Below are 144,179 nucleotides of genomic sequence, written 5' to 3'. Positions count from 1 at the left end.
GCGCGTAGCCCCTTTCCTCGGATTACACGCATACATGCAGTTTTTCACGCGCGTGCTGAACCACTATGCCCACGTCACAAGGGAAACGCCCGTGTGCGCTACGTCACAGACGCGCTTACGCGCTAAGGGCCTTTCCTCGAATTACACGCTGACGTTCAATTTATTCACGTGCCAAATCACTCCGTATCAAGCTGGCCACGTGAAAACACACGGAAGACCACGCTCCTGCCCAAAAGGCCATTTTCCTGCCCCCAAGAGACCCGAGCACACTCCCACCAGGCATCTGCTGCTGCCTGCCTGCCTGCTGCCCACGTGCCCTGCTATTTGGTGCCTGCACGTCAGCCATCTGCAGGAGTCCAGTTGCTGTGTCCACCCCTGCTGGAACAGAAGACTCTCGACTGGGATACCATCGCTCCACAGCCCAGCCCCAGGAAACAGTTGCCATGTCGGGGCAAACAGCATCTGAGACCACTGGCAACCCCCAGTCAGAGAGGCAGAGGGCCACCAGCTTCAGTGAGAAGGAAGTTGGTGTCCTGCTGGAGCATGTCCTGGGGCATTATGATGCCCTCTTCGGAACATCACGCGCCAACAATCCTCAGCTGTGTGGCCCCCACCCTATGGTTTCTGTGCTCCGGTGCACTCTTCCAGCTCCTGTCTAGAACGTGCCCCCTACAGAAATACGTATGAGAGGTGGCTTCATGTTTGCAGCCTTCTGCACGTAGGCCTTTTGGAGACATGGCCCACGGAGCTCAAATGGTATGTACCTGTAAAAACTGACATTTTGAAAGCTTATCCTTGTAGAGGAACAGGCCATAAAGCTCTTACAAAGGAGCTCCTAAAATCAATACGATTTTGATGGCAATGTGAAAAAGTGGTGGCAACGGAATAATTGCCACTTTTTCTGCACCTCAAAATTACAAGAATACAAAAATTGTGGTAATTTCTATGGTGTAATTTCATTGGTAGAATTTGCACCAGAGGAATTAGTGCCAACTAACAGTGGTCATTGCTCCAGTTCTAATTCTGCCAGAGGAATTAGTGCCAAAGAAGAAAACAGTAATATCACCATATTATAACATGAAACCCCACATAAATAACACCAAAACAGGTGGTATTCCTCCAAAAAGCAATGCAGTTACATCCACTTAAGAGGGGGAGGCAAATGAATGCAGGTGACAAAAATGAAGCCACAGATGCATCCAATTGCATCTAAAAGGCCAACACATCCCACTAAACTTACTTTCAAGCAACATGCAGCCCAACCAGACATGGACTCTGCCATAAACGATTTGCTGCTGTACATTGTTCTGCGAGATATGAACTACGACAGTTGCCAAGAATACCAGCTCAGCAAAGGCAGAGGTGACGTTTCATGAGGAGGACACCCATACCACTTGTAAGGCTCTACCCTTGGGCAATGGCCAGTGAGCAAATAATCACACGTTATCAACTGAATAGGAACACTCTAAAAGAACGGCTCGCCTTCATACAGATAGACCTCAATCCACCCTGGTTTAAGATGGTGGCAGCCCTACACTTCATAGCAATGAGCAAATGTATGCATGGTACATAGTTTGTCCCAGCCAAACTTCACAAAAGTGCAGGTACAGGTGATTGATGCACTAATAAAACATGTGTCAAATTACTTTACAGTGCTCAGCACCCCAAACCAGTTTCTATGCAACAGCCCAGTTCTTCAATTTGATCGCTGCACTGGACTATAACCATGTGGCTTTGGTCCCACCCAACAAAATGTAATCTACTGTCACACTTGTCCATGTAATCTTATTTATGTGGGTTACAAACAAGAAAGATTTCTATTAGATTAAATGAACATTGATGAAGGCTAAGATTACTGAACATCTAAAGTAAAAGTGACATTTCTGGGGAAAAGAACATTCAGAAAAATAATTCTCAATGGACAATAATAGAGAAATTGAACACGTCGAAAAGAAAGATATGACACAGATAATGAAAAACAGGGAATGGTATTAGATAGCTATTGCGTTTCATTAAAGAAGGTCTGAATAAAAGAGATGAATTACATTCTAATAAAAGTCATTCCATCTACTGTCCTTTTCTCTTTACATTGAATAACAATCGGTAGTATGGCCTTTAAATGAGATCTCAATTTTGAGCAAAGAAATTGCTCTTGACATAAGCGAATAGCCAATAGGGTGCACACATTTTTGATGAGGAGGAGAACAAGGTATGCATGCTTAAAACGTAAAGCATTATAGGTTTGTAGTGAAACAAGTGGATTGACATTAAAGTTAAGAACCTGATGCATGCAGCATTACGAATAAAGAGCCTTACATTCGCAACATTGTGTATGTGATGCTGACTCGACCATCATAAGAAGGAAATTAAGGTGGAGTCGTTGGATGTAAAAACGAATGACTTTGAGGGCAGTGCATTGGTATTTTGAGTTACGGAGGTTAAACCTTTTTGACATATTTTGTGTCTAGCCACCACAACAGTTTGAGAGGAGGGGCTCGTGTCAAAGAAGAATTGCCCGTTCTCTGGATTGGAGTATCTGGAGACCTTTCAATGAATTTACCCATGGAAACACGAATTATGGAAAGATGCAACATTAGCACAATTTCCATCAAAGTAAGACTGAATAACTGTATGTATTCAATTTTGGGTTGGATGTTTAGCATATATGTAGAGATTGTTGAAACTTTGAGGTTCTGCAATAAGTATAGAGAAACTAGAATGGTGAGCAAGATGGAGGCGACATAATTGTAATAAAGGCTAGGTGAGTTAGGCAGGTTTTTTTAGAACTAATTTGATGTCAAATTGTAGAATCATTCATTGGATTGATAGAGTTTCCTACAAATGTTTTTAAATATTTCCATAAGTGATTTATGCAATATCATTTTTGAAATGTTGTTGTTTTTAGGTTCACTATAGGTGACTGTTTTAGTCTTGGGGACTGATACTAAAGCACAGATGAAATTGACACTAGACATCTAAACAGACCTAAAGAAACTGAGGGAGGGGGTTTAGACTATTTGTTGGGGTTTACCTTATGAGAAGAGTGGTTTTGAACGTTTTAATTTCTCGCACATTAAAATATGTATAGGCATTTAATAGACGTTTCGGTAATTGAAGTATGTCATTGTACTAAGATATCACTCCAGATTATAAGAAAAGTTCATATAAACATTTTACTCCATGGTGTCAAGAGGTTTTGTAATGGATGTTTTCGAATTGTAAACCTGTGAATTCTTATTGAGTTGATGGATTTGTAACTACATTAATTCCAAATGAATTGATAAAATAATACTTTATGTATTAAATTCCCATGAATTGATGGTTAAGGAAACTTTCAATGTAAGGTCAAAACTCTGGATTGTAATTACGAACAAAATGCGTAATAAAGAGCATTGAAGTGTGATAACTCTGATTGTTAGTATTTGACTACATTTTCACCAGCAATAGGGTCAGCCCTTTCTTTCCCACCCCAGGCACAGGTGCAAATGTATCGCAACAGGAAGCAGTACCAGTACATGAATATACAAATGACATGTGATGCCGATCTGATGGTGAGCCACTGCTATGCCCATTTCAGGGTTCCACTCATGATGCGATGGTCCTGTGGAACAACACCCTGCCAGGATACATGGACTGTACAGGGAACATCATACATGGATATTGGGTAATTAGCAAGACTGTCAATGCAATGTAAAGAATGTAAAGGGGATGCGCTGGGGGTGCAGGAGTACTGCCACACACACGCCATGCATAGCAAAACCCTTGTCTTTACACAATGCATGTGATTAACATAATACAAGCCTACACGGGGCAGCACGCTCTAAACTCCAGAATGATTTGTGCAAATATCCGTTGTCAATATCACCACCCCCCAGGCACAGTGTGACATGAGTGGGCATTATAGTAGGATACACAGGCATGCACTGAAGTATGTACCACAGTCCCTGACATAACTACCACACTTTGAAAACCAGAAAGGTATACAAAGGACAATACCACAACACTGCACAGCACAAGTACCATAGAATATCTACAACATGTCTGGAATTTGGAATTGATTAAGGGTGATGTATATAGGGCAGATGGGATAGTGAAGTGAAAATGGTGGTCATTTCATTCACTAAGCAGGAAGATTCCCAGAACTCCTTTGTCATTACCTATTTAAAGAAGAAGACACCTCTAATGTCATGGAGTAAGAGCCTCCATCTATACCTGATGATGTACCTGATGAGAAAGACAGTCTGGCAGAACTGTAGAATGATGTCTACATACACTCCTATCATGAACTACATCTCTTACCTATTACAGGTGGCCCTGGCTATCAGCTGCTGCCTTGGCTGATGACACCCAACAGAAAGCATGCAATGCCACCAGAGGTGGCCTACAAAGAGACACACATATGGACTAGGGTGTGCATAGAGCACACATTCAGACTGCTCAAAGGTAAGTTCTGGTTCCTCCACAGGATTTATAGAGCACTCATATACAGCCCTGAGAAGGTGGGGAAAATGTTCATGATCGGTTCTGCACAACATGTGCCTTAGGAGGAAGGTCCTCATGCCTCCAGAGGATGGCAAAGCTCAACCCGACTCAGATGTTGTTGACAATGCACGTTATCATGGGCCACCTCGAGGTGGGCGTGATGATGCAAGTGATGGAGGCAGCATCCATCATGAGCTCATCACAAACTATTTTTGAACATGTAAGTCCACATTTCACTGTATTCTAACGTCACTAAAGCACATCTATGACAGACACTAAATGACAACTGAATTCATTTGATGGAATGCTAACATTTGTATTCAACAATGACACACTCCTTGCCACCCACCTCCCTCATCCCCAACTCCCATACCCACTCAACTCCTGCATCCCCAGCTCCTATGCCCATCAACGTCTCTTTTCCCCTCACCATTGTCTGTAGCATGGTATGCTGTACTTGCATTAGATCTTGCCATGTCCACCGGAACAGGTGGTGAGGGGGTTATCTTTAGTGAGTAATAGATCCCTCTGTGGGTGTGACTGAGATGGAACTGGCTGTGTCACCACCTGAATATGAATTCGAGTGAGTGTAATTGTCCACAGGCTGGTCTCATTGCTTGATCAAGACTCTACCAACTCCTACACCTTTCGGGTACTATCGTGACAGCAGCAGCAACCTCTGCTGCTCTCCTGCTCTGCCTCTCCACAGTGGATGGACCCCTTCTCGATGCCCCAGAATAACATCACGCATGGACTGAGGGTGTCCCAGTTGCTCCTGTGCCATGAGCTCCATAAGCTCCTATATCTGCTCCATCTGGCCAGGTCACTACCATATTATATCAAGTGTGTTTTAGGGGTGGGGTGGTGGATAATGCGCCGCCCCCAGATTCCCAAGGCCTGGCGCTGCAGTGGCATCATCAGCAGCAGTGGATCTTGTGGTATATTCTCATGGCTTTGTGGAATGCATTACTATTTGCAGTTTCTTGCTGGGTCAGCTGTATTTACTATTGGTCAAATTCCACTGACTGCTATGCACTCACTAATTGAAACTCTGATGAAAAGCATCAAGAAATGCTGTCTGCAACTACCCCAACTTTAAAAAAATGACCACAGACAAAACACACTCCCCTTTATGCTGTTATGTTGCATACAAAAGTAATAACAGCAATCTCATAGGAGTGTATTGATGTTGCATTGTACTAACAATCTGTAGACAGTATCAAAGGGTAAGTATCCATCAGAACCCATTATACTACACATATACAGGTTCACCATTCCCCTTCCTGAAGACACAGATATGATTACTGCCGGAGATTAATAAAACAACTGGTGCATGATAACACTTTCACTCAGTGCTCCAGATAGGATTTGGAAGTGGGAGTATTTTACTCCCTTAAAAGGTGGGAGTAAAATGTTTTTAGGGAGTAAAAATGTACATCCAGTTCCCAAAGGGAGTATTTTACAAGCGAGTAAAAATATTTTTTAACTGAAAAATTGAAATGTTTTTGTAATAAATACTTATTTGCAGCTAGTTATTATTCATGCAGATTAAAAGATAAATGTGTATGTCTTCGTATCAGCAGTTATAATACACACACCCTGAATTGTTTAAAGTGGTAGTGTTACTTTCTTTATGTACCGCAGCGTCCAATAATCTTGAACTGTAAATTGTGAAACTAACTAGGTTGGTAGAATTTACACAGCAGCACAAGTGAGCAAAGCTAGACTTTAGCTCCTCAGGCTTCGTCATTCTTCCCCCAGCTGACTGTGAGCATAGAGCTGCGGGAGGCACCAGTGCATTGCGAGCCTCACTTACCAGGACTACAGGACCCAGAAGTACCGTCTTGACTTAAAAAGAAACAGGCGCTTCAACAGCCAAGCCGATCTTTGCCGGTCCTCGCTGACATCGATGCAAGAGGCCACAGGGTGCTACTTTAGAGCTCAGGTCACAACTTAGTTGGAGGTAAGGATGGGGTGTATGAGCATTATTCCATTGCTGCTGGACATTCAGAAACAACAGCATTTGGTTATGTTGATAAAATCATGGAGAAAGAAAGGGAAGGGACACAGGATGACTCAATCTCGACTAACCACACGGGAAAACAGTACCCAGCCCATGATCTCAGTAAAGACATGAGTGCAAAATGAAAAAAAAGAGTGCTAGAAAGCCTGTCACCACCGTTACTGAAAGCACAAACAAGACAACACACATCAAAAAAGAGCTAAAAATATGTTTATTAAACACTTGCTCAATGAATAAACATGCCCCAAAGCATCCGTGATCTTATTGTCGATGACAAAATTGACATGTTATGCCTATCCGAAACTTGGCTTCATGAGCCAAGTGGACCCACAATCGAAAAAGCAGTGCTGGAAGGCTACGCTACCTTCTTTAAAAACAGGGAACAAGGACAAGGGGCAGTAGTAGCGGTCCTAGTTAGAAATTCTATCCATATGTTTCCATCTACCACAGTATGCAAGGGCTGTGAAGTCCTGCACTTAAAACACACCCCCTCCAGCAACATCTGTATCAACGTAATAGTGATTTATAGGCCACCATCACTGATATCAGATTTGAATGAGGAAATCATCCAACAGCTTAACATATAAAAATATCCCAGCACTGCAACCCTATTAATAGGTGACTTGAATAGGTGGTGAGGTAATCCTGAGGATAAGGGAGCCATCCTCCTGGAAAAAGAGCTGGACAACATCGACTTTAAGGTCATCAACTCAGAACCCATAGCACCACAAGGCAACCAACTTGAATGGGTGGTTACTCACAATCTTGAGACCAAAATGGGTCTCCCCACGCCATGTACATGGACTAACCACTCTAAAAGAAATGTTATAGTAATAATGCCTGAACCACAGCCAAAGAAGATCAATGAGCAAAAAAAACACCTGAGTGGAAATGTCAAGAACATTACCTCAGTGCACCAAGGTCAGTGCATAGAGGAAATCCTTCTGAACACCACGGATGAGGATAAATGTGAAAATATTGTTAAAACGTTCAATTCACAAACCCAGAAACTAATAGATAGTTTGGCACATATTAATCAGAGAGTATTTAGAGCCAACAGTGGCCACCAAAAATGGTTTAACACCAAATTAAGGCAGCTGAAAAAAGAAAAAAGGAAAATGGAAGGTAGTTGGCTGAAAAACCTTTCAAAAGACAACCGAGATAAATGGAAGCACATAGACAGAAATTATTTAAAAAATCATCACAGAGGAAAAAAAGGATTTCTATAACGGCCAAATCTTAGGTGTGGCTAACTCACCAAGAAAGCTATTTGAGATACACAAATCAGTAGATAAACCTAAGGCACTCATACCACCGTTTGAACCCTCAAACGAGGTGCAAGAAGCTTTCTCAAGTAAAATACAAAAGGCCAGGGAGGCTGTACAAACCTCTCAGGCTAATACCCAAAACCAAACAGACCAGAGTAGGCCTACCCTTCTACAAAACATAAAGGCGGGGGATATGGAAGGAATTTTAACATCCATGAGACCAACATCATGCACAGAAAACCTCCTACCCTCCAAAATGAAACTTGATAACAAAGAGATGTTTGCACCCTTGTTCGCCAGATTGGTGAATGAGTCTTTTAGAGATGCGAATGTTCCCAAAATCATTAAGACTGTAACCATTACACCATTGGTAAAGAAACCTGGTCTTGATCAAAAAGATCGCAGTAATCTTCTGCCAATAACGAATTGTAACTTTTTATTAAACGTCCTGGATAAAGTTGCCACAGTACAATTCCAAAGATATGTGGAAGCCAATGGCATCTTACATACACAACAATCCGGTTTTAGGATTGCAGACAGCACCAAGACTGCATTACTGATGTTAGGTATCATGGATAGGAGTAAGACTGGCCTACTGGTTTTGTTGGACCTTAGTGCAGCATTTGACCTCCTGGATCACCAGCAGCTTCAATGGGTATTGGAAAATGTAGGAAACTGGTCTTGTGAGGCAACCAGTTGGGGTCTCATTTTTATCAGAGAGGAAATCAAAACTCCACTGGGGTGAGGCCTTCTCAAATGAAACACCTATATTGTGCAGCGTCCCACAGTCCCACAGGGCGCAAGTCTATCACCACTGTTATTCAATTTATATCTAAGATGTGCATAGTGCTGGATAAGATCGTAGTATACTTTGCAAACTACGCAGACGACACACAGTTTGTGATAGAACTCAGCGGGGGCTATGCTGAAGACTCCCCAAAGTAACATCTCTTCATAACATCATTGAAGCCTGGATGAGGGAAAGGTGAATGTATCTTAACGGAACAAGATAGAGCTGATGATTTTTGGCTCCCTGCAAGCCCGTGCAAAACTCAGTGTAGAGTACAAGACCATCAACATCAAAGGCTCCCCGATCACCGTAGTGGAGAAGGTGAAGACACTGGGGATATACTTGGAAGCCTCAATGGGCTCTGAAGCACAGGTCTCTTACATCTAAAAAAACTCAATATTACCTCCGACTGCTCAAGTCCATTAGACCATTCTTGAATGAGGATAATAGTGCTACCATCGCCAGAGCCACATCTCTATCCGTGCTCGACTTTGGCAATGCACTCATGATGGGCGCAAGTAAAGGCTGTATAGCCAGATGTCAAGTATTGCAAAACAGTGCAGTGATAATTGTAACGAAATGAGCCAGAAGAGACCATTTAACTAAGGATAGAGGAGATCTGCACTGGTTGTCAGTGGAAGACAGAATCCATTTTAAAACCTTGGCGCTGGTACACAGATGTGTTTCAGGAAAGGCACCTGCATACCTGAAGGAAAAGATCTCACTTTACGTACCTGGAAGAAACTTGAGATCTGAGAACCAGGGCTTGATCAGCTGCCCCAAATACAAAAAGCCCAATGGACTGGTTTGTGCTTTTCCGGTAATAGCAGCCCAGAGATGGAACAGCCTATAAGCACAATTGAGGCTTGAAAATAACTATGGTATATTTAGAAGGGCACTGAAACCCAACCTGTTTAGGTGAACAGCTCACTAAGGAAAATTAAGTTGTAGGGAAGAATTTGTATCATCTTATGTGTTAACATCTGCGTCTATATGTGAGCGCCCGATGCCTGCGGGCTTATCGGCGCTATATACATTTATAAATCAAATAATAGCCACTTCTTCCTGTGGTATTATGTTTACTACTAGTCCAACCATATCCATGGAGCTGTGTGGGTGAAAGTAGGGGCACACATGGTTCTATGTGCCTGTTTCCTATTTTTGTTGGGAGTATTTTTACTCCCCATTTCTATTCTTGGGAGTATTTGCCTATTTTTAGGGAGTAAATGTGGCCGATGCATCCTTTATCAGTAGCACTGCTTCCACTACAAGGATCTGAGCTCATTATCTCAGAATGTGTTGAAATGTTTCCAGTCTCAAATGTGACCTATGGACTATTTCAATATTCCCCTTCTTACATTCTGAACGTTACCAATATATCAGAGATTGTCACTCAAATTGTTATTTGTAAAACCAGTCAAAGAGGATGTTGCTGAAAATTGATTCACCATTCTGGTCCATATTTGTGAATAGTACAGGTTTCATTACCCTTGTCAGGAGTCCAGATAACTTCTCATTACTCTCATTTTTCTAAGGGTTCTTCAAACAATTTAGTTTAGCATATACATTCATTTTAATCAGGGAGAAAAGTGATTTGGGGAAACATATTTGGGATGGTGCTAAATCACTTGTTGAGGCATCGAATGTCTTTTGATGTCAATTCAATGGGGAGAAAATGGGACATTTTAAAGGGCAACAGGCCGTATTAATGGGGCACAATTGTCTAATGTCGAATCAAGTCTGGGTGAACTTTGCAATGTCTCTGATCTTAGCATGATGACAAAGGAACTGTTAATAAATCTGACCTGAATATAACATCTACAATTGAATGGATCAAGTGAGACATACCATGTACAGAATTTCAGGACTTCCTGAATAACCAACTGCAAGTAATCAATCTGGGAGGGCAATGAGCTTCAAGCCTGGCCAATGGCTCGCACAAGTGACTCTGGAATTCTGCCAGATCTTTCGGGTGTGGTCCAGACGGTCTCAGTGTCAAGGACTATGGGTCTCAACCTACTGAATATCGGGTCAGGAAGTCTATGGGACTGGGACATTTATCAAGACATCAGCAGAAAAGGACTCCTGAAGGACCACGCAAATATGTCGTCGGTTCCCCAGTGCCTTTTTAGTGATTGTAAATCAGTGGGAATTCTGGTTGATGGAAACCCAACAGCTATAATGTATGAGCAAACTCAGAGGAACTAATTGTAGGAGGGGTCAGCTATGATGGGAAGGTGGAGGCAAACGATTCTCCTTGGGTGGTAAGAATTTGTTTGGTGCAATGGATAGCTAGGTTAGCAATACCAATAAACATGACATCCATTTTTCACTGAAAACCAGGTGTAGGACACTAGCGGGCCTCATTATAAGTTAGCTGGTACACAGTAGAAGTGCCAGTAATAACGTCTACCAGCACCTTTACCAGACTGGCCAACTACAACTTTGCGAAGAACTGCTGGTAATACCGGCACGGTAATACCATTGGTGGTAATACAGGCAACATCCCCTCATGGAGGCCTGAGACTCCATGGAATTGCGGTTTTACCATTTAAACCAGCACTTTTAATCTCCCAGTAATACCGGCAGACAAGTGCCGGTACCGGTATAAGCGTTTGCCGGTAACCCACCGGAATAACCCGCGGGATACCGGCAAACTTGTAATGAGGACTGGGCAGAGGAGTATTTAAGAATAAGACATAACATTCAGTTTAAATGGACTTCTTTAATTCTCCAGGCTTTCCAACATGTACAGGAGCTTTGTCCCAGATCGAGAACGTCTCTTGACTAGACAGATGAATACGTGTGCTGAAGGTGACATATGATACGGAGATTATTGCTTTCCAGGCTGTATATAGTACATCCACATTTTGCACAAAAAGACTGTGGCTCAGCCCCAAAATGTACTATTGGTGCCCCTGCTGGTAATAATAATAATTTTAGCACATATAATATACTATAACATATATAGTATGTAAATATGTTCTACGTAAAGAGCTTAGGCATAAGCGCTATATAAATAACACAGCATTATCATTATAATACTGTTTCCCCTTTAAAAAGTGTAAAACATGTAATTCAATTTATTTCCATGCTCAACGACTAGAATATTGAATTGCAGAGAAACAGTGGAAGGAAGCAGCTCTTCCCTACTTAATGGGATGCAATGACCTAGTTGATGCACACTGCAACTGTATAAAACCACATTTAAAAAAAAATGCATAGGCAGTATCAGTAAAATAAAGGTCAGTCTGCCTTGACCCATTGATGGAGAGTTTAACAATTTCTGTAATGTGCAAATAAAGCATCTGCATCATGTTTGCTGTATGATTGCCTCCAAAGACATCAAAGGAGGGAGATGGAGAAGAAAAAGCGGCATATATGAACCATCATGATGTATCACCATAAGCACGAGTAGGGAACATGAACCGCTGTGTGATAAGGTGCTGGAAAGGTTGCCATGTTTGTTAGCACTCGGAAGAGTGCATGAGCAAGACTTTATTCTTGTAAGCAGTAATGCCAAGAAGGCTTAGGGAATATGCTACTGCGATGAACTGAATTCTGCTCTGCAGGAGTATAACGATGAGTAGAGGATAAACCCAGCCCTTCCACCTCTACAAAACAATAGTGAAGCCAATCATAAAGGTAAAACAGGCACAGTTAAGAGATGGTCCTCCCTTGCCTTTTATCGTAACGTGGACAGAGGGAAGGTGTCAATGTAATCCAGTAGCAACCAAAACAGCAACATATAATAGTACAAAATAATTAAGCACACCATCTGCAATAATAACTAAATACATAAAATACACAAAACCCACCCCTGCGAAACAAACAGAGAATATGGAAGATAAAAAGATGCAGCACTCTGTCTAATGAAGCTGCCGGGAAAAGGCAATACCTAAGCATCTGTTTAAAAAAGGATGAATGGTGACCAAGCCAGTCTCTAGGGATGAAAGACAGACCAAGAGGGCACATACCAGTCAATAGTACCATTTGCAGTTCTCGGCGGTTCGACAACAGTGAACAAGACTTCTACCTGAGGATTGTGCAGTTTGAAGTTGTTTGAATGTGGTGGAGCATTTGACCAGATCGGAATCAGTGTTGGGTGAGGGCCAAGCTGAAGTTAATTGTGGTTCATAGCACTGATATGATATGATATGTAATTTATAACGCACCTGTACACAAGTGTTTTTAGGCGTGACAAGACAAGGGAGGGAAGACAGAGGGATGACAAGACAAACGATCTTACTAGGCCTTGTGTCATTCAAATTGTGCAAGTGCTGCAACGTAAAGTGCAGGGGGAGGGGAGTAGGAGCAGTGCCAGGGAGAGGGAAAGGGGGAAGTGCAATCAGGGCAACATTGCTCTGAGTAAGTGCATCCAGGGCAGCCCGGCTCTGGGTAAGTCCAAGTAGTAATCGGACTGTGGGTAACAGTTACAGCCCCTAAGTGTGCAGCAGCCCGGGGGAAGTGCAGGGGAGACTGATCATGAAGGAACCCAGTACCTAGTGGACTCTGATGGTAGCCAAGCAACCTGTCAGTGCAGGAGACAGGTAGGTCAGCAGGGGAGAGAGAGAGAGCGAGAGAGAGAGGGAGAGAGAGAGCGAGAGAGAGAGAGAGAGAGAGAGAGAGATATCAGAGGAGAAAATGAAGGTCTTGAGCTTATCCCGGAACTTCAGATGGTCCAGCTCATGTTTGAGAGGGGCAGCGAGGCCATTCAAGAGGGAGTCGCCTGCAGAGGAGAGAGATCTACCCTCCACTCTCTGCCTGGAGAAGCATCTGACCCTCAGAGAGTTTGAGGTAGCTGAGTGAAGGGCTTGAGAAGGAAGATATTTTGGAAGAGAAAGTTGGATGCAGTCCTGGCCCTGTCCCCAGAAAGCCATATGGATGATGCAGAGGGTCTTGAACTTGATCCTTGCAGCCACTGGGACCCAGTGGAGAGATACAGTCCCTGGGCTTGAGGCCAAGGACAAATCTTGCTGTCATGTTCTGCATTAGTTGCAGAGGGCAGAGAGTAGAGGAAGTTAGATTGAGAAAGAGGATGTTGCAGTAGTACATCCTAGAGAGAACCAGGGCTCTGGAGACAGTGAGCTTCTTGGCGAAGGTGAGAACATGAAGAATACCTCTGAGGAGGTGCAGCTGGTATTGGGCCTTCTTAGCAAGGTCTGTGATGTGAGGAGATAAGGAGAGAGTGGAGTCAAAGATGACACAAAGCTTTTTGATCTCACAGGAAGGCAAAGGAAGAAGGCTCAAGGAGGGCAGCCAGAGTTAGAGAGGGGAAAGTGGGAGCAGGAGTCCCAATGAGAAGGTTCTCCGTCTTAATGGCATTAAGACAGAGATCATTGGAAGTGCACCAATCCTGATAGGCAGCCAGGAATGAGCGAGAGAGAAGAGGAGGCTGAGTGGAGCCTGAAAAAGAGATGAGTGCTATTCGCATAACACTGAAAGTTAGAGCATAAGGTAGAGATCAGGTGGGCCAAACAGGCCAAGTAGATATTGAAGAGCCAGCTTGAGAGGTTAGAGCCCTGGCGAACACCACATGTAGAGAGAGAGGTGGTGGAGAGAAAAGACCCAAGTCGAACCTGGGAGGGTCGGTCATGGAGGAAGGAGTTCAACCATTCAAGGGCCTGATCTGTGATGCTCAGGTTCTCACATAGTTCTTTGATCAGGATGGCGTGATTGACCATGTCAAAGGTGGAGGAAGGGTCAAGGAGGATCACAGGTGTTCAGGAGACCAGTTTCCATGTCTCTGGCTACTCTGAAGCCAGACTGGTGGTCATAGAGATAACCAACAGATTCTGTGTGGAGTGTAAGCTGGGAGATGGCTAGCTTTTCCAAGAGTTTGCCCAGGAAAGGAGTGATAGAGATTGGGCGATAGGTGGGATCGGCAGAAGGCTTTTTAAGGACAGGGTACACAAGGGAGTGCTTGAGGAGAGAGGGGAAGGATCCAGTGACAAAAGAGTGATTGTAGAAATCGGCCAAGGCTGGAGCGAGGATGTCAATGTGGTCCTTGATGGTTCTGGAGGAGCAGGGAAGCACCTGTTTTGATGACACTTTCATAGCTCGGACTAGTCTAGAAACATTGTGAAGTGTTATTGGAGAAAAAGAGGAGAAAGGAGGAGGGGAGGGAGAGGTGGCAAGAGGGTGGCTGAGAGAGGGAGGAGGAGAGGAAGAGGAGAGAGAGGACAGGAAGTCCTGAGTTTTAGTGGTGAAGTGAGAAGCCAGAGCCATATAGAGCACCTTGGAGGGAACAGGAGAGGTGGAATCTGTAGAAAAATTGGTCAGCTCCTTGCAGATTCTATAGAGTTCAGCCATGTTGATAGAGGTCACAGGGATGCAGGCTTGGATGTGGACTCTCTTCTTGGACAGGACAGAGAGTCTGTATTGCCTTCGGAGCAGGCGGCAGGCCAATTTGTCAGCGGATGCGCCTGAAGCCCTCCACTTCCTCTCAGCCACCCTGCACTTGTGTTTCAGGGCACCGAGTTTGGAATCATACCAAGAGTTGCACTTAGTGGTAGGCTTCAGATGAATTCTCATGATAGGGGCAAGGATGTCCAGAGGGTTGGAGATTGAAAGATGAAGGTTAGAGAGGGCTGTGTCAGAGTGTGAGTCAGCCACGGGCATAGGAGGAGCAGAGAAATAAGTGGCAAAGGCCACCACTGACACGCTTCATGGGCCGAATGACCGAGAAGGTAGGTGGCAGTGCTGGGCTAGGCATAGCCTTAGGGACAGAGAGTTTCAGGTGAGAGGAGAGCAGAAAATGGTCAGTCCAAGAGAGAGGAGTGTTGAGAGGGTTAGTGAGAGGGATGGTCGAAGAGATGAGAACATCCAGAATGTGACCGGCAGAGTGTGTCGGACCTGAAGGTAGAATTGAAAGAGAGAGAGTGTTGCAAAGGATGTGGAAGAGCCCAGAGGAGGGATTAGAAGCATCTAGGTGGATGTTTATGTCCCTGCGGATGAGAAGTTGAAATGTAGAGGCTCGGAGAGAAGCAGAGAAGTCAGCCCACACTGTGAGGAAGAGGGCAACCTGCCCTGTAGAGGGTGGCCACAGTTAGAAAGAGGCCTGGGGAGATAGAAAGCCTGCAGACCAGGCATTCAAATGTAGAGTACGCCTGCGTTGGAGTGACAGGATTAGTGACCCACGCCGGAAAGATCAGGGCTACTCCGGGTCCTTTGGTTCTGGTTCTGGGTTCGGAGAGGATCTTGTAGCCATCAGGGAGAAGGGTATCAAAACTCGTGACAGAGCTTGCGTGAACCCTGTCTCAGTGACAGCGAGGCTATCCAGGTCAAGTTCTTTGAGGAGGTGGCAGAAGTCAGAGGAGTGTTTTACAGCAGAGTGAGAGTTAAGAGGAGCAAAGAGGAGCAGGTTGCCACATTTGAAAAACCTCTGGAGTGGGGCACAGGCAAGAAATTGTAGCAGGAGGTGGCATAGTAGCAAGAGAGGAAAAAGGTGCCAGAGAGGTGGCAGAAGAAGGAGGTGGCAGAGTAGCCTGAGAGGTGCTAAGAGGAGTAGCAGGAGAAGGAAGGAAGTTGACATGATTCGGGAGACACCTATAGAAAAAGAGGAGATCGGGTTGAGGGCCACGGATCAAGATGGTGCCATTCAATAGAAATGAATGATGGTCTTGAAGGAGTGGAAAGAGGCCAGGAAGGCCTCCCACTGAGTGCCACCATTAATGGGAGAGGAAGAGATAGGAGAAAGAGACAAGACCAGATGAGGGGTCCATAGGTCTGGTGAGGGAACAACAAAGAGGATGTCAGTAGAGTCTATCTGGAGGAAGCACTGATGTAGGTATCAGCGATAGATAGGGAGGCCTAGGTTGGAGATCAGGATGTCCCTCTTGAACCTCTTCCCTCCAGACATACAGCGATAGGGAGGCCTGGGTTGGAGACCAGGATGTCCCTCTTGAACCTCTTGCTTCCAGACATAGTGAAAGGGATGGGATCGGAGCAAGAGTAGCAGTTAGAGAAGATAGAAGAAAATGAGAGCACCATAGGGGGTGCGAGGAGAAAAGTAGGAGGACAGCACAGGATACGTAGATGGGGAATAGGGGTTCACACAAGTGAGCACATGGCGCAGCAGATAGGTGACACACAGCAGTAGAAAGAGTACCCCCAATAGGAGAGGACCTAGAGAGTGGGCGAGAGCCTAATGGGACACAGTTAAAAGCACAACCATAACCACAGAATGAAGGGAATCTAGAGAGAGGGCGACAGCCTAATGGGACACAGTTAACAACACAACAGTAGGCACAGAATCCAGGAGACCTAGCGAGTGGGAGGGAGCCTAATGGGACACAGTACACAGAGCAACAGTAACCACAATTGAAGGGGACCTAGAGAGAGGACACAAAAACACAAGGTACAGCTAACTGCTAAGGGGAGAGCCTAGGGTTGCGCAAGACAGAGTACATTATGCCAGGCGGTTAGGTGGAAGTACACGCAAAGGGCGGGAAGTTTAATATAGAGCAGTGGCTGCTCACACTTCCCACACCTTTCTTACTTTTTTCGGTCCCTGATGGTCGACGGGTGCACCGCGTGCTCGCAATGTCTGCCGCTACCCCTTAGTTGCCAAACACCTCTGTCGCACAAATACTGTGACCTTGTTCCGCGAGGGCTTTGACTCTTTTGTTTTTTACAAAAGAGGCATATTTTGAATCTATGTGTATTTTCATACAGCCACATGTTTGAATTCAGATGTATCTTTCACACAGCAGTATGTTTGTGTGAAGGATACACTGCTTGAAGAAGGGTGATTTATGATGGCCACCAGTGTCAGTTTGATGGGCAAAGAGGCTGGTGACTGGATGCAAAGTTTGAGTTGGATGTTTTTTTGCAATGTTTGATGGTCACTTTTTAGTGAAGTCAGCATGGTCGGTTCAACTGGAGATGAAGATTAGCAGCGAAGATGCTGGTGGCTGGATAGCTAGTTCGAACACAACACAGTGGAGACAAGGATGGATTTCAAGTTCAAGCTACAGCAATGATGCACTCAGTTTTTATGATGCAGCGGCTAACTGGTTCAAGTGCATGAGATAGCAGCTCGAAGATCAGTCAAGTGCCAAAGGCAGATCCAGATGGTCCTGGTGGTTCCAATAGGGTTGAACGAGCTTGAAGCACGCCTTGCAGTGGTTCAATGTCAAAATCTCAGGATTCCAGGCTGTCTTCTCTCTCAGGTGCAGTGAATCCCACTCTGGGGTCTCAGGGACAAGTTTAGTCCTTGTTATCAGGCTACCAAGGCAAAGGAGGCTGGTGCACACTTTCAAAATTATTCACCACATTCAAGTCCTAGGCATCAGTGTGACTGGCAGAGATGCAGTTCTTGTTCCAACAGCAGGTCACCCCTGCTGTGTCATCGTGTTGGATATGGAACAGAGCTTATCTCTGCCTTGGACACCCAGTGTTCACCTCATTGGTGTGAGGGCTTTGGAAAGTAAACTCTCCCAACAGAGGTCTAAGGAATTCTTCCTCAGGTGTTTGTTCCAAAGTGAATCAGAGAAGTAGTGTGAGACCCCTTCACTTAAATGTAACAGTCCATAAGTGATTGAACTAAACATGCCTTCTTTTAGGGATCCAATCCCTATTCTTGAGATAAGTAGTATTTGCCTTCTGACATCATACCAAAAGTGCTTTGTATTAAAGGAAGTGGAGGGGACAGGGAGGAAGAGGGAATATAGAGAGACATAAAATAGTAGAATTCTCCTGCAGCTATGCTGAGCTCCCTCATTCTACACTAACTCTGCCACCTTCCATTCACAATAGCCTCAAAAGCCTGTGTGGTATACATCACGCTGGTGTGTGGCTAGCCCTTTTGCTGATGGGGTGCCCTTTGATTCCTTTTTCCCAGGACAGCTCCTAGTGAGAGGCTGTCCTGCTGAGGAGAGGCTTTAGCAGACTGCACAAGGAATCAATAGGAGATTACCAGTCATTCGGTCTCCAGCTCTGATAATTGGGAGGACGAGGCTGTCTGACAAGAATACACACAATCCTTCCACAGCTGGGCTGGGCAGTGTTGATACATGTATGAGATCAATTTGATGTGGCTGGGATAATTATGAAATATACTAACCACTGTACCTTGAACTCAGGTATGTCTTATATATAAAGTTTACAACTGAAGTTTACAACTGCCACCAGGATGGTAACTCTCATAGTTATCTAGTTTTGGGAACAGGGGTACATATATTAATGTCCCTGTGCTGGAATGACTTGGCTGTCACTGCAGCTATCAGAGGTCACCTGTTCCCAGTGAACCTGCTCTGTGCCACTGCAGAGCAGATGTTGAAGATCAGGCTACTGATCCAGCAAGGAAGAGGTGTGCACTATGCTTTTGGCATATGGTTTGTGGGAGTGTCCTCTAGTCAGCAGACCACCCTTTCTCAGAGAGAATTACAACATCATTTGATATTTAATAAATCTCAGAAAAGCCAGAGATGTTACACCCTTGCCAGATGTCAATCCTTCACATGCCCCCAGCCAAAAAGTTTGTGATTCAACCTTTAAGGGTCTCACTCATCCCTCTGGCAAATATACCTACTGAGGCCATCTTCATTGGAGTGCTGAGACCCAGGCTTGTGTTGGATGTCCATATTCGATCCCTCTATAACTTGGGATGCTCTCCCTGCATGGCCGTAAACCACCTAACAGGTCAGTGGTCTTTTTGGACAGTGAAGTGAGACCGAAATATGTTGGGGCTTCAGCGTGGGTACCTCCCAAACCACTGCAAATTCCTCCTTTTCAATTGTGGCCCAGTTGTACTCTCGCTTGGTCAAGTGCCTACTTAGGTATGCACATGGGCGTTGCTCCCCCAAAGAGCAGTTACCACAGCTGTCAGAGCGCACCTGTGCCCACTGAGCCTGCTCATTCCCACTGGGGAGCAGGTGATATGATATGATATGATATGATATGGCATTTATAACGTGCCTATACACAAGTGTTTCAAGGCGCGACAAGGCAAGGGAGGGGAACAAAGGGTGGACAGACAAATATCCTATTAGGACAGGTGTCATTCAGATCGTGCAAGTGCGTGGGAAGGGGGCAGGGACAGTGCAGTACATGGGAATAGATAAAACAATAAGTAAAGTAATGGCCATCATGTGGCAAGTTCATGGTTAAGTGCAGACATCAGGTGTCAAGGGCTGGTAGGGGGACTGTAGGGATACAGAAACAGTCCCCAAGTACGGGGGTTGCCAGGTGGGCAGTGCAGGTGTGTGACACTGGCGGGGGAGGGACCTGGGTCCGAGATCAGAGGGTGTCCAGGTAGCCGGTGCAATTACGATAACAACCAGGAGGTCAGTAGAGGAGAGGAGGAGAAAAAGCAGAAGCAAAGAGAAAGGTTTTAAGGGTGCTTCTGGAACTGGATATGGTTCTCCTCCAGTTTAAGGGAGGCAGGGAGGCTATTCCAGAGGGAGCCTCCAGCCGAAGAAAGAGATTTACCACCAACTCATTGCTTAGAGAAGTGACTGACTCTGAGGGAGTTGGAGGCGGATGAGCGGAGAGATCGAGAAGGAAGATATTTAGGGAGAGAGAGTTGAAGGTATTGAGGCCCCAGTCCCCAGAATGCCTTGTCGACAATGCAGAGGGTTTTGAACTTAATCCTCGCAGCCACTGGGAGACAGTACAGAGATTTCAGTCCTGGAGAGATACGATCCCTGGGTTTGAGGGCAAGGACAAGTCTCGCATTCCTGTTCTGGATAAGTTGCAGAGGGCGGAGAGTAGAAGCAGGCAGATTTAGAAAGAGGCTGTTGCAATAGTCCAGCCTAGAGAGGACCAGAGCTCTGGAGACAATGAGCTTCTGGGGGAAGGAGAGGAAAGGAAGAATACCTCTGAGGAGGTGAGGCTGGTAGTGTGACTTCTTAGCGACATCAGAGATGTGAGGAGAGAAGGAGAGTGTGGAGTCGAAGATGACCCTGAGGTTTCTAGCCTTGCAGGTGGGAGCAGGAAGAGGGCCAAGAGAGGCCAGCCAGAGAGCTACAGGAAAGGAGGGAGCGGGTGTGCCGGTGAAGAGAATCTCAGTCTTACTGACATTAAGGCAGAGGTCATTAGCGGCACTCCACTCCTGGATAGCAGACAGGTGCTGCAGGTCAGGCTACCAATCCAGCAGGGCAGAGGTAAACACAATATTTTTGGCATGGAGTTTGTGGAGAGGGGGCTCTGGTCACTAGACCACCCTTCTGAGAGAGAATGATATGCACCATTTTATATTTATTAAAAATCAAAAAGCCAGTGCTTTTACACCCTTTTGAGATGGCAATACTTCACAGTCACGTGATAAGCACAGAGTTATTCAATATCAGAGTTTAAGAAACACATTGAAATGAATTTCCAAAGTAGACACACACAAATCTGTGGTGTGTAGTGAAGAACCATTGCCAGAGAAAACAAAATGGCCAATAAGTTATTCTGCTGTCCGTGTCTATCAAAAACCGAGGAGCTGTAAATAAAGGGAAACGTTCAGCAGAGGTGTGCTGAACGTTGGGTTGGAAATTGTGGTTCTAACAGTTCACACGGCACAGTGTGTAGTGCTGAAGCACCTCAAGGGAACCAAAGGACACTTTATTCTGGGAGTTGGGGTCCTTTCATTCCCCAATAAAGTGCAATAGGTACAGAGAGAAAAAAAAAGTTGAAAAAAATAACATTTCAAGTATTTATGCTTCTACTTTCCAAGGTAAAGCTGGAGCCAAGAAGCCTCATGAGAACAAAGTGAACTGTGTTTTGGGAAGTGGAGTTCTACAATTTCCCACCATTGCTCCAGATCCACTGAGAAACATAAAGCGAATAAGTGAGTAATGTTTGTTAAACGTATTGGTACTTAACGTTGTGGTACTGAGGGGCCTCAAGAGGACCAAAGCAAACACGCTTTTGGGGGTTGGGAGTCTTGACTCTCCTCAACATTGTGCAAGAGGCAACATATAAAGTGTGAGGTGCACAGACATCTCAAGACAACCTTACACTACCAATGCCCTGAACAGGAAGTCCATATAATCAGACACAAGCTTAAGCACAGCACAGTATGTCACCATAGGTCACCATTCACCCATGGGGATGGCATTCAGGACAGTAGATAACCTAACATGTTGGTTATGACCAAACTCTTGCCCTTGGTTAGTGCATCCTCCTTATATACTGGCACATAGTGGAGAGGTGCAAGCATTTTGGAGACCACTCATCACCCCAACAGGTTTCGTATTTGCAACAAAGGGTGTATTCTGTGCGAGTCAAAATTACAAATATATATTACAAGTTCTGTACAGTTGTGAATTATAAACATGATGTATACATGTATAAAAACAAGTAAAGAACACACTGTCCCGGCATTGTGTTTACACCTGAGTGTAGAACATCAGCATTGTCCTTTGGATGGTATTATCCCATATCTTTTTTTTTGTTTACTTAGTGTCCCTGGCTTAAAAGGGGGTGGGGGGTCCTATAGCAAACGGTTATCATATGAGCTGATGCCTGAAAATCCTCTTATATCTTTACACACCCAATATGTCAAAGAGCGTGATCCGACTTCGCCGTAGCCAGCAAAGTCAGGCTGTGAAGTCACAGCCATGTTGAAAACTCACATCTGCAAAAGCGATACACTTTTCCCATTTGGACCAATGATATGAGGTTTTCAAGTTGTCCATTTTACAGTTAAACAGTTCAAGTTCGTTCTGCACATGGCGTTTTGAATGGGTTATGATGGTAACACCGTTAAACATGCATTGGTGCTGCATCTTTCCTGTCTGAGGAGTGTGTTCTGATTGCTCCAGAATGGATCCTGGCTGTGAGCCTGGGCTGAATTATTCGTCTGAATCTCCTTAATTTTCACTGCTTAAAGGATCTGCTGAACTAAGAGATTCGGGTAAATGAGTTGGGGCAGGCAGCTTCGCCTGGCTATATATAGAAAGGCCTTCCTGAGCGCTACAGCAGACACTGGACCTCTTTCATGGAGAGAAGAGGCTGCTGTGGACTGCTGTATGCTGCTGTTTGCGTTTCTAAGTAGGGAAACATCAGCTTTTAAACAAAACATCATTGTATGTTGGGCACGCAATACACATATACAGACAGAGATAGATAAAAGAAAACATTTAAAAGGAAATGTAACTTTAGTGTGATGGGGCAAATTCGCGTAGGGTGATTTTAGGCAGTGCACAACAGTACATAATTTTACTTTTTTATTTTGAAAACACAATTTAAAATCAATCTGTGTTTCAACTTTGTTTTCAGAAATGTTACTTTCTTTGCCTGGCACTTCAATTTAATTAGCATAGTTGCATTAGGGGAGCTTAAATGAACACACACACACACGCAGGTGAAAATAATGTATTTGCCATACGTCTGTGGGAACAGTACAACATGCTGAGGGTATTTTGAGACATTGTTGGTAGTGGTGACAGGTGGTGGCATTAATGGCAGGTTGATTGACTATGCGATGCAACACACTACCTGAGCTGTAGGACAAAGAATGCGCTCTGGCCCAGCTTAATTGAATGGTTGCACTCACAATCGAGCAGTTGAATTGCTTTTGGGGAAAAGAAACAAATGTGGGGATGTAGGAAAAACTGCTCACGGTTGCAATCAGAGCTAGAGGTAGGTTGATTGACAGCTGAGATGAAACACACCACCTGCATGAACAGTAGAACAGAGGAGAAATGTGTGCTCGGTTGGCTTTGACGTGCCACGAGGAAACAGACAAATAATTTGGGGTGCTTCCAAGCAAAGGGCATTAGTGGCAGGTGTTTTGACTCTGTGATGCAACAAACTACCTGCCTGAGCACTAGGATGGAGGATGAATATGTGTTTGGACAGCTTGATTCAATACACGCAAGCAGTCAATTGCTTTGGGGAAAAAGAACATGTTGGGTGTGTTGGATACATTGTTGGAGGTGGTGATCACAGGCGGTGGACATCAGTGGAAGGTTGATTTTCTGTTTTGACGCAACACACCATCTGCTTGGGAGCAGTAGGATTCAAGAGGAACTTGATTTACCAGATGTTACATTTCAGTTTTTTTAGCAGTAGAACTGAGGTCTACCAGAGGTGCCATCGTCTGTGGTGTTTGAGTCAAAAGCTACATCAATTACTATATTTTCAGAGCCAGCGACCAAACCTGGGAGGCAGAGAGGAAGGTGCCATGGAAATGTATACTTCACTGCAAAAACAGTGGCTGCTTCAGCTGCTGTGGAATGCATGATCCTTAGATAGTAGAATAAGTACATTGTTAGTCAATAACCACAAATTGCTCATCATCAACTACTGCTACTTCAAGTACTGCAATCACTCAAACATCAGTTGTGGGGGTGGCTACTTGTGGTTCTAATGTCATCTCCGACTGAACTGCTCCTGCCACTTTATCTAAGTCAGTGAAAACCCTAACTTGCATAAGATCAGAGTCTGTCACAAGTGGGGATGTGCCCCATGCTCCCTTATTACGACAGACCAGTCCTCTCATCCAGATTCTGCAAGGGTCTGTTGTGGTATCATTTGAAGAGCTTGCTACTGATTATGTGGCATAAGGGGGAGATGTTGATGAGGGGGTTGGATTTTCAAGTCCCAGCAGATCAGGTGTAGCAGAGCCATGCCTAAGAGCCCATGTTAGAGGAGCAGACTATTTCACAGCCTAGCATACCCACTGTGTCACCCACCCCTTTCACTCATCTGGTTTGTGAGTTGATGTCGATAATGTTGTAGATGATGATGATGAAGGTGACCATGATGACCAGGACATTGACCACATACTGTCTTCTCATAAGAGAACACTGGGAGAGGTTATTTTGGTTCGAAGAACTGGTACTGAATCAATCCCAGCAGTAACACAGAGGGAGGGTTGAAGGGAAAAACACAACTTGACAGTGCACCTAACACCACAACCTCTGAAGAGATTCAGAGTGCAGATATACCACCACAAAGCACTCGTCCTGCGGATACTTTCTTTGTGAAACCTCAGAAATCCCAAGGTAGTAGAGGTGTATGATGTCAATAAATGGCAGTACCTACCAGTACATCCCAGCAACCAGTACCACCTTTTACACCTGTCCACCTGGTTGAGAACCATGTTCCCATTTCTTCTGCCTCTTCTCAACAGTCAGTGGGGCTCATTACGAGTCCAGCAGTAACCATGCCGGTATTACCGGCCGGTTGCTGACGGACCCTTAAATATTTACTGGCACCTGACTTGCCGGTAACAACAGGGTATTACAACCCCGGCGGTCCCGAAAGTCAGGCACCCGTAAATTGTAATTCCCCATTCCCATTGAGTCCAATAGGACTCAATGGGAATGGGGAACACAGAAGCACCGGCACCGTTAATAACAGTGCTGGTGCTTCCATGGCGGTCTGCCTACCATGGCAGCTGTGCCCGGCAGGGTCAGACCTGTCAGGCACAGTGGCTCCAGCAGGCAGACTCATAGTTTGCCGGTCCGGAAAAAACGGTGCTGGTAAGCTTACCGGCACCATTGCTTCTGGACCAGCAAACTTGTAATGAGGCCACTGTCACCTACTGCACGTCCTTGCTTATCTATAATGTTCAATTTCTGTGTACCGGTTCAAGAGAAACATCTTGCCACCTGCACTTTTTGCAGGAAACCTGTTTTCCATGGGAAGCCTGGGATCCAATTTGCATTTGTGATTATTGCTGAGTCATATGCACAAGAGTGGGACAAACATATTATACAGAATACTCCTGGAACCGCTCAGCAGCATGCTTGCACTTCCCAGTTTTGTGAACCCAAACCTAGTAGGTGTAACAGTCCGGCAACAAATTACTGTGTCTGCCAGTACCATTGGCTGCACACAAAAGAAAAGTAGTGGTAGGGGAGCAATGCCTACATGTTAGCCCATCCTCAGAGAGTCACTTGCTAGGAGTCTGAAATATTATCATAACCATCCACAAGACAATGGGCCTCATTACACGGTAGGCGGTAGCCATGGCGCTAGTAGCGCCATGGCTACCCCCTTACCGCATTCCGGGTCTGTGTTCCCGGAATAGGGACTTACAGGGTCATTCCGACCTTGGAGGACCCGGTAAATCCCCATTCCGGGAACCATTCCCCATTCCCATTTGAGCCCCGATAGGGCTCAATGGGGATGGAGCTAATACCAGGCACGCTATTAGCGGGCCCGTTATTAGCTCTGAAGTCCCTCAACGGGTCCCTTCCTTAACGCCTGGTAAAACCAGGCATTAGGGAAGGGACCCGCTAAGGGACCTCGTAGTAGGGCGGTAATCCCTTACCGCCTACCGTGTAATGAGGCCCAATATCCTCAATGCTAAATTGATGATAACACTGGCAGTTCATCTTCAGCCATTCATCCTTGTTGAAAACAAAGGTTTATGAGAGCTGACATCAAGTGCTGAAATCCACTAGCAAAATCCAAGTCTGACATACTATTCACACAAGGCAACACCTGTGCTGTATGATGCAATAGTTCTTGCAGTGAGAAAGGCTTTGGACAATTAATAGTATAGGAATGTCAACTTCACTCTGGAAATCTCAACAAGTGGGCTAATCACTGATTACATGGCTGTAACAGTACATCAACTACCCCTTTAGTGGCAAACAACGTTGCGTGTGCAAGGCTTTGATGGCAGGAGTCACACAAGAGGAGACATCTAGGAAAAAAGCATGTGGAAGCAGAATGGCTAACACCCTGGCAACTAGCACTGGACTTTGTGACTGCTGAAATTACACCAATGTCATTGCTGCACTAAGACTGGGGAATACAATGCATGTGCCATGCATTGCAAATGTTCTCCAGCTTGGGGTGACCCATGTTGTCAGTGAATGTTACCGTTCTATAATAGGTTTGCTGTGGCACACAGTGTGTGCTCTTATTTCAGCCAGCCATAAAATGCCACAAATGCTTTCAGTGCATTGCAGGTGTAGCATAAACTCTGACACCACTGGATAAAAAGATCCGTCCTGACCACTGAAATTCACCACTGCATATGCCTGACCGGCTGTGTGAGCAGAGCAGTGCTGCACGTGACTACAACTACAGTCACAGTCGAGAATTGGATGGGGCCTTTTTCACCTCGACACAAAGGCAGCTCATGCGCAGTTTGCTGCTTGCTACGTCCCTCTGAGGAAACCACAGAGCGTGCGAGCAAAAGCTCTGTGTCACTGAGTGCGGTACTGCCATGGATCGTTTTGCTTAAAATGAACCTTTCCAAAACAGCAACATAACTTGGTAACATGGGAGAGCCAGACATTGTGCAGTTTGTGCAAGAAATGCTGCCAATGTACAGAATGAGCCACATAAGAAAACACATGAAAAAAAAACATTGGGCCTCATTACGAGTGTGCCGGTCCGGTAACAACGGCGCCGGTAAGCCTACTGGCACCATTGTTTACAGACCGGCCCACTCCGAGTTCCGGTGGGCGGGTGCTGTACCTGGCAGTTGGGACGGCACCTACACGCTGTCTTTGACGGAAGCACCAGCACTGTTGCGCACAGTGCCTGTGCTTCCGTCCTCCCCATTTCCATTGAAATGGGAATGAGGATTTACGAATGCCGCCTGACTTACCGGACCGCCTGGGCTGTATTGCCCCAGTTATTCCGGCAAGTCAGGTGGCAGTAAATCATCACGAGTCTGATGTCCGCCTACCAGTTTTACCGGCACGGCTACCGCTGGACTCGTAATGAGCCCATTGTGTATCTTTTGGTGCCCCAGTTTGATGTGCTATTAAAAACAATCCCAAGGTATGAAAAATTGTTAACCCACTTTAATCTGCAGCCAGATGCAAAGATAGTGGGTAGGTTGCCAGTAACCTGCCTACACACATTACAGTGGAAGTTTGCGTATTCAGTACCAAAGCACAATCCCAAAGTAGAGCTCAATCCAAAAATAAATAAAAAATGAGATAAAAAATGTTACTGAAAAATTATGCTTCAAGGTTAGCTTTAATAGTATTTCTACACTGGTATGCCTGAAAATATATAGCACGATTGAGGAACTATATGATGTTTGTTGTTCTGCTATTTGCATAGATGTGTCTCAAAAATCCTGACATTACTACATTGTCATAAGTTTCTTCAGTATTCTTAAGACCATAGGAACAATTATCATATATATATTATGACCCTGGAGTTACGGTTAAGTTGGCTTTCCCATAGGAAGAGCTGTTTTTTAGGTAGCGTATCACTTCGGTGCCAATTGATAAAATATAGAGCCGCCATTTCGGATGTCATCGTTGATGTCCTGGGTGTTAGTCTTAGCAGTGCATGGTGGCAGCACAAGTTATGGATGCAAAGCTTACCATATCTGGCACCTTTGTTTTTTCGATTTTGTGCTGCAGTTATAATGTCTCTTTCACAAAGATTTTTCTCTGAATTTCAAAGGTTTTTAATGTAGTAACTTAACCATAAGGTTCCTTTGTAAAGTGTCTTCTCTGAATATTTATGCTTTTAGATATGCATATTGCTCCCACCAAGACTGAAACAATTATACTATCCATGCTGGGAAGCACATGGCCAAATGCTGACCACCAATGATTTGGATTATTGTTGTATGACGTACGAACATTCATTTCTATGATTAAATATGGCTATGTCCCAAAGACTTAAATTTAGATTTGACGATGCACTTGACAGTAATAGTGGTGTTTGAATTGTCAACACAACACTTTAAATTAAATACAGCAAGCTTAATGTTCCACATGAATGTTTCTCAAACATATAGTGTAACATAACATTTCCACGGGAGGTGCACCTGGGAAAAACACATGGCTTCACTGGGCGTCCCATTAGAAAGGATTCGGGAGCAGATGGAGGGGTCTGAAGAGGAAACAAGAACAGATGGCGAAGTTAGATTTGAAGGTGAAATTTGAACGGAGCTATTTCTGGGCTCACATTTCTCAACGCGCAGTCACAATAAACAAGGCCGCATAAAGCGTTAAACCGACAGATTGCACAGTAACCTCTCTGTATAGATGTCTAATGTCACTCACCAGCATGGATTTTTGTGGCAGCATTTTAAAACATGGCTCCTCGTTTCACAACAGCAGATTGTTTTCCAACCTACGTGTACCCGCGACCCTGCGAAGGCGTCAGTGCTATAAACAGAGAGAAAGGTTTCAAAAATACATGTTTTCGGAGTGTGTGATTGCTTTCGCTTCATAATGTTCCTCCTTTTCCGTATTTAGACGCCTGGAATCCACGCCCACGTTGAGATATGTTGTCAGTGGCACAGAGATGGAGCAGTTCCACAACTGCCGACTGGCGGATTGGCTATATATATATATATATATATTTATTTATGTATCTTTCATGTCTGGGTAAATGTTATTTAGGGCTGCAAGTAATTTGTTCAGTTAAAATACTGCCTCGTATGAGCCTAGACGAGGCCAGCCTATTTACTGCCTCTCAAGAGAAATTCACTGATATGGGAAAGGAAGAAATGTAAATAATGACTGTCCTGAAGCGTTAATTGTCCGCCATCCTATTATTATGTCACGTAGTTCCAAAATAAACAGTATAATATGTCTGTCCTAATAACTGATCGCCTAGAGCTGGGCAACCCCGTGCCTCCCCTGAAGCAGAGGGTGGAGGGGGCACGAGGCCAGCAGTTACGGGTAAAAACATTTCAAAGAAAAAAAAAACATGCTCCTGAAGTGCCATCTGCCCCCTAAGAGTAGGCTCGCCTGACTTTCTGCCCTGGCAGCCTGCCTGGCTCCCAAACCAGCCCCAGCCACTCATTTATTGGCTGGCAGGGATAAAAACAGAAAGTGGACAGGGCCGCACAGGAAGTCATGCGAATGCGCTCCTGTTGCACAGCGGCACATTTTAAGGTAAGCTCGTGCCCCTTTTAACACCCCTGCCATCATGCTCCTACCCAGCCAAGCCCTGTTTAGTAAAGGGTTAACCCCGACAACGGGTCCTTTAGCAGTGGCGTCGCCAGGAATCAAATTTAGGAGGGGCACAGAGGGGGACAATGACAAAAGTAGGGGGGCACATACAAAAGTAGGGGGAGAACATGGTCACTGCTTGTCTTAGGTAGGGGGGCACAAGGGCAGGCACAGGGTTTCACGGCGGGGGCCCCGGCCCCCCCAGCCCCCCCCTAGCGACGCCACTGTCCTTTAGGACGAGGAAACAGTATCTGAGATGAATGGGATGCAGATTTTACTCAAACATCAATAATCAGACCGACTCAAAAGGGTAAGCTGTTTTAATAACAAGTCTTTAAAACGGAGTACAACGGATATCAACGGACGCCACACAGACTTATCTCGAAATAATAAAAATAATAAAAACATTGCCCTTACACTAAAGATTCGTCATAAGTGATGTCAGGATACGTGTCAAAATAAGAAAACCTATTAGGTGTTGTAATTGTTCAACGGGGAACATCTACAAATAGTTTTTATGGGCTACAGGGACATGATTGATTGGATCTCAAAGGTCAGGTGGGCAACTAAGTGCATCCCAAGTGCAAGTCATCTTCTGTGTCATGAAAATATACTACATACTATTGGCTTATCAAACTATCGGGCTCCTTAATACGTGGCCCTCTATAATTGGTTGGCACGCTTGTACCCTTCTGGAAGATTCCACACGCTAGCAGCACGCAAGTGGAACTCCGGGTGCTGGGGGTTTGGCCTGGTCATGCCTCCTCACCCAATTAGCTCAACATCCATCATCACTGCTGCAGTCTGCCATTCAATTAAAACCTTTGAACTTGGCCTTGTAGAGGCTCACTGCGCCTGGGAATAAAAGGGAGTGAAGCATGGTCTTATCTTCTGGTCTCGGTGTAGCTCGACCCAAAGGTTATTCTCATCCGATCATGTGACTGGAGACTACATTTTTGAGCTGTTCCATGTATTTTAATACCATTAAATGAAGAAATGTTGGCACCCTTGATGGTTTTCATTACACCTCAAACAGGAGCTGAGTTTGCTTCTCATGTGTTTGTATCTTGTATTTAGTACATGGTAAGGCTCTCGGCAGCCCCGACTCTTGACTCTAGGCCAGGTAAGCCTTTCTCGAATCTTCCTTCCCTGTCAGATATTATTCTGCTGTGCCACATTTTCAATTAACCCATTTGCGGGGTCAGAGTTTGCTAAATTGCATTGTGCAGCATCCAGATTTGATATATTCGTAGGTGTATATTTTGGTGCATCGCCACAATCTATTCCCTACATAGCCAGCCTTATGATTACTTTGTCTACTTGCGTTACTATATCTGTACAATTGTAAAATGGTTTTGCATTTTCTTCAGTGCCTCTCCGCACATGCAATCTTCATTTCAGGCGCAAAATGTTATATACTTCATGACTTCACAATTAGGTTCTATAGGGTCTATAGCCATACTTAGTTTATATCTCTTCTATGTGCGTCACCTCTACTTCGTGTGACGTCACCAGTTCTTTCTTTCATTCATTTCACACTTCTTACTGAACCTCCTTCAGGATCATAATTTCATAGTGGGTACACATAGGGGTTTCTCAATGGATACCTTGTTTCAAGGTATCCATTGTGCTTTGAAACACATTGTGTATAGGTGCTATATAAATAGACTATCATTTCATATCATATCAAGGACCTTTCGCTGCATTGGCATTCTCACTGGTATTGCACATGTCGCAATCTCCGGCTGCCAACTGTCACAATAAAACTAAGGGAGGAGGATATCAATCCCCTCTCCCGAACCACAGAAGCCGAATGGATCGACCCTCCCACCGTGGTTGGCACGGGTGCCTGGATTTTTGAAGTACAGGTAGCCACGTGGCAGCCAATGGGGGGAAGAAGGAGTTAGGGAAAAGGGATGGACTAATAAAGGTAAGGAAGGGAAGACAACTAGACATAAACAGCAAAATCACATACAATTCCTGACTTAATACTGTAATACCCTCGAACCCTAACCTGACTCTCCCTTCATAAACTAGTATGACATAACATAAGTTTCACAAAACACATGGAGCAGTATACATGACCTTTCGAATGTTAGTGACCATGACTTACTAAGCATGACTTAAAGCTACATCAAACATATAGCAAGCTATGACACTGAGACAACAACATGCCCCAGTTATGGGTTGACACAAACCCCTGTACACAGAACAACGCTTTTCCCTTGTGGAGAAAACAATGTGACTGAGAAATGCCGACTTAGCAGACTTTTGGTCGTTTCTGGTTAGCAATCTTATCCATGCCGTAGTTCAGACCGTAGCATCCAAACATATGGTTCATAGTAGCAAGTAGCACAAAATATACTATTAGGTGGGCACACTTCAAGAAAGCACACTTAACTAATGGTCCGGACGTTTCCTCATAACGCCCGGACAACAACGAGTTGAAGCGTTGCTCAATACATGTCACTGCCGCGGCCCAGATGGACACAGAACACACATAAACACTTAATTGAGTGTCCAGGCGCCTCCTGAGGCTGCCCCAGACCTGGCGGAAGAGAGCGGATCACACATTAGCCAGCGTTCAATGCCGCCACACATGGTCAGCGATAGTCCTTCAGCTGCCTCGAATTGCCCGCCTCCGCATCTCGGTTTGCTGCTCCACTGCTGCTGCTGCCGCCTGTGCTCTCCAACATCAATCATCAGCACCTGAGCATGGGCGGGCGGCCGTTAAGAGCACATTCTCCTAATGCAAAGCGCCTGCAGCTGGTTACCGGCGCGCTTCAGAAAACTACACCCATTCCCCATGCCTGCTGGGAATTGTAGTGTTTCCCCCTATCTAGGCAATACACGTCTTCTCCTGCACCACAACCCCTGATTCCTGACACCAACATATAGGCAAAATAGGGGCAGAATTTCCGGTAGAGGTAATTGGCTCCTCCTCTACACTCCCCCCTCTGGGCGATTCATCGACCTCTCTCCCATCAGTTTTCAAATCTAGACATCCTCTTCTGAAGAAATGTTTCTTTGGAGTCCATATCTTTTTTACTTCTTTCAGGCATCCTGCTGACTTCACATGCTCATCAATATTCCAGGTCATAAGACTGCACTGTCCATTGGGACTGCAGAAAATCCATCTTCCCACATACTTCGTGTGGTTTCCTGGATACAGGAATGTTGTTCCCTCAGGTGCATGAATACGAGCCTTTACATACTCTCTGATTTCTTCATCTGTCAGCTCTTTGGGTTTGACCCCCAGACTCAACATCAATCATGATCTTCATTCCTATCGCTTTCTTTGCAGTCTTTTTGCACTGTGCGATTATAATCCTAACCACACAGAATCTAAATATGATTATCACTAACAGGGCTCCAAGGAACTTGAACATGTTTGCCATCCATTGTGGAACCCATGAGAAGATGGACGTAAACCAGCTGTCACCAGCAATATCTTCCACTTCATCTTCCATCTTGACGTGCAAGTTTGTCACATCGTTATGGCCTCTGTCAAGGTGCCATTCTCGTCATCATGAGAAGGTATGAATGTGAAATATGATTCTCCAATTTTGGCACAAACACCTCCATCCATAGCTGTAATCATGTCCAGAACATATCTGTTGTGAAGAGACATAAATCGTATGGCTCTCAGCTCTTCCTTGATAGCATTGAATCCCTTTATTGTAGTATTGATTGTCTGCAAAAGCTCCCATCTGGTTATTTGTAACCCCTTTGTGTTCGCCATCGTCTGGCTTGCCGGCATAAAGATAATAGTAAAAACTGAAGCAGTCTTGCTGAATAGTCTGTGTTCATATGGAATAGTATCAAAAGCTTCTATTTTAGCTGAGAATTAATTTTCCCTCTTCATTCGATGAAGAAGTTCAACAGATCTCTTCTTTCTCAGGTGAGCATCTGCTTTTGGAAACTCACCAATGTTCAGGTCAATCTTTGCAATCACTAACGCTGGAACATGGATAATCACCATGGAACATAGTCCTCCCCAATCTGTGGGCAGCTTCATATATACTCTGGATACGCAGGCCCAGTAGTGGTCCATTATCACTAATGCATCCTTCATTCCTTGAACAGCAAACATTCACCCACATTGTTGATTTTCTCCAACTTTTCTTGTGCCATTATTTCTGAAGCACAGTTCTGCACTGGCCAAAGGCACTATCTGCAACAGGCATCCTCTGTCTTCGAACCACATCAGCAACTTCGAAAGCCTTGGCCAGAGAGGTTTGCATTCTTTTTCCACATGGTCCATAACTGGTTATGATGTTCAGTTACTGCCCCGGCTCTGCATACAAATATGCCTTCTTCCCAGCCATCTGGAGAAAGTACTGTTCCCCAGATCAGCATCTGTCCTCTTTCCTTACATCTTATTTCTTTATCAGTCTTTTCCTTGGCAATTGTCATATATCGCCCTTGGAAAGTATGGAGCAGATGGGCGATATGGAAGAAGGACTAGACTCCGAGTAACTGCAAGGTGCGGTCTAGTCTTTCTGTTGTACTGCCTACAAGTACCGGAAAATGGAGAACACCTGTGCGTTGCAACTTTCTTGCTGCCGACTTGAGTACACCTCGCTTGTGCTCTGCCTCCAGTGGTTACTCTGTGTTTCCTGTGTCTTCCTTACCTGTTAATCTGCCCGTGTCTTTCCGTTACCGCTGTTCGCGGTTTCCTACTCCCGTATGTTCCGCTTTCCTGTCTGTTATCTGCTTCCGCTGCTTTACGCGCTCTGCGCTGCCTTCTAATACTCACACCTGCTTCAGCGTCTTATTTGCCATCGGACGCCTTTTTGCTGGGAACTCTTCGTTGTCCAAGTTCTTTGGAGTACTGTACTGTTTGGGCTGTTCCGCACTGGACCGTAATACCTATTCACAAAGAACACTTACCAGTGCATGCTGGTTATTGAAGTACGGACACACGCCAACAACTTCCTGCCAGCTACAGCTACACAATCTTCCAGGGTTTTTCGGCAAGGCTTTTCCCTGGTTTGGAGTGGGCTCCCCGGAGTTCCCCGCTGCCGGGTTAATTGCTTATAGGCAAGGTGGCCTCCGGGGGATCTCGCTCCTATTTCGTCAAACAGAAGAATAAGATCGTCAAGACAACGACAAAGACAGCCTGGAGGGAAAAGCCGGAAAGCTCATCAGACGAATCCGTAAAGACCCCCACAGAATCATCAGGTGAGGAGTGGGCTAGTGGGAAGGAAAGTGCGAGTGACAAATCTACAGATTATGAGAGATTGCAACGCCTAGAGAAGATGGCTAGTCTTGAACAGTATCAGGAGATGGTTAACGCCATACAAGCTCTGAGGGTTGAAGTACAAACCCTACAAACTGATAATGCCGCATTGAGGCAACAGAGAGAAGATTACAGAGGAGAACTACCTCCTTTATCCCTACCTTGCGGTAAATATGAGGGAAACCCCAGGAAATTGAAGGAGTTTCTGGATGCCTGCACAATACACTATACTTTTCGACCCAAGACATACGAGTTGGATCGAACAAAAGTGGGTTTTCTAATTTCGAACTTAGCTGGTAATGCCCTAGCCTGGGCCACCCCACTAGTGACAAACTCAGACCCAGCGTTAAATAACTATGGTGCCTTTGTAACACGTTTCAAAGAAAGATTCGAGAGGCCTGAAGTCTTATTCTCCACCTTTGAAAACCTATTAGACATACGTCAAGGAAACTCAGACATACAGACATATGTTACCTGTTTTCAGAAGGTGGCAAGTGAAGCAGGTTGGCCAGAAACGGCACAGCAGGCAATTTTCCGTCGGGGTCTGCATGAAGACATAAAGGACGAACTGGCCAGAGTAGCCAGACCTGCTTCATTTCAGGAACTCGTGTCATTGGTATTACAGATAGAATTCCGCATGTCGGAAAGGAAAGCTGAGAAGAGGAAGCCCCGGTCTTTAGTACCTTTCACTAGCCTACCCTCAGTACCTGAAAGGATTCAACACGAAGAACCAATGCAGATAGGAACTGCGAGAGGACCACTTACAGCCAACGAACGGAAGAGACGCAAGGATCTTGGACTTTGCATGTATTGTGGGTCCAACACACATTTGTTGCGAAATTGCCCAGAAGTACCTCCCAGAAAGCAGGGAAACGAAAGACCCCAACCTTGAACAGGGATAAGGAAGGGGAGACATCTATGCATCCCTGTGCTAATGCTCAGCCAGCTTTGATCAGCAATAACACACTGATGGTGGTTAAGATTACATTAGACTGGCACTCTACTAAACCTATTGAATGTTTAGCTATGCTGGACTGTGGAGCTGCTGGTAACTTCGTAGATGATAAGTGGGCTAATGAACACCACATGCCTCGACGTCCTAAGATCAAACCGATTCCAGTAGAAGGAGTGGATGGCACACCTTTGACTTCCGGACCCATTTGTCAGGAAACATAGGAATTACGGGTCAGAGTGTCAAATCATTCTGAGTACCTATCTTTCGATCTCATTCGAGCAGCTCATTTTCCAGTCATATTAGGCATACCATGGCTCAGAAAACACAACCCGGCAATTGACTGGCAACTTAACACAGTAGAGTTCAGATCCACGTATTGTGCTCAACAGTGTTTGACTAATGAACCTGCTTTGTCCTGTGTGCTTCCAACAATACAAAATACCGTCCTCAGTGTCAATGCAATTCCCATCCAGTACCTGGAATATGAGGACGTGTTCTTCGACACCCAACCGAGGAATCTTCCTCCTCATCGAAAAGAAGACTGCAAGATCGAACTAATTCCGGAGGCTGAAGTACCCTTTGGAAGGATGTTCCCTTTATCTTTACCTGAAAAGGAGGCATTGAGGGAATACCTGTCAATCAACCTACAAAATGGCCTCATACGGGAATCCTCATCGTCAGCAGGGGCATCTCTTTTTTTTATCTCGAAAAAAGGAACCACAGAACTAAGACCCTGCATAGATTACCGGGGTTTGAACAGTCTGACTATACGAGACAGGTATCCTATGCCCTTAATGAAAGACATTATTGAGGCAGTCCAAGGAGCACATCTCTTTACCAAATTAGATCTTCGAGGAGCTTATCACCTACTTCGTATTCGTGAAGGGGACGAATGGAAGACAGCTTTCAGGACTCCCCTGGGACACTACGAGTACAGGGTTATGCCCTTTGGTATGGTAAATGCACCGTCCCAGTTTCAACGCTTCATGGACAAGATATTTGCAGACATGTTGTATTCCTCTGTTGTGGTTTAGTTGGACGACATCCTCAAATTCTCTAATACTCTGACTGAACATCGTCAACACGTCAAAGAAGTTCTCCACAGATTAAGACACAATAGTCTATTGGCCAAACCTGAAAAATGTGTTTTTGAAGTTACTACAGTACCCTACTTAGGATTCATCCTCTCCGAAGATCGGGTACAGATGGATCCAGCCAAAACTCATGCTATAACCCAGTGGTCCACACCCAATTCAGTTAAGGATATACAAAGGTTTTTGGGACTTGCAAACTTTTATCGCAAGTTTATACCAAACTTTTCAGACATCATCCTTCCTATTACTAGTCTCCTTGAAAAGGGAGTCAAGTTTCTCTGGGACCAGAAGACGGATCTGGCATTTCAAAGGCTTAAGGAAACATTTGTGACAGCACCTATCCTGAGACAACCGGACCAATCCTTACCATTTATTGTGGAGACCGATGCTTCGGGAGGAGCGATTGGAGCTGCTTTGTTACAAAAGAAAGAAGACGGGTTGGAACACCCTATAGCTTATTATATCAGAACCCTTAGTCCCAGTGAACGAAATTACTCAGTGCTGGAAAGAGAACTTCTGGCCATAAAACGGGCCTGCGAGGAGTGGAGACACTTATTACAAGGAGCAGTGTGTCCTTTCCAAGTTCGTACAGATCACCAGAATTTAAAGGTGTTACAGAAAATGGAATGCCGAAATTCCAGACATGCCAGATGGGCCTATTTTTTTTCTCAATTTGAATTTGTTATCACCTATTTACCAGGAAAGGATAACTCATTAGCAGATGCCCTTTCCCGCAGTCAAGGGAGTGACTGTGGAGGATATCAAGGTCCAGAAATTCTTCTAGCAGGGAAAAAGTTCATCAATATGGTTAACACGTTCCTTCAACAAGTACAGAAAGCCCAAGAGAATAACAGAAAGATAGACGACTATGGAATTACCCGAAAAGGAAATCTGGCGTTTATGAAAAATGCTTTATTTTTACCCACTCAGGATCTACAAGAACAGGCCATGGCTTGGTGTCACGACATCCCATCAGCAGGACACAAGGGTCAACTTGCCACCATGGAATTGGTGTCTAGACAGTTTTGGTGGCCTACCATGAAAAAAGACATCAAAGAATATGTGGCTACATGTCCCATATGTGCTCAGAATAAATATGCTTATTGTAAGCCATTAGGCTTACTTCAACAGGACGTTCTACCAGATGGGCCATGGCAACACATTTCCACAGACTTTATTGTAGACCTTCCAGTTTCCAATGGACATACGGCCATAATGGTCACTGTGGATTCATTCAGTAAACTAGCGCATTTTTCACCATTGAAAGGTCTACCGACAGCAAGTATCACTGCGGAGGTGTTTCTGAAAGACGTGGTTAGGTTACATGGTCTTCCGCAATCCATAGTCTCGGATAGAGGCTCACAATTCACTTCGAAGTTTTGGACTGCCTTGTGCAAGACCCTGGGTATAAGAAGATCACTGTCATCAGGATTCCACCCAGAGAGCAATGGGCAGACAGAACGTCTTAATGCAACATTGGAACAATACATTAGGTGCTTTTGTAATCAGGAGCAAAATGACTGGTTTCACCTACTTCCTATGGCAGAATTCTCTTATAATAATACAAGACATTCCTCGACAGGCATGAGTCCTTTTTTCTGTACCTACGGTGTTCATCCCAGACACATTCCTCTGTTTGGTCCGGTGTCTACTAACATTCCCTCTGTGGACCATCTTTTGGACACCCTTCAGTCTCTTCACAAAAGCACCAAGTCTAATCTTGAAACCTCCCGTATAGAGAACAAGAAGTGGGCTGATCTTAAGCGAAGACCCAATCCACGATGGGACATTGGTACCAAGGTATGGTTATCTACCAAGTTTTTGCCCAGATGGGTACATCAAGGAAAGTTTTCCCCCCGTTTTATCGGACCTTTCAAGATTACTGCCAAGATCAATCCAGTTGCCTTTCGATTGGCTCTTCCTGCAAAACTCCAAAGGATACATCCAGTGTTTCACACCTCTTTACTAAAGGAATATGTGGAAGATCCTCAAAAAAGAAGGAAGAGAGGAACCGGTAACCTACCCATTGAAACATCGAAGGAGTATGAAGTATCCAGATTATTGGATTCAAGATACAAGAAAGGCACCTTACAGTATCTAGTATTATGGAAAGGATACCCAAGATCAGAAAGTTCATGGGAACCGGTCAGTCACATCTCTGCAGCCCAACTCATCCGAAGGTTTCATCGACTACACCCGGGTAAACCGGGAGGAGGACCGCTGAGAAGGGGTCATACTGTCATATATCGCCCTTGGAAAGTATGGAGCAGATGGGCGATATGGAAGAAGGACTAGACTCCGAGTAACTGCAAGGTGCGGTCTAGTCTTTCTGTTGTACTGCCTACAAGTACCGGAAAATGGAGAACACCTGTGCGTTGCAACTTTCTTGCTGCCGACTTGAGTACACCTCGCTTGTGCTCTGCCTCCAGTGGTTACTCTGTGTTTCCTGTGTCTTCCTTACCTGTTAATCTGCCCGTGTCTTTCCGTTACCGCTGTTCGCGGTTTCCTACTCCCGTATGTTCCGCTTTCCTGTCTGTTATCTGCTTCCGCTGCTTTACGCGCTCTGCGCTGCCTTCTAATACTCACACCTGCTTCAGCGTCTTATTTGCCATCGGACGCCTTTTTGCTGGGAATTCTTCGTTGTCCAAGTTCTTTGGAGTACTGTACTGTTTGGGCTGTTCCGCACTGGACCGTAATACCTATTCACAAAGAACACTTACCAGTGCATGCTGGTTATTGAAGTACGGACACACGCCAACAACTTCCTGCCAGCTACAGCTACACAATCTTCCAGGGTTTTTCGGCAAGGCTTTTCCCTGGTTTGGAGTGGGCTCCCCGGAGTTCCCCGCTGCCGGGTTAATTGCTTATAGGCAAGGTGGCCTCCGGGGGATCTCGCTCCTATTTCGTCAAACAGAAGAATAAGATTGTCAAGACAACGACAAAGACAGCCTGGAGGGAAAAGCCGGAAAGCTCATCAGACGAATCCGTAAAGACCCCCACAGAATCATCAGGTGAGGAGTGGGCTAGTGGGAAGGAAAGTGCGAGTGACAAATCTACAGATTCTGAGAGCAATTGAGCTTTTTATTTATCTCCCATCGGATTCCTGCCCCTTTCATGCCTGGTTGTTCATATCTTATCACATTATTTTATTTGTATTTTATTGAATTTATATAGACCTTTAATCCAAAGTGCTTTACATGAGAACACGGAAAAATACAACAAGCATAAAATGGCAATTGAATCACAAGAAAACAGTATAAGGAACAATTTACAATATTGCTGAGGTGATGAGGGAGTGGAGAGGGACAGAGGTGTGAGAGGGAAAGGGAGAAGTTAGTGGAGGTAGAAGCGGAAGTAAGAGGGAAGGTGAGAAGGTGTGGGGAAGAAGAGAGGAAAGAATAAGACTAGATAAGAGCCAGAGGTGGGGCATAAGGGAGAAGAGAGGATGGAGTGGGAAAGGAAGTACAAGAGTAAGAGGTAAGGCATGAGGCAGTTGGAGAGGTAGGGGAGGAAGCGAAAGGTGTTAGTGAGGGGAATGGAAAAGATAATATTTTAGAGAAGAGCAAAGGGAAGGCTAGGAGGGAGAAGAGCGGATGTGGAAGGGGAGGCGGTTCCAGTGGAAGGGAACGAGGAGTTGGAAAGAGCGGAAGCGGGAGGGGGCACAGGGTGGTGGGGTAGGAGAGAGTAGGAAAAGATTTGCACATGATCTCAGTGTGTGCTCTTGCTCTTGTCTTTAAATCTTGAACATAGTTGTCTTCTTCTGGCGCTGTCCATTCAGTTGCCCATACCAAAGATGCTGTTCAACCCTAGAATTGACCTCTTGTATGGCAGAGTGCAGGTGAGTTCAGCAATGGGCTGTTTGGACATCCATCTCTATAGCTATGAATATCTTAGACTTTCCCATATCAAAAGGTAGGAGAGCACAAACATAACAATTCTCTTCAGAGGTTCTCTTTCCTACCGCTTTCGTATGTTGATACAACATGTTGTTCCCCAAATTTGCTGTGCTGTCTAAATAATCAGTTAAATCATAATCGTCTTCCCTAGCACTCCTCTTGGGTCTCTTTCTTGTATAATGAGTATGCACCCAATGATCATGGAGCAAATCAAAAATGGGCCTTCCTTGAGGGGGAATCATGGGAACACTTGTAAGAGAAATGAGTGACCTTTCATGTGTCACTGATGTAGGGACAATCACATATGGCCTTGGCTCCCTTACAACCTTTAACTCTGAATAGGTCACTGGAGTGGGGAGAATCAAAGGGACTTCTATCATTTTAAAACCAACAAAGTATGCAGCATGAATCAGCAAATATAGGTAAACAGAAATAGATGCTGTGCATATATAAATTATGCACCAATACATAAAGCCCCTCCATTGATGTCTCTCCACACGTCATTCATTATGTTCAATAAATCTCATCGTGCCTGTGTATTTATTTCTTAAGGAAGGAAACATCCTTTTTAATCAGGCAGCCTCATTAAATGCTCAGGTAGTTGCCGAATCTGCTCTATTGTCTCCACAAGTAACAGACTGACTGCAGGACGATTTATAGGATCTCTTAGAAATACATAAGTGTTAGTATTACGCCAAACAAGATAAGGATGAACTCGAATAAAGTGATAAAAGACCATAATAAGTAGTCTATGGGCACTGTCATCAGACAGGACCATTTATATGGCCAAAGAAAAACTCAGTGAGAAACGAATCTGCGATCTGCTTCTTTTTCCAATCATCAAAAAGGAATTCCAGACTGGGCATTTTTCATTTATCTCAGCACTTTCTATGGTCCAATTTCGACGAATTCTTGTGGCTCAAGAACTATAACTTTCTCACTTCCTACTATAATATCTATAAGGAGTGTCCAGGGGAGCCACAGTCCAAATGCACACTTGCATTTATTTATTCCACAATCTTTACTTCCATTTTCCTCATCATCAATCGAGTCTGCAAACGCTGAACTGCTTCTTCTTGACTTGCTTCCGAATCGGGTGGGGGTGTTTGGTCTCACCAGCATATGGCTTCACATCATTAAAGTATATCCAGGCACGCCTTCCTTGAACTTTTACTGCAGATGGAGTAACGTTCTCCACTAATAAAGGACCACTAAAACTGGGCTTGTGCCACTTCCTTGTGAAACTGCGGGTCAATATGAGATCTCCACTAAATAGTTTAGGAACAGGTAGTTCTTGGTATCCGGTTGTTGAATGGTCTTCATCTGTGTCCTAAGACTGACACCGCTTATGCCTACATTTCAATTTGGCTATCCTCTCTTTGAGAAGGCAATTGAGTCTCTCGCATAACCCGTTCGCTTGCAGGTGATAAGCAGAAGAAAACGTGAGTTTAATACTAAGCAATAGACTAATTTGCACAAACACCTCATTGTCAAAATGGGGCCCATTGTAGGATCTTAGCACCTCACATACTCCCCATCTAGGAAATACTTCTCAAAATAAAAACTTCACAGCACAAGTGGCATCAGGATGTGTGCATGGGCCATCTTCAATCATCTCGAAAAGTAACACACTCCCACTATCACTATCATATATCCACTACATACCTGCAGCTTGTCAACATAGTCAATATGTAAATGCTGAAAAAAGAACCATTCGGTCGAGGGTTCACTTCTCTAATTGTTTGCAACGTGTGTCCAGCAGTAAACATTTGACATAGGATACAGTTCACTGCATAAAATGCAACGTGTTCTACAGGTTTGGTACAAACCAGTCTTCTGCAATATCTGTAGCGAGACTCTCCTTAGTTACATGAGCAGGGTAGTATAGCTGTTCAATGCCACCCTTAAGAATGCCCCAGGCATCACTGCTTTACCAGTGCTGTCCTGTCGCCACAATGCCTCAGAGGGGGATAAAGAACACCCCCACCGTGTCCACAGCTCTTTTTCTTCTCATGGGTCAGTAACTTGAACTTCCATTAATTGAGTTCCTGACAGATGATTAAATCCTTCATTTACAATCGTAATTGTGACCACTTTTTCTTTCACATTAGGAGTATCAAAAGTAGAAATATCCGGTGAATATGCAACCCTTTTGGCCTCTTCTTCTGTGGCTTGGTTTCCGCGCGAAATGAAGTCAGTTCTCTTAGTACGTGCTGCGCACTTAACTGTTGCAATGGCTACTGGAAGTTGTAGTGCCTTTGTAGGTCTGTCCAATACTGCTGCGTGTTGCACTGGAGTGCCGTCCGCTCGGAAGTAGCACATCCTTTTCCAACGTGCTAACCCTGCGTGTACAGTTGACATCATGTAGGCGCAGTCACTGTACAACTTTACATCTTTTAATCTCTCATTCTATGTCTAAGGATACGCATGGCTTAAAGCCACCGACTGTACAGGGGATCCTTGTGCCTCCACTATTATCAAAGCCTGCCCTCCCTCACTGGTGCATGCCATATGCACATTTGGCATTGTCCCAGATGAGATGAAGCAAGCATGGGTAACACCTCTCTTAAAAAAGCCTAACCTCAATCAGAATGTCCCTACCAACTACAGGCCAATAACTAATACCCCTTTTCTGTTAAAAATACTGGAACGGGTTGCATACTCTCAAATAGCTGAACACCTCAACTTGTACCCTATCCTAAACCCTTTTCAATCGGGTTTCAGACAAGGTTTTGGTACCAAGACCTCATTATTGGAGCTTAAATCTCAACTCTAAAAGAGACTGGACAACCAGACTTCACTTCCTATTTCTTTAGATCAATCTGCGGCATTCGACCTGGTCGATCATTCCATTCTGACTGACAGACACATGTGTCACAAATAAGGTGATTTGGGGCAAGGGACAGCGCTCAATCTTCAAAAGACGGGGCTGAAGGAGTAAAGTCTACACTTCCCAGCATGCTTTGGGAGTGTGTGTAGTTTTTTGGTTCGCACGGTTCCCCAGCTGGTCATTTAAGAACTGCTTAACTTCCCCAACCGCCCGTGACTCTGTGCAGATAATTACAGATTATCAGCACGTGGGGCGACGCTGGGGAATGCAAAGTAAGCAGGAACATTTTCCTGGACGCCGAAGGACTGTCTGTTGGTACTGATGATTATGGTGCAGCTGAAAACAAGCCCCGGGCCGCGGCAGTGATTTACAAGCGGCTTTGCTCATTCAAGGCTTCAGTGTCCAGGGTCCGGGTTTCCGCGTGAGGCACCCGGGCCATCAGTTAAGTGCTATAAAAATGTATTTGTGTTATTACAGGGGCAAAGTTAATATGCTGCTTATTTCCATTGCAAAGTTATGGTTTACACGTGTGAGGGAACACGTGGGGGACTAAGTATTGCCTAACGTTATGCCAGTTAAATCCATTGGTGCAGATTGCAATGCAATGAGTGTGTTTAAGGTGTTAACAAACCACATTTGAGTTTAATGGCATTTCATGAGAATCCTTTTCCAAAAGGGATACATGTTACATGTAATCAAGTTCCATATTTGTTTGTCGCTTCACTGTGCCCACATGGCCATGAGTCTCGTGTTATCATATAAGGGAGAACCCCTTTGTTTGTGCCATCATGTTTGCTACAAGACCAAGTCTCCGCAAGGGAAACACTCGTATGTTTGCTGTTGTACTGTGTCATGTATGAGTATCTAACACCATGTTCTGTGGAATTAATGTGGTGTCTTTCAGTGCAACATTTATAGGTATGCTGAGTTATTGGGGGATTCTTCCCTTTCTGTTTAGAGTTGGGTAGCAATTGGTGCATCTTGGCTTTTTCAGAGGTCAGGTCAGGTTTTTTCAGGAATAATGATTCAGGTATAGAAGTAGTGTTGTTACTTTCCTTTGTCATTCCACCCCCTTTCCCTAACTCCGTCTTCCCCCCATTGGCTGCCAGGTGGCTTCCTGTGTTACTTAGTTCAGGCGCCCATGCCAACCACGGTGGGAGGGTCGATCTATTCGGCTTCTGTGGTTCGAGAGAGGGGGTTGAGTCCCCAATCATCCCTTTTTTGCTATCTTTGACAGAATTATCTGCCCCCCATTTTGGGGTAATTGAACCGCCCAGGCCAAATGGATACAAATCCTCCTTCTTTAGCGGAAGTGCTAAAGACACTTCAAGATTTTCAATTGGAATTAGTTCAAGCTAGACAAGAGTCAAATACTTTGAAAGCCCAGATGCAGGGTTTGGTCGCACAAAGCACCCCATTGGAGGGAGCAAGACCATCTGCAGGAGTTTCAACAGGGAGAGTCCCTGCAACAGTAATTGTGCAGCCCCCTAGTAGTGTTCCTTTAGCGGCACCTGAAAGGTTCACAAGGGATCCAAAAAAATATATGACCTTCTTGACTCAGTGCCGATTATACTTTTTGTGCAAACCCATGGCCTTTGAGACCATACAGGCTAGAACAGCATTTGTTATTTCCTATTTAACGGCAGATGTGGCCGCTTGGGCAATGCCTTTGGTACAGAAGGATGATCCATTATTGTATAATTGGGATGGTTTCTTGGGAGAATTTGGAAGACTGTTTGACCACAGGGAAGTTTCTCTGGCTCAGGATAAAGAATTGTTGGCCTTAAGGCAAGGAACTCGTGATTTGGTTTTGTATGTTACTCAATTTAACAGGTTAGTGATTAAAACAGATTGGCCCGAGAATAAACAGACTGTGTTATGTTACTAAAGGTTGAAGGAGGAATTGAAGGATGCTATTGCCCAGGAAGAACCTCAACCTACTACATGTACAGCCATGATTGATTTAGCGCTAAGACTAGATCATCGTATACTTGAGCACAAGGGAGATAAGAAGAGACCAGAAGTAGTGCCATTTGCCCGTTTGGATCGAGGTAAAGGAAGTAGGAATATGGAAGAAGAACCTATGCAGATTGGTGGAGTGAGGGGGCCATTGTCTACAGCAGAAAAGGGTGCAACGCAAGGCTAATAATTTGTGCTTATACTGTGGACAGCCAGGACATTATATTAGGACTTGCCCTAACACTCCGAAGAAAGGAGCAGGAGGTGACAGAAGCAAGGGGGAGGCCGGAAAAGGATTGGGCTGGCCTTAGGGGGAACTCAGGTGACAGGCACAGAGGAGAATAGGTTCCCCAAGTGGATAGCAATACAGCAGGAAAAAGAAAGTCTCATTTTGGTGACCTTATTTTTTGCATGTACAAAACAGATAGTGTGAGCTGTGGTGGACTCTGGAGCCACAGGTAATTTTATTGACATTGGGTTGGCCAAAAGGTTGGGTTTACCCTCCGAGGAAAAAATTGCAGGTGGATGGGGTGCAATCTGTGGATGGGTCTCCATTGGTTTCTGGGACCATTTGTCAACAAACTCAGCCCATTCAAATGAGATGTGGGTCTGGACATGTGGAGGAAATTGTATTTGATTTAATAATGGCACCCCAGTTTGGACTCATTTTGGGCATGCCTTGGTTAATTCAGCACAATCCTGGGATTGACTGGGTTACGCAGGAGGTGGCTTTTGAAGGATTGGAGTGTGAGGGTCATATGGAGGAGGAGATGCGCCCTGCATTATTTTTGGCAGAACAAGTGGCAGAACCACAAAAGGTGGAAGCAGTGGTTGGGAGTATTCCAGACCAGTACAAATATCTGTCTAAGGTTTTTGACAAAGGGGGAGCGGACAGGTTACCGCTCCATAGATCCTATGACTGCGTGATTGAATTGGAGCCTGGGGCAAAGTTACCCAGTAGCAGAATCTATGCTTTGACTGAAACAGAAAACCAGCATTTACGGAAATATTTGGATGAGATGTTGAGTAAGGGTTTCATTAGACATTCAACTTCACCTGTCTCATCTCCTTTATTCTTTGTCCCTAAAAAAGAGGGCACTCTCAGAACACCTATTGATTATCGGGCATTCAATAAGGTGACGGTGAAGAACAGATATCCGTTGCCTTTGATTTCAGTGTTATTGGATCAAGTTAAGACAGCAGTGGTATTGTATTGTATTGTATTGTTTATTTATTTATAGAGCGCACCTGACCGTTAAGCAACTGGGCGCTTACAGAAAATAAATCTTGGGTTGCAGGTACATAAATAAGTTACATTTCTTAGGTTACAGGATCATATATCAAGCATTTCTTATGTTACACTGTCGGAAGACTTACATGTGAGATATGTTACATATATCAAAACATTTCTTACGTTACAATGTTGGATGACTTACATGAAAGATATGTTACATTTACAAGGGTTTACAAAAAATATACAGAGTATTTGGTACAGTTGGGGCATTTAGCAGTCGTTGGTGTTAAGCCAGAGTTTAACGTTAGCTTTGAACATATGGAAGGAAGGGGTGGCTCTAAGTGCATCTGGGATGGAGATCCAGAGATGAGCTGCTAGAACCGGGAAGCTGGAACCACCAGTTCTTTTCAGTTTAAAGTTGGGGACTTTGATGCTGTTTGAGAGGGCCTTTCTGATGGGACATTCAGAAGTATGCTTTGTGAATGTTTCTGTGAGGTATGCAGGAGCTTTGTTGTTCAGACAATTGTGTGTAATGTTCAGAGTTTTAAATTTGATACGGTCATTGATGGCCAGCCAGTTGACGGCTCTTCTATGGGCAGATATGTGTTGCCCTTTGGGAATTCCTAGGGCTGTTCTAAGGGCATTGTTCTGCAGGGTTTGGAGTTTGTTGATGTTATGTTTACTGGTGCCTAGGTACAGTGCTTTACAGTAGTCTAATTTGGAGAGGATGAGGGCTCGCGCTATGGTGGTGCAGCTATCTGTGGATAGGTATGGTTTGCAGGCGTGGATAAGTTTGCAGGCGTAACTGGTTGCTGAGGCTGTAGCATTTACTTGCTTGTCGAGGGTGAGAGCTGAGTCTAAGAAGAATCCTAAGGTTTTAACTTCCTTGGCTACCTTGATTTTGATTCCATCGATCATGATGGAATTGTACAGCTGGGGTAATTTATTCAGTTTGTTGGTAGACCCGATGATTAAGAGCTTGTCGTTAAGACATAGGCCATGTGTGGCCATCCAAGTTTGGATGATTTGGTAGATTTTATTTATGAGTCTGGTGTCCTTTTCATAGTCACCCTGGATTGGGATAAGAATCTGGTTATCATCTGCGTAGTTGGTATATGAGACCCCTAGTTTGTCCAATATATCAAAGAGAGGCTTTGTAAAAATATTGTATAACATGGGTGAAACACATGACCCTTGAGGGACTCCACAGGTGATGGGGACTGGATCCGCTGCTGATGAAGGTGAGAAGACTCTTATGGTTCTCTGGTCCAGGAATTAATTTATCCATGCCGTGGCTTTTGTAGAGAAGTTGGCTGCCAATTTGAGGTGATTGCAAAGTACCTTGTGATCTACCAGGTCGAAGGCAGCTGATAGGTCTAGGAGTAGGAGAATAGAGATGTCTCCTATGTCTTTGCACTCGTCTAGTTGGTTTTTAAGATCAAGGAGAGCCGTTTCGGTTCAATGTCTTGGCCTACATCCTGATTGTCTTGTCCCTAGTAGATTGTTGATCTCCAGATAAGCTTGGATCTGAAGATATGCAGCTTTATCTAAGATTTTAAGGAGGAACGGGACAGTTGTTATGGGCCTATAGTTCGTTGGGACATTGGGGTCCAGGTTAACTTTTTTTAGGAGAGGTAATATCCAGACATCTTTAAGGTTAGTTGCCACACAGCATGATTTAAATGAGGAGTTAATAAATGATGTGACGAAGGGGGCTAGTTCGTGTGCAGCCTCTTTAGTAATTGGGGCTGGTATACACAAAACTAGATCTAAGAGGGGCCTACCATTTGATTTGAGTAAAAGAAGGGGATGAGTGGAAGACAGCCTTTAGAACTAAATTTGGTTTGTTCGAATACCTTGTTATGCAGTTCGGCCTGTGCAACGCCCCTGCAGCCTTTCAATACTTCATGCAGGCGGTGTTGAGTGAGTTTTCTGGATGTGTTTGTCATAGTATACATTGATGACATTTTGATCTACTCATCCTCTGTAGAGCAACATGTAGGTCATGTTAGAGCAGTGTTGAAAAAATTACAAGACTATCAGTTGTATCTAAAACTGGAAAAATGTGCCTTTCGTACCACACAAGTGGAATTCCTTGGGTTTATTTTGACTCCCTTTGGGATTGTGATGGACAAGAAAAAAGTTCAAGCAGTTACTAAATGGCCAGCGCCTCAATGCATTAACGACATAGGCAATTTATTTCCAATTTTTTCACGAATTGTTACCCCTATCACGAAATTATTACAGAAGGCCAGTAGTTTTTGTTGGAATTCTAAGGCAGAAGAAACTTTTCAAGAATTGAAGAGAGCGTTCACATCAGCTCCAGTACTGAGACACCCAAATCCGGAGAAACCTTTCCAAGTGTAAACAGATGCATCCAATATGGCAGTGGGTGCAGTGTTGTCTCAACGGGGCTAAGAAGGGGTGTGGCATCCAGTGGCCTTCTACTCTCACAAGCTTACTAGTTGTGAACAGAATTATTCCATTACTGACAAATAACTATTGGCCATTCAAGCAGCTTTTTTGGAATGGCGACATTATTTGCTGGGGGCTAAACATCAAGTGATGGTAGTCACGGATCATAAGAACTTGCAGTATTTCAAAACGGCCCATAAACTAAGTCCCAGGCACTTACGGTGGTCAAAGTACTTTAATGAGTTTAATTTTTTAGTAACTTTTAGGCCAGGAAAGAAGAATGGAAAAGCTGATGCTTTGTCTCGGCAGCAAAATCTTGAAAACAGTATGACCGAGATGAAAACTATCATTCCAGTGGAAAAGGTAGTGGGAGCTGTAATGACTCAATTATTGAGACAGGTGAAACAAGAAATGAAAGGACAGAGGAGAGTGGAGAATCCATTAGAAACTTTTGGCAATGGTCTTCCCTATTATGCTGATAAATTGTATTTACCCACGGTGGATTTGCAAAAGAAAGCTATGCATTGGTGTCACAATTCACCTTTGGCAGGACATTCGGGAAGCAAAAAGACACAAGGTATGCTGGAGAGGTATTTTTGATGGCCAGGTTTGAAACAGGATTCCATTAAATACATCCAAGATTGTGAAACGTGTGTACGTAGTAAGGCAGACCATACCAAAAAAGCAGGGTTGCTCTAGCCTCTACCCACTCTTGTAAAGGTTTGGACACATATATCCATGAATTTCATTACTGACTTGCCTCTTGATGATCAGTATGACACTATCTGGGTGATGGTGGATTATCTATCTAAACAAGCCCATTTTGTACCTTTGTAAAGGTATTCCGGGAGCTGGGAAACTGGCAGAGTTGTTCCTGCAGCATGTGGTCAGATTACATGGTTTACCCCAGAGCATTGTGTCAGATAGAGGTCCCCAATTCACTTCCAAATTTTGGTGTGCTTTCTGTCAGATGTTAGGAATTGATTATGCTTTGTCCACCAGTTATCACCCACAGACGGAAAGGCAAACAGAGAGGGTCAATCAGACACTGGAGCAATATTTGCGCTGTTATATAACCGATGGCCGAGAATCGTGGGTGCAATCCTTATGATTGGCCGAATTCACGTATAATAATACCGAACACTCATCATTGGGGATGGCCCCGAATGAATGCCTGTATGGCCAAGCGAAAAATATGTTACCTAAATATTTACCTGATGTGGAGAATATTCCTATGCTTCAGGAAAGGAAACAGTTACTTCTGGCCATCAGACAGAAGGCACGAGCCAATTTAGAACAGGCCAATGAACAGTATAAAAAATATGCAGACAAGAAAAGGAGAGAGGCTCCTCAGTACAAGGTGGAAGATAAGGTATGGTTGTCTACTCACAATTTGCCTTTGCGAGGACCTCGTAAATTTGCTCCTACGTTTATCGGACCCTATGAGATTTGTAAATGTATATCTAAGGTGGCGGTTAAACTACAGTTGCCTCAATCATTGAAGATACATCCAGTGTTCCATGTGTCTTTGCTTAAACCCGCAGTTCCTGGAACGCGAGCACAGAGACCCTCAGCAATTATCAAGGATGGGCAGGTGGAATACGAGGTGAAGAAAATACTGGATTCAAGGAGAAGGCAGAGAAAATTATGGTATCTCATTCAATGGTTGGGGTATGGACCAGAGGATTGTTCTTGGGAACTGGCTAGTGCGGTTCAAAAACCTTGTTTGGTGTGCCAATTTCATTTGCGCCATCCGCAGAAAGCGAAAATTGGAAAGGGCCCTGGGAGAGGAGGTACTGTCAGAAATAAGGTGATCTGGGGCAAGGGATAAGGTATGAGAGCACAAACATAGCAACTCTCCTTGGACGTTCTCTCTCACACTTTTCCATGTGGTGATACCACATGTTATTACCCAAGTGCATTCTACTGTCTAGATAATTGTTTAACTCATACTCATCTTCCATTTTGCTTCTCCTGTGTCTCCCTCTTGCAAAGTGAGTGCTAGAATAATACTCAAGAAGCGTATCAGTAAGAGTCCTTCCTACAGGGGGAATCATAGGAACACTTGTAATAGAAATGGGGACTTATACCTTGCTTGGACCAATAAACTAAACAGTATGGATTAGCAAAATCAGGAAAACAATGATAAATGCTGAGCATGCATATATTATGCACCAATCCATCAATCCCCACCATTTACAATTCTCCACACGTCGTTGGGTTTTCTCACTTTCCAAAATGGTACCATTCTTGACAGTGCTCATTATGCCTGTGTACTCTTTTAAGGAAGAAAAACATCCTTTTAATCAGGCAACCCTTTTAAATGGTTAGGTAACTGTAGGATCTGTTCAACTATTGCTGTAAGCAGCCTCCTGATTGCAGGGTTATTTGTAGGATCATGCAGAAAAGTGCATATATTAGTATGTGCCCAAAGAGAACCGGATAAGCTTGACATATATAAACAAAAACAGCGAAAAGTAGCCTATGGGCATTGGCATCTGTTAAAACCATTGAATTAACCAAACAGAAACTCAGTAAGGAATGAGTCTGGAAACTGCTCACATTTCCAGTCGTCAAATTTGAACTCCAGGTTTGGCATATTTAGTACATCAACACTTTCTAAGGTCCAATTCAAAGATTCCTGTGACTCAAGAATTGGCTTTGCATTCCTGCTATAATATCTATAAAGAGTGCCTGGGGTGAGCCACAGTCAAAATTCACACTTGAATATATTTAATCTGCAACCTTAGCATCCTTCGTCCTCGTCATTGATCAGGTCTGCACATGCTGAACTTCTTCTTCTTGCCTTGCTTCCGAATCTATAGCTGGGGGTGCGTCGGTCTCACCAGCATATGGATTTACACCACTTAAATGGATACAGGCACATCTCTCTTAGACTTTTACTGCTGAGGGAGTAATGTGTTCTATTACATAAGGACCACTAAAGCGTGACTCATGCCACTTCTGTGTGAAGTTATGCACTAGAACTGGATCTCCAATAAAAAGTCTAGGTTCAGGAAGATGTTCTTGAATTCTGTTTGCTGAATGGTCTTCATCTGTGTCCGGAGACCGACCTGCCTTGTGTTTGATTTAATCTGAAATTACAGAAATATTAGCAGTCATACATGTCAAATAAGCACGTAACTCATTTCCTAACATGTCTGCAGTCTTCTGGGCATCAGTTCTGCTCCTCGATGGAGGAGACAAAGGCCTTCTCATTTGCCTCCCTGTCACTAGTTCATGCGGTGTGAGATGGTTGTCCGACCCAGGCTGATTCCTTAATGCATATAATGCAAGGGGCAGGCAGTACAGCCATCCCTTCTTCAGTGTCAATTTTAATTTCACAATTATCTTTTTAAGGAAGCCATTGAGTCTCTCACATATTCCGTTCAGTTACGGCTGATAAGCAGAAGACAACGTGTGTTTTATACATAATAGTAGACTAATCTGTTCATACTTCATTAACAATATGAATACTCCCCATCTGGGAAACAGTTCTCAGACTAAAAACTTTGCTGCACAAGTGGCATCAGGGTATGTATAAGGACCTGCTTCAATCACCTTGAAAGGGGACACACCACCACTATCCTATACCTGTATCCACTGCATACTTGCAGCATATCAACATAATTGATTTGTAAATGCTGAAAAACATGATTAAGTTGAGGAATCACTCCTCTAATCATTCGCTTTGTATGCACAGTGGTAAACTTTCAACATACGATGCAATTTACTACATAAAATGCAACATGTTCTACCAGGTTCGTTACGAACCTGTCCTCTGCAATAGCTGATGTGAGGCTTTCCCTAGTTACATGAGGGGGGTAGTGCAGCTGTTCAAGCGATACCCTTAACAATGCTACCGGCATCACCGGCTTCTAGTGCTTTCCTGTTGCCATAATACCTCAGAGGGGGATAAAGAACAACCTCTTTGTTTACAAGATTCCTGTTCTTGCTGTGGTGCAATGCCTTGAACCTCTATCAACTGTGTTCTAAATAAATGATTAAACCCTTCATTTACTGTCATAATCATGACTACTTTTTCCTTAACATCTCTAGTATCAAAACTTGAAATATCTGGTGAATATACAACCCTTTTGGCCTCTTTGTCTGCAGCTTCGTTCACGTGAGAGATAAAGCCAGTTTGCTTAGTATGTGCTGTGCACTTAACTATTGCAATGGCTACTGGGAGTTGTAGTGTCTTAATAAGCCTGTCCAATAATGCTGCGTGTTGCACTGGAGTGCCATCTGCTCGGCGGTAGCACTTCCTTTTCCAACATGCTAGCTCTGTGTGCACGGTTGACGTCACATAGGCGGAGTCACTGTACACTTTTACTTTCAGCCCTGTGTGTTTCTCAAGCTTGACAATAAGCGCCACTAATTCGGCTGCTTGTGCTGAAAAGTGAGACGGTAGTCTTGCACTTGCCACCACCTCAAATTCACCATTGGTTCTGTGTCTTACCACAGCTGAACCTGACTGCCTTTCTCCACTAATTTGATACATTTTCGAAGAACAATCAATAAAGAGAATCTCCACCTGCTAACACATTTTCCTTTATGCGTGGGATGTCATCGTAGAATTCCTCGTAGTTAACACAATCATGCATCGTTTACCACAGACTCGGCTACAAACGTGACAGGGTTCACTATTTTACACCTGACTATTTTCATTGCTGGATTCAATATAACCACCTCTTATGCAGAAGATCTCTGAGATGTCAATGTACCCTTAGGTTTTTCCAAAATAGCAAACAAAGCATGCTCAACAAACAATGTCATAGAACGCCCCATCACAATACTGGACTTCTCCATTGTGAACGCAGCTGCTTCCAGCTACTGTTTGCAAGGAAAGTGCCCTCTCATAACTGTATCCAGAATCCCACTATAATATGCAAGAGGTTTATACGTTAACAAAGTCCTCTTTGTAAGTACTGCTGTCATGACTGTCCCATTTGTATCTGAAAATAAAAAGAACTCCTCATCATAATTGGGAATTCCTAAAACTGGAGCTGTTCAAATTACTTTCTTCAGTTCTTCAAACTCACCGCCCATTTCCTCAGTCCATTCCATTTTTTCCTTATTCACTTGTGTTTTTTTCAGAGACTGCAAAAGGGGTCTGATATATGCACTAGAATCAAACACCTACGCTCTAACATAGTTACATAATCCAATAGACTGTTGCATGTGTATTACTGTGTGTGGTTCAGCTCTTTCAGGTGTGACACTTTTTCCCTCTTATGAGATAAACTGACCTATATACAACACTTCTTCTTGACAATATTGTAACTTCTCTTATTCTACCTTATATCTCTTATCTTCTAAGATAGTCATTAACCAAATTGAGTCTTGTCCACACTCATCTTTTGTTGTGCTACAAACTAAAATATAATCTATGTATTATATCACAACAGTTTTCAAATCAATATTGCTTAAATCCATCTGGAGGACCCTATCAAAGATCAATGGAGACTCACAGTCTCCTTGGAGCAAATGAGTGGCTTTAAATTCAGTTTGGTGAACTGTAAATGACGTACGGGCTTGGGAATCCTTATGAGAAAAATGCATTTTTCAAGTCAATTACAATAAAATATTGTGCTTCAACTGGGATACTACACAATATTGTCGCTGGATTCTGAACTAAAGGAAACTCTGATTCTACAATCTAGTTAATTGGTCTTATATCTTCAATTTTTTAATCAGATACACTGCGGTATTATATGATGACTCTGACGTCACTAAAATACCTTGTTCCATCAGGGCTGATATAGTTTTAAAAAATACCCTTATCCGCCTCTTGAAACATGGGATACTGTCTTGCTCGAGGTAATATTGCTCCTGGCTTCAGCTTAATCTTAACCTCCCCTACCCCCTTCAATAGGCCTATGTCATAGGGGCCTGTAGTCCATAAAGAGTTGAGTACCTTTTCCAAGTCTTCGTCAAAAACTGATGGATGCTGTCATACTATCACCATTCGCAGTGGGATCTCTCTTTCTCTATTCTGACCCAATATTTAATACACATCTCAAATATCACTTCATCTGATGGATCATCTCTGAACATTTCTTCATCTATGATATCAGTCAATCTATACCCTTCCCCAATGGCAATCACTGCCCTCCATGGCCTGTCCTTGTCATCAGTTCCTTCGAGCATGGCCATCTTCCCTCGCACTATGGCTGCATTTAACTCTAGATGAATAATATGTCCCCCCTCTTAGTCCATAGGTATCTGTGGCCTGAAAAAAAACTCATCAGGTATTCTCATAATCTTTCCCACTAAACCGGATAGCAATGTCAACAAAATGCATACCCCATAAAGAAAAACCTCTGGCTCTAGTGGCATTTCTCGCAGAGCCATTTGCCCTGTAAATGCCAATATAAACTTGCCCACTTTCATGTAATGTAACCCTGGAGTAGAACACACTATGCCTTTATCAGTAAAAGAAATCATCATATTAAACTTTGTCATTAAATCTCATTCTAGAATGTTAACCAGTGTCTGTCTTGAATACAATAATGGAACAGACATGTCACACTCTCCTAAGGAGACTGGTAATTCATCAGTAAAAGGAACTCGACTTGCAGCTCCAGAGAATCCTTGCGCATTCATGGCATTTCCCTACATTGGGTATTTTCCCTCTCGTACATATGAACAAGTAGCCCCAGAGTCTACTAAAAAAGAAAAAGGTTTGCCTCCTATCGTCACATCAACACTTGGTTCCTCTTGGGGGTCTGGCGTCACTGATAGCACTGAACACATCAAGTCGCACTGTGAGCTGTCCTATTGTGCATACATACCTATCCCTGTACCTGTGAAAGGACTTCTTCCCACCACAGTGACAACCCCTACTCTAGGTGTCAGTAACTGTCCCGTGCTTACATTCTGCTGTATCTGCATGGGTGCATGTTGTGACTGCCCTTATGGGGGATTCAATGGTGCGTGCTGTGGCTGCAATGCATGTTGCACTTGCGGCACTTGTGCTTGATACACTGTCTGACCTCGGGCAAACCCATCCCTAGCTTGTGAGCTATATGCTGGAGGATAAGCTGTCCCCGTCTTTTGAATTGCCCATTCTGTGCATTCCCTTGGCTTCCACATGTGCGTGCAATGTGCCCTGTCATCCCACATGTCCAACATACAGGAGGAGCTCTTCTCCCCTTTGATTAAATCCTCCTTGCACATTCTGAATATCATTCTGCACATTCTGAAATCCACCTTGATTATTCTGAAAACCACCCCTTCCACTGTAGCGCATTCCTCTGCCTTGTGGCATAAACCAATTCCTGCCTTGATCCGTTTGGTGTTGATTATTCGCCTGTGATGCACCGACTGCTTTCTGCATTCCCAATCCTTCTCCGCTTGTCAACACTGCCCCTTCTACCTGTCGCCACTTTTAGTTCCTTTAACGGATACAATCCTACATTTTCTGTGCTGCCATCATTCACTTCGGGTGAGGTAAGGGGAGCAGAAGGCTCAACACCTTCCTCCCTACACTGAGTAAGCTTCCAATCCTCAGGTGGCGGATCCTCTCTCTTTTCCTGATACATCTTTCAGAGCTCTAAAATAGCAAACCTTTTCTCTATTTTCTTCCTTGTGCACGCAGCGTGCAAGTATGTGGTCATGTGTTGCAATACCGCTTTCGACAGCGATCCCCCTTGTGGCCATGGCATGAAAAGATTTTGTCTGCTGTGCCCTTTACCGATTCCGCGCGATACTGTTTGAGGTTATGGTGGGTTTTAGGCTCTAGGAGTGGAACCTGCCAGTGCTAAGCTCCAATTATTGTGATTTCAAATTTACGCGAGATCACAGGAGCGGTTTTTGGGGTTTAGCCTAAGCCCCAGTTTGGTAAGTTGAAAATCAGAGGTTTGTTGCTCCCGGCTATCTTGCTTGCAGTTTGTGAAGTAAATAATATGACACTTTGGTTAATACGAATTAATTCGTTTTATTATTCAGCGTTTTTTCTAGTGATTTAATCTAGATACATGTGTTTATGAGAAACACTTTTTGGAACTTGACGAGCAAGTTTTCGGTCAGCCGACACGTGTTTCGACCTTACGGTCGTTCTCAAGGCTGAACAATATTCAATTTGTGATCAAGTAGTGACATATTGCATTATTTTCAGCAGTGGTGTTTTAGGTGATGTGCCCACATAGTGATAGATAGTGACATTACATTAAAACACATTGATGTGTCGGTATGTAACAGTTTTGGAAAAAAGTAAGAAAATCATTGGAAGAAAAGGAGGGAGGAAAAGAAAAGAAAAGTAAGTTGCTGGTAATTGGGCTTGTGGTATATTAGATTGTGGTAATTGTCTCTTACCCAGTCGTGGCTTGCTGTGTGCCCTCAGTAGGGTTCCAAATTGTGAACTGTCCTTTACGGCAGTTCCGGCTCCTGTTGGGCCCTTTGGCAGAAAGAGAGTGGAGGCGATGGTTGGTGGGAGCTTTCACAAAAGGAGAGCCCCCAGGTGCGTTATAGTCACATTCGTCTTATTGAATTTAATCGGCTGTGGTCATTGCACAAGTAACAGGTGGAAAACATCAAGGGCTTTTCTTGAATAGCCCTTGTGTATTTTCACCTGTTGAGCGTGTTAGTAGTGATAGTGATGGTATCATCTAACTAACTGTTTGAGGTTATGCTCGTGTTTTGGCAGCATTTTACACAGGTGCATCAGTGGAGCAATATCTCCCATTGTGACGAGTCTCAATTGGCTGTCAATAATTACCATTGGTTACACAGATACGTTTCAGAAAAACAACAAATATGAGCGCGCTCCAACCGTCGCCGCTCAAAGCCTCTGTTTCTCAATTATCTCAACCTACTTTTCTGTCGGCGCCGACAATGACTAAAAAATAGGTTTAAACTTTTTTGCTCTATTTCAACTTTACAATTTACTCTTGTCGCTCTTCCACACCTTTTTTTATTTACATAATACACTACACACAGACAGACAGGCTAGTTGACTTTTCACATATATACCATGGTACTCCTTTTCTCCTAGCCCCTAAAATACTCTGATTGGAGTTTGAGTCATTCCTTATCCTAAACCTGTTTATGTGCCGCCTAGTTATACCCTGATTGGAGTTTGAAATGACTACTTCTAGACCTGCCTTGAGGTAGGAAACCGGGCTCTATGAATGCTCCTCATTTTACTATAACGCTCCTCGTTCTACTATAACGCTTCTCAATGCAACCCACCATTACTTTTCTATTTTACCACAATACTATTCCCTTATTTTGCCAGTCCCCTCAGTCTACTCACCATTCACTCTTCAGCTCAAGGCATTCAATATCATCTCCCCTCCTCCAATCAACCACCATCACCTTCTATCCGATCAGCACCTGTGGAAACCAGGAGGGATTTCATCAAAGAGGGACCCATCCCACCTATATCGATCTTCTTGGAAGTATTCAATAACGGCTGCTCTCCACAGGAAACCTTGCAATCTTCCGGCTAGATGGTGGATGGTGTCTGATCGTCCGAAACACTGGAGATCTACTGGTCAATGGGTGCTTTCAACAATCCTCCCTCTGTTACCACGTGAACCTGTTGGCCCTTTAAGCGAGTAGTCTATTGGATGGATGGGGATGTAGAATTTACTCTTACACCAATAATAAGACTGACTCAGGAAGTTGGCAAAACCTAGCTGTTTTATTTGCAATTGTCTAAAACAGGGAGTACAACGGCATCAACAAACCTCTCACAGTATTTCTCTCAACATGTTACATGAAAAAACACACATTTATAGTAAAAACACTTCATCATTGACGTCATACTACGTGGCAAAATAAGAAAACCTAAGTTGGATTGTGGTTGGTCTATGGGGAACATCTAGGTATACTTTCTATGGGGAATAGGATTGTGATTGGATCTCTAGAGTCAGGTGGACAACTATGCAAACCCCTAGTGCAAGTCATCTTCAATATCATAAAATACACAACATTTCATTGGCTTTCAAACTATAGGTCTCTTTGCTACATGGCCCTTTACAATTGGTTGGCACGCGTGTACCCTTTTGGAATATTCCACTTGCTAGCAGCATGCATGCTGGTACCCCAGGTGCTTGTGGGTGGACATGACCATGCCTTCCCACCCAATTAGCCCATCATCAATCAACACTCCTGCTGTCTGCTAATCGAATTGTCTTTGAACTCGGCCTTGCAAAGTATCACTGCGCCTAAGAATAAAAGGGAGTGTGAGCACTGTCTTATCTGCAGTCTCAATGTAGCTTGCCCAAAGTCTATTTTCATCTACATCATGTGATAGGAGACTGTGTTTTAGCTCCTTTTTCGTATTTATAAGCTCCTCCTCTACACTGGTAATGTTTCTAATATGAGGGTAAAATTGCATTTGTTGAGTGTTGAAGCTGTTTCCAAAAGCTATGAAATTATATATGTGTTAGCCTTGTGGTCTACATTAGATTACCTAGTCATGTTTTGACACCTTGTGACATGTGGGCACTTCATTGTCTCCAGCTATGCCCTTGCCTGCCTATTGGGGACTCATTACGACAGCCCCAGAGAGATCCAGCAAGTCACATATATCCTGGCCTGCAGCATGCACTTGCATCCTCGTGCCTCAACACCCATATAGGTCCAGTAATTCTTCTCTAGCCTGACTGGCAGTAAACGCTCCAATCCAATTGCCTGAACACTCACAGACAAATGGCTATTCACCTCATTACACAACTTCCACAGTATGCACCCCATCCTATTGCCAAGGATCCAAGAGTGCTCCAGTGATTCATCTCCCCCTTACCTGCAGTCTGCTCATCCCATTACCCACACATCCACAGAGCTCCCCTCTGTCCTGACTTGCAGCAACCAGACCTAACAGACTACAAGACACCTAGAGTGCTCTGGCAATTCACCTCCGCTGAGCGCTCCCACTCCACTAGCAAGACACCCACAGAGCTCCAATGACTGTCCTGACCTGCATAGTGCACTCCTAACTGTGAGTCATCATTGATCCCTAGCCTAAGATCTCCTCCCATGTGGCCAGGGGAAGACATCCGTTACCTGCCCTTGGGGATGATATAAGGAGGGAGGATCACATGGAATGAGATGGCTATTGGGGAGATGTAGTGACTCCAGCAGGAGAGACACAGTATTCCTCCCTTCCAAATGAAGCAGACCCTATAATTCCTTAATTCCTGATGGCTTGTTGTCACTTTAACATTTCCTCTCATTGTAAACCCCCAAAACCCCTTCTTGCAAAACAATCGAAAACAGAATACCATTTATGCTTCCTGTACACATAATACTCACTTAAAATCTCCTGTCTCTGATGTTTTTGATTTAAACAAAGACCCAAAACAATATAACTTTAAAAGATCAAAAGTTCCTATGGACTCCAACTCCCCTAAAGCCTCAAGTACTGAGACAAGGAAGAGGAAGGAGTCAATATGGATTGAAAGAAACCCCAAGCCATGCATGTGGACTAGTTGTTATAATGAAAATCAGCTACACGGGACATTTAAATATCGTGAACACCTGAAATGGAGGAGTGAATGTGAAGGAGAGAGACGCAGAGCGGACGAGGTGGAAAGCAGAACTGGAGGCAGAAGCAGACGTTGGAAATTGAAATGCGCTGAGAAAGGCAAGTACTTCCAAGCACCCTCTTGGAAGCATAATTTACCAGAGAGGCATGAGACCAGGAGAGGCACAGCAGATACCTTGGTGGGACTGCTGGAAGACCGGCAGCAACAGCTGGGATGTTGGATATGTGGGCTTGGTGAGCAGATACAGTTCTACCGGCAGAGGAATGAGCCGGCAAGAGAATTGAATGAGGGTCTACGACAACGAGGAAACTTTCCAAAAGTAAAAACGTTGCTGCATGAACATGCTGCAATTTGTATATGCCATCAAACACCATTGAGTCTGCCCTTAGATGTTGGGGGCCCCGGGCATGGCTAAAGGAATATGAACCATTGAACAAGTATTGTGACTACCAACCAGGCAATTTAGAAAGCCGGCGTTTACAGAAGTCCTCATATAAGAGAAGTCAATATGGGGAAAGTAAACGTTATCAACAGCACATTAACATAAATGGAGAAGTTGAAAGGCAAACTGTGTATAAGTATATGAGATGTCAATTGGGGGACATTTGAACAAGCATTGCCACAAGCAAATAAATATCCATGAAGAAGTTAACAGACAGAACTTGTACAACTCTCCATATATGAGATGTCAATATGGAGAAAGTTGGAACAAGTAGTACCTAAAGTCAAAACAGTATAAGCAGTGAAAGAGTACAACTGTGTTATACTGAAAGATAACATTCTAGAAAGACCTGGTAAAAGGTCAGGCAGTGACCTTATGGGAGAAAAATACCTGGCAGGGGATCTACAACACCCAGAGAGGGATTTGCAGCAGGGGAGTATGCAAGGTAATCCATTTTGAATATGTTGAAAATAACTTTGTAAGAAGTCCTGGTGAAAGAATCACATCAGGCAGTGAGCCTTTGGGAGAAAGATACCTGGCAGAGATGTATACCAGGGAATCTGAAAAACACAAAAGGATTCCTGGCGGGGGAGTATACCAGGAAATCATCACCAAGAAAGTATTGGGTGAAAGAGACATTTCTGGTAATCTTGAGGAGTCACTGTTGATAATACACTTTCACCATTCTTTGAAAGGTTGTTGTGTAAAAGGGATACGTATTGCTATTCTTCAAATGACACTTTTTGCAAGTTCTAAGAAATTGTTGTATCAAAGAGACATTTATTCTTCAAAATGACATATTTGCCATCCTGAAGAAAGGGTTGTGTGAAAGAGACATTTCCACTTCTCTTAAGGAATCCTTGTTTGAAAAGAACACTTGTGCTAGTCCATCTGACACAATCCAGGGGAAGGGAACCACCTCCTGGATTCAAGGATTGTTTGTTGAATTTCCATCTTTGATTTTTACACACTTTTTGCTAAATCCGAACAGAGACACTTACCTTATACCTGTGATTGTTTGTTTTAGTTGAGGGCCAGATACTTTTTGAACACAAGGACAGGTTGCATAATTTTGGCTACAAGGCACAGGCTGATCTTTAGTTTTAGTTTCCTTGGAAGGTAACAACTCTTTAGGATAGGGACAGAAAGGCCTTTATCAAACCCCTTTTTCTTTAATTAAGAGGTCTGTTGTTGAAAATATTGCAACTTTGTCTCTGCCTCTCCTTTCTGACCCCTTACATAACCCACGAAAGAAGACACCCATAGAACTCCACCTATTTTACTCCAGCCTAAACCTGAACTGTATGGTGCCACCCATATAGGAATGCATGTGTATGGGGCCACTCATTTAGGAATTAACCAGTCTCTGCAGAAGTGCGTGATGTCACCCACTTAAAAAGGTGGGTTTGAATGAAAGTACTTCGGACAACCCATGTAGCAATGTAGAGAATTTGTCTTCCTAGAAGTGTTTGGGGCCACCCATGTAGAAAAGAGTGAGTTTGAATGAACGTGTTTTAGGCCAGCCATTTGATTTAGTGACTCTCCATGGACTTGTATGGGGCCACCAATGCAGGGATTAGTCTGTCTGCATGGAAATGATTTATTCCATTTGCAGAGCGGCTGAGCGGCAGGGTGAGAAGAGGGGTTCTTGGGTGGGCAGGTTAGCAGCCACAAGGTATGGAACAGTTCCTTTCTTGAGTTATATGCCACAGCCATTGGTGCCCATAGTCCTTAACATAATGAGCACATCTCCCAAAAGGAAGGCAGCTGTTTGACCATGGCTTTGATAATTCTCTTGGTTGACTCATGCCTTCAATCTTCCTAGCCATAAATTGAGTAACACAAATGTGGGTAATAATTATGGTAATAAGTAACACAAATCGCTCTGAAAGTGGAATATCCGATATAGAGCGCATAACACCAATATTATTATTTTCATTTATTATGGCCACTGGACAGTTCAGTTCATGGAACAAATATATGCTGCCATGGTGATAGGAATTGAGAAATACAATTGTTTAGTGAATTTTCGAGTCATTTAGGAAACATTTGTATAATTATTCAGAAATGAAATGGGTGTTATGAAACTAAATCAATCTTCAGTTTATTTGACTTATTAAAGACAAATATGTGCTTCTGTTCCAGCACCATGAGTATTTCCTGTTTCTATAATATTCTTAAACATGGAAAGCAAGAAAGGGGCTTGTTGGGTACTAAATATTTTAATGAATTATGCAAGTCACCCTTTTGATTTAGTGGCTTTGTTATCCCAGAGAGCTTTTATTATCTCTGCTTTTTCTATTATTGTATGAGCGGCTTCCAGTGTTTCTGAGGTTTGGAGTACAGCTTTTTGAGTGATATTTGCTGTAGATAATGGATAACAATATCTTGGCTTAACACATGTTCTGCACAAAGGGACTCATTATGGGGCTGCCGGTAGAACCTGCCAGTAGGCATTGGGTTACCGGCAACCCTGTAATACCCAGCCGCCTGATATCTCGGTGCCACCAGGACATCACAAGCGGTGGTGGTACCTGTAAACCCCCATTTCCATGGAGTCACACGGGACTCAATGGAAATGGGGTCACTGAAGCACTGGCAACGTTGCTAATGGTGCCAGTGCTTCAGTGACAACCCTGCCGGCAGGGGCCTGAAAACCCAGCAGGTCAGGCCTGCCAGGGGTTCTGTGGCCCCTACCAGCATTATTCTAGTATGGCGGTCCGGAAAGGGGGCCGGTACGTTGCTACCGACACCCTTATTTCCGGACCACCATACTTATGAGGGCTAAAGATGGAAATAATGTTCTTGTAAAGCCTGCTGTGAAGATTTTTAGTATTCTGTAATTATCCTCTTTTTAAAATGGCTTTGCGACGCATTTCTATTTGAGGTTGCTTTAGTCTGCAGTGCTACTAATTTCTCCGATATATATCACTCTTATTGTAAACGTTACTTTTGTAATTGCATCAGAATGGGCAAGGTAACTTTAACTTGGGGTTTTATACTATGCTTGAATATGTTAAAATGTAATTCATTCACTTAGCATTGTTTCAGTGGGTTCTCTCAACTCCACATACATATTACGTCATTTCTCAGGTGATTTAATTACATCTAATGTCAGATTGTGGTTTTCTGATGGCAGGGGGGAATTCCTTATTACAGCTCTGACAGTTGCCTTCAATGGGTCCCACGTTACAGAGAGATTTGCTGAACCGGTGTATACAGCGATATAGGTCTCAATTTCCAATTGAGTTTTTCCTTGAAGAACTGCCCATTCAATAAAGCCCCATCCAATGTCCACCTCCTATTTCATGGACCCCAATTTCTACCGGGATTGAATGTATACTAGGTGAATGATTAGGTATTGGTATAGGATAGATTCTTGAATGACATAGAGGTATTAGAATGAGTGATGACAAGATTATGTTGAGCCTAACACGTTAGCCTAACATATTGTTTTTGTGTGGGGTATTCTATCCATGTGTCATACAGCTCTAGTATCTGCAGCAAGGTAGGTACTCCTCTAATTTCTTTTGAAAGGTTTTGAGGTTCCCATTCTTTTTTTTAAAAAAACCTGTTCCGGAATCGTTTTGTTTTAAAATAGAAGTGTAGGAAGAAGTTGAACGTTGCACTTCAGTGCAAAGCACTGAACAGTCCCTTAAATAGCTGTGTTTGTGGGTTTGGATTGCGCGTGCCAGTGGGCAAGAGGATAGGGTTTTTGGGACGCAGGGGCAAGCCAGCAGGGAACATAGTTGCACTTTTTTCGTACATTTCGGCCACTGATAAAGGGCAAATAACATTTTTCATGTACAAGATACCAAATTACACTACATGCATCACAGAAAGGTATTTCTATTATTAACATATATAACAATGGGGTTATTACGAGTTTGGAGGTAGCCATGGTTCTATTAGCGCCGTGGCTGCCTCCAAATTCGTGTCCGGGTCTGGGTTCTTTGAATGGGGACTTACTGGGTCATTCCAACCTTGGAGGACCCGGTAAATCCCCATTCAAAATACCCATCCCAATCCCATTCGAGCCCCCATAGGGCTAAATGGGAATGGGGAGCGACCTAGTAACGGGCCTGTTAAAAACGGGCCCGTTATTAGCTCCCTGGACCCCTTGCGGGACCCGCAAAGGACGCCTGGTCTAACCAGACGTTCTGAGCGGGTCCCGCGAGGGAACCTTGTAATGTGGCAGTAAGGGGTTAACGGCACCGGCATCCTTACCGGGACTGTTAAACCCTTACCGCCGTACTCGTAATGACCCCCAATGTCTGGAAAAATACCTCCATACAAACCAGAAGAAGCCATCCCCCAGAAGAAAGTTTCTTAACAACTTAATACAATTGCAGATACTGCACAAACATGTATGCCATCAGCTGCTTTGAGATAAATAGTCACATGCTAACTCAATTTGCTATTTTCTCCTTAGGTCACAGCATCTCCAAAATATATACTGATGTCCCACAAGCCAAATTCTGTACTCATGTCAGCAATTGCTAATTCACTGACACACATGGCGACCGCCCCCACACTTAGCAACTGCTAAAGATAATGCTATCGTACTCTGTAATGTCTAGTTTATCATGCAATGTTCAGACTAAAATTGTATTTAGTTGCTTTATAAATGTCTCATAATATATCTCACTATATCTGTAGCATGGCTGACGATGAGACTGGCTATTCCCCTCATTGGGCCTGTCGGTGTGACCCATTTACTTGTTCCTGGTATATTTGGTGCTCTTTGTTCCTTGTATACATGTCTCTTGTAGACATATAATGTGGGTCTGAGTTTTTGAATCTTAGCTCGGACAGCTTTGACTATCCTACTATTGTCCAATTCCATGTTTTCATTCTTTAATTTGCCTTCAAACATTTGTTTGGTGTTTTCCCTGACTTTTGCATTTTCATATTTTCTGTCATACTTAGATGGCAACTTTGCATGTTTACATAATTTATATTGTATAGTATTTCTGTGTAACCCGTGTCTCTGATCTTGTATTTTGTTGGTGCCCTGGGTTCCCCTACCCACCTGCTGAAACGTTTACATTGCCTACTTGCATGCCCCGGACCCACAACGATCTTCCCTTAATAGTGTTGCCATTCTGAATGCAGCTCAAGAAGATACTCCTCCCCTTACACTTGGCCTCATTACATGCGTGGTGTTATCCTGCCGGTATACCCACGGGACAACACCAAATGGAATGATTGTTACTGGCACTCGGTCTGTCAGAATTACCAGCAGATTCTGAGTGCCAGTAATGGTAAATTAATCTCCATTCCATGGAGTTCCGTAGGATTCTATGGGGGGATTCACAGTATTACCAGCACTGGTAATACCGGTGCCGCTAATACCAGCTGTTTCTTGCCAGTAGGGTGCCTGAACTACCTGCGCTTTTGGCTTAAGGTAAATCAAGGCCTCCGTACTGGCAAACTTTTAGTTTACTGTTCCGCAAACGCGCCGGTAAACGGAATTACGGCACAATAATTCTGGACTGGCAAACTTAGAATGAGGCCCATTTTTAACCAATTTTTTTTAGGTATTTGTCGTTAACCAAAACGTGAACTTGAGTCCTCTGGAGCTTGAGGCTTTCCAATGAAACAAAAAAATACTGATTCTGTATTGCAGAAGTAAATCTTCCCATTGGGTAGTACCTTTAATATAGCCATATTTTATGGTATGCTTTAGCTTTCAGTTTCTGGAATTACATTTATTTTACAAAAAACTTCGACAGGTAAATAGTGTGTTGTTATTTATGCCTGAACAGGAGTATAAAGTATTGCCTTCCCAGCCCTTCTCTGCAATCGGATGGTATTGTTGATGGTCATGTAGTGTGACTGTCAGTGGTGGATTGCGGAGAAAATGGATCTTTGCAGCCTCTAATATGGGTATTATTAGGAGTCATGGTGTTTGAGCGGTGGAGGCTCTTGCAGCCTGCCTGGGTTGCAGCAGACTGTCAGTGGTGGATTGCAGAGGTTCTGGATCATTGAATGTAGCCTCTACATCCCTCCCTCTTTGGTTGAGTGGACTGGCAGCATGCAGGACTCCCTTTCCACCTTCCCGATCAGTTGAGAAGTGCAGAATTCCTGTGCTCCTTCCCTAGTTGTGAGGCAGGTTTCCTCTGTTCCCTCACCAGTTATGTAAATGTTGGCAGGTGTGTGTACACCTGTGCAGCAGATGGATTTTAAGGTGCTGGATCTGGAGGTCTGTGCACCACCGGCAGAGACCCTGCTGGAGTGGTGGGTAGGTGTGCAATATCACTCTTAATTAAGGTTAACCTATTCACCTGGATTGGCGGGACAGCGGACTGGCATGATTTATGAAAAACAGCAGAGTGCCATAAATGACGAAGCCGGGATTAGTGGAACGGCAGACCACTGCATGAAGTGTGGACCGGCGGACTGCTGTATATTCTTCTGATCTGTTGGCATCAGCAGGATGGCTGACTGCCGGGTAGATTACGGACTGCGACGGACTGCCATGTATTTTATAGCCGGATCAGCAGAAAGTACGGACTGGCTGACTGCCATAAAATCTTGTGTGGAGCCGGGATCGGCGGGATGGCAGACTGCCGTGCAGTCTCCTCCCATGGACACACAGGAGCAAATCAAATTGCATTTGCACCCGGGATTCAGTACCCCTCGTCGCCAGTTGTTGTAGCCCTTTATTGCTGTGCCTATGTCTACATGTATAACGGCAGAGCCATAAAGGAGGCAGGAGCCACATTTATTTCTGACATTCTTTATTTCCCTATCCAGTGTTCTGCCCGGGCTACAGGAGCCCTTTCTCTTCCTTCCTCCTCCAGCCTGGCCCTTAAGGTCATACTTCGTTAAGGTCATCTTTTAGGTTCCATGCACAACAGTGCACAATGCAAAGGCACTCACATATTGCAATTTATTTAAAATGCGTTCAGAGGAGTGGTCAGCTGAGTGGTGCTGTCTCGCTCTGGTAATCTGCTCTGCTGCATTTGTCCGCCTTTCTAAAGACTCGTGAAGCCGTTATTGGCTGAATCTACGTGTGGACTTTTCTGAACTTTGCTGGCCTGCCCCTTTTTGCAGCCTGCCTGCCTAGCCTCCCAGCTCCAGCAGCCTCCTTATTATCATCATGCGTGCGTGTTCAGTGCGCGCGTTCAGAGGAGTGGTCAGCTGAGTGGTGCTGTCTCGCTGTGGTACTCTACTCTGCTGCGTTTGTCCGCCTTTCTGAAGACTCGTGAAGCTGTTATTAGCTGAATCTACGTGTGGACTTTGCTAGACTCTGCTGGCTCGGACCTTTTTGCAGCCTGCCTGCCCCTCCTCCCATCTCCAGCTGCCTCCTTATTATCATCACGCGTGCGCGTTCAGCACGCGCGTTCAGACGAGTGGTCAGCTGAGCGGTGCTGTCTCGCTGTGGTACCCTACTCTGCTGCGTTTGTCCACCTTTCTGAAGACTCATGAAGCCATTATTGGCTGAATCTACGTGTGGACTTTGCTGGACTTTGCTGGGTAGGCGAGTTGCGCTGTTCCGCTTAAACTGCATGAAAGCCTTTTGGCGTCTCGCCAAATAGTGAATTTGCTGTGTGTTTCTTGTTTCTTGCAGCCCGCCCCTTTTTGCAGCCTGCCTGCCCCTCCTCCCAACTCCAGCTGCCTCCTTATTATCATCACACATGCGCGTTCAGTGTGCGCATTCAGAGGAGTGGTCAGCTGAGTGGTGATGTCTCGCTGTCTAGCTTTCTAGCAAGCAGCGAGGCCCCTCAGTCAGCCCGTAACCTTGCCTCAATTTAAGTTGAAGTGAGTCCTATCAGGTTATAATATGCAATCTAGGCTCCCCTCGTTAAAAACGGGAATGCCGGCCACTTTACTCCCAGGCGGTCTTAAATCATCTTTAAATGCAGTGTCGACTGCCTGCAGAAAAAAACCGACGCTGGCACTTTGTTCTACGCCAGTAATGTACCATGGGTGTAAAGGATTGAGAACTGGTTTTAGAGGCCCGCCGGTGTCTGACATTCGCCATTTCTACAAAGATGTCTCCAAATTCAGTGTGGTAAACTCACCTAAAGTTCTACCTGGGTTTAATGGTTGGTTACATGTGTGTTGTAACCGGTCTACTGTCACTCCCCCCGGTGCATTGACTGAAAGTCTGTTGCCTGTGCATGATGCGAACAGTAATTTAATGGAAAATAAAGCAACAAATCAAATTGTTAAACTGTCGCACTGTGACTCTAGCACTCATGTCTCACTGTCGGATAGTGTAATGTTGCACAACATGCCGGCCTCGGCTCCTGCAAATGTGGAAATTAGCTCTGAGCTGTGTGCACGTACAGATGTAGCAATAATTGATTTAAATGTGAGCAAACCAGGCTTTTCGCAACATTTACTCCCTGATGGCCTGCCGAAAAAGTTTGCTTACTGACTGGTTATGTTCTCTGATATTGATTTAAACTGCTCTGCAATTGAAGTTTCATATCTTGCGCCGACTCCTCGATGTCCACCCTGCTCTCCACTTATTCCTTGTAATAGAGGGGTTGCGGTCTCGGACAAAAACTTGGTTAATACAACTCTAACCTCTATGAACATAGCGTTGCAAACATTATACAAACTGTTTGAATCTCTAAATGGCAAATTTCAGGCACAAACAAAACAACTATATAGAATTATAGCCTGGCAATCAGATGCAAGTGTCTTGTTACAACAAAGAATGCCTGGTTTTCCTTCAACTGCGCCTATGGTAAAGACCCCTGCCTTAACAGTGACACTTGATACTCAAACTATCTCAGAGAAACCGATAGTTCGGCACCTCTCTCCTTTAAAACCTGAGCGAAAATAAGCTGTTCCGTTGATTAAAGGTATTATCACACATGATCTAGCTCCATCGATCGTTACAGCTTTAAAGAAAACAACTCTCAAAACTTCAATAAAACCGGTCCTTCCCTCAAGGACCCTGTTCACAATATTTACTAAAAATTCCCAAAGGGGCGACAACCAACGCTCCGCTGAGAATTTGTGCAAAAAGCATAAAAACCTACAAGCTCCCAGGAAAGTTCATTTATCTAAAACAAAAAACTTTCTGAAAAATCTTAAAACTCCCAAGAAGAGTGTGCTAATTGCTTCTTCCGCTGTGTCCAAAAAATATCATCAAATAGCCAATCTCTGTATTGCCTCAAATATTCAATCTGGCGTGAACTCTATATATTCCCACGCTCCTCTTGATGCGCTGGTTGAAGAAGTTGAGGAAACTAGTACCCCTTGCTCTCTCCCTTCTAAACCAACAAATCCTGCTCGAGCCAATGATAAGTTTGCAAATGATGCATCTGAGCGCCTGATCACTGAATTACACCGTCAAGAAATTAGACGTGCGGTAGATGCCTATAAGAATGGTCATCGCTCAATTGAGCCGAGTTGTAGTCTCACTTTAGAGGCTACTGCTTCCAAGGCCGCTTGTTCTCAAGCTCTACAGAAAACGGTTTTGCTGGTCCCACATTCTACCGAGTCTACTGCTCAAAATCTATCTTCAACATTAGAGAAACAAAGCAATGAAGCCCGCCAGCATCATTTGAAACAAGATTCACCAAGGGAAAAGAAACGCACATTGCTAGCCGAACTTGCCCCGAAATACTCGAGTTTTATTTCTTTATTTATTCTGATTTTTAAAGCACGCAATCAGCCTGAGGGCATCGTGGCACTGTTACAGTAAAAAGACAATCATCTGGTTACAGAGAGGATAGGTTGATTAGGGTACAAGGCACTTTGGTTTACATTTTATGCATACAAGGTATTATTTACAAGGCGATTATGTTTACAGTAGTATTACTTAGTTACATTGTTTTTGTTACGTTTCAGTCAACAGAGCGTTTGCGGTGCAGCTTAGGTAGGGGAGGAGGTGGGGGTGGAGAGCGCCAGTTAGGTAAAGAGCTTGGTTTTGAGGGATTTACGAAAGGATAGCAGGGATGGTTCAGCTCTGAGAGAGATAGGGAGGTCATTCCAGAGCTTGGGGGCTATGTTTGGGAAGCCAATGCCTCCAGCTTTGGCTCTTCTTATGATGGGAACTTGGAGTTGGTTAAAAAGAGAGAGGCGAGAGAGCACAGCTTCTTTACTGGTCTTTTCTTTTTGTTCTAGTAATTCTTAATCCTGTGGATTGTATATTAATTAGTAGGGTGCAACCCACTATCTTGTGCCACTGTGTAGGGCTCAGAAAGAGAATATGGAGAGAAAAGACCTAGGCATGTATGCCTTCGGTGTGGGCCGCACACCCCAAATTCCCACTTGGGATTGGTCAATTTCTTTCTATTTCTTAATAAGTTCAAAGACACACTTAGGTGATTTTTCGAAAAAATAGTCTGTTTTAATATTCAAAATTAGGGCTTCATTAAATTCAGAAAAGTTGTACGCTTCATTGTTTAAACTTCCCTAGTCCCCCTTTGATGATGTTATTGCAATTGCAATATTGGTATTGGGTATCACATTGGAACCACATTATAGAAACATTTATTTTTATCACCCACTCTATTAACATAAACTACAATGCAACAGCACACATATACGTATGTGCATGCTGCAGATGCCCAGTAATGGTAACACCTTTAATCTTACGTTTTTTTACAAGTTGCAGTTATACTTGTTAGCGATCATACTTGCCGACATTCCAATATATACAGGCACGGCAGCCAATTACATCTGATAACAAATCGCAGTACATAAAGCAGCACACTTAGGGGGTAATTCATAGAATTCAGTGCACAAGTGGCGCACGCGGCTGGCGCACAGTGTGCGCGTGCGAATCCCTGCGCCAGCCGCGTGCGCCAAAACCCATTTCCGCGCACAGTGTATTCATGGATTCCAGCCACCGAAACCAGCCGTGGCGCATAGTGGCGCAGCGACCTTGCAGCAGCGCCAGTTACGCCCCCAAGAACGCATTCCGCGCAGGGAAAAGCCATCAAAATCCCCAATCCAGCGGAAAGGGCTGCGCTAACCCTGTACCAGCACGGCAAGCGGGCTACGTGTATTCCAGGGGTTCGCGTGAAGTTCCACACGCGAATAGCCTGGGCGCGTGTATTTCAGGGGTGCGCGGGAAGTTCCACACGCGAATAGCCTGGGCGCGTGTATTTCAGGGGTGCGCGTGAAGTTCCACACGCGAATAGCCTGGGCGCGTGTATTTCAGGGGTGCGCGGGAAGTTCCACACGCGAATAGCCTGGGCGCGTGTATTTCAGGGGTGCGCGTGAAGTTCCACACGCAAATAGCCTGGGCGCGTGTATTTCAGGGGTGCGCAAGAAATTCTACACGCGATTGGCCTGGGCGCGTGTATTTCAGGGGTGCGCGAGAAATTCTAAACGCGATTTCAGCAGGGTACGTGTATTTCAGGGGTGCGTGAGAAATACTACACGCGATTGGCCTGGGCGCGTGTATTTCAGGGGTGCGCGAGAAATTCTACACGCGATTGGCCTGGGCGCGTGTATTTCAGGGGTGCGCGAGAAATTCTACACGCGATTTCAGCAGGGTACGTGTATTTCAGGGGTGCGCGAGAAATTCGACACGCGATTGGCCTGGGCGCGTGTATTTCAGGGGTGCGCGAGAAATTCTACACGCGATTTCAGCAGGGTACGTGTATTTCAGGGGTGCGCGAGAAATTCTACACGCGATTGGGCCTGTGCGAGTGGGGCAGTGTATTACGTGGGTGTGCGGGAAGTTGAAGAGGTGAATTGCCAGTGTGGGTCCTCCCAGGTCTCCCCTCTACCCCCTCCACGACCTCTGCAGGCAGCCCACACCACAGGGGACTACCCTGCACCCCTGGTCATGTCCCGCAGGCAGCCCATCCACCATGGGCATGCCCCCCAGCCAAGCCACATGTCCCCTTGCACCCCCACCCCCCAGCACTGTGGGGCACCTGCCAGCAGGCCCCCAACCATGTCCCACTCATGTCCCCTTGCACCCCCACCCCCCAGCACTGTGGGGCACCTGCCAGCAGGCCCCCAACCATGTCCCCTTGCACCCCCACCCCCCAGCACTGTGGGGCACCTGCCAGAAGGCCCCCAACCATGTCCCCTTGCACCCTCACCCCCCAGCACTGTGGGGCACCTGCCAGCAGGCCCCCAACCATGTCCCACTCATGTCCCCTTGCACCCCCACCCCCAGCACTGTGGGGCACCTGCCAGCAGGCCCCCAACCATGTCCCACTCATGTCCCCTTGCACCCCCACCCCCCAGCACTGTGGGGCACCTGCCAGCAGGCCCCCAACCATGTCCCCTTGCACCCCCACCCCCCAGCACTGTGGGGCACCTGCCAGCAGGCCCCCAACCATGTCCCCTTGCACCCCCACCCCCCAGCACTGTGGGGCACCTGCCAGCAGGCCCCCAACCATGTCCCACTCATGTCCCCTTGCACCCCCACCCCCCAGCACTGTGGGGCACCTGCCAGCAGGCCCCCAACCATGTCCCACTCATGTCCCCTTGCACCCCCACCCCCCAGCACTGTGGGGCACCTGCCAGCAGGCCCCCAACCATGTCCCCTTGCACCCCCACCCCCCAGCACTGTGGGGCACCTGCCAGCAGGCCCCCAACCATGTCCCACTCATGTCCCTTTGCACCCCCACCCCCAGCACTGTGGGGCACCTGCCAGCAGGCCCCCAACCATGTCCCCTTGCACCCCCACCCCCCAGCACTGTGCGGCACCTGCCAGCAGGCCCCCAACCATGTCCCACTCATGTCCCCTTGCACCCCCACCCCCCAGCACTGTGGGGCACCTGCCAGCAGGCCCCCAACCATGTCCCCTTGCACCCCCACCCCCCAGCACTGTGGGGCACCTGCCAGCAGGCCCCCAACCATGTCCCACTCATGTCCCCTTGCACCCCCACTCCCCTGCAGGCCCCCACTCATGTCCCCCTGCCCCCAGGTCCTGACGAAACGCAATCATGGCAGTAATGGGCAGCATACCCAGCACAAACACCCAGCCAAGGATTGCATCCACCCACATAGTAGATGCAATTACATGATACAACCCCAATGGCAAGTATGTAAATGAACACATGTCCGTCACACACACATACACAATGGGTGCAAGTGAATGTCAAAACCCATATCATGACATGCATGAAACCAATGAGAAAATACCACAAATGTAAGTAATAAATATATGTATTAAAGATGAAAATGAAGTAAAGAAATAAAACAATGGGGATGACAAAACAAATGGTCCATGTCTGAGAACTAATTGAAAAAATCAAAAAACAAAGGAATCCAAAAACTAATGTAGTCCAAAGAAAAATAATGGGGGGATAAAATAAGGAAAAACCATTGCCTCATGTGAACACAAATATAAATCCAAATTTTTTTTCCAAACATCAAACTATGTACAAGAATATCCCAGGGTCCATGAGCCCAACACCATAAATGAAACCTACTACTACTAACTAATGAGAAAAATATATACAGAAAAGTGGCCATTGTCCGAGCGGTCCAAAAAAAACTTAAAACATAAAGGAAACCTAACACTAACTAACTAAAGAACTATATACAATGGCAGCGGGCAAGTCCTGCGGCTCACTCTGTGATGTTGCCGGCCAGGGCATCATCGAACTCCATGTCGATGTCCCGGAGGCGGGACTCTGTCCTGGCCCCGAGGTCTCGCAGGGACAACCCCGTGTCCACCTCAAACTCCCTGCGAGCTTCCTCGAGGCACTCAGCCCGCCTCAACGCCCGACGCATGGAGAACTCCGCCCTGACCATGGTGAGCCGCTCCTCTTCCGCCCGCTGCCGCTCCGCACCTATACGCTGGACCAACTGCTCCCACACGGAAGACACTGCCATCCCAGGGTTCTCCTGCCCTCCGGCCGATGCCTGCCCCTCTGATCTTGATGGCCCGGAGCCATGATGCCTCCCACGTCGAGCCTGCTGCTGCCTCCGACGCCACTGCCTCTGCCAGCACGACAGCATCCAGGCTGATGGAATCCACCGATGCCGTCGTGCACGTGCCCTGCCAGATGATGCCGGCACATCCTCCATCTGCAGGGGGACAGTTGCTGGTGTGTCCACCCCTGCTGGACCTTCGACTCCCCACTGTGGCAGGGATGGGGTCCCCACCGAGCTGGCTGCGTTGGTCGGGGCAGGTCCACAGGGGGCCCTGGTGGCATCTGTGCCGGAAGACGGCATGGAGCACGACTGGCGCATAGCCCCCACAAAGGAGGAGAGGGTCGCCAGAAGGCCACACACATCTAGGAAACCCCCGACCATGGCGGCTCTCAAATGGTTCACGTACGCACGGTGCTCTTCGTGATGATGTGCATGCTCCTCCCGGGAAGCATGCACCTCATCACGAATGCCAGCCGTGCGCAACGCGACACCAATCAGGACCCTCTCCACACGGCCAGGGGTCCCCTCGTCCGCAGGTAGAGGAGTGTCAGATGACATGGACATCTCCCCTACCTGCGGACGGGCCTGGGATGGGGCATCCCTGCTGGTGCATGGTGGTGCAGTCACAGTGTCAGGGACAGTGACATGCACAGGCACCTCCACGGAGACCTGTGCTGCCTCCTGCCCCTGGCCCTGGACTGCACCACTTGCACCAGCAGGGATGCCCCCACCAGGCCCCATGTGTGGCTCAGTAGCGGCCTCCTCCCCCTCTGTGGAAACCACCAACCTGGATGTCTCCACGCCGTCTTCCGCCGGTGCAAGCCCCTGTGGGGGCTCACCCACCCCTTCCGCTGCAGCCGTGGCGGCATCCCCGCCGCTCTGCTCCACAGCGCCTTCTCCGCCCTCTTCTTCACTTGCCACTGTGTAGAGGGAGACATAGAACACAAGCATCAGGGTACTGTACAATGGTCCCCTAGACAGGAAGCAACAGCAGATGAGTGGCACTGTCATACATCACTTCCATCATGTCCCTCCACAACACATGGGTCAGTGCAGGCAAAACACATACAGTAACAGGCATGGCGCAGGCCATGGACATTGGCATACATGACCAAGGGACTCATGATTCATACAATGTTGGTTTCAAACTCACATGCATCATGGGTCTTTCCATCACATGCACACACCTCACCGTAGTTCCATCCATCTGGCCTCGTGCACCACAGACGCAGTGGATACAAGGATGACTAGGCTGCATCAGTGAATCTGAACATTGTCACAGACATGTGTCATGCATCCATGGCGGTTACAAGTCACAGACACGCAGGTCAGACACACACACATGGACACCATACGTGTACATGGGACCAGCACCCATCCCTCACCCCCACCCATGTCCAGGAACAGAGACTGCCATGCTTCCATGTGTCCATTCCGCACAGAGCCCCCCATGTTGCAATAGAACACATCACTGTACTCAAATGCCTGACCATGATGTCCCTGCACACACACATACGTACATGGCCTATGTCACACATACAGGCAGGTATCAGACAACCAGCACACTGCAACATGCCCTGTCTCACACAGTAATGCTTGGCCACTTACCGGCCAACTCCAGATGGGTCTGTCTCCGAAGGATCTGGGCGTGGAGCGCTGGGTTTACGCGTTCCAGGACCCTCATCTGGATGTCACTCAGGCGTGCCCGGCCCCCCTCCGCGAGGCGCCGGGCCTTATTGAGGGTCCTGGCCCTTAAGTCCTCCCAGCGCTTCTTGATGTGCTTGATGTCGCGGGTTGCCACCCCCTCCGCGTTGATGGCAACCACTACATCGTCCCAGATCCTCTCCCGTCCTTCCTTGTTGGCGCGTGGTCTTCCGAAGAGGGCATCATAATGCCCCAGGACATGCTCCACCAGGACACCAACTTCCTTCTCACTGAAGCTGGTGGCCCTCTGCCTCTCTGGCTGGGGGTCGCCACTGGTCTCAGATGGTGCTTGCCCCGACATGGCGACCCCCGAGGCAGGCGTGGGTGGGCAACTGGGTCCTGGGGCTGGGCTGTGGAGCGATGGTATCCCAGTCGGGAGTCTACTGTTCCAGCAGGGGTGGACACAGCAACTGGACCCCTGCAGATGGCTGATGTGCAGGCACCAAATGGCAGGGCACGGTGGCAGCAGGCAGGCAGGCAGGCAGCAGCAGATGGCACGTGGGAGGCTGCTCGGGGCACTGGGGGGCAGTGATTCGGCCTTCTGGGCAGGAGCGTGGTCTTCCGTGTGTTTTCGCGTGGCCAGCTTGATACGGAGTGATTTGGCACGTGAAAAATCTGCACGTCAGCGTGTAATTCGAGGAAAGGCCCTTAGCGCGTAAGCGCGTCAGCACGCGTACGCGATTTCATTGGACCAAAGGCCCTTACAGCGTAAGCGCGTCTGTGACGTTTTGCGCACGGGCGTTGCCCTGGCAGGGCTTGGTGATCCCGCGTGCCTTTATGTTCTGTACATGCTTTTCGTGCGGTGCGTGTGTTTTCCATCCGTTGGGGTTCACACGCTATTACTTCACAGCGGGTGTTGGCTACGCGTTCTACTACACGCAAGGCAGACGGTGAGTGGTACCCCGCTCCCCCAGGCCCGATCGCGTGAAAAAGTTCACGCGAACCCCTGTAATACACGTAGCCCGCTCCCCCAGGCCCGATCGCGTGAAAAAGTTCACGCGAACCCCTGTAATACACGTAGCCCGCTCCCCCAGGCCCGATCGCGTGTGAAATTTCTCGCGCACCCCTGAAATCCACGTACCCAGACCAATTCCGTGTAGATTTTCTCGCGCACCCCTGTAATACACGTACCCAGGCCAATCGCGTGTAGTATTTCTCGCGCACCCCTGAAATCCACGTACCCCGCTCAATCGCGTATTTGACTTCCCGCGCGCCACTTTTTTGATGCGCTGGGACTCTACCGCCTGCCTTCGTGTGGCGGCCGTGTTTCAGCTTGTGCGTGTCTTTGGCTGTGCGTGGCTTTGCCCTATTCGATTCCATGAATACGTGTGGTTCGAGTGCGTGTGGGCGTTCCGTCTGCTTCCCTGCAGTACATCCCCAGTTACGCCCTTATTTTCGCGTGTTGTTCCCCATTCCGCGCGTTACGCCCCATGTCCCGCCCACTTTCTGGTGTGTGCGCTGAGGTTGTGCGCTTTCACTGTGCGCGTCGCGCACGCCTTTCGCGATGTTGCAGTGACTTGTGCGCCATGCATGGGTTTGGCGCACATCCCGCGGTGAACAAGCGCAGGGACTTCCATGAATCGCACGCGTGCGCCTGTTTTTTTTCCGCTTGCGAATGCTTGCGCATGCTTGCGCGAAGATTTTCGGCGCACGTTTGTTCCATGAATCGGCCCCTTAATATCCACGAGGAATTGCATTGAATGCCTATTGCCCCAACCAATATGGCCGACATGTGAGCATACGTGCGGACATATTGTTTACTTTACGTTGCCAAGGACAACTACACGAACCGCGAGCACCAGATGGCGTTCGCAGGAGACACAGCAGGACGCTGCTTGCTGCACTCCAGGTAAAATATATAGATAGAACAGGCATACGTGATCCAAAATCGCATGATGTACTAAGTGAATGAACAAGAAAAATGAAAGCAGGAGTTAATACAACTGCTCTCTCCATGTCAGGCAGCGTTTCTTTCAAGATAACAACACGCACACAGACCGCGTGCATTTCAATACTGGGCAAACAGGTCAGTGACAAAAGGCGCATTACTTTAAGCATAGTCACAATATATCTTCACAAATTGTACTTTGTGAATATTCAACTTAGCACCTTATGGTTCACACTTAATGTGAAAGCTAAGATATATTGCATTTTATCGAATATGATGGTGTCACGCAGCTACTTACTTAAGTGCAAATTAGATTACATGAATTAAAATGCCATGGAACAAGGTATAACCACTATTACCTCGGTTAGAGAATTGGTATGCTATGCCATGAACACACATAATGATGAAATCTTTCTCTCTTTTTTCTCTTTGTTCTCTCTTTTTCTTGAATGTGCAATTTATGTTAAATATTTGTTTGTCCTCATGGGCACCCTGCCTAATTTTCACAATCTGTTTTTTTTGTGCACTTTTGAACTCTGATCTGAAAATGTGATGTGTTTAATTGAATGTTGATATTGCAATATACAATAATTATAATGTGTGCAGTACAGTAACACCCTGGCTCTGAAGAAATAAAGGCTCCGAAATGCATTAGCCATACGAGTTTCTTATTTTGCCTCAACATTTAGCAATAGCTTTATTGGTGAAGTTTAACCAATGAAGCATACAACATTTTTGAATTTAATGAAGCCCTAATTTTGAATATTAAAAAAGACTATTTTTTCGAAAAAAAAGTGTGTCTTTGAACTTATTAAGAAATAGAAAGAAATTGACCAATCCCAACTGACAACTTGGAGTTGGTTGTCATATTGGCTTCTTGTTGGACGGAGCGAGGATTTCCTGTTTATGGTTTCTGATAAGTATGACGGAGCAGTATGATTGATACATTTGTGAGTGAGGGTGAGTATTTTGAAATGTATTCTTTCCTTGACTGGAAGCCAGTGCGCATCTCTACGGGCCTGAGATACATGGTCAGATTTAGGGATGTGCAGGGCAGTGCAGAGCGCATTGTTTTGCACTATTTGGAGCTTTTTTAGCTTTTTTGCAGATGTGCCGGCTAGGAGGGCGTTGCAGTAGTCTAATTTGGCTCCTATGGTTGCTCTAGCGATGGAGAGGCAGTTGGGCATGGTGAGTTAGGGTTTTATGGCAAAGATGAGTTTGGTGGTCAGTGCGGATGAAGAGGAGATGGCGCTGACTTGTCTGGACATGGAGAGTGTGGTGTCCAGGTAGACTCCTAGGGTCTTGACGGAGGTGGAGACCGGTATGTTGATGTTGTCAACGGTAATGTGTGAATAGTCTTGGATGGGTCTGGAACGAATTTCCCTGGGTGCCAGGATAATGATCTCGGTTTTATCACCGTTAAGGCAAAGACCATTAATCGCCATCCAGGTCTGAATTGTAGATGTTGAGGAGAGCTTCTGTTTCTTTGGCATAGTCTCCAGTGAGTGGGAGTAGGACTTGTGTGTCATCGGCATAGTTGGTGTAGGCTATGCCGAGAGCGTCCAGTAAGTCACAGAGGGGTTTAGTGAAGAGGCTGTAGAGGGTCGGTGCAGTGCAAGAGCCTTGTGGGACTCCACAGCTTATGGTGGTGGGGGAGCGTTGGCCTGGTCAGAGTAGACTTTCATGGCTCTGCCTTCAAGAAATGAGGTAATCCAGGTGGTTGCTCTGTGGGAGAAGTGGGCTGCATTGGAAAGGTGAGATGGGATGATGTTATGGTCGACTAGGTTGGATGCTGCGGAGAGATCGAGTAGAAGGAGGAGAGTAGGTTTGCCTGTGTCTATTATTTTGGTGATTTGATTTTTCAGATCTAGAAGGGCAGTTTCAGTCCCATGCCCTTTGCGGAACCCTGAATGCCTTTTGCCAAGGATGGCGTAGGTTTCAAGGTACTGCTGGATTTGGCTATGGGCAGCTTTATCTAGGATTTTGAGGTGGAAGGGGACGGTGGTGATGGGGCGATAGTTGTTAGGGGAGGTTGGGTCTAGGGATGTTTTTTTAAGAGTGGGCGGACCCAGGCCTCTTTTAGGCATTGGGGTACTTTGCCTGAGGAGAAGGAGGCATTGATGAATGCTGTAATTATAGAGGTGAGGGCTTTAGAGCACTCTTTAATGATGGTGGGCGGGCAGATGTCTCCTTTGCACGTTGAGGGTTTGATGTTTTTGAGTAGGGTGGAGACTTCTGGCTCTGTGACTTCTCTGAAGAATAAGAGGGGTATTTCCGGGTGTGGGTTAAGGGGGGAGGGAGAGGGGACGTGGGGAACGTGTTGAGTGCTTTACATTGGGATGCAATTTTGTCTTGAAGAATTTTGACTTTGCTAAGGAGTGCTTTCTGGATGCCTGTGCACCAAGCTTCATCCTTAGTGATTTCGTCGGGGCTGGACTCAGGGGTGGTTAGTTCTTTGAATATAGAGAATATTTCTCTAGATTTGGAGCTAGCTTTGGATATTCTTTGATTATAAGATTCAGATTTGGCTTTGAAGATGGCGCTTTTGTAGGACTGTGCAATTTCTTTGAATTCGTTGAGGGAGGATTGGTTGGGAGTTGATTGCCAGTTGGATAGGGCTTTCCGTTTTTTGATTCGCATGGCAGCTAGTTCTTCTGAGAACCAAGAGTTGGTATGCATAGATTTTTTTGCTTTTTTTGCTTCCAGTGGGGCAATAGATTCAATGGCTTGGACAAGGCATTGTTGTAGGTGTTGGCTAGAAAGGTGGGATCTTGATTGAACGATGCTTAAGTTCAGGGATGTCGAGGAGCGGGGCGAGGTTGGTTGCGGTGAGTTTTTTGGAACTTCTGACTTTAGCTGGGGGGGCACGAGTGGTGGTTTTATGAGTGGGTGTGGTAGGGATGGAGAACTGGATGAGATAGTGATCTGTCCATGGAAGGGGTGCAATGGAGGTGATGGTTGAAGAGCAGTTATGATCTGCTATCCAATCGATGGACCATCCTTTGCAGTGAGTCGGGCTGGTGATTTTATGTTCAAACCCCATGTGGGAGAGATCCTTTTCCTGGAGTGCGGCAGTCTTGTTCTTGGGATCATCTAGGCCAAGGTTGAGGTCACCAAGTAGAATGGTTTTGGTGGAGTGTTTCAGGTTACTACCTATGATTTAGAGGATTTGCTTTTGGTAGTCTGGGGGAGAGCCTGGTGGTCTATATGTGATTAGAATGTTAATGGTGCAGTTAGGGGAGAGAGCTAATTTGGCATAGAGAAGGTTGGCGTTGCTGTTCCATTGTTGGTCACACAACCTGATGGAGAGGGAGTTTTTATAGACGAGGGCAACGCCCCAACCTTAGGCGATTTTGCGGTCCTGTCTAAGGATGGTGCAGTCCTGGGGGAGGGCAATATGTATGGATGGGTTGGAGGCCTCATGGAGCCAAGTTTCATATATGGCTAGTATGTCTAGTTTGTGGCTAGTAATGAGGTCATTGATTTCAATAGCATGGGCATGATTGGAACGTGCATTAATGAATGCACATTTTAGGGTGGGTTTGGCTAATAGTGGATAAAGAGCGCTGGTGTTCATGATAGGCAATGTGATGGTGGCCTGAGTAAGTGAGGAGGGTTGTGGTATGAGTTTGGGAGAGGGGAGATGTGGGATATGTGCGTGGACAGGTGGGTGTGAGTGTGGGAAGGTAGTATGGGTGTGATGGCTGAGCTTAGAGTTCCTGTTAAGAGTGGATGGTGGAGAGTTGCGGAAAGAAAGGGATGGCTTGGTGTGGGTTCTTAGTCTGTGCCTCCCAAGGAGGAGTTCTGGTGGGTTAGAGTCACTGTGAGGAGGTGTGTTATGGTCTGTTGTGGAAGAGGTGGAGTGCATGATGAGAGGTGATGGTCTTGGGTCTGGGTGGATGGGGGCAGGCTGAAGGTGGTGCAGAGTGTGAGAGCACAGAGGAATGGGTAGGAGTGGAAGAAGAAGGGTGGAGGTGCTGATATGTGGGGGGCTGAAGAATACATTAGTGGTAACATGTTGTTCGTTGCTTATGGGGTTGGTCAGACGAGTCCACAGGCAGTACCAGGCAGTATATACACAATCAGGGGCGCGATGGGAGGCAATACATATACGATCAAGGAGGCACTGTGGCAGGCAGTACTAGCACAATCAGGAGGCGCTGTGGCAAGCAGTACTAGCACAGTCAGTACATATACAGTCAATGTGCCGCTGTGGCAGGCAGTATAAACACAATGAGGGGCGCTGTGGCAGGCAATACTAGCACAATCAGTACATATACAGTTAATGTGCCACTGTGGCAGGCAGTACTAGCACAATCAAGGAGGCGCTCCTATGTAGGAGGCAAGTCAAACAAATGCAGTGGTGAACGCATATGGACTTAAGGCATCCGTGGTGGCAGTGGTAAAGTCGGTGCAAAACAACATTTAAAGGCGTTGCTAAGGCAGTAAGGTGGCAGTGAGCAAGTCAAGGCTAATGCAGTGGCAATGTGCTTAGAGTGTCGTTGGAGGCAGCGACAAGTTAACGTTGATAGTAGCGTTTAATGGGGCATGGGCTGAGACCTCACAGTAAGTCATTGCTGGTGCAGTGTAGGGGAGGTACAATGAGCTAGAGCAATGCAAATAAATAGTAATAGTAACAAGCAATGGCTGCACAGCGACTTTGTTGAAGTGCCGTCCAAGTGTGCAGGGGTCAACAAAAAGATTACAAGTCAGTGCGCCCAAGGCGGAAGGCGTGAATTTGTTGATTGCACAGTGAGCGATGGGTAGTCGGATGCAATTTTTGTTGGGTTGCTTGCACGGGTCAGAAGGCGCATTGTGGAGGTAACATGCAGCTTATAGCTCTGGCATGATCAGAGGATCATGCCTAGACATGGATCAGGTATGTGCAATAGGAGGTGGCAGGTTGCTGTGAAAGTACCTTAGGCTGGCATGTACTTGGAGGTGCAGAGTGGCTGGCAGGAGGCTGGGACTGGCATGGACAGGCTCGGGACAGGAGTGGAGCCTTAGTTCGAGTGCCTTTGTGAGAAGGGCCAGTTTACGCCTGCCGGATGTGGATTGGTCCAAATGAAGCCATGGGCAGCCAATCCTATCGCAGCTTGCAGGTTTTCGAGGTGGATGGGTTGAGATTGCACCTTAGGTGCGAGGAACGGCCATCTTGGACTGTACTCTGCCTCGTGGAATACAATGGTGGATTGGGCACTTCGGGTGCAAATCAATGCGTAAATGCTGTTTTCAGGCTGAAAGGATCGCCGGAAAGCTTCTATTGCGGGCGCTGGGTAAAAAAATGCGTGGGTGCTGCTCTGGATACAAATAATAGCAGTCGCTGACTGAGGATGAATTAAGCCATGTGGCTTACCTCAATATTGATGTGGGTCCTGGAGGGGCCACTGCTCCTGCAGTACCTGGGGCTCCAGCTCCGGCGGGGTGTCTGGGTGCTGTGATCACGCTCGGGACAGGAGTGGAGCCTTAGTTCGAGTGCCTTTGTGAGAAGGGCCGGCTTACGCCTGCCGGCTGTGGATTGGTCCAAATGAAGCCATGGGCAGCCAATCCTATCACAGCCTGCAGGTTTTCGAGGTGGATGGGTTGAGATTGCACCTTAGGTGCGAGGAACGGCCATCCTGGACTGTACTCTGCCTCGTGGAGTACAATGGTTGATTGGGCACTTCAGGGTGCAAATCAATGCGAGAAATGCTGTTACAAGTTGCCCTACATAAGGATACCAAACAAGCGCCATTCATAAACACTGTTCCTACAGTTATTGAACAAACTAAACTGCCCACATTTTTAAATCAAAAATGTTTGGCTAACTATTCCCTAATTTTGTCATGTCGACCAACCCCAAGTGCCCAATATGCATTGAATCGCAGATCAATACTGTCTATATTTTTTGATGTACCACAATTAGAAGATATTATCTCTGATGATGTACATTTGGTGGAATTTTGTAACAACACAAACTTTCATGCAGTACGAATCTGGATGCAATCCAGAGTTATTCAGAACACCATATGGTCTGCCAGAAAACAGCTTTTTGATCTGGGGTTCTAGCTAACAGTGTATGCTTACACTAAAAACGAGCTCTTACCACATCAAATGACCGCTAAAGTGCCTCACCAAATTACTTACAAAAGTCTGGATCAGGCAATACAAAACATCAGCACAGTGCAGGACTGCCACCTGGCATTCCATCAGCCAGAAAGTGACTACTGTGGCCAGCGTATCCCGTGACAGGCAGGACTGTCGTAAATGCTGGAATGACCTCAGGGTCAGGGTGTGTGGATTGCTGTCCCACCACCAGTAAGAGCCCCTGGTGATTGAAGGAGGCACTGCGGAGCCTCTTGTTCTCACCGCCTGGGAGGAAAATTGCAGCACAGTGCTGGATATGGAAGGAATAGAGGGAGTCTGAGGTGCGGAGATGGATGCCAGCAGCCAGAAGGCAAGAGGTGAGTCAACCCCCCATCACAAGTGCATGCACAGATTACAGTTTAGCAGAATATCTCCCAGTGGACGGGGTCACATGTCAGCAGACCCAGAAGTGGGACATGCCAACAGGGTGTAGTGAGGGGGTGGCACATCATCTACCCTACACAGCAGCCATGGGGAAAGGCACCAAGGGCACCTTTGGGCTGTATTGACCCACTCTGCTATACTATGCAGCCTCACTCTGCTATCTATGGTGCGATAAACAGCAAAATGGTGGCAAAACCCTTGTGCATGCCAAAACCTCCAAAACCGCGTTTTTCAACACACAAAAAGATGGCTGCACAACCTGCCACCCATGGTGCATGTGTGGTGGAACAGAGCACACGCTATAGAAAAAGTGCCAGTGGGCTCCATGACAAGTAAACATGGGGTACCGAGGGAGCAGCAGCGCTTTGCCAGTGAAACTCCAAAATTCGGCTGTAAATGACATTTACTTTGCTGTTGAAACTCCAAAATGCCTGTACAGAACATTGTCCAACACTCACAATCTTGCTTGGTCCTAAACTTCATTTAATCTAATGAAGCACTGTGAAGTTACAAGGTCCTGAAATGTTAAAAGCAAAACATTCTCTCAGCACACTGGGCTACTGTCATGATCTCTGCTTCCAAAAGGTCAGGGTTTTCCCAACTCCTTTGGAAGCAGATCCATAACCCAGGTTCCGAGGGCCAACCAGTCCCAATTGGGACCTTTTGGACCCAGTCCTGGCGCCAGTGGCACCAGGATCATAAATGTGCCCAGTCCCAGCGCTGGAAGCGCCGGGCTCATGATGCTTGGGTGGACTTACCTGCAGCAGACCATGCTGCTTACTTGCCTGCCAGCTGAGCCTCTGATCCTCTTCTGTTTGGAATTACTTTTCCTGTTGGGTGGGGCAGGAGCCACTCCCTAGATTCAGAACACTGGAACTCTTCTGGAAAGCAGGAACTCTTTTCTTACCTAGGCGTGGCTGTGGAAGGAGACACCTAAGCACTACAGGAGGCTATTTAAACCACACCCGGTGGATGAATCTTGCTTTGCGTTATTCTGCATCCTCTGCAGCAGAACGCTCATCGTGTCTTCTGCATCGGATCCTGGGCCTAAGGAAAAAGGCTTACCATCCTGAATCCAGTCTTCAGCAACACCTATAAAGACAAGAAAGAACAGGTTAGCATTCCGGCATCTGAAAGACAAAGGCTTACCTACTCTTCGTGCGCTCCGGAGGTCTTCACACTGCATTCCGGCATCTGAAAGACAAAAGCTTACCGACTCTTCGCACGCTCCGGAGGCCTTCGGCGCTGCATCCTGCATCTGAAAGACAAAACAAGGTGCGTTTAAAGACATTGGGGAACTTTGATACTCACGTGCCATTACTCCTTTCCACATCAACCCCAGTGGGTATTCCGGCACCCTGCAGCCGCTCCGAACTCGTACCTGCAAAATAAAAGACAGTTAGAGCGCATCGTGAAGCAGGCAACAAGCGCTTACTTACGTGCTTCCAAGCGCTTCTATTCATCATACGGATTCCATCTTCAACTCACTTCAGCCCGTCATCCGCCATCGCCGGAACCTGCAAAACAAGAGACATCATTGCTAAAGACTTTAAAGACAATAGAATTACTCGAAACTTACCGTTCGTGCAGTAAACGACGGACAGCAGTCCTCTGAAGTCAAGAGGCCTGCACTACCGATCCAGTGAAGAAACTGGTTACAGCACCCTGCCCCGAGGCAGATGGAGAGCTTGGCATTCACTTACCTAAGACATCTTACTCTTGAAGTCAGGCATACAGTGCACAGAGGTCCAACCCAAAGAGCCAACCGGGTGCTACACATCACCTTTGAAGATACGGTAGTCGCCCAGTCAAGACCGGCGCCTCTGCGAGAATCAGGTGAGCGTTACAGAACGCAAAGCCTACCGCAAAACTCTCGCCCAGGCGCTATGGAAACCTCGGATACTGACCATCTAGCCCGGTTACTTGGGGAACTAAGGGCAGAAGTGCATGCAGCTCGTCAGGAAACGAATGCTCTAAGAAGGGAACTAATTATTTCCAAGGAGAGAACAGACGGTCTTGCTAGACAATTGCTACAGTCACAAGCCGGACAAACCCCGTTACCCGCATCAGGGGCAAATCTTCCTTCAACATCCTCTATGAATCCAGTGCAGATCAACCTACCTGGGAATGTACCTCTGGCTCCGCCCGAACGATTTTCTGGTGACCCAAAGAGGTTTGCAGTATTTATCAATCAGTGCCGGTTGCACTTCTTATGCCGGCCAGCAGCCTTTCCAACTGATCAAGCTAAAGTAGCTTTTGTACTTTCGTACCTTAGTGGCAATGCGGCAGACTGGTCGATCCCTCTAGTTAATCAAGATGATCCGGTTCTCCATGATTTTCAAGCCTTTCAGCTTAGTATGGAAAAACTGTTCGCAAGACATTCACAGGGGCAGGCCTTGGACAATGAGCTTCTTTCGTTGCGACAGGGTAATCAAGACCTTTTGGCTTATATTGCATCTTTCAATAGACTAATAGTGGAAACTCAATGGCCTGAGGACAAAAGGATTACGCTGTTTTACAGAGGTCTACGTGGAGAGCTCAAAGACGTTTTAGCCCAAGTAGTGAATCCCCCACAAGACTGTTCGGATTATATAGACTTGGTCGTTCAAATAGATCATAGACTGCAGAACAGGAAGGCCGACCGTTCCAAGTTTGATGCTCGAGTATTTTCCAAACCGCCAACTCCTTCCAAAGGAGTAGACTCTGGGGAACCCATGCAAATCGGGGGTCTGAAAGGTCCTCTAACACAAAAGGAGCGGGAAAGGAGAAAACAGTTGCAATTATGCCTATATTGCGGAAACTCAGGGCACTTTCTTCGAGACTGTCCGGTGAAACCTGCCAAGAAGGCAGTAGGAGCTGCAGTTACCAAAGTTACAAACTCTGAGCAGGGAAACGACCTCGCCCGACAAGAATAGAGGTCCTCTTGCCGAGCGTGAAAACCAGTTCCGTGACCTCGCATTTCGTGATACCTATGGTCCTCATTAGCCCTGATAATCCGGATCGATTACATGCAATTGAAGCTTACGTCGACAGCGGTGCCATCGGCAATTATGTGGATCATGAAATGGTTTTGAGGATGAATCTAACTCTTTGTCCCAAGGCTGTAAAGGACGTCATTACTACAGTGGATGGTACGGAGATAGCCTCCGGGCCAGTACCGCATACCACTCAAGAGGTGACGCTAATAAGTCAAGATGGACACCATGAGAAGATCGTGTTCGATGTGATCAAGGCCCCTCAGTTTCAGATTATTCTAGGAATACCTTGGTTAGAGAAACACAATCCTCTGATCGATTGGCGAGCAAGAACGGTCCAGTTTCCAGAATGTGTCTCTACTTGTCACCCTCCACCTGGTGTTGCACTGGCAGCAATTTCTTCAGAGACTCCCCAGTTACCTCCCGAATACCTTGAATACCAAGATGTTTTCCGGAAGGATCAGGCTAACACTCTACCTCCTCATAGGTCTTATGACTGCCAGATAGACCTGATACCTGGATCTACTCCTCCTTGTAGTAGAATTTATGCCCTCACCGAGCCTGAGAACCTTCACCTTCGACAATACCTGGATCAATACCTGGCGAATGGGTTTATTCGTCCTTCCAAGTCCCCTGCTTCTTCAGCTTTGTTCTTCGTTCCAAAAAAGGAAGGAGACCTTAGAACTTGTATCGATTATCGCTCCCTGAACCAGATCACCGTTAAGAATAGATATCCGTTACCTTTGATCCCTGAACTCCTGGACCAAGTCAGAAAAGCATGCATATATACAAAGCTGGATCTTAGAGGAGCTTACCACTTGGTACGAGTAAAAGAGGGCGATGAATGGAAGACGGCCTTCCGCACCAAGTATGGGCTATTTGAATATCAGGTCATGCCTTTCGGACTTTGCAATGCCCCGGCCGCCTTTCAATATTTTATGAACGATGTCCTCAGAGAGCTCATAGATGTGTGTGTTGTTGTTTACATTGACGACATCCTCGTTTATTCTTCATCGGAATCTGAACATCGGAAACACGTGAAAATGGTCCTCGAAAGATTGCGTCAACACAAACTTTTCGCTAAGTTGGAAAAATGTGTTTTCAACGTGACTGAAGTTGAATTCTTGGGATTCATATTATCACCTGGCGGAGTACGTATGGATTCAAAGAAGGTCGATGCAGTTCTCAAATGGCCATCACCATCCTCCGTAAAAGGTGTGCAAAGCATGTTAGGCTTCGCTAACTTTTACCGCAGGTTTATCCCCGAATTCTCTCGAATAGTCCAGCCCATCACTGCCTTGTTAAAGAAAAACAAACGTTTTGAATGGTCTACCGAGGCGGAACAAGCTTTCCAGGATTTGAAGACTAAATTTATCTCTGCACCAATCTTAAAACACCCTCGCCCCGAACTCCCCTACATCGTGGAAACTGATGCTTCAAGCCTTGCCATGGGGGCAGTTCTATCACAAAAGGACCCGGTAACCAATCAGTTGCATCCCGTGGCATTTTGGTCCTGCAAATTCTCGCCTCCTGAAATCAATTACACGATTACTGACAAGGAACTTCTGGCTATCAAGTCTGCCTTTAAGGCTTGGCGGCATTATCTGCTGGGGGCCCGACACACCGTTACTGTGATTATGGATCACCGAAACCTGCAATATTTGAAAACCGCAAAAGCCCAATCCTCTAGACAACTCCGTTGGGCATTATTCTTTGCCGAGTTTGACTTCATAATTACCTATCGACCTGGTACAAAGAACGGTAAAGCTGATGCCCTTTCTCGGATGGGAGTGGAAGAACACTTGATCAACCCTAAACCTGTACCAATCATTCCCGAACAAAGAATTCTGGGTGTAATCGCCACAGAATCCATAGAGGAAGTTAAGGATAAAGCCAGGCAACTTGTAACTCCAGCAGACATACAAAATTGGGATCTGCAGGGAAAGGACTTTGCAGTAAAGGACAACTTATTGTATTTCCAAGAACGATTATACCTACCCAGCACAGATTTACAGAAAAAAGTAATCTCCTGTTATCACGATTCTTTAATGGAAGGTCATCCCGGTATGGCCAAGACCTCAGAAAAGATCAAGCGCTACTTCTGGTGGCCGTCTTGGAAAAAAGATATTAGAGACTTTATAATGTCTTGTGGAGTATGCGCCCAAAACAAGAGTCAAAAGGAAAGACCAGCAGGCCTCTTACGCCCTATTGACATCCCACCTCGCCCTTGGCATACGCTTTCTATGGACTTCATCACCGATCTACCTCCATGCTCCGGATACAATACGATTCTAGTAATCGTGGACTTATTCTCCAAGATGGCGCATTTCATTCCGCTCAAAGGCTTGCCAACAGCAGCAACTCTGGCCCGAGAATTTCTCGAAAACATCGTCCGACTACACGGTTTTCCTTCTGTTCTAATTTCGGATCGAGGTAGTCAATTTATTTCTCATTTTTGGCGAAGTTGCTGTCGGTCGGCTCAAATTGATGTGAGACTATCGACCAGTCACCACCCTCAGACCGACGGACAAACCGAGAGGACCAATCAAACTCTGGAACAGTATTTACGCTGCATGCTGCAACAAACTGAAAAAAACTTGGAAAGACATCCTTTGGATAGCCGAATATGCCTACAATAACTCTGTCCATTTGGGAACTGGGAAAACACCGTTTTTTCTTTTGTACGGCAGTCACCCTCGAACCTCGGAGTTGGATCCCCTCCAAGATCTTGAAACACCAGCAGTAGACTACCTGCATTCTACAATCACCCAAGCCTTTAAGGAAGCTGTTTCTCACCTTCAAAGGGCTAAAGAACAATACAAGAAAGGAGCAGATCAACATCGGAAGGAAGCCCCTCAATATCAAGTAGGGGACCAAGTCTGGTTATCCACCAAATATCTACCTCTGAAAGGGCCATGCACATTCAACCCAAGATACCTTGGTCCCTATTCCATCACTACCATAATAAACCCAGTAGCGGTCAAGTTGGACTTGCCCCCTCATATGAAGATACATCCGGTCTTCCACGTCTCTCTATTAAAACCCGTGCAACCTCAAACCCGACTAACTAAATCTCCAAAACCCATCCTAGTTGATGGAGAACTCGAGTTTGAAGTCAAAAGCATTCTGGACTCCAAGATCTCCAAATCTAAACTATTTTACCTAATTGACTGGAAAGGCTACGGCCCCCAAGAGAGATCCTGGGAACCTGCTGAATATGTCCACGCTCCTCGCCTAATCAAAAGATTTCACCAAACATTTCCTGACAAGCCAAAACCCCCGGAGAAGCCCGGTTTGGGAGGGGCCTTGAGGGGAGGTACTGTCATGATCTCTGCTTCCAAAAGGTCAGGGTTTTCCCAACTCCTTTGGAAGCAGATCCATAACCCAGGTTCCGAGGGCCAACCAGTCCCAATTGGGACCTTTTGGACCCAGTCCTGGCGCCAGTGGCACCAGGCTCATAAATGTGCCCAGTCCCAGCGCTGGAAGCGCCGGGCTCATGATGCTTGGGTGGACTTACCTGCAGCAGACCATGCTGCTTACTTGCCTGCCAGCTGAGCCTCTGATCCTCTTCTGTTTGGAACTACTTTTCCTGTTGGGTGGGGCAGGAGCCACTCCCTAGATTCAGAACACTGGAACTCTTCTGGAAAGCAGGAACTCTTTTCTTACCTAGGCGTGGCTGTGGAAGGAGACACCTAAGCACTACAGGAGGCTATTTAAACCACACCCGGTGGATGAATCTTGCTTTGCGTTATTCTGCATCCTCTGCAGCAGAACGCTCATCGTCTCTTCTGCATCGGATCCTGGGCCTAAGGAAAAAGGCTTACCATCCTGAATCCAGTCTTCAGCAACACCTATAAAGACAAGAAAGAACAGGTTAGCATTCCGGCATCTGAAAGACAAAGGCTTACCTACTCTTCGTGCGCTCCGGAGGTCTTCACACTGCATTCCGGCATCTGAAAGACAAAAGCTTACCGACTCTTCGCACGCTCCGGAGGCCTTCGGCGCTGCATCCTGCATCTGAAAGACAAAACAAGGTGCGTTTAAAGACATTGGGGAACTTTGATACTCACGTGCCATTACTCCTTTCCACATCAACCCCAGTGGGTATTCCGGCACCCTGCAGCCGCTCCGAACTCGTACCTGCAAAATAAAAGACAGTTAGAGCGCATCGTGAAGCAGGCAACAAGCGCTTACTTACGTGCTTCCAAGCGCTTCTATTCATCATACGGACTCCATCTTCAACTCACTTCAGCCCGTCATCCGCCATCGCCGGAACCTGCAAAACAAGAGACATCATTGCTAAAGACTTTAAAGACAATAGAATTACTCGAAACTTACTGTTCGTGCAGTAAACGACGGACAGCAGTCCTCTGAAGTCAAGAGGCCTGCGCTACCGATCCAGTGAAGAAACTGGTTACAGCACCCTGCCCCGAGGCAGATGGAGAGCTCGGCATTCACTTACCTAAGACATCTTACTCTTGAAGTCAGGCATACAGTGCACAGAGGTCCAACCCAAAGAGCCAACCGGGTGCTACACATCACCTTTGAAGATACGGTAGTCGCCCAGTCAAGACCGGCGCCTCTGCGAGAATCAGGTGAGCGTTACAGAACGCAAAGCCTACCGCAAAACTCTCGCCCAGGCGCTATGGAAACCTCGGATACTGACCATCTAGCCCGGTTACTTGGGGAACTAAGGGCAGAAGTGCATGCAGCTCGTCAGGAAACGAATGCTCTAAGAAGGGAACTAATTATTTCCAAGGAGAGAACAGACGGTCTTGCTAGACAATTGCTACAGTCACAAGCCGGACAAACCCCGTTACCCGCATCAGGGGCAAATCTTCCTTCAACATCCTCTATGAATCCAGTGCAGATCAACCTACCTGGGAATGTACCTCTGGCTCCGCCCGAACGATTTTCTGGTGACCCAAAGAGGTTTGCAGTATTTATCAATCAGTGCCGGTTGCACTTCTTATGCCGGCCAGCAGCCTTTCCAACTGATCAAGCTAAAGTAGCTTTTGTACTTTCGTACCTTAGTGGCAATGCGGCAGACTGGTCGATCCCTCTAGTTAATCAAGATGATCCGGTTCTCCATGATTTTCAAGCCTTTCAGCTTAGTATGGAAAAACTGTTCGCAAGACATTCACAGGGGCAGTCCTTGGACAATGAGCTTCTTTCGTTGTGACAGGGTAATCAAGACCTTTTGGCTTATATTGCATCTTTCAATAGACTAATAGTAGAAACTCAATGGCCTGAGGACAAAAGGATTACGCTGTTTTACAGAGGTCTACGTGGAGAGCTCAAAGACGTTTTAGCCCAAGTAGTGAATCCCCCACAAGACTGTTCGGATTATATAGACTTGGTCGTTCAAATAGATCATAGACTGCAGAACAGGAAGGCCGACCGTTCCAAGTTTGATGCTCGAGTATTTTCCAAACCGCCAACTCCTTCCAAAGGAGTAGACTCTGGGGAACCCATGCAAATCGGGGGTCTGAAAGGTCCTCTAACACAAAAGGAGCGGGAAAGGAGAAAACAGTTGCAATTATGCCTATATTGCGGAAACTCAGGGCACTTTCTTCGAGACTGTCCGGTGAAACCTGCCAAGAAGGCAGTAGGAGCTGCAGTTACCAAAGTTACAAACTCTGAGCAGGGAAACGACCTCGCCCGACAAGAATAGAGGTCCTCTTGCCGAGCGTGAAAACCAGTTCCGTGACCTCGCATTTCGTGATACCTATGGTCCTCATTAGCCCTGATAATCCGGATCGATTACATGCAATTGAAGCTTACGTCGACAGCGGTGCCATCGGCAATTATGTGGATCATGAAATGGTTTTGAGGATGAATCTAACTCTTTGTCCCAAGGCTGTAAAGGACGTCATTACTACAGTGGATGGTACGGAGATAGCCTCCGGGCCAGTACCGCATACCACTCAAGAGGTGACGCTAGTAAGTCAAGATGGACACCATGAGAAGATCGTGTTCGATGTGATCAAGGCCCCTCAGTTTCAGATTATTCTAGGAATACCTTGGTTAGAGAAACACAATCCTCTGATCGATTGGCGAGCAAGAACGGTCCAGTTTCCAGAATGTGTCTCTACTTGTCACCCTCCACCTGGTGTTGCACTGGCAGCAATTTCTTCAGAGACTCCCCAGTTACCTCCCGAATACCTTGAATACCAAGATGTTTTCCGGAAGGATCAGGCTAACACTCTACCTCCTCATAGGTCTTATGACTGCCAGATAGACCTGATACCTGGATCTACTCCTCCTTGTAGTAGAATTTATGCCCTCACCGAGCCTGAGAACCTTCACCTTCGACAATACCTGGATCAATACCTGGCGAATGGGTTTATTCGTCCTTCCAAGTCCCCTGCTTCTTCAGCTTTGTTCTTCGTTCCAAAAAAGGAAGGAGACCTTAGAACTTGTATCGATTATCGCTCCCTGAACCAGATCACCGTTAAGAATAGATATCCGTTACCTTTGATCCCTGAACTCCTGGACCAAGTCAGAAAAGCATCCATATATACAAAGCTGGATCTTAGAGGAGCTTACCACTTGGTACGAGTAAAAGAGGCCGATGAATGGAAGACGGCCTTCCGCACCAAGTATGGGCTATTTGAATATCAGGTCATGCCTTTCGGACTTTGCAATGCCCCGGCCGCCTTTCAATATTTTATGAACGATGTCCTCAGAGAGCTCATAGATGTGTGTGTTGTTGTTTACATTGACGACATCCTCGTTTATTCTTCATCGGAATCTGAACATCGGAAACACGTGAAAATGGTCCTCGAAAGATTGCGTCAACACAAACTTTTCGCTAAGTTGGAAAAATGTGTTTTCAACGTGACTGAAGTTGAATTCTTGGGATTCATATTATCACCTGGCGGAGTACGTATGGATTCAAAGAAGGTCGATGCAGTTCTCAAATGGCCATCACCATCCTCCGTAAAAGGTGTGCAAAGCATGTTAGGCTTCGCTAACTTTTACAGCAGGTTTATCCCCGAATTCTCTCGAATAGTCCAGCCCATCACTGCCTTGTTAAAGAAAAACAAACGTTTTGAATGGTCTACCGAGGCGGAACAAGCTTTCCAGGATTTGAAGACTAAATTTATCTCTGCACCAATCTTAAAACACCCTCGCCCCGAACTCCCCTACATCGTGGAAACTGATGCTTCAAGCCTTGCCATGGGGGCAGTTCTATCACAAAAGGACCCGGTAACCAATCAGTTGCATCCCGTGGCATTTTGGTCCTGCAAATTCTCGCCTCCTGAAATCAATTACACGATTACTGACAAGGAACTTCTGGCTATCAAGTCTGCCTTTAAGGCTTGGCGGCATTATCTGCTGGGGGCCCGACACACCGTTACTGTGATTACGGATCACCGAAACCTGCAATATTTGAAAACCGCAAAAGCCCAATCCTCTAGACAACTCCGTTGGGCATTATTCTTTGCCGAGTTTGACTTCATAATTACCTATCGACCTGGTACAAAGAACGGTAAAGCTGATGCCCTTTCTCGGATGGGAGTGGAAGAACACTTGATCAACCCTAAACCTGTACCAATCATTCCCGAACAAAGAATTCTGGGTGTAATCGCCACAGAATCCATAGAGGAAGTTAAGGATAAAGCCAGGCAACTTGTAACTCCAGCAGACATACAAAATTGGGATCTGCAGGGAAAGGACTTTGCAGTAAAGGACAACTTATTGTATTTCCAAGAACGATTATACCTACCCAGCACAGATTTACAGAAAAAAGTAATCTCCTGTTATCACGATTCTTTAATGGAAGGTCATCCCGGTATGGCCAAGACCTCAGAAAAGATCAAGCGCTACTTCTGGTGGCCGTCTTGGAAAAAAGATATTAGAGACTTTATAATGTCTTGTGGAGTATGCGCCCAAAACAAGAGTCAAAAGGAAAGACCAGCAGGCCTCTTACGCCCTATTGACATCCCACCTCGCCCTTGGCATACGCTTTCTATGGACTTCATCACCGATCTACCTCCATGCTCCGGATACAATACGATTCTAGTAATCGTGGACTTATTCTCCAAGATGGCGCATTTCATTCCGCTCAAAGGCTTGCCAACAGCAGCAACTCTGGCCCGAGAATTTCTCGAAAACATCGTCCGACTACACGGTTTTCCTTCTGTTCTAATTTCGGATCGAGGTAGTCAATTTATTTCTCATTTTTGGCGAAGTTGCTGTCGGTCGGCTCAAATTGATGTGAGACTATCGACCAGTCACCACCCTCAGACCGACGGACAAACCGAGAGGACCAATCAAACTCTGGAACAGTATTTACGCTGCATGCTGCAACAAACTGAAAAAAACTTGGAAAGACATCCTTTGGATAGCCGAATATGCCTACAATAACTCTGTCCATTTGGGAACTGGGAAAACACCGTTTTTTCTTTTGTACGGCAGTCACCCTCGAACCTCGGAGTTGGATCCCCTCCAAGATCTTGAAACACCAGCAGTAGACTACCTGCATTCTACAATCACCCAAGCCTTTAAGGAAGCTGTTTCTCACCTTCAAAGGGCTAAAGAACAATACAAGAAAGGAGCAGATCAACATCGGAAGGAAGCCCCTCAATATCAAGTAGGGGACCAAGTCTGGTTATCCACCAAATATCTACCTCTAAAAGGGCCATGCACATTCAACCCAAGATACCTTGGTCCCTATTCCATCACTACCATAATAAACCCAGTAGCGGTCAAGTTGGACTTGCCCCCTCATATGAAGATACATCCGGTCTTCCACGTCTCTCTATTAAAACCCGTGCAACCTCAAACCCGACTAACTAAATCTCCAAAACCCATCCTAGTTGATGGAGAACTCGAGTTTGAAGTCAAAAGCATTCTGGACTCCAAGATCTCCAAATCTAAACTATTTTACCTAATTGACTGGAAAGGCTACGGCCCCCAAGAGAGATCCTGGGAACCTGCTGAATATGTCCACGCTCCTCGCCTAATCAAAAGATTTCACCAAACATTTCCTGACAAGCCAAAACCCCCAGAGAAGCCCGGTTTGGGAGGGGCCTTGAGGGGAGGTACTGTCATGATCTCTGCTTCCAAAAGGTCAGGGTTTTCCCAACTCCTTTGGAAGCAGATCCATAACCCAGGTTCCGAGGGCCAACCAGTCCCAATTGGGACCTTTTGGACCCAGTCCTGGCGCCAGTGGCACCAGGCTCATAAATGTGCCCAGTCCCAGCGCTGGAAGCGCCGGGCTCATGATGCTTGGGTGGACTTACCTGCAGCAGACCATGCTGCTTACTTGCCTGCCAGCTGAGCCTCTGATCCTCTTCTGTTTGGAACTACTTTTCCTGTTGGGTGGGGCAGGAGCCACTCCCTAGATTCAGAACACTGGAACTCTTCTGGAAAGCAGGAACTCTTTTCTTACCTAGGCGTGGCTGTGGAAGGAGACACCTAAGCACTACAGGAGGCTATTTAAACCACACCTGGTGGATGAATCTTGCTTTGCGTTATTCTGCATCCTCTGCAGCAGAACGCTCATTGTGTCTTCTGCATCGGATCCTGGGCCTAAGGAAAAAGGCTTACCATCCTGAATCCAGTCTTCAGCAACACCTATAAAGACAAGAAAGAACAGGTTAGCATTCCGGCATCTGAAAGACAAAGGCTTACCTACTCTTCGTGCGCTCCGGAGGTCTTCACACTGCATTCCGGCATCTGAAAGACAAAAGCTTACCGACTCTTCGCACGCTCCGGAGGCCTTCGGCGCTGCATCCTGCATCTGAAAGACAAAACAAGGTGCGTTTAAAGACATTGGGGAACTTTGATACTCACGTGCCATTACTCCTTTCCACATCAACCCCAGTGGGTATTCCGGCACCCTGCAGCCGCTCCAAACTCGTACCTGCAAAATAAAAGACAGTTAGAGCGCATCGTGAAGCAGGCAACAAGCGCTTACTTACGTGCTTCCAAGCGCTTCTATTCATCATACGGACTCCATCTTCAACTCACTTCAGCCCGTCATCCGCCATCGCCGGAACCTGCAAAACAAGAGACATCATTGCTAAAGACTTTAAAGACAATAGAATTACTCGAAACTTACCGTTCGTGCAGTAAACGACGGACAGCAGTCCTCTGAAGTCAAGAGGCCTGCGCTACCGATCCAGTGAAGAAACTGGTTACAGCACCCTGCCCCGAGGCAGATGGAGAGCTCGGCATTCACTTACCTAAGACATCTTACTCTTGAAGTCAGGCATACAGTGCACAGAGGTCCAGCCCAAAGAGCCAACCGGGTGCTACACATCACCTTTGAAGATACGGTAGTCGCCCAGTCAAGACCGGCGCCTCTGCGAGAATCAGGTGAGCGTTACAGCTACTGGTGAATGACAGCTCCTGTCAAATGGGCTTTCTTGATTAAACATTAAAGTTGGCTAAAACTAAAGATCTGTTGGATTAGCAAATATAAAAGGACTGTTGCTGAAAGTAACACAGATCTCATTTGTTTTGATCCCACAGTTTTAAAGCTAAGAATGTAATGTATCTATGTCATTTGATGCAACAAGTTTGTTTTGTGCTGGATTTCAACAAATTACATTTTAATTTAGGCTGGCTGGGCCTGCAAGAAGTTGAAAAACAGGTTTCCACCCAAGGGGAGGGCATTCCTCTCAGCAGATGCTCACTGACATATGATAATTGTGGAGTAGGACAGACTTGTGTCTGCTTCCAAGGACTGAACAATGGCAGATTCTCCTGGCCAGGAAATTGATGTGTGAATGAGTCGTAAACTAGGCCTGCAGAAGGAAATCCCAAAAAGATGGGGGCTACTTCTTGCTCCAGAGACAGACAAAATGCGGACCATTTGCTGCTAAAAATATGAGACTTATAACTTGCTGTCAGAAGTGGTGAAAAATATAAAAAAGGCACAATTGTTACTCTAATTTTTGGCCCGCAAAACGTAGTGGAACTGTGTAGCATATTCTGAACAGGAATGGCAATATATGTGGTTTAGGGAACCTTATTTATGCTAGAATTGTTAAACTTTGCACACACATTCCTATGGTAAACACACATATCTGTGGAAATTTGGAGAAAGTTTAGAAAATGTTTTCATGGAGAAATGGACAAAATGCTGCAGAAAGGCGAAACAAGGTCTCACAGCTGTGGGATTTTGAGGAACAGATACTCCATACAATATGTAATCCTTGTATGTGATTTTCATAGAGGTTACACATGTGTAAATATGTATTTAGGACAACATTTGATTTTGATACTAGTGGCTAGGGAGGTTTCTAAGGATTGTAAAAACCAAACCATAAATTTGACATCATCTGTCCTTGATCCAATCACTCGGATGCAAGGTGGAGAGGAGGATCTGATCCAATCCCAGTTCACAGGGGCAAGCTTAGTTAAGTCGGCCCATACACCCATTTTTGTGATGTCATTGTAAAGGATAAATAGAGACATCTGACAACACATAGAGACTCTCTCTTTTGATTCAAACAAAGCACTCTGATCCAGCATTGAACATCCAGCCTTCAACATCCTTCCGGATCCAGATGCCAATCACCAGGCCAAGCAGTAGCTGAACCATTTTCAGCTAGGCCTCAATTAATCCTGAACTAATCCTTACAACCCAGTGGAGCGCTGTGGTGTAGGGAAGCATCCTGATACTTCCTGAAACTACCTGGCTTGCTACCATAAATGCTTGCCTGATGAACTCGCAATCCCACTAAATTGAAATATCCAGAAACAACGGTAGATCCTCTTCAGTTGCTGTGACCGGCCTAGCTGATCCAGTCCCACGCCTGATGTGCTGTCTTTCCCTGTTAGACCCGATCCATTGACCAGAATCTTAACGGGCCTAAAATCTTAAATCCCAGGGTATTGTGAGTATTAATAGGATGCTAGAGAACTATTGTATACCTTGCTTATTTTGTCCTGCCCTAAATATCTGAACTATCCTTACTTTCATTACAAGTAACAGTGTCAAAATCTTTAGTGCTAACTTATTCTGTCTAGTTGCTAAAGCGTCATTTTCATAGTCCTTTTTATTTGTGTAACTCTCATCCAAAAATACCACTTCTAATGTATGGACTGGTTCCGCCAGGGAAGGTGCTGGGGATCTGTTACTGAAGTCATGAATCAGTCTCAGAACTTACTGGGGCCCAACCTTGTTGTCTAGTCTGCATGCTCTAGTCTTGAGTAGAAGCATAAACCATATTTTCTGATTTTGAACTGAAGTTTTTGTCCAAATTCGTGTCTTTATTTCTGAAAATCATCTCTCACTGAAACCTCCATAACTCCCTCCGTTTTAAAGATAGAAACAACATCGTTATCTACATCCACAACCCAAAACCGCAGTGCAAAACAATGAGGTTGGCCCGTTATATCAATAATCGCATAAGTAAAAGTTTGTTGCGAATTTACATTTTGCAAAAGTTTTACATGTGTGAATTGCCTTTAAATTATTTCCCACTTTGCTTTTGAGATTACAAATGCTTTCTTTTGATTAAATCATTGCTTTTGCTGGCTTGCATCCGTTCAAAGCGGCTCCCAAAGTAAGTTATAATAATTTAAGTATTTTTGACCACATTTAATGTTTTTGCTCAGCCACTTTCAAAGCCATGCTGACAGTTGAAAAGTCAATTCCGTTTTTCTCTTGTGTTTAAGGGGGGGAAGGTGGGAGTGATATTCTGTTTGGTCTGTATTATTCCTGAGTACCTGCTCTCTCCTCACATCTATTTAAATTGCCTATTGGTGGGTTGAGGGGTGTTGCAGGGGGAACGTCTAACCACAGTGCTATCTGTTCCAAACCAGCCCAAAAGTATTCTTTTCTGTGCTGCATTCTTTTTGTGTTCATTACCTGATTCCCAGTACATTAAAGATATTATTCATTGTTCTTGTCACCCATTGGTGATTGCTGTTACCTATTAAAATATATTGTGATTTTAAATTCTAAATCCATAAATAAATATTTACCGTTGCAAACTAGCCTGATTCCTCGTTCACTGTGACTGGGGGGTATTTTGAGAAGGGTGTGATATGAGTGGTATATCATTCAAAATATTGAACGTATAGATAAAAATAAATAAGGGTTTCATTTGCACACTACATGCTGGCCGAGACTTGGGTGTGTGTCTGATTGAAATCACTTACAGACCCCTGTGGGTTACAGCAGCGGGAAGGGGAGGCAAGTGACCTAACCAAGTGCCATGCAGAACACACCCCTGCTGGTGCACCCTGTGCTAATGGGATTGTGGTGCATGAGCAACCACAACAGCATGTTGTGGGCCCAGTTAGCCTGCCCCATGTTGACATGGCAGATAAGACAAAGGGAAGTACACGTCCCCCTACACCAACATGGGATCAGCTATCCAAACACTGTACACCACAGCGCAACCCTGCTGGCTGCACAGAAGTGCCCCATAGAGCCATGCCAGTGTCATAGAGTAAGCCACCACACTCACACCAACAAGCTGAGTGCCATCCAGGGAGGGGGTGTGGGGGCATGAAGAACCACAAGCATGCATGCCAAATATCAACTACCCCATCATGAACACCCTGCCCTCCCCACACACAGGCCAAAGACCAACTGGCCATGTGTCTCACACTCATTGCTGCAATCATCCCCATAATGGCGTGCCCACATGCAATATCTCCTGATCAACCATGGCCATCTGCCCAAATGTGTGGGGTCCCACTCTGCACCATAGTAAATGTGTCTTGCATGCCAACACACGTGGGGTAACCATACCTGACAACATTTCCCATGTCCCCTGCAGGCACTCACGCATTGCCGGAGGCATCCAAGGAAGACGAGGGGCAGACCCATCTGGGAGTAGCCAATCCAGACCCTCAAAGTCCGCCACCACCGCAGTCACCCTGCACGGGCACAGTCAGGCTATGCCAAGGTGGATGTCCCGCCGTGAGACACCGCAACCCAGCAGGGCCAGGCCAACAACCACTCCACCGCCCACCAGAACCACTGCAAGGCCCACTGCATCCACTCTCGCAGCTGAAGGGCCACACCTTCAGACAGGGTGACTGTGGGAACACAGAGGGACACCAGCCTGGTGTCACTGCATGCAGAAGGACCACAAACACCTGGGTGCACTTGCCACAACCAGCGTTTCCAAACCCATGAGAGCCCTCACCACTACCAACATTCATCAACCCCTGTGCGCCCTCGCCGACGTCATCATGCTCAGACACCTGAGCCAGACATTGACACACCATTGTATGGATCTCCTGACAACAGCCGGGAGCCACAGCACAGCCCCCCTCTCATACGGCACACACCGCCATGCAGCACTGTGCTGCAGAGGCTGGAGGAGATGGAACAGCAACAGAAGCAGATGGAGGCGATAGGGCATACACACTAATAACACCTACAGGCCATACATAACAGCATACAAGGGGCCACTCGTAGGATTGTGCGGGCCATCACCATGAACCAGGCCTAAACCACTGCCAGTACTGCCACCCTGACATTATACGGTGGAGTGCCAGGGAGATGACCGAAAGGGTCTCTGCACTCGCAGAGGCCTTCTGCCAGTGCATAGAGGTGATACTCCAACATATCTGTGGGCCTGGCTCCGTCCCTTCCAGTTCCACGACTACCACAGAGGAGTCTCAGCAAGGCACACCAAGGCATCAGTCCCAGCACCAATTGCACCTGAGAACACCTGGGGCTGGCAGGGGGAGAAAGAGGCCACGGTTGTAATCAACATCAGGACACTTATTTCCCTGAGTGGCCATGCTGTGGAATTTGTGATTGGAGGTGGGAGGGGGGATAGTGTGCTGTGGAGTTGGTGGTGGGAGGAGCGAGGGGGATAGTGTGCTGGGGATCTGGTGGTGGGGGGTGGAAGGGGAGATAGTTGGGGCACTTCCTATCATTAAATCTGTTAAACTTCATCAATGCAAGGACATTCCTGAAGTGTACAGTAATGTTAATGAATTGACAATAACAAATGACTTTTATAATGAACCCTAAATAACGAAAAACACAGAATGTTCTGTTAAAAGTATATATAGGGGGTGGGGTAAGGGATTAAAGTGGGTGGGGTAATAAAGCTAGACAAAAGGCTGGTTTGGGGGACACCTCCCACATTTAAAAAAAACAAAAAGAAATTCGATATTTTTTTCATTATTTATAATTCTTTAAAAAACGGATTGTTATTATTTCATTCGTTATGATCACATGGAACCCATTACTGATTTTGTCATTGTCTTGTTAATTGATAGAGCTGAGGGACACACCCTCGTGCATGGCTTGTGCCATGTGGAAGTGTCCGAAAACATTGTCTAACAGACCCCGGCGGGCCAAGCTCCCATCCCTCACATCATCTCTGGCAATGCATGCATTTGCCTTTGCTACAGGCACTGCATCCTCATCCTCTGGGGTGGCATGTTGAGATCAGGGGGTAGTCAAACATTTCTCTTCAGGCCGATATAGTGCAGCACTGCACACACACAAGCACAATTTTATCCACTTTCTCTGATGCTTGATGCACACACAGGCCCTGGTACCTATGGGTATCCAGAGGCACCTGATGGGGGTAGGCACAGGCATTAGTCACAGTGTAAAATGTGGGGGTGGCCTTACAGAAAATCAGGGCAATGGACATCTTGTGCATGCAAATGGTCTTTATTTCATGTCATGTGTTTATTCAATTTCCGTGCCTGCTGTGTCACTCATGTCATGCATTGTTTCTGCTTCACGTGAACCCTGTTCGCTTGCAGCATATGTTACTTAAGGTGTCTCTCTGTGACATGTGCAGCTGACATGGTGGTATGATGCGTTCCCCATGGGCCCTCTCTGGGCATTTGAAGCCAACAGGTGGGCATTGTGGGCTGGCCGCACATGAGTGGATGGCTGTGGTACTGGCAGAGTTAATGGTGTGTGAGGCGATGTGGCCATTTGTCAGCATCGCTTTGGTTTGTTCATGTTGCATTGTGGTACCTGTAGTCATGTTGGTGTTTATAGTTGCTACTGTATGTGCACGTCAGCTTCTCGATCCAGGTAAGTCTGACATGTGCATGCTCCATGTCCTGTACTGTGACATTGGTGCAGGGGGTGGTCAAGTGTGGATTTTGCATTTGCTTGTCATGGCAGGCTTTGTGTAGATATTCACATCCCCGCCCCCCATTTGGACATATACTTCACAGTGCATGGTACTGGCATTTCTCATCACCCACTAACCAGATCGGTAGTCCTCTGTGCCTCTCCATGTATCCTGGCAGTGTACCGTTCCTTAGGAGCATGGCCTTTTGGGTGGAACCAGGGTAGCGGGCACAGCAGTGGGTGATTTGCAGGTTGGGGTCGCAGGTCACCTGCACATTCCGGGAGTGGTAGTGGTTGCAGTTCCAGGAGTGGTAGTGTTTGCAGTTACAGTACATTTCTTTGTGGCCTGAGGGCCACCAACGCAACATGGGTACAGTCCAGGGCAGTGATCACATTTGGCATTCGGGCGATGGCATAGAACTGTGCCTTCATGGCATTAACCTGTGCTGGGTGGTAGGCAGTGAGATGTGACATTGCACTTGCCGCTGGAGGGGTTCAAGCACCTGTCCCAACACTGCGCAGAATGTGTGCTGTTCCATGCCGTGCTTCATGGCCACAGAGTGCTGAAAGGTGCCATTTCCAAGGAATTGTAGGACAGACACTAGCTTCAGCAGTGCGGGCGCAGCTGTCCGGATGTTGATCCTGCTCTCTATGTTGTCTTGTATTGTGGTGAGAAGCTCTGTTATAGTCTCCCTGTTGAGGCGGTATAGGGTGACCAACTGGCTGTCAGTGAGGGTCCAGGGTGAGGGCCTAACCCTAGGGATCAGTGGAGGTCTTCCTTGGGTTTTCCTTCTCCTCCTCCCCGCCTCCTGTGTACTCCCTGTACCCTGGCCTGGTTGTCCTGCCTCTCAACTTCCAGGCGCAGCATGAGCAGCATGGTGTTTGAAACAGTGTTTGTGGTAGGGGTGTGCCTTATGTAGCCCTCTGGAGTGGATTGGGTTCACCTGTGGCTTCATTTCTGTCACCTTCCAGCTAGGAGCTGGAGGTAACTGTGCCATGTTTACGGCAGCATGAGTGCTGGTTTCGGTGCTTATACCACCGTACATGGACTTGTGATGTGTCTGTGTTTGCCCTTCATGTGGCCGGCACTGTTACAACCGGCTGTGATTGCGCCGGGTGTTATATCGCTGACTGATTTTACAGTTGGTGTTATTTGCGCCGGCTCGTGATCCAACGGAGCGGTATTGCTGACGCTAATTCCGTTGCCGTCAATTTTAAGAGTTACCTCCAGACTTGTTATGAGGCCCCACATCACTATGACATCAAGAAAGGAAATTACATAAATCTCAGTTTTGCATGCTCTATTTTTCGCAATGTGTGATGTTGCACATGTGTATGAACACGAACATTTACACTTTTTTCCCTGACATCACTGAGCTGTTTGTGGCTGGCACCTAGCAATGCACAGCCTACAAAACACGAAATATTTACACCCATTATATTTTAGATGTTGATGCAATCCAGCGCAACGAAATTCCAGTAAAAACGGTGAAAAAAAATGTCTTTGTGGCTAGAAACAAAGGGGCAGGTACAACTTAATTTGCTTTAAATGTGAATGTGGGTTTTACACTTTCAAGTGCTTTATCAAGTTGTCATGATCAGCGTTTAATACACATTATATTGTTTCACACGTCTACATGCCTTCATAAAGCCAAGGACATGAGCATTTGAGCATTTAAGCATATTTAAAGTAGGGGTGTGCAATGTTTTATTTACATCTGTGCAATTGTGATAAGTTCCCGAATTTGAAACTATGCAAAGGTGCAAAATGTCCTGTCTTTTTCGAGACTATGCCGACAGTGATGTTTTTTGTAGAGGTGTACCGAAATGTGTCTTTGAGTTAGTATTCAGCCGAGTTCCAGCTGAAAAATAAATATTCGGCTTCGGCCGAAGACTTGTTTGTTTGTTTTATTATTTATAATGCATGCGCAAAAAAAGCAGAAAGGATATTTTCAGTTCAAGTTACAATGCTGTACAGGAAGATACAAAAGGTAAAAAGTAGACATTCGGCTAATTACACAAATATACAAAAGGTGAAAAGTAGACATTTGGCTAATTACATATAGGCATAGATATGGCACAAAACTGTCAAATGTGATGAGGCAGAAGTTGCGAGGAAGCGGCAATATATACATAGAAAGGTAGTGGGGTTGACAGGTCAGGTTATTAGTGGTCGTTTTCCTTAAACCATTTGATGATGATGTGGGGGTAAGTTTGTTCTGCCCTTAGGGTCGGGGATAGGGAGTTCCACAACAGAGCAGCTCTAACTGGGAAGCTGCGTCCACCAGTTTTGGAAAGTTTGAATCTGAGGACAGTCAGGGAGTTAGAGTTGGCCATTCGTGTTGGACGGTTGGTTGGATGGAGGTCTGTTAAATCTTTCTATGAGATAGTGTGGGGTGGCATTATTTAGACACTTGTGTATAAGTGAGGCTGTTTTAAGGAGGATTTCGTCATTGGTCGTAAGCCAGTTATTCAGTCTTCTTGTCTCTGAGATATGCACTTTTTTTGCTATGCCCAGTGCAGCTCTCAGGGTGTTATTTTGGAGTATCTGAACTTTTTTGATGATGTCTTTGTTGACTCCCAGGGTGTTGCAATAATCTAACTTTGATAGAATTAGTGCTCTGTCCAGGGTGGTGCAGCTGTACGTGGAAAGGAAGGGCTTAGCCACTCTAATAAGTTGCAGGTGTAGGCCGTGGCGGAGGCCATGGAGTTGACCTGTTTGGTGAAGGAGATGGTAGCGTCTAGGTTGAAACCTAGTGTTTTAACTTCTTTGGAAACTTGGATGGTGTTGCCATCAAGGTTGAAGCTGGTATAGTTGTGGCCGAATTTGTTCAGGTTGGGGGTGGTGCAGAGGATTATGAGTTCAGTTTAATACTCATTCAGGCATATACCGTGGGTGGCCATCCATGCCTGGATGATGAGGTACACTCTATTTACAAAGACCAAATCTTTGTCATAATCTCCCGTCAGCGGTAAGAGGATGTGTGTATCATCTGCAAAGTTAGTCTAGGTGATACCAAGACCGTCAAGATCATCGAAAAGGGGCTTAGTAAACATGTTGTACTAAGTCGGGGGGACACAGGAGCCATGAGGCACCCCGCAGGTGATAGGGATGGGGTTGGCAGAAGCTGAGGGTGAGAAGACACGCATGGTCCTATTATTCAAGAAGGAAAGTATCCACCCTATTGCTTCTTGCGAGAAGTGCGCAGCCGAGTCTAGCTGGTTACAAAGGACTTTGTGGTCTACCAAATTGAACGCCGCTGCAAGGTCAAGTAATAGTAGCAGGGCAGTTTTACCATTGTCTCTGAGTGCATCGACTTGGGCCTTAAGGTCTGTCATTGCTGTTTCAGTCCCGTGTTGGAAACCTGAAGCCTGACTGGCGAACTTCTAAAAGATGGTTTTGTTCTAAGTACTGCTGCATTTGGAGGTAGGTAACACTGTCTAGGATTTTGAGCAGGAAGGGAACTGTGGTGATGGGACTGTAATTTGTGCGTATGGAGGGGTCTAGGGTTTGTTTGTTCAGTAGTGGGTGTAAAAGGAGAGATGTTACTAAAGAACATAGCTATACATGTTTTTAACCAAAATGCTCCAGTCTGTGGCAGCACAACTATTCCTCCCAGCATTAGAGAGTTACAATTGAGAGATCTTTGTGTAATAAAGATGCAGAGATACAAGTTTACAATTTCAAACAATAGACCAAATGGAAGTACAAGTGAAGCAAATAAGTAAATTAAACATGCACATTCCAATTCATAATTTGAAAATCAGCACTGTCCCTTCCTTGTAGGGTCAACCGAGAACCATGAGACTCAGCATTCCGTATATATTTTATTCTGTTGTCTTTTGCCATACCCCAAAACACCACAAACACACCACACCTGAAAAACAAAGACAATTACTATCTATTAACCCCTTAAATGCCAAGGACAAGTTATCTCGTCTTTGACATTACCACCGTAGTGCCAAGGACAAGATAGCTCGTCCTTTTAGGCATTCTGTTTTGTGTGATACCTGCAAAAAAGGGATCACACAAAACTGTAATCCAACCCCCCAGCTATGTGAGGGGGAGGTCCCCCCTCATGGCCTGGGGGTTGGATAACCTTCAGTTTCACGACGGCATGCGTAAAGCACGCCAACATGAAACCGAAAATAATTTTCACAGCAGCAGCCGAAATGGCTGCCGCAGTGAAAATAAAAGATGCGTTTGCACCATTCTAACCAGATACCTTTACTGAAGCATTGCTGGGCGTGTATCGCTTGATCCGCACCCATCAATGCCCACTAGACACCAGGGATTTGTTTTTGAAGTGGGTGGGGAGGGGCTGATTACTATGTAAGCGGCCCTCTGCCCCCAGCCCTCAAAGCATGTGGGCAACATCCTCTGGGCAGATGAGTGATCATCTGCACCCAGGGAAGGGAGACAAACACAAACAATTAAAATAAAAAATAAAAACATAGTTTGGGGTGGGGGTGGGTGCAGGTGGGGCCACTAGCCACCAGGGATTTTTGAAAGGTGGGTGGCCCTCTTCCCCCCACCCTAAGTGGGTGGAAGGGCAACTCATGTAGCCCTCCCTGGGGGCAGATTTCTGCCCCAAGGAAGGGGTACATAAGATGCCTCCATCCATTTGGGGTGGGGGTAGAGGCCGCCAGAAATACAGGCAAAAACATTATTACTCCAGCTAGATTGGATAAAAACTCGTGAGAGTTGGATGAAGTATCAAGATTTTTATAATCAGCTGTTTGGCTTCAAGAAATGTATCCAACCCGAAATTGTATCTGAAACAGTCTCCGCCTCCGGCTCACAGACCGGACTTTATGAGGCTCAAATTCAATCTTTGGCCAACACTTGAAATTCAGTTCAGACGTAAACCAACCACTCTCAGTAGTTCTGTTTGCCGGGTTTGTCAGAAAAATGCCTATAAAGAGACCTTAGAACATTTATTGACAGTATGTCTGAATTTACCATATGTACACGCTCAATCATTTAAAAAAATCTTTGATAGGTACAGAGAAATCTCTCCTGAATATCTATGGTAAATGTTTTTCTCAGGATTTCTGGTAACTGTGAGAATTGCTACAATTATTTTTTTAAATGTTAAAATTGGAAGAAACAGCATACATAAATGTAACGAAATGAGACTATTTAACTGTATGGAAGTATTTCTGTTTTGTTTCCTTTAGTGAACTCAATGTCTACATGCCGCTTTTAGTTATGAGTTAATGTGTAACTGAAATGAAAATACTTTTCTTTTAATGGGCAATCGAAATGGATATCTTTTATTAATGTTTTAAATTTGTATAAGCTTGAACTTAAATGAAATTGTAAATGTTGATGAATTCAGCTGTAAACAATTAAAAAAATATATATTGACTCAGCCCCCTACCCCAACCCTGGGGCAGTACGTTTTGCCCCACCCCAGGGCTTTTCCCTTTTTGCCCAGGTAGGTGCACCCACACATGTGAGGTACTGTTTTTGTCAGGACACCTGAGGGAACGCGGGAAGGTAGGACACATTTTTTTCACCAAACTTTTGACTTTGTCGGGGATTGTGGGTAATACATTCTGGGTTGATTCGTGCAAGTCAGACCTCTGTGGATTCCCACGGTTGTCTTCTTTTTAGAAATGCATGGGGTTCCCCGTTTTCCTTGGTGGCTTCCACACCCTATGCCCAAATCTGTACGTTGTCCACATGAACAAAATCTTCTCTGCCTAAAGACTTGGCGTTACCAGTGGTTTAGCCTTTTCCCTTTGCACCCAGGTAGGTGCACCCACACATGTGAGGTACCATTTTCGTCGGGACACCTGTGGAAACGCAGGAAGGTATAACATATGGTGTTGGCGGCGTGTTTCGGTGGGTGGCCAGAGTGAAATGTCTGAAAATTGTGGTTTTTTTGGCCAGATTCTGGACTTTGCCAGGGATTGCATGTAATAAATTATAGGCCGATTCACGCAAGTCAGACCTCTGTGGATTCCCACGGGTGTCTTCTTTTCAGAAATGCATGGGGTTACTTGTTTTCCTTGGTGGCTTCGACACCATAGGCCCAAATCTGTAGGTTGTCCACATGAGCAAAATCTGCTCTGCTGAAAGACTTGGCGTTACCAGTGGTTTAGCCATTTCCCTTTGCGCCCAGGTAGGTGCACCCACATATGTGAGGTACCGTTTTAGTAGGAACACCTGTGGGAATGCGGGAAGGTAGGACATATGGTGCTGGTGGTGTGTTTCGGTGGGTGAGTGAAATGTCTGAAAATTGTGTTTTTTTTGGCCAAATTTCGAACTTTGCCAGGGATTGTGGATAATACATTCTGGGCCGATTCGTGCAAGTCAGCATACCTCTGTGGGATCCCAGGGGTGTCTTATTTTTGGAATTGCATGGGTTTCCCTGTTTTCCTTGGTGGCTTCCACATCCTAGGCCCAAATCTGTACGTTGTCCAAATGAGCAAAATCTTCTCTGCTGAAAGACTTGGCAGTACCAGTGGTTTAGCCTTTTCCCTTTGCGCCCAGGTAGGTGCACCCACACCTGTGAGGTACCATTTTTTTCAGGACACCTGTGGGAATGCGGGATGGTAGGACATGTGTTGTTAGCGACGTGTTCGTTCGGTGGATGGTCAAAGTGAAATGTCTGAAAATTGTGGGTTTTTTTGCCAAAATTTCGACGTTGCTAGGGATTGTGGGTAATACATTCTTGGCTGATTCGCCCAAGTCAGACCTATGTGGATTCCGACAGGTGTCTTCTTTTCAGAAATGCATGGGGTTACCTGTTTTCCTTGGTGGCTTCCACACTCTAGGCCCAAATCTTTACGTTGTCCACACAAGAATAATCTTCTCTGCCGAAATTCTTGGCGTTACCAGTGTTTTAGCCTTTTCCCTTTGCGCCCAGGTAGGTGCACCCACACATGTGAGGAAACGTTCTTGTCCAGACACCTGTGGGAACGCGGGATGGTAGCACATGTGTTGTTAGCGGTGTATTTCGGTGGGTGGCCAAAGTGAAATGTCTGAAAATGTTTAGGTTTTTTGCCAAATTTCAGACTTTGCCAGGGTTTGTTGGTAATACATTCTGGGCCGATTTGCACAAGTCAGACCTCTGTGGATTTACACGGGTATTATCTTTTAGGAAATGCATGGGGTTCACTGATTTCCTTGGTGGCTTGGACACCCTTGGCCCAAATCTATAGGTTGTCCACATGAGCAAATTTCATGAAAATCTGCTCTGCGAAAAGACTTGGGGTTACCAATGTTTTAGGCTTTTCCCTTTGCGCCCAGGTAGGTGTACCCACACATGTGAGGTACCATTTTTGTGGGGACACCTGTGGGAACGCGGGAAGGTAGGCCATGTTTTATTGGCGGCGTGTTGCAGTGGGTGACCAGAGTGAAATGTGCAGAAATTGTGTTTTTTATCGCCAAATTTCTGACTTTGCCGGGGATTGTGGGTAATACATTCTGGGCTGATTCGCGCAAGTCTGACCCCTGCGGATTCCCACGGGTGTCCTCTTTTCAGAAATGCATGGGGTTCACTGCTTTCCTTGGTGGCTTGAACACCTTAGGCCCAAATCTGTGGGTTGTCCGCATGAGCAAAATCCCTGAAAATCTGCTCTGGGGAAAGTCTTGGGGTTACCAGTGTTTTGCACCCAGTTAGGTGCAACCACACATGTGAGGTACCGTTTTCACTGGGACGCCCATGGAAATGCAGAAAGGTAGGCCATGTGTTGTTGGCGGCATGTTTCGGTGGGTGACCAGAGTGAAATGTGCAGAAATGGTGGGGGGTTTTTCGGTCAGTTTCCTGATTTGCCCCCAAACTATGGAATTTTTCCCTGCATAGTTGTTGCCTGACATGTGCAAATCAGCCCTTCCAAAACTTGGAATGTTGTCTACTTTACATAAATGTATGCTTTTCTGGCTTCCCATTCAGCTTTCCTACCGTTTTCTTCCATTCCGTCCATGCATTGCCGATTGGACAAAAAAGGCCAAAATCGCCTACCTCTCACAAAACGGCTGATTAGCATATCAAAATATGTTTTTTTGGTTTCCACTCAACCTGTTCTTGAAAGCATGGAAAATTGCGAATTCGGCACAGCAAACCATTTGTTCCTAGCTCTTCTAATTGAAAAACCACAGGCTTCTTTGTACAAGATTTTATTGCCATTTTCTGAAACCCCCCAAAATGTTCTCTCTTTTTGGTTATTTTCTTTCACCCCCCCCCCTCCACCCCACCTACAGCAAACTAGGATTCATTTGGGAAAAAAGGGGCCAAATTTGGCTGAGATATCTCATGTAACAAAAAGGTTACAAGGGTTGAATGGCGACATACCAAAATCACCAAAAAAGGCCTTGGCACGGGGGGGAAACCCATGGCAGTTAAGTGGTTTTCAAATGCCTCATCCCCACTCCCCAGGTAGAAAGCATGGCTTTAACATCCCAAAGGTTTTATGTAATCATTCCTTTTGTATTCAGTACCTTGCTGGAGCCAGAAGGCTAAAGATGGTAGGTCCAAAAGGAACATTTGAAATTATTAGTAGACACGTGCAATTTTCCCCTCACAGTGATTTTATACATGCATACTGTGCTTTTGGGCTTGTCTTAGTTACTTGGGTCTTGCCCAACAAGCGACACCTATAAATCTGTGGTGTTATTAGTTTATTTTCTGATAATGTATTCCTGTCATGGTTTAAACAAACATCTTCCATAGACAACAAAGAAATGTAAAAAAAGAATGGATATACATATTTTAAAGTGTGTTTTTTTAATTTGCAAAGTGAATTTATTTTCATTACAAAACTCTATTTATTAAAAAGTCAAATGTTCAGCTCCATATTTGGCTCTGGCACTTGTCCAACTATTCGGTTTTTGGCAGAATACTTAAATCTACTCTTTGGTACACCCATAGTTTTTCGCCTGCTAAATTCATTTATAGGATCAAACTTCCCAGCAAATCTCGTTGCGGCTGAAATTTAGCGCATACACACACGTGGGAAGTTCATGTGCGTGAAGTTCACAAAAATACTGTTGTTGAAAAAAGGATGCCCTCATTTGTGAGGTTTACTACTAACAAAAGTAAATTTAGTGAAAAACTTTCATTCACAACCACACTTGCAGAAGTGGATTTCCCCCCAAGTTTATCTACTGGGAAAGAAAAGATGCAAAACCATCTTTGCAACCAATATGACTATTCTATCCTCCGAAAAAGGAAAAACAAGTTCACCAAAAATGAACCAGTTAGTTGTAATAATTGTAATTAGTAATTACCTTTGTCTTTGTATCCCTTTTTCGGAGCATGCTTGCCGCATACCACATTGATATAGTGAATGCTAAAGGAGCCTGTTTGGGCAGACGGTGGAAAGGGCTATTAATAAACCCAAAACCCTATTCGACCTAGTCCAAACTTTGTCCACTCCCAAGGCAGAACATAATGCAGTCCCCCACTCTCAGGAGCTATGTGACTACATCTCCACCTTTTTTGTGACGAAGATTGCGACTATTCGAGACAATATAAAAAAATGAGGCCCTGTCGGTTACGAAGGATAAAGGATATGGCCCCTGCTATACTTCCTCCCATGCCAGGATCTTGGTCTACCTTTCCTCTTTTCTCTAATTCCAAAGTTCACTTCGCTATCCAGAAACTAAAATCAGCTTCTCCTGCAGATGTCATACCTCTGGCTCTCCTACAGGAGACATCCACTGATTCAATTGACTATATTACATCTGCTGTTAACATCTCATTTGCAAAGGGAGAAATTCCACACTCCCTTAAACATGCTCTGGTCATCCCTCTGCTGAAGAAGCCCTCATTGGATCCTGAGGTGCTGGCCAACTACCCTCCGATCTCTCTTCTGCCGTTTTTGATGAAGGTTATGGAGCTGCTGGTATCTCCTCTTCTCTCAGCATTTCTGGAATCTTCTCATTTTCTCGATCCCTTCCAGTCCGGCTTTCGGCCTGGCAGAGGCAACAAGTCCCTTCTTAACTCAGTAATGGACAACCTGAAGTATCTGGTGGATCAGGGCAGTGTGGGGGGCATTTCTGCTGTAGATCTGTCGGCTGCCTTCGACACAGTCAACCATTCTCTTTTTATCTCCCGGCTCTCTGAGGCAGGGATTTATGGCCAAGTGCTTGACTGGTTTACAGAGTTCCGTGCGGATCGCTCTCAATCAGTCTCTCTTCCCCCTTTCCACTCTGCCCCTGCCCTTCTGTCCTGTGGAGTTCCTCAGGGATCTGCACTTTCCCCTATCTTATTCAATATCTACATAAAATATCTCCTGATCCTCATTGCAGCACATGGGTTCCGTTTTTACTCCTATGCGGATGACACTCAAATCTTGGTCCGCCTTGATCTAACCAAATCTGAATTGGCATCTCGTCTCAGACACTGCCTTGAGAAACTGGGAATATGGATGTCACGAAGTGGTTGAAACTTAATGGAAGTAAAAACCGAGGTTCTATTTGTGGGCTACCCTAGTCCTCGACTATTCTGGATGGCAGATTTTTGGCCCTCATCCCTCGGTCCTCTTCTCATCCATGCAGAATCTTGGTGTGCCGATCTCGGCCACACTGACCATGGATGAATAGGTCAGTGTGGTATGTAAATCCGGCCACTTCAAACTTCGGATTCTCCGAAAGGTTCTCCCCTTCATTCCAACAGTAAACCAGGCACCAGTGGTTTCTGCTTTGGTCCTGAGTGTTCTGGATTACTGCAATTCTCTCTATCTGGCTAAACCTGGCTATTTGATTGGGTGGATGCAACTGCTTCAAAATGCTGCGGCCAGATCCATCAACTGCCCTCCATTTGGTGCTCACATGACACCTATGCTGAGGCAATTGCACTGGCTCCCGGTTGCTCATCGGATTATGTTTAAACCCATGTGCATAGTGCATAGAGCCTTCTGTGGTACTGGAGCGTAGTTCCTGCAATCTAAATTCCCCCGTTACCTGCCCACTCATGCCCTCCATTCCCAAGCGGCTCTTTGGGTGTTGGTGCCCCGTTTCAGGTTGGTCCGCAAAGGCGGTCACGCTATTTCGGTTGCGGCCGCAAAAATGTGGAAGAACTTGCCCCTTCCCCTGCGGGAGACTACCGACCACCTTAAATTCCAGCGGAACCTGAAGACTTTGCTTTTTAATAACCGTGCCCTGGAACCTACTCCTTACCGTCTTTCTTACCGCCATGATGCCCTTGGTTGTACGTGCGCTCAACAAATGCCATTAACATAACATAAAATAACTTGAAAAACCTGATGATCACAAAGCAGACAAAACTATGCACCCAGATAATTTCAGTTACAAGGATGTAGTCAAACATCATTCCCAGGGAAATCATAAGAAAATAAAACAGGAAGTGGAATTGGCATACTGGGTAGCCTGCTGTCTGCAGTGCATGGCAGGCTCGCCTCTATCAACCTTTTTTAGATCTGGTAGTAAATTGTTTGCAAGAAAAAATTTCAGCAAAAAGTGTTTTGCAGACATATAACTCCCCACACACTTCATTGATTCAACTGATATAAATTGGTGGAGTTAAAAAATAATGTTTATTGTGCCACTGACCACGCATTCCTACGTGAATGCCAGTAAAACGATATCACGCATTTGGTGCTTTTGAAAAACGGTGCAACTTCATGAAGTTCGAGAGGTATTGTGGTAAGCCTCCTGATGTGTGCGTGGCTGAAGTCCCACAACCAAGTTACAAGGTGCCTGCCTCTTCATTTTCTATGTGCAATAAACTATATTTTTTTGTAACCGCCATTGTGTTTATGTGAAATTGCACAAGTCCTTGCTTCACACTGGATCCAGAATGCACTGGACGAGTGTCACACCATTAGTGGATATTTTAGATGATACATAACTATGATTTTCTTGATGTTTTTGTACTTGCTTGTAGTTCCCCAAAATCAAAACCTTAATTCCCAGAAAAACAATCAGACTGTAACATTAATGTTGTCTTCCTGTTCTCAATTGCGTGTGTTTGGAATAATTGTCTGGAGAGCAAATACACCCTGACACTGATGTATTATTAGGGAATCCAATGGACAGGAATGGACTGGGAACCAAAAGTGGCCCTGGAAATCTTTTTCAAGTGGCTGCTTTTTACAATTTGCAAGAAAGCCCAAGTAGGGTTCGTGGGAGTTCTCCCACAAGGAAACTCTATCAGACGGACAATTTAAAAAAAGGAACAAATAGTCAACGTTAAACCATATGTGCCCCCATGTAAGGATTAAAAAATAGTTAAGCATAACAAAACATTAAATATAATATTCGCTAAGAGTTAGACTTTATAACAAATTCTTCACAGGTGTGTGGTAGATGAGGAGAGTAGGAGGAAAGGGTCCGGGTGCATGGGAGAGAGGGTAAGAGCATCAGAAAACCGGGTCATGTACACAAAAATGCCAATGGTGAAGAGTTCCACCAGGAAATCTCCAGATTTCCCTGTTGGCCAGTCCACCACTACCATAACACCTAGAATTGGCTCAGCAAGCCATGCACTCAACCCTCAATCAGCTGGGCACACATTTTCACAGATTTTCTGCCATTACTAATAAGCTTGGATAGATCGTTCCAGCATTCCACTGGAAAAAAAGATTGTGATTGAAATTAAAAGTCAGTATAGCGGTAAACTGAGGGATTACTGAACTGGCGTGTGGGCACCTTGAAACTGTACAATAAATGCTATTTAAAACTAAGACATTTATAAAAGATATAAATTACCTAAGCATTTCTATATTCATTGATAGATGAGAATCACCTCAACTCTAGATGAAACCGCACCTACAAAGTCAGGTTTGTTCATTACAAAAACCTAGTTTCCCAGAAGAGTTAGGTGAAAGAATCAAAGCAGTAAAGAATGAACTCAGCCAACTTGAACGAAAAGGGAGAGCAACGTATTGACCAAATATCCCCAAGATTGTGAAAAATCTCCATCCTAGTTATAGACATGTGATCCGTGCAGTTCTTCAAATTTTGGCTAAGCTCAAAACAAATATACAGTAAAATGCGTTACTCTATTTTTGGTGAACTACATTCACCATCATCTTCAGAGGAAACAGATGAATCCATCATAAGAGCTCTGTGAAAGCTTTATTTTCAGGGGCGCTCTTAGTAAATTATCTTTTTCACAGGGGATAGCAGCACACAAACCTAAAGATGAGAAAAGACTTGTAGAGGGGATTTCTGAACATGAGCCTCCCTGTACAGTGAGCGATCAAAGTCTCCTGAGTGCAGTGGTCTCAGACGGGTGGAAAATGCAAGTTAGTGAAGAGCTCTCTTTTGTTTTATAAGGTAGTTTGTGATGGGGTCTCATGGAAAATGCTATTGGCTCAGAACCCTTTTGAAGATTGTAATGAAGAGCATGGAATGTACAGGCAATGTGCCAGATGGAAAACTTGTTTTCATAGCCAACCATTTCTGTATGGTTGTTCTATGCTTAAGGAAGTGGCTAAATAGACCATTTTCTTATACGGTGGCTCCTGGTGATTACTTTGAAATTCGTAAACATTATTGGATTCTTATGCTTGTTGACAAAAGCTCTGCTTTCAGGTGAGTAGATGTTTGAAATCTAAGAAATGTCAAAAGTGAAGGATATATTTATTACTTTCAGGTGTGTGTGTTGTGCATATCCAGCCACAGTTTCAAATCTAATCCGGCTTCATCATTTCCAGTCCCAATCAGGAGTACATTTCTATATAACTTCATCAACATTACATTTTTGTAATGCATTTATTTATTGTGCTTCACAATTGTAAACTTGCAACTTCACCAGCTGGGGGGCAAATAGCCCCCTATTGCAGTACCTTCCATTTCCAAATACAACTCACATTTATATGAGAATATATGGTGATTGTGTAATTTGCAAGATAAATCCCTTAGGTATTAGTAATATTGGTAATAGTATTTTGCACCTTTTTCTCATACTTTAAAAAAAAATGTTATTGAATTTAAATTGGTTAATTAAAACCGTATACACTATATTGAATCACAATCAAATAAGAATAAAACCATGATAAGAAAGAGCATAAACACAATATAACACAATATCACACATTAACATAATAAGACATATTAACACTCATGTTACATATTACATAATACATTTCCTCCTATATCAGCACCACGTTGTATATTAATTTAATCCCATTGATGCTCCACAGCTCATGCTCACATGCAATTCTAACATTTATTTGTAGGGTATCAGAAAATTGAGTTAGCAGTTACAAAATTGCTCTCTTCCATATATAAAAGGCTGCACCAACATATATCATAATTTCTGCCATATAAATAGTCGACCAGCACTGATCAGATGAAATCATTCTTATGTCACTCACCACCTCTCGATAGCCCCTATGATACCATTCTTGTAGGTTCTCACAGCTTGTGAGTATATGTCTGATGGATTCAATCTCCCTCTCACAGTGCCTGCACAATCTCTCCTCCCTGGGTATACCAGACCAGGCACCTGTATACTCCTTACAAGGTAGTATATTGAACCTAAGAAGAATGATAAAGCGCACCAAGTTTCTATTTCTGATCTTTAGCAAATAGCCCCTGGGATTAACAGGTTTTAATCCCTTGTAACTCATAAACTTCATATTGTTTCTTTTTGGCATGGTATGTCAGGTTGTTACTCATATCCCATTCAAGAGCTTTCTTTTTAAGGTGTTAATACATAGGTTTGGTTCCCCCTAAGTCTTTGGGGAGCTTCATATTAATTTATTTGATGAAGGAGAGTACTACATTTTTCAGATTGGCCATATATGTATTCCGATTGTCTCTTTTATACATGTTTTTTCAATAAGACTCATTAAACTCTCTCCATCCCCTTCCCCTAGCACAATCTTTACATAGAGTTTACAACATCGTATTTTCCACAGAGTGTTTAAAGCTGTTAATCCCAATTCACATCTTTAGCTTGAATCAGGGTCGATCTAGGTAGGGACAAAAGTGGTCTCCACAGCTTCACCTCTAATTTCCCTATGTTTTCCATATCTTTGCCTCCCATCAACTCAAGTGCATATAAAGCCCCTGGGATGATACAGCTCTTACATACTTCCAGATATCCCTCTATGGAATATCCGCCTTTACGTGTCTTGTATTTTTTTATTACATTCCATTTCTTGAGCACTTTGGATTCTACCATCTCATAGTAGAAGCTACGTGGGGATTTATTTATAATAGGTATCCCCAGGTAAGGGTAGATGTATACCACCCCGAGTATTTCTGCATTAATATTGATATGTCGTCCAATATTTCTTTCTGTTGGATCCCTCAAACACATTAACCTTAGTCTTATTTATGTTAATACTTCATCAAGCATCAAGCATCCTCTGTAACTCCACCAGTGTCTTGTCTAATAATATCGTATCGTATCATCTGCATATATAAGGCCCCTAATTTCAAGCCCTCCCACTTTTGGGGGAAGGTTGTTAATAATTAAGAACCTATCCCATAGGTTCGATACATAGAGGTTATATAGCACCGGTGCTATTTTAATTTCAGGGTAGATCTTTTCACCTTTACCCAGATAGACAACAACAGTAGTGTCCCTGTGCATTTCTCCTAGAAAGTGTAAGATCATAGGGAATATCTTCCTATCCACCAATTTCTTCCAAAGTATGTCACGATCAACACTATTAAAAGCTTTAGAATAATCGATATAACATGCATAGAGATTCACACCTTTTTTATCAATAGTGTCTGAAATTATATGATTAAGCATTACCAGATCGTCCAATGTGCTATGGTCCTTTCTAAAGCCGGTTTGTTGGATTGGGAGAAGACCGTTCTCTTTACTCCATTTAGTTATACTGCCTACCAGCAGAGAACAGAATATTTTGCAGCTAGTCTCTGTCATATCCATTAAGCGATATTGTCGGGAATCTTCCCATCCCCCCTTTGAAAAATAGGGACAACTATGGCTTTTTGCCAGCTATCTGGTATGCTGGTATGCTGCCCCTTTCCCATATGGTAGAGAATAAGTGGTGTAAGACACAGTCCATTTATTTTTTTTGGGTTGCGTTTTAATACAATATTTGCTAACCCATCGGGTCACGGGCTCTTGATGCCTTCATTTTATTTATTATTTCCAATATGTCCAGGACCTCATATGGGAAGATCTGTCTCCTATTTTCCCAGCTTACTCTGCGTACATAATCTTTCCTTTTCTCTATATAAAAGAGTCTGGAGATATACTTTACCCACATATCCTGTCCAACATCATTGTTATCCCTTTTATTGTCTTCTACCAGACATTGGTGATATAGGTACCAACATTTCTTGGAGTCATGTGTTTTGCAGAGCACATAGATGATCCTCCAGTTCACATTGTTAATGTTATGCTTATGGGCTTTTTGCCAGTTTTCATTCCTAATATTAATGATCTTTAATTTTAACAATGTATCCTCTTCCTTTACCTCATAGTTCCATTTAAGATTCTTTATTTCGTCTTTCACTATTTATTTCCTCTTAGCAATTTGACTATCATATGTATTCATAAGTATTTTCCTATGTTTTTGTTTAATACTCACCCTGCAGTTATCTCTTAAAATAATACCTAATACTTTTTCCACTATTTTGAGGCCATTTAATGCTATCATTTTAATGCTAGAATTTTTCAAAATTCTTCTCTGTACACATGATCCTGTTTCCCCCCATAGTGCTCTGAATATTCATATCCTCACCGCTCTCCCATTTTTGTTGGGATTATTTTAGCAAGTTTGCATCTGAGTGCTTTATGATCACTCAACTGGGTAGATATGTGCTCAAGAGATGCTATTAAATTCTTTATCCCTTTGCCAGCAAACATGTACTCCAGTCGGTAACTTACTTTACCTTTCGACCGGGTGTCCATTCTGTTCCCACCTTCATCTGGCTCCAAGTATTCGAGCCCCCAATTTTGGAATAATTTCAACCAAGTGATTGCATTAATTATATGAGTTTGATGTTTGCGATTAGGGCCACATATCCACAACTAAGAGGGTAAGGTATTCATTTACTCATCCCAAAGCTCATTCCACCTATCCTTCTCATTCTTTGCTACACCACAGTAAGCACTAAGGTCTCCCATAATCAAGATTCCAATAGCCAGCCTTCTATTGTGTCCGTTACTATCTCTCCTATGTCAGACAAGTTCTTCCCACCCGGGCGTGAGTACATATTAATTATTAATATTTCACCTAGGTGACTGTCAGGAATAGGGTTTGGGGCATCAAAAGACTAAGAATAGGGAGAAAGTAGTCATGGAACTATAATTCCCAGCAGCCTGTGGGCCCTGAGTAGTTTAGGAGCTCACGCGGTATCAACTGTGTGGGAGTGTCTGGGCTATTAAAGACCGTTGGCCGCCAATGCTCATGTGCGGATAATTGAAGATTCAGCATGGGCAGCAACGGCGTTTGTTGCACGAAGCTCTGGTGTGTTACGAGGTGGAAGGAATGCTGGAACTATGCCCGGTCGGCGGCGGTGAACTGTAGCAGCAGCTTTCCTTGTATTCTCCGTTGTGGAGAGTTATGAGGCTTTCCCCGGGCCGCAGCAGTGAGCAGCATTGATCCTGTCAGCGATAAGGAGTCAGCTCTACGGCGCCTGAGTGTCATTACGAGGCACTCAGGCAATCAGATAAGTGTCTTGTTAATAAATGTGCTAACAGCTCATTTGTACGTTCAGTCCGTTATGCGGAAATAACGACATTTAGCAATTGGGGCGAGGGTTCATTACCCCACGCATGAAGGAGTTTATGAGCATTCCATACTTCCATGCTTTTGAGTTGAGCTTTTTGTTCAGAATTTGGAACTGTATAAAGTTATCCATATCATTCGAAACCTACACAGCAAGTGGTTGGGTGCAATTACCGACAAAAAAGGACATGCTGGATAGCTGTGTTTCTTCTTAGGGAATGTGTCACAAGAACATTGTTAAATGTTCTGTTCTATGGTGTTATGTTGCTAGCCCTATGGGCCATGTGTACTATCCTTTCATCACAGGGAGCTTCCCTTCGATGTGTCATTTTGCTTACAGTGCAACATATGTGTTTCTGTTGTGCATGCTATAAGTTATACGTCAAGCAGCCTATGGTATTCTGTGTCAAAGTCATGTTATATGTGCTTTTATGTTGAAATAATCCTGACAGAGAATTCGTTATGAGTAGGGGTGATATCATGTGATATGTTTAGTGTTGCAGGAAGATTACAAGGTATAGGACAGTTTGGTATAGGATTACTGGTCAGCAAGTAAGCAAGTAGCCTGTTCAGTTTATGGTAATATGTATGTACTTGATGTTTTGCCCCCACCTTTCCCTTATCGGTTAAAACCCTTTCCCTAACTTCCTTCTTCCCCCCATTGGCTGACGCTTGGTGACCTGTGATATCTATATTCAGGTGCCCGGGCCAACCACGGTGGGAGGGTCAAACTATTCGGCTTCTGTGGTTTGGGAGAGGGGGGTTGACATCCCTTGAGCCCTTTAAGAGTTTGACAGTGACCCATATTTCCTATTACAGCACACATGACAAAAGGAGAGTGCATAAATCGTTTGCACGCTTTAAGGGGATATGATCTTTTACCCCTATACATAGTCTGCCCGCCAGACGTCCCTTTCTCCCACCAATGGCTGCTTTACTCAGAATATTATAGCCCTCTAATAGCATCTCTCCCCTCACCCACGTTTCTTGTAAGGCAAAGACATCACTCTCCCTCAATAATTTTATTCCATCTATATGGGGTAGAGAACTGAAACCCCTACTATACCAAGAGAGGAAAGTAGGCACATTTCTGGTTTCCTCATCTCAGTAATCGGTGAAATAAGATCTATCCAGAATTCACATTTCCATATTATTCCCTCCCCCCCTCATATCCCTCACTTTTTGGTTCATCATAGGGTGATCAGGGGTTTTAGTTTTATCTTCTTTCAGTTTGGGGTTACCAATATTATTACATATTATAATTTCAAATCCGTTTCCCCAAATTGTTTTAGAGTATTCTCTAATCAGATCTACGATAACTGCAGTCCCGAATTGCACTATTACCCAGTTTGTCCAACTGTCTCGCTCTGGCAATATTACTCTTTCAATATCTGATGACTTGGTACTACGTAGTTGGCATATCTTATGTAATTGCTCTAGCAACCATGTCCGATTCATATAGGGACTTGCCTCTAGTGTAACTTTCTTGATAATTTTAATACTCTTACCCAAAATACAATTATCAAGGGTATTTCCTCTGGGATCATCGCCGTTACAAGCATTCCCCTTTATATTATTCTTACACATTTTCAATTTCCACTATGTATATCTCTTTTTCTCGGGTTTTAAGGGATTGTGCTGTCTTATTTACAGGGATATTTAGACACCTCACATAATTTCCCTCTTCGTTCTCTTCTTCACTTTCCACCTCTTCTAGCTCATGTGGTTTACCTTTCAACCATTTTTCTAAGCCTCCCTCTTTTCTAGTGGGGATGTTAGTATTTTCGGTAATTTTATTATGATTTTCTATGATCTCAAACATATCTCCTACCTCCATACATTCTATGTTGGTAGAGGACGTCTCTGCCAGGGCTATACTATTTCTTTTTGTACACCTCTTCTTTTACATTTTGCCTATATTTACCTTATTTTTAGTTCCTTTGTTGTTATTTCGTGTACGTCTTGTCTGTTTCTTGGACTCATGAGAAGGTTTCTGATCTCCTTAAAGGCTAATATAATTTTCTTCTATTTCCATTATCTCTGATTTATCTCCTTCCGCCTCATCCTGCTCCACCTCTTGATCATTCAGATTCTTCCTTTCATCATCCACTATTAAACATAGCTCGTTCAGATCACCCATACTCTCCTCAACCCTCCCAGCTTTGGTCTTAAATTCTTTATTTTGGATTCCATTTATTTCTTCTATCATCACCCCCAAAACTTTTGTATTCTCAACAGTCTGTGTCACCAAATTCTTAATCTCATCTTGATCTTTATCAGTTTTGTGCATATACCTATGTCTATTGTTGTTGCTAAGAGATCAAACTTTTCATTCAAATTTGGTTAGTATCCAATTATACTTCCTGGGTCTAGATTTCATGTATTTTCTGTAGCATTTCCTGCTTCATCCCAATACTCATCTCCTTTATTACTTTCAACCTCATCTTGGCCATATTTCTCCAAATCGGGAGTAGCTGAGAGATCGATACCAATCACATTATCCATATTGACAATTATTTCTATGCTTATCTCTTCATGTGAGATGCCGGGACCCAGACATAGACCCATTGATTGTCATCGAAAATCATGTACAAGATTCAGCAATTTGTTGTTATCAATCATTGAGCTATTCTCGGGTCTCGGACGTGTATCATCCCTTAATTGTTACTTGGGTTTATCCCTTCTAGTAAGGAAACTTGTTTTTTCCAAAGTAGGTTTTCTGTTTACTGAGTGATTTATGTTGTTATTACAATTACCCTTCTTTCCTTTCCCTTTCCTTCCCACCCCTCTACTAATTTCATTTTTTAGTCAGTGTATTTCCCGTACCTTTTTTCATTTTCAGATTTTGTGATCGTAGCTTTGGTGCCATCCCTTAGATAATTAGAGACAAGATATGTAAAATGTCAATTGGAGGAAAGATACAGTACTAATTTAGGGGGGATCCAAAAGTGAATATTTCTATACTAGGGTTATATGATCGTATACTAACAATAACCCCTGTTGAATTAAAAGGCCAACAGAGGTATATACTCTTATAGTATCAAGAGTTAAAGTGCAAATATGAAGTTAATGTGCAATAATACTCTTCAGAATGCAAGTTTCATTATGTATACATATTAACAAATATTTCATTGGATCACCATGTAAAGTGCACAGTGCAATAGTGCTATATAAAAAAAAATCATAGTTATCCTCAATAATACGGTCAAATCCGAAAGTGTCGGTGCAAAGTAAACATAAAACAATACTCTCAATATTGAGACTGACTTCACTATATTCACCTAATGTATTAATCAATAAATATATAAAATATGCTGTTCAAATCAATATGAGTTTGTTCCCAAAATCATGTATTAAAATAATATAGTATCAAAAGAAAAAAACGTGGAGAGGAAAAGTCCTTCAGCCCTCTCCTACTCCGCAATCACAGACGCAAATAAATGCTGTTATGAGGTTATTCAAAAGAGAGAGACGCTCTTCAGTTCCATTAAGACCACGTTCCAGCAATATTAAAGGGGGAGAGGCACCCTGGCAGCCCCCAAATGTTGAAAAGCTTCTTTATCTTTTTCTCATACTGATTTTACTACTCACAATATCTCAAACTGCAGAATACGAATATATAGAGAGCCTATGCCCAGTATCACTAATAGCTCGTTCAGTGAGTTGATGGATGTTCTGTGATAGACATTATGAACAGTGATATTGTTCTCATTGTAGGTCTGCATGGAGATGACGGTATCTTGAAGGAAGACATGTTAATATTAAAACAAGGGTTCTGACGGTGAATGGTTCTGCTTCTGCATCGTGTGTAGTGTGTAAAATATAGTTATCCATTGATGGGTCTGATGTCGAATTGTGAGCTCTGATCTGATGATGGCTGAGTGCCTGTACATTCAGACTTCAATCCTGTTATTCATGTTGGCAGCTCAAGGCATCATTAAAGATGCATCATACCTCTTTGCCGCAGTCCCCCATAACATTGGGCCTCATTATGAGTCAATTTTTCTGGGCGCCAGAAAATATTACTCCCCATTTCCATTTGAGTCCCATTTGAGTCCCATTGAGTCCCATCCGTCAAGATCTGCGAGCGGGTGCCGTTCCGCCCTCCAGGTCTGACATGGTGGGCAGAAATGCATCCGCTTGCAGACCTCGTGGTTTGCCGGTTCTGTACAGGACCGGCAAACTTGTAATGAGGCCCAATGTCTTTGATGGCAGAATCAAATCTGGGCTGAATCACATGCAATCTGGGCTGTCCTCTGCCCTAGACATGCCAAAAGAAAGTCCCTGAGTGAAGAGAATATGGCTCCAGAAAACTAAAATGTTGACAACTAACAGAATTGTAGGTTGTGGCTTCAGCCACCAGAAGGGACGTGCTCTCCTGCTTAATTGCACTCAGGAATAAACTGCTGATTTGTTACTGCAATTTCTGTGCCTACAAGACTTGTTGCAGGTCACAAATCACCAGACCCCCTGCAACAAAACCATGGATAACTTTTTGTCCTTAAGTCCCTTCCACATTGTCTGCCAGATCAAAGTCCTCCTCTCTCTGTAAACACTGCAGTGTCTACACCAATTCCTCTTGCAGCTGCTGCCCCCTCCACTCTGGTCTACTGACCACTCCTAGAGGGCAAGGAAAGAATCCCAAATGGGCACAGGAACCAGGTGGTAAAAGGATGTTGTGAACCAGTGCCAAGAGGTCTCGCTATTGTTGGTGATTCGGGAGCACAAAACCGTGAACAGAGATGTCCCTTATGACAGATTGTGTTATCCGAATTGTATTGGACTAACACCAAACCTGCGTCTGAAATTAAAGGACTTTTCTATGTTTATAGTGTGTAGTGCATCCATATTAAGAGTTGGTATATACCTATTTGAACTGAGGTCATTTGAAGCAGTCATAAATGAATGGGTTCACCCTGTTTCTGACAAACATGTGCCTGGAAGTAGTTGAGTGCTTTTGCGCCTCCAAGTGCAGTAGAGCCCTGATGTGAACCTAGTATACTTTAAATCAATGCTACCTAATTAACAATTGTGTATCATATAGCATTGCCCACTTTCCATTTTTTCAATTGCCCTTATGATTAGCCACATATTCAAAATGCTACCACATGTTTTATTATCACTTCGACGAAGTGTGTTATATTTTCAAGTTGTATTCCCAGTTTTGGAAAGGGTGCTCAGTTAAAGAAAATTCACTGGCCTTGGTGCTAGGTTCACAACTTAAGAGGGCATATGTCATGAAGGGATTGTAAAAGTGTACTCCAATGAAAGAGAGGAGGTGGTGGTGGTGATGATGACAGGAGATCTAGCGGCCATTGCCATAGTCTGTATTGTGAGGTGTTTGATGCTCGAGGGTGATGGGTGGAATCTCATGTGGATCGACAGAGTTTTGGAATGTGCACGTTGAGTGGTTGGAGGGGGGTTTCATTTAACGGATGCGCCCCCTCGTGATGATGACAGGAGATCTAGCACATTGCCATGGTCTGTGTTGTGAGGTGTTTGATGCTCGAGGGTGGTGGGTGGAATCTCACGTGGATCGACAGAGTTTTGGAATGTGCATGTTGAGTGGTTGGAGGGGGGATTCCTTTAATGGATGCACCCCCTCGTGACTGCTCCAGTGTCCCCATACTGGATTAATACTCTTGGAATTACTTGTAGCCTGTTGCTTCAGCCGGATAACTCGGGCATTTCAAAGGACAACCTATACTGTGATGTACATGCAACCCATGACTTGCTGGGCATGTTTTCTGATCCACCTAGTACCAGCCCAGATGTCCAACCACATTATAAAAAAACGTTCAGACTGTAAAGCAAGGGGAGTTACTGAGAGGGCAGGGCAATCTAAGCCAATGTCCTGTAACACAGTCGTCGCTGTTTCCACAAACACTGCTAAAAGTCATTTCAGGATTCGTTTTAAATCAACATCTATAAACATCACCAAAGAGTTTTTATGAAATGTGTAATATTGTATATAGTTCTGCTGAAGCTGAAAAAATATCCATGCATGTCAGTATATCACGTGCAGATGCTATGAAAAAGATAAAGCACTCCAACCAGACACCAATAAGGGATTAAGTCTAATTCAATGAATCTTCTTTTTAAGATTCAGCAGTGAATGTGATGATAGTCTGATAATTTCTCGTCACCCTTGCCTGACACATTTTCAATTTACTATCAGCTAAAACCAGTGCATGAAAATCCAATAATGTTAGCATTTAATTTGAATCTGATGTCTACACTTGAGGACTTAAGCCCACTTCTGTTTGACACGACACCCTGCTGTTCTTTTTGGGCACTTGGCACATGCCGGTGGACAGAATGCACATTATATAATGCTTTTTAACATTTTTTACGTCAGCCAACCCATAAATGTTTCCAGTTTCTCAGGCTGTATTTACCTCTTCTATTTAAAAAAAAATGGAAAAGAAAAAAAGGCAATTTCCCCTAGCATGCTGATGATGGCACACATACTTAGGCAGTTTTGACAGGCTTCAGCTGCTACTGCTGGTTCCAGAAAACTGAAACATAAAATGTTTTCCCCCATGAACCAAATATCTTCCACTGGTGGGCCCTTCAATCGCTTGACATAGCTTCATCGCTGCGCGCGCACAGTACACATATTAACTTTAAAAGAAGGTGCCTGCTCCTTCAGAGTCGGTGCAATACATGTGGTACCTTCTACAAACTTGGCACAGGCCTCCAACGGGGTATCTAATAGAGTGTGAGGTGATGTCTTGGACAGAAAAATACAAAAATGCATTTTCAGAAAAAAGTATTTTGCCTATGAACATTTTGTATGAAAAATAACTGTTTGGTAAAAGTCAGAAAAACATGTTTATCGGCAAAATAAATGAAAACAAAAGAACAACTTAAAAACGAAATGATGCATAGATGAACAGATATAGGGGACAATTCATGGAATTTCGCACAGAAATCACGCAAGGGCAGCGCGACGAGCACACGTGCAGAAAGAAAAATGTGCGCAAAGCGTATTCAAGGAATTGTTTGCACAAAGTAACCGTATTCTCAAGTCACGGCTGGAACGCCCTTGACACTCCCACAGCAAAGCAGGAAACTGCTAGATCAGCTACCTTTGCATGCTCCCGCGTGCTTCCGTGGGCGCAAATATACGCATCCTTCAAACAGTGTGTGGTGGCCCCCGTAAGCAGGCCTGCGATTCGGGGAGCCTGCACGGGGTCCCCAGTAACTGTATCCGGCACCCCGACTACATGCCTATGAACATTTGTAACTCGGCAATAACTCGGGAAATGTGCATGCAAACCAACGTAAAACGTTCCTTTACCCCGCTACTCAGTTTATGTGCACCACTACGTTTCATCAGAAACCCAATTCAGTACATTCACCCCGAAATCCGACATGCAATCCCATCTGCACGCTGAAAATCCTATGCGCAAGTGCACTTATGCCAGCCTTCGGGTGGCGGATCCTATGAAGGACTTGCGTGAGCATTTCCCAGTCGAGACGTTGCGCAATCAATTCCATGAATATGTCTCTTTTCCGCAGGTTAGTCCCCATTTCTGGTGCTCCACCCCCTTACCAGACCTCTGCGCGGGCCACGCCCACCCTCTGCTCGGAGTCTCGCGCTGGCCCTCCACGGCTCGAACAGGCCTGCCAGGCCATGAATCGATAACAGAGTTACGCACGCAGGTAGCCTATTTACTGCCCAATTAATTCCAATAGTGAGAAACATTGACAAATGTAATAGTTGTGGCGTTTCCTGGTTCTGGCGTTCGTTTGTTGATGGGTGAATTTGTGTGACTGAAGAAAGTTGCCGTTGGAGCAATGGACAAGATGTTTGATTTTTATTTAATTGATAGACGACAAAGTGCTTTGAAAAGAAGCCCATCGCGACAGGGCCCCAACAGGCATCAGGGCAATGCGCAGGACGGGTGCCTTATATGTGGGTAATGCAATGATGGAGCTGTACTCATTTGCTGATTTTTTGTACTGATGGCGCCTGCACAGAAACATATACAGGGCACATGACGTACGGATACGCACATAGTACTATTTACACAATTACACAAACTTTTCCTGAAACCAAAAAAGGGGAGAAACAGAGTGCATTGGGTCCATGAAAGTCGAAGCCCGGAAGGCAGCGCACACACCACGAACATCCCACGCCCATTGTGGCAGAATAGAAGATGTTCAGTGAGGCTATGGCGAGCATTTCACTCCCTAGGGATATATTCCTTGTGTGTTTGTAAGAGAGATACACAAGGTGCAGCACCGCACTTTTGCAAGTGGATGCACAAACCATGTTTCCTTTGTACTGAAAGCAATGCAACTTTGAGAGACAGGAGGGCCACCTTCGTCTTATGTCCAGTCTAGAAACAGGCATAACATTTTCGAGTAGGGATGTTTTAGTAAAAAGGCTTACAGTTGCTTACATGGGAGAAAGGTTCATGTGACACCGAGGCTTGGGGTAGGGTGGCGATGAGTCTGTAGCTGTCAGGTGAAAGACCCTCCATTGAGTGTCACACTGAAGAGGAGCAAAGCGGGTGGGAAGGATCTTCCAAAGATTTGTCCGTTTTCCATAGTTAAGAATGCAAGAGCGACTGCGTTGACGGAAGAGGAGGAGAAATGAGAGTCGAATCTTCTCCTCAGAGTGCAGCAGAGAGGAAATGATTATGGCTCATCCACCTGCACATTAATCTATGCATACCTGTGTATAGATTACAACTAGGGAGAACCTTACGTCTAGAATGTTGTTCTTGAGAATGTGCAAATATTTTCACAAATGCAGAAGGGATGAATGTTTTGCATCAGCAGGGCGTGAGTTTAGTTCCAGCACCGTTTTAAAGAGTGATGTGTTATTGCTGGCTTGTTTTCAAATGTTAGTGTAAAATAATTAATTTTATGAGGTACAAATGCATTTATTTATTCCAGGACAAGAGGGTGGCTGGGTAGACGAGCAAAAAGCGTGTGTGGCAAACTCTCATCCCAGAACAGGTTATCGTGCCATGTTCTTTCTGGAGAGGAGAGCCTGCTACCTTTTTTGAAATATTTGCAAGGAACTTGGGGTTGGTCACCCTGAGTTACCTGGGGGCAACCAGACGTGGGCTCCCTGCTCACTATGCTCAGAGAGGCACAGCTTCACCTCACTGATGAGGCCCAACAAGGCTGAAACACGTGTATGGGGTTGCTGTTGGTACTCTTGTTCAGAGAGGAATTGCCATAGCATTTAGGTGCTGGACTGCCCATGTGGGCGGGACAAAGACTGATATGCAAATGGATATTTCCGATCTGTTAAAGGTACAGTGAGCAAAAAGCGTGTGCTGCAAACTCTCATCTCAGAACAGGTTACCATGCCATGTTCTTTCTGGAGAGGAGCGCCTGCTACCTTTTTTGAAATGGCTGGGTAGGTGGACTTCTTCGTGGGATGGATGGTAATTGTTACCCATATCGTTTCAAGAGCTCTCATCTTGAACTGTGTTTTTCTAAGGAGGATAAAAAACAGGGACCATTTATTGACTTGGTTTTACAAGTCTTGGTGGAGAGGTAGAACATTGTAGATAGGTGTGGGTACAAGATTGCACTTGGTGGCCAAGATGCTGCATCATTTCTTGACATAGAGGGACAGGGGTAGCACAAAAGCGAAGAGAAGAATGGATTCTCTGGTGCTATTCATACTGGAATGGAAGATATGAGAGCCAGAGAGCCCTGGGAAGAGTGGAGCAGGCAAAGTCACAGCAATAGAGGAGGAAGACATTGTGAGACCATTTCAGAGGGAAGGGAGGGAAAGGGAGGGAGGGAGGGAAAGGACTAAGGTCCACTATGAGCAGGTCTTGAGATAGGTCTAATGTCTGTACTTTGGTGAGCATGGGACCTGATCTGTGGTAATGGAGCATCGGAATGTCAGAGAAACATGCTAATGCTATCCGCAGAAAAGTATTATAATTACAAATAATATAAAGGAACCTTACTGATTTTGTCAACGGCGTTTCATCCGCTTCGCATCAAACTCCTTTTGTCTCGATTGGGATTTAGGCATAATGTGACTCTCTGATTTCAGCAATTCTGTGTCATGTGTTACTAGCCCTCATTACGACCCTGGCGGAAATCGCGGTGCTAAATGCACCGCGGAGCACGGCGGAAAGCTGCCGATAGCGCCATGGAGGTTGGCGGATTTTCCGCCCCATGCCGACCTTGGCGGGGCGGTAAATCCCCAATCCCCATTTTACCCTTCCCCATTCCCATTTTTGCCCCATAGGGTATAATGGGAGTGGGGAAGGCGTTAATTGCGCCACCGCAAAATACGGTGGCGTAATTAACATCAAGGTCCCGTAGCGCCATGGATTTCTCCGCCCGGAAAAACCAGGCGGAAAACGTTCCATGGCGCTACGGGAACTCGTAGTAGGGCGGACGGGTCCGCCGCGAATAACGCTGGCGTAAACCCACTCCGCCAGGGTCGTAATGAGGGCCACTGTCATGCCGGCTACCTACCAGTGTGGTTGAACAACTACCGGGTCACACTTTCTGAACCTTATGTGCATTGTTTGCAGATCAGGACCACTGCTGCATGATCCACTGCGTTACCACAATCACGCTTTGGTTTTAGCACATTTTGGTCGAACAACCATCAAAATATCACAAGCACCATTGCTACAGAGAAGAGAGAAAGTAAAGGGGTGCCAGAAAGCCGAGTTTGTGCTTGGCATGGCAACTGGAAATGCTGTGGCACACTAAATGTTATTTCTTGTTCCATTACTCCGATGTAATTCAATAGTGGCTTGTTTGACTAATTTTCTCCCAATCAGGAGTTCTGTACCATGTTACATGTCTGTGTCACTTTCAAAGCTGGGGCCACGTAGTGATCTTTCTTTTCACAGCCAGAGAGAGTTGGACTCGATTTGCGCTACTTTCCTGCCACCTCTAGACTACATGCAGGTTTTCATTTCCGCATACTCTTAAAAACTGCACCTCCCCAATAAAATAAGTTGTGAGGACATCTGTAAATTGTAGTTCATTGGAGATGTGCATTACCACTGACAAATGTTTTCTCATGCTCACAACCTGTTTGCCTGGTTCATGTTTATTTTATTTTATTTTTTGGAGAGATGAAGTGCAACTGACAACATACAGATGTCCTCATAGTAAATCTCAATGTCATTTCTTATGAGGACATTTATATGTTGTCAGTGGTACTGCACCTCTCCAATAAAATAAATTGTGAGGACATCTTCAGTTGTAGTTCATTGGATAGGTAAGAGTACCACTGAAAACATAACAGTGTGCTTTTAAGAAATCACAGTGAGATCAAAACCTCAAAATAGGACAACTGCAACCAAAGGCTGCAGTTATATAACCAAGCAACAGATGGCACTACCCACTTGTGCTGCTGCTCCTTTCCCCATCCTTGTGTGGTCCCTCCTCCCAACCTTTTCCTGTCCCTCCCTCCCTTGTGCTGCCCCTCCTCCCCCTGGTACTGTCCCTCCTTACCCCTTGCACCATCCCTTTTTCCCGATTTGTGCTGTCGCTCCTATCCCCTTGTGCTATCCCTCCTCTCCCCCTTGCAATGTCCTTCCTCCCCCTTTGTGCTAACACTCCTACCCCCTTGCGCTTTTGCTCCTTCCCTCCTTTTGCTGTCACTCCTTCTCTCCTTGCATTATTGCTCCTTTCGCCCTTGTGATTACACCTCCCTCTTGTGTTGTCCCTTCTCTTCCCCCTGCACTGTCCATCCTCATCCCCATGCGCTGTCCCTTCTCATCCCATTCCCCTGTCCCCACCCCATCCTCTTGTGCTGCCCCTCCTCATCTACTTGTGCTGTCACTACTCCCCCTTATACTGTTGCTGCTTCCCCCTTGTGCCGCTGCTCCTGCCCCCTTGTGCTGTCACTCCTTCCCCCTAGTTCTATTGCTCCTTTCTCCTTGTGCTGTCCCTCCTTAGCGACTTGTACTGTCCTCCTCATCGCCTTTCCCTGTCCGTCCTCATCCCCTTGTGCTGTCCCTCCTCCCTCCGTGTGCTGTCACACCTCCCCCATGTGCTGTTGCTCCTCCCTCTTGTGCTGTCACTCCTTCCCCCTCTAGTGCGGTTGTTCCACCCACATGTGTGCTGTTGATCAGCCCACCTTTTGCTTGTGATCCGTCCCTCTTTCCCCTGTCACTCTCTTCCTCCATTTGCGCTGTCACTCTTTCCTTCAAATGTTGTACAATGCTCCTGTGTAGTGGTGCAGGCCTAGCTTGCAACTATTGGATTTTTTCATATTCTGCCTCATGTTGCCATTTATTTTCTACCCCCTCACTTCATTGCCCCCCCCCATGCTGTCATTTACTCTACCGCCTGCTGTCATGCAATTGACTACCATAAATGCCAAAAAAAACTCTTGGCTTTGCCAGTGCTTGTTTCCCTTTGTCAAGGATATGTATTTACCTGCAATTCAGCAGTCTAGCATGTCATGTGCTTTATGGACAAACTTGCTGGATAGTGCTCCCAGCACCCACGTGAATGCTTGGAGCTAATAAACATCACTGATAGGAACACAAGTGCAACACCAGTAAATATACAGGGACTGGATTGTGCATCATTTGTGCTGAGACCTACTCCTCTAATCCCCACTTAAATGAGGAGGCCATTTTTATAAATTAGATGATGCTTATTTGCAAGAAGCAGGCTTCTATAATTATGTTTCTGCAATGCATGATTCTTTGTGATCTGGGCTATATGGACTCCACTTTCCCGTGGTTCATAAAATCTTACAGGGTAATCCTTCGCCTCAGAATCATATTTTCTTTAAAAACAGATTCATGGAGCCCTTGATCATTCGATTACGTTATTGAGATGACCACAGTAGAATACTATTCCTAAAGCAAGAGGGTTTCTCAAACAGCAAATCTCAGTATGGGGGCTGGGTGCAAGACTTGCATCACTGCAATATCGATTGCACGTTAATGCAGTTGTCTTTTCGAAAGCATTCCACGTGAGTATGACAGCACTTGCTTTGGGACGCCCAGCGGTCCTGTGAGCTGGCGCACTTCACTCAGGCATTTGGTGTCAGCTGCTAAGCTGCCGTCGTCGCAGTTGTTCCAGCTCCACAAAGGTAGCATTTCACCCAGTTTGTGTTTTATTGTTGCCGCATAGCTTTCCCGAGTACGCCTGTCACTGTAATGTAGCATGGTAATTTTAATTTAGTCTGTTGGTCTGGGAAAGGGAAAATATGAGACTCTTCCACTCACCCACCCACTGGCAGTACGGCGTTAAACGAAAAAAAAAAGAGTATTGATTTGGGGAAAACTGCAAGATCTTGAAAATAGATCCACTGAGAAGCACTGCCACTCTTCGCTTCACAAAATGAACCTTAGCCATGAATCAAAACATGACAAAATAAATAATGGTCACAGAATATGATAACACTTTTTCAGGAGATTGAGCTTTGCATGAAAACATTTTACACGTAACACATAGCTCCTTTTCTTCTTTCTTATTCCGTAAAGATTCGTCATTATTGTCAGCATTTAAAAAGCGTTTCACAGCCCGCCTCGTCCTGCACCTAAACATTTTTGATCACTTCATGCTAGCATTGAAAGCACTGCTTTGGCTGCAAATCAAACAATAAACTGGTTGCTGCTTAAACACTGCAGGGCTCAGCACTGGCCCAGCTAGACACATTGATGAATACGTAGCAGCCCATCAGACCCCTAAAGCTGGTTACCAAAAACCAGTTGTCTCTCCATCCAGAAAGATATAGGAGATTGTGTAGCCGAACAGTGAATACACAAGTCTAAATCCTCTGCAGCTACCTCCCCCAGCCCTCTGCCTCGAAGATGATTTTGTCAAATTCTCGTCTTAAAACCTATCCTTTCCATCAAGCATTTAATTGAGTTAGTGAGAGGGTCCACGTGTGTAGTGCACACTGGGTAACTGAAAAGCCTATTGGTGCTAGAAAGATCTTAGCTAATAGAAGCAAGCACCGCAAACTTAGACAAAAATAATGTCTTAAGAAACTATCAAAATTGCCGATGGCAAGATTCCTTCCTAATACTTGTAGGTGGCATGTTTTACTCTCACCGAAAAAACATTGCACCGCACGTGAACCACAGCAGCCTATGGGAACATTGAAAAGACCCTTATTGGTTGATCTAAGACCAAGTGGGTGATTATTGTGATGGATTAAAGATTGAAGATGAACTGGTGCTTGACCCCAAACACACTTATAGATACATCACTTTGTCTTAAATAAGGCACTTTTTACACTAAGCCAGTGAAGCAAACAAACGACTCCCGGCTAATATGTGATCAGATTTCCTAAATCCTAGCTCAAGTCTCACAGCTGCATTCTGAGTGGTTTGCAGCTTCTTAGCAGACCGTGGGAGCCCTGCAAACAGGGAATTTAAGTACATTCAGATGTGACTTAATCATAGATCCCACCACCAGTGCTCGGTACCACATGCTCGGTACCACATGGGGAGAAAGAGAAGACAATGTTTGAGGACTTAAATCTCTAAGAAGCAGGTTTTCCTAATTAGAAGGATGCGTGTAAGAAGGGATATCTTAGAGTTCAAAGGACCCCTGGATTCCTGATTCCTGACTGCAGCAATTCTTAGAGTAACCCCTGTCAGAATATTCGGTAGCTCGATCTCTCGGATGAGATGTTTAAGGATCCTAGGATGGCTGAAAATAAAGAAATCGATTTTGGATTCTATTGTAGCCACATATTGTGTATCAAATCCGGGATGGTAGAAAGGCAGGAAGTGTGGTTGTCAAGCTGAGGTGACGGGTATTCAAGTTTTAAAATGAGGTGTGTGTCATCAGTATACGTCTAATATCCCATTTTATATTCATGAATGATGCTAAAAAGGAGACAGCTGTACAGATTAAGAATTAAGATAAAATACATGGTCCCTGAATGTACTCAGTATGGCAAAACAGAAATTGCTCCACAGTAGATACCAATTATTGCACTTTGGGCTCTTCCAGAAAGACAGGATAATAGCCAATTAATGACTCCTTGGGTGAGCCACAGTGACAGCCTCTAAATCAAGGTTTCATGGTCCACCATATCCGATGCCGCTGAGAGATTGAGAAAAGAGATCCTGAAACAGTGCCTTTAATCATTTAGTTGTGGAACTGCCTCAATTTAAAGTGAAGAGGTTCCGGAATAATGCATTGATTCATTCATGAATGTTTCTTTCAATTACCACGAACAGAGTGTACCTGCAGAATGCAGGTAATTACTTACTTTCATGAGAGACACTACCCGGCAAATGGCACAGATGTTGCCACACATTAGAAACATTACCAAATTATAAGACAAAAAATTAAGCTTGGAATATTTTTTGCACAAAGAAGCATGTGAGAAATACTGCTAAGCACCGTAGAAAACTTAGTTTTCATTATTGAAAGGGACTACACATGTAACTCTGAATGTAAATGCAAGTGTAATTGCATTTATAAAAGGAAACCCTCTTGTTGGTTCATGAACTCAAATGCACCCATGTGTGTAAAATAAAGCATCACAATGTACCATCTTTCTGTTTTCTTGGCAGTATTTAAATTGTAAAATGATTCTCATTCAGGATATATTGAATACAAAGGAGTGAAGTTAAAGAACATTGTTTCATAAGAAAAATGTCCCAGGTATTCTGGCTGGGTCATCTGGAGTGGAGACATACATAGGCTATTATCATGAACACACATAGGATGTCCATAAGTACAAAGTGACATCTGGATGGACTAAGCGTTCTGAGCTAATGTGAGATTGATTTCAAGGACGTGTTTCTAACACATGTATATTAAAATTCCATCAGAGGCTGAAATGTGGTTTTATGACAGATAGAAATCTGAAGTGGCAAGTAGGCCAGAGCTCTGTGTTCCAAATGTACACATTCAAAGAAATATTATTACACTTAGAGTGCCACCTTTGACATTGGTTAACGCAAATCATGCATGGCCAGGTGGTTAACTTAATAAAAACTCAAACAGAAGAGGCCACTGCAAGCAGATTTGGGATAATTATTAGCTGAAAGGCCTGTTAGCATCATGGTTTCAAAATGCAAAGAAATTAAACTTAAAAATGCTAAGAAATATAAAGGGTCATTGAATTAACATTACCCATGCATTAAAAAAATCTTTAAAAAAATCTACAATCGTATAACTCAGAAACAAATGACAAAAATGATTTAATCACTGATGACATTATTAATAATAACAACTTTACGAAAAGATATGCTATATATTCATGTCACATATCTAAATTCCAGTCCAAGCCACGGGAACCCTAAAATCCATATTTCATTGAGGTAGCACATTGCTATAATGAAATATGGAATAACAATGATTTTGCATTTTAAAATTGTGAACCTATGAACATTGGAGGTTGTATTATATGGGAATGTATGACTATTGTGCAAGCCAATGGAAATATTTCACCAATCAAATGTGTGACATATTCAATGACAAAGTGTGGGAATAATTCTACTTATATAAATAGAATCATGCAGGGAATAGGATCTCACTCTGGAATCAAAAGCTGCACAGACGAGATACCAACTGTTCCAAAGAGATTAGTGTTGAATTTGGACATTATTTTACAGATTAAGCCCAATTTATTAGGAGACTCTTGCCTGGAGCAGACTTGCTTTCCAAGGGGGAGGAGAGGTGGACTAAGAGTTCTTTGAAAACTAAGGCGAGCCCAATATGATTTAAATAATATTTTCAAGTGAGTACACACATTCCCTAAAAGCAATTCTAAAATGCCCCTGTACTCATTGCCTGCTAAATCCCTCATGATGGAGGGATTAGGGAAGAGCTTTCCAGTAGAGGGTGCACATTCCAAATACAATATCTTGATATTTTTGTGTATAATGCAACAATGATTTCTTGCCAAATATTTACGGCCAAATGAGATTTGACTTCTTGTAGAAAATATGGCATTAATGTAGCATTTTTTATGCAAACAAAGCACAGAGGCTGATAAATTATTATTAACTGAATGGATATTGTAGTTTGCTATTGTGATATACCCTGCTTTCACTGTACTAATGTGTATGGCGATTACATTTAAATAGGAACAAAAAGGCTTTCCCTGTTTTGCTATGTAAAACGAGGAACACTTCCCAGTGCTGACGGTTCAGCAGTTAAAATCAATGTACCCTGTGGTATTCCCAGGTATAGTGTAACACTTTGGGCTGTGAATTGATGGCCATGCTTCATAGCCTTAATGGAGAATAACTTGATGATTTGCGACCTATGAAAGCCATAGATATAAAAAATGTGAATGGGCAGATAAAAGGAATTTTAGCCATCCTAATTCCACTGCCTTGGAGAATGATACCGACAGAAATACATCCTTCTCCCTTAATATCGTAGAGTAAGGAGTGCACCCATGGGACCTGATTTTCGAAGTGAAGTGGGAGGCATACTTATCCTTATAATAGGAAAACATGAAACCATTTTCCTATAATAGGTGAATAAACCAACATCTTGTGCATTATAAATCGATAGCATCGTGTTTCTAACCTAAACCTGCATAATAAGATTAACCAAATTATAGTCTACTTTCAAATTGTAAGATATACTCGTTAATACATGTTATATTCACTAAATGGGCACCACATATCTAACAACCTCTATTACAAAGTCCTCCCTCACAATTCTGGGAAAATGAACACACTGGGTTTCATGGCTAAAACTCAAATATATTTAAATAAACTAAGTCAAAGGTTGTTCCCTTACTTTATGCAGGGAAAGTTCCCACAAGACATCAGATATACTTTACGTGGGTATATTTACCCAGTTAAACTTGGCCTGCCTTTGAAAATATATCTCGCTTTACATAATACACCCATCGGTCACAAAATAGAACTATCAATAATATATGTTAACAATTCTAATACTAAATAATACCATGCCACATTTAAGAAGCATTTAATCCTGTGTCCATAATGTCACTTCCTGATCAGTAGTAAAGGTCTTTTCAGTTCACCTTTACATACAATCAGCTAGTCAATAGAGCATCAATCCAACACATTTTATTTTCTCCAACATATTTTCTCCAGTATAAAACATGTTATGGTAACAGAGAAAGGTTGCATAGAAAAATTACATTTATAAACATATTTAAATAACTTTTCTTCTGTTAGTTCCCCCTACTGTAAGTGTGGGGTTGTAGTGCCTTGCCTGTGCATGTAATTGAATAAAGACAATAGTGCATTACTTGTGAGTTTTAAATTTGCGGGTTAGGGAAGCAGGGTTATCAATTTAGAATGCACAGACTATTAGTTTACTCCCTAGCCTATGAGAATGGTTTTGTGATTTTGAAATACAATGAGGAGTACCCCTCCCATTTCACTTAGCAACTTGGTCGCACTCTGCGATGTCAAGAGTGAGCAAAGGGTATTTTTACATTGGGATTATCTTTATTTGTGAGTGGCATTAGGATGGCTACCATTCACTTCTTCATTTCTATGGCTTTCAAAGCATTTCTTCATCAGGCTATGATTCGGGGTCCTTGAATAAACAGACCCATGTGGACTATATCTGTGAAAATATTTAGGGTACTTTTTAAATATCACTTATAAAATGCTACACTGTCAGCGCTGGGAATTTGTCCTTATTTTAGACAGCATGCACAGCACAGAGAAAGCATTTTGCATTTATGTGCATATAATACCCCTCAGCTTCAAGTACAAATCTGGATGTAACTCACACTAGCAAAATCTGTGCACAGAAATGGCATGCTTTCTTTTTTTGTAAGCTTTATTTAGTTTCTGTCTTCAGATAAACATCAGCTGTTAACAGTAAAGCCATCATACCAAGAGCAAGAAACAGGTTTTTACTCCCTTTACACATAACAGATCAGCTGCCAACAGAGAATATGTTATATTATCAATGAAGAACAATATGTACCCCCATCCCAAACCCCCCCCAAAAAAAAGAAGTCCTGTAGCTCTACCAATGGAGCCTTCTTTGACATACTATTGACCTTGACTGTCCCCACTTGGGGTAGCCATCAAAACAAGTCACCAGATATCTTGCGAGCTATCCCATTTTGAGCCAGTGATACCCCTCTGAGATGACTCTCAACCCTTAGCCATCGATCCCCCTAATTCAAGACCAAATGTTTCATTATTTGAGGTCTAAACAGGGTTGCTTCCTTGTCTCTAACAAAGTCTAAAAAGGGAGCCCATATTCGAGAATAGTTGTGGATTGAATTAGACACTAACACAGTGATTCTCTCCATGGACAGTATCTCCCAAATGTTTTACCACCAGTACGCTATCGGGGGACCCTCGGGTGACTTCCAAAATCATGCCCAAGTTATTTTCGCCTCAGGAAATAACTGGGTGGTAAGTGTCACATGAGGCCTGAGAGTGGGAATTAGTCATTTTCTGGGACATCCCCCGGAATCACCACAAGGGGGAGCTGAGGGAGCTGATGACCCACAATATCTTCACCAGAACCTCTTTTCAGAAGTTTTGTATCACTGGGCAACTCCATCACATGTGTATCATGTCCACTCTTTATCCATATCTGTGCCAACAGTCGTCTGAGCTTACCTGGAAGATCTTTTGGAGTGTTTCTGGGGTAAGATACCACCAATAGCTTCACTTAATTGCACACCCTGTGTTCTGCGTGCATCTAGATCTCTTGTGGGCTCACTGACACATTTTCTGCCATGAGCCTTCAAAGATCTCCTGACCCAATTCATGTTCCCACTTGATCATATAAGGTAGACTTCCCCCCTCCACTGACTTATCCAGTATCTTATATAATGAGAGATCTTCTTGGAACTCTTACCTTCTTGTACCACCATTTATAATCCCATTAGGTTTCTAGTGGCCTCTCTTTCAACTGTGGAGTTTGTGATCCAGTGCCTTATCTTTGTATACCTAAATCGTTTAGTTTTGGGGACCGTACATTTCATCTTACATTCGGCAAAAGTTAAAGGTTCTCACTATAGAGGTCACTTTGTTTTAATGGTGAGCCCTTTTCTCATTTCCCAAAAGCACACCTATTCATATCTGGTGATAACTCCTGAGAAGTTGGCCCACCCTATCCCAATGTCTTAGTGTACACGCCGTCATCGGCAGCAGTTCCTGCAGATTCTGCAAACCTCTGTACTGTATGAAAGGGTGAGCGTGGAGAAGGGGGTCTATGCCTGTTGCATCAATCTCTTTCCATTTTGAGGTGCTCATGTCTGATGGCCAGTCAAGCATCTGGGCCAGTTGAACAGCCAGGATATATTTCCGAATGGAAGGGACTCCCAGACACCCCACACCCTGGGGTCTCATGACAACATTTTGTGGTATTCTACGGGGTTTGCCAGTCCAAATAAATGTGGAGATGGCACTTTGAAGGCCTCTAATTCCTTTGTCTATATTTGTATTGGCAGAGCTTGGAACACATAGACCAGCCTTGGCAAGAGAGTCATTTCACTGCCTGAAATCTTCCCAGCCAGCACTGGGCCAGTTGATCCTTGGTTTACCTCCATAGGTCAGGGATATTTGCTCAAGCTAAGGACTCATAAGAGGAGGTACGTTTTATGCCCAAGTAGGTTATTTAATTGTTCACCCATTTGAAGTGAGAATTTAGCAGTAGGGAGATTGGATTAGCCTGGGGTTCAGTAATGTTCAATCCAATTGATTTATCTTTGTTTATACAGAACCCTGAGATATCCCCAAAGGTATGTAGAGGGTTAGTGAACTCTGCCAAAAAGTTGGTGGGCTCAGCAATGAAGCATAGGAAGTTGTCCACATAATTCACCACTTTGTGCATTGTGCCTTTATGTGTTACACAATGGATCAGTGGATTACCTCAGATCCATGGGGCGAGAGGTTCCATCGCCAAGGTGAATATTAGGGGGAGAGCAAGCAACACTGTCTCATCCCTCTTTCGATCGGAATGGACAGTGACCACTGATGGTTGATGTTGATTTTAGTTTTGTAAATTTTAAAATTGGCCATGATGTAGTGAATAAATGCCAGACAAAAATTGAATTCTTTTAGAAGGTACTCCCAACTCATGCTTTGTGCACATCCAACAGCAGAACCACAAAACTCTCTGGAATCTTGGGTTTTGCTGCTTTCGGGTCCTGTTATCATGTGCTCCTCGTTCTATAATCAATCCTGTTTGATGCAGGTCAGTGAACACCTTCCTGAAAATCTCAGCGTCTATGTTAAGAATCGCGATCAGCCTGTATGCTGAGCATTCCTCATGGTCTTTCCCAGGTTTCGGGATCAGCATTGTCAAGTTAAGCATCCTGTAACAGCACCACGATGCCCCAGGGCCGCTGGCACTTTTATAAATCCAAATAAAATGCATAAGGATTCTGCCATTGAGTCTGAGATCACCTCCACCCTCTGGAAGGTGCTAAACAATGTTGTGAGATGGGGAGAAATCAGCTGTATGAAAGCTTTGTAGAACTGGGCAGAGAATATATCTGGCGACAGGGGCTTGTTGGACCACTTGCTTAGTGACAGGTGCATCCAGCGCATCTCAAGCTTCGCTAGTATGATTCGATTGGTGCTCTAGTTCGCAAACTTGTGCCCTCTGTGCAGTGTTTTAGCCCCTACATCTCGGAAGTAACTCTTCATTAGAGACATTTTGTCGCTTTCAGTGGTGACCCAACGGCCTTGCCTATCTTTCAGGGAATGTATAAAATTGTGTTTTTGCAGTTTAATGGGCAGCAATTTGTTAGCTTTGTTCCCTTTACGTAGTAAAATTGTTTTGTTTTAAGCATGTGCCGCGTCTTCAGCCAGATGGACCTCCAGGATATTTCTGGCTGTTCTTAAATCCCTCAGAGACTTCTGTGAATTTCTACATTTATGTATCTGCTCTAGGCGACTGGCCTCAGTTTCCAGTGTAATCCCTTGTGCCTATATAGCTTGCATATATTCTGTCGCTTGGCGAATAATTGCTCCCCTTACCACTGCCTTCCCAGCATACCATAATAGGCAGTGATCGATGTTATCAACGTTGTTCTTGGTGAAGTAGTTGGTAAGTGTTTCTTTTATATGAAGCATCATGGCAACATCTTTAGGAAAAAATAATTTATTCGCCCAGGCTTTCTTCTCTGCTGAGGAGTTGGCCCCAGATCTAGTGATAGGCGCACAGGCACATGGTCAGACAAGACTTTTGGGAGAATCCCTTATGGATTGTCAAATAGAACATATGTCCCGTTCCGCTGGATGAAAAAATCTCCAGGACTCATCACTGCCAGGTCTCTCTGAAATGTTGTCATCGATAGGAAATTGCGCTTGTCTGCAAATTGTGCTTCTTTGCACTGGTCGAAGGGAGTGTTTTGTCCTTAGTGGGGTCCACTATGCAATTGAAGTCCCACACTACAACCAAATCCCCATCCACAAAGTCTAACAGGGCATGCACATGGGTTTCAAAGAAGGCTTCCTGTACTGCATTTGGGGCGTAGATGAAGACTAAGTCAGGTCTTGGCTCCCCACCTTGGTGTTAAGCACATTGTATCTCCCTTCCCCATCTCCCTTCCCCATCTCTAAGGAGACCCTTAACTTTCAAGTGATTCACCTTCCGAGCGAGACTCGCAACTCCCCTTTGTCTTCATTTTGGGGGAGTAGATGGGTTTCCTGAAGGAACATGAATGCTGGATCTAGCTCTTTTGGCCTCTGGAGGATAGCTTCATGCTTTACTGGCGAGTTAAGCACCTGAACATTCAGGGTTAA

The sequence above is a fragment of the Ambystoma mexicanum genome, chromosome 7q (assembly GCF_040938575.1).
Source record: "Ambystoma mexicanum isolate Mex_15411 chromosome 7q, UKY_AmexF1_1, whole genome shotgun sequence".
In the NCBI taxonomy this organism is placed as follows: domain Eukaryota; kingdom Metazoa; phylum Chordata; class Amphibia; order Caudata; family Ambystomatidae; genus Ambystoma; species Ambystoma mexicanum.
The sequence above is the reverse complement of the archived record's forward strand: the minus strand, read 5'-3'. Positions refer to the sequence as shown.